The 121,896-nt window shown below is 42.4% G+C and overlaps 3 protein-coding genes and 1 long non-coding RNA gene across 5 annotated transcripts; 2 read left to right on the forward strand and 2 right to left on the reverse strand.

The window, feature by feature from the left end:
• Positions 1-27,712: 27,712 nt before the first annotated feature.
• LOC110089843 (uncharacterized) lies at positions 27,713-62,524 on the reverse strand. Its single transcript, XR_012086636.2, has 3 exons — positions 62,402-62,524; positions 29,751-29,790; positions 27,713-27,853 (listed from the first exon to the last, which is right to left on the reverse strand). It is a non-coding gene; the product is annotated as an uncharacterized LOC110089843 (long non-coding RNA).
• Positions 61,700-79,471, forward strand: LOC110089844 (mitotic-spindle organizing protein 2A). Of its 2 annotated transcripts, none has more exons than XM_072998292.2 (4): positions 61,700-61,971; positions 63,379-63,494; positions 75,326-75,514; positions 79,158-79,471. In XM_072998292.2, the coding sequence occupies exons 1-4, from the start codon at positions 61,823-61,825 to the stop codon at positions 79,289-79,291; spliced, it is 588 nt and encodes a 195-aa protein (XP_072854393.2). In that variant the 5' UTR covers positions 61,700-61,822; the 3' UTR covers positions 79,292-79,471. The 2 variants fall into 2 exon arrangements, with proteins under 2 accessions (XP_072854393.2, XP_072854394.2); XM_072998293.2 differs by having other exon boundaries at positions 61,702-61,971; positions 75,326-75,463.
• A 4,137-nt stretch (positions 79,472-83,608) lies between these two features.
• Positions 83,609-99,673, forward strand: HMGCS2 (3-hydroxy-3-methylglutaryl-CoA synthase 2). Its single transcript, XM_020813182.3, has 10 exons — positions 83,609-83,799; positions 87,024-87,472; positions 88,889-89,014; positions 92,141-92,305; positions 93,020-93,188; positions 93,754-93,924; positions 94,839-94,945; positions 97,440-97,565; positions 98,695-98,836; positions 99,086-99,673. Exons 1-9 carry the CDS (start codon positions 83,696-83,698, stop codon positions 98,799-98,801), a joined length of 1,524 nt encoding a protein of 507 aa, XP_020668841.3. The 5' UTR covers positions 83,609-83,695; the 3' UTR covers positions 98,802-98,836; positions 99,086-99,673.
• Positions 99,674-105,955: 6,282 nt separating this feature from the next.
• On the reverse strand, positions 105,956-119,942 carry PHGDH (phosphoglycerate dehydrogenase). Its single transcript, XM_020813179.3, has 12 exons — positions 119,734-119,942; positions 116,836-116,987; positions 113,910-113,975; positions 113,361-113,415; positions 113,150-113,248; positions 112,903-113,035; positions 111,959-112,107; positions 110,433-110,585; positions 109,326-109,458; positions 108,041-108,168; positions 107,455-107,677; positions 105,956-106,192 (listed from the first exon to the last, which is right to left on the reverse strand). The coding sequence occupies exons 1-12, from the start codon at positions 119,878-119,880 to the stop codon at positions 106,038-106,040; spliced, it is 1,593 nt and encodes a 530-aa protein (XP_020668838.3). The 5' UTR covers positions 119,881-119,942; the 3' UTR covers positions 105,956-106,037.
• Between the last annotated feature and the right edge of the window lie 1,954 nt (positions 119,943-121,896).

The raw sequence follows: 121,896 nt of genomic DNA on the forward strand, positions 1-121,896 counted from the left end.
GGACTCCTCAATCAAGTATTATTCAATAAATCAATGTTTATTTAAGTGTTCATAAGTAAATCATATAAAGTAAATGATGGATGGTCTTATTTTATTCATCTAATCACTTGTACTTTTATAACATTTATATTTGCTTAGATAGAATCATGTTAATCCACGTATTTATTCATTTCATATCTTATTCTCTATCTCTCTATTCTTCTCTAACACAAGACTGGTCCTAACTGCTTAAACTGCTTTTCTCCAACTCATATCCCTAAATCCTCTCTAACTGAAACCCTAACACAAACCCTAACTGAAATCCTCTCTAACTCAGACTCTAACTGCTCTTTAACTGTCATCCATTCTCTTATATATCCTTAGTCCCGCCTTTTCTGTACAGCCATTGGCTCCTGAATCAGGGTTCCATTGTGATGGACAGGAGTGGTTATTGACCTGTCCGTCACATACCTCCCCCCTTGGAAAAGTTTGTATCATGGGCGTAAACTCTACAGTGATTTACCCTCATGTACACCGTATGAAAGAATTAAAATTTTTCAATATACTGTACAAACCTTCTTTAAACATAGAACAGTTATACCTTTTATACTTTTACATTTTCTCTATTACCTCTTTTAAACTTATTAATATTTTTTATTTTACTTTTCATTACATATACATTATCACCATTGTTATTACTTATATCATTACACATTTAACATTTCTTATATTATATAACTTACTTTTTAAAATATTTTTTCGATTTCTTTTACACTTTTTCCATGCAATTATAACATTTTAATTTTGACCAGTTTGCATTCTATTACCTTTACATTTTCATTTATTTATTACTTGTCATCAATTTTAACACTACATTGCATGTTACATTACTACATTCCAAAACATAACCAGAACCTTTGATTACAGTTTCACTTCTAATATTTGTTATTATAAGTTTTTTTTCTTCAGTCTTCTTGTGCAGCTTCTCATTGCTTTCTGTTATTCGTTGGGTCTTCGAGACCATGCATTTGCAATCTTATTTTGAGTTTCTCTTTTGCTTTGGGTCTCACCATCAAAGTCTTTCAGATTTAGTGTCCCTCTTGCTATTTTGTTGGTTTTATGTTTCCCAGTTTGCAAAGTCTCATAAAATTTCTTTCTTTGCAATGTCCAGTCAATCAACAATCTTTCCTTCCAGTTGCCAATTAAATGTCTCTCATTTGCTTGGTCTTTCTTATTGTCCGCCTTGCTCCGCACGGCTCCTGTTTCGAATCCTTTCAGAGCAATGATGTTGAAAACACTCTGGAACTCTGGACCTCTCACGACATGAAGATGTCTCTTGACACGACCTCTCTGGATACGATGACATCTCTGGACATGACTTCTCTGGATACAATGATGTCTCTGGACACGACTTCTCTGGATACAATGACATCTCTGGACACAAGCTCTCTGGTTACGATGACCTCTCTGGATACTACACTGATTTTTCTTTAATGTAGTCTGCAACTTTTCCAGGGTCTCTTTACATCTACTCAACCACTGGATCTTCTTGTCTTTTCTTATAACTTTTATAATCTTTAAAGGAGAGGCTATATATCTGGCCTTTGTTTCCCACCGCCTGGTATAACCTGCTATCCTTATCATAGCTTTGACTCTATTCTCTTTTTTCTATGACTAGAGTAAATTTATTTAATACTCCTTGCATGTTCATTTTGTCTACTTGATTAATTTTAGATGCACCTTTAACTTTCTCTAGTGCTATTTCTTTATTCTTAAATTTCTTAGATAGGGTTTCTTGTTGCTTGGTTTTAGCTATGGGTGCAGACACAGAATGATGATCTTTTTCAGTTAGCTGTATCTTTTCCTTAGATACTACTTCTGCTGATTCCAATTCAGTTCCCTCTAAAGTTTTCAGTTTCATCATCTTAGGGTAGCATGATGTTTCCTGATCCTCATGTAAGTTTTCCTCTTTTTCAGGAATCATCACTAAGCAATTGTCCAGACAGATTTTCTCAGGATTTTCAGAGTATAATAGAGTGATATCTTGAAACTCTTTTAACCAACCCTCTAAGTTATTATTCTCCTTTATCTCCTGGTTAAAACTCCTTTCATTGGGCTCTCTCATACCCTTGCAGCTTTCTTCTACCCATTTATTTCTCTGATTTTCTTGCAATTCTTTTTCTCCCCCATGTTCTCTAGTTACTGTAGTGGGTGTGTTCTGACTATCTTATGAGCTTATATATATGAAACCCCCTTTAACGTGTCTCATCTTATTCCAAACCTCTTTTCCAACTCCAGACATCTCTCTACACTTAAAAGGGATATCTATTTGTTTGTGGAAATTTCTATCTATAAAGAATCTTTTAGGGTATTCTGAAATTACTGGTTCTTTTTTAACTGCATTACAAGATTGTAACAAAGTAAAAACATTTTCTTATTCTGGTTTAAAAATCCTTTTCTGAGACTTTATTATATCTATGCCTCCTACTAGTTCAGGTGATTGGCTGACACTTATAACTTCCTTAGGAACCTCACTATTACTGGTAGCTTAATCACTTCTGTCCCAATTCCTTTAACTGTAATTTTCTCATTTGGAACAATATCTTCCTTTGGAATAATATCTGCATGGCATATAGTTATCTGAGAACAAGTGTCTCTCAAAGCTAGATACTTGATGTTGTTAATATAAATATTTTCTTCAGCTGACTTCAGCAATTCTCTGTTGGTTTTAATGTAATAGCAGTGAACATTATCTGCTAGAGGAGGCAGTTGTTCCTGCGTCACTGTTCTGTCAGTTAAACTGTCACTCTGCTGTTTTACCTCAGATCTTTCATCCTGCTTTTGTATACAGTATACCTTTTTAGGTACAACTCCCCCTGTTTTCTGTTGTCCCCTTTGTTTTTAATAATTTCACAATTCGAAATATAATGATCCGCTTTCCCAACACCAAAGTAAGTGTTTAGATTTCTTTGTTCATTATATAGGGTTCTGTCTCCCTTTTCTTCAAAGCTTTTACCCTTCTGTTGGTACTGCTCTGAGGGTCTCTCTCTAAAATGGCTTCCAACTGTCAGTTGATCTTTGAGGTACTCTCTGGATTCTGTCTTTCTCTCATCCCAAGCCTTTCCTCCAATTTTTTTCTCAGAATAATTTGAGTTTCTTACTTCTTTTACATTTTCAGCTGGTTTTGATCTATTTCCCTCAGGATTGGATTTATTATTATTATTATTATTATTATTATTATTATTATTATTATTATTATTATTATTATTATTATTATTATTATTATTATTATTATTATTATTATTATTATTATTATTATTATTATTATTATTATTATTATTATTATTATTATTATTATTATTATTATTATTATTATTATTATAGTTTTGGATTTGTAGTTCTAATTGTTTCATTTTTAATCGATGTTGCCTCTCTATTTCCCTCATTTCCAGTTCTAGCTGTCTTTTTTGAGCCTCAGCCTCTAGCTGTCTCTTTTCTGCTTCAGTCTTTAGCTGTCGCTTTTGAGCCTCAGCCCTTTCTCTCATTTTCCTTTCTAAGTGTTTTAACTGGAATTCATATTCTTTCTCTATTTTTCTTTTTAGAAACTCTAGGGCGTTTTCTCTCCCTGAGGCATCCTCTTGTTCCCTTGGGCTCACATATTCCTGGCCCTCTTGGTCTGAAATTTCCCCTTCCTGAGGTAAAGTCTGATTTTCAGCAAGTTCCATAACTGCCTTCTTCCCTCTCCTGGAAGTCATACTTAACAGTTTATATTTATTATTAAATTGGTAGGCTGCTTTCTCACCAATTCCAATATACAAACCCCAGTTTAAAAGACCTCTTTTTTCTGTGTTAGAGATTTAAACTATGTAACTTTCTTTTGGCAGCTTAAGATCGCTACATTGTATCTTTGGACTTGAGCCTTGCTGTTCCTTGTGTCTGTTACTTTGTATCTCTTGATCTACAGACACCCAGATTTTCCAAGCAATATTTTTCTTTTCCAATAAGCCTTTCCAAATCCACCTCAGCTATTTATCTGGACTTACGCATCCACTTTATTTCCCTTTATGCTCCCTCTCCTCAGAGCTTTGGAATCTAAAGCTAGCCCTCTTGGTCCTTACACTCTCAGCTTGAGGTAAACTTTTAACGACAGAAATCTTGTCAGAGTCCTTTTCCTGCCTTTGTCTTTCCACACTTTCAGGAGTCCTTATCAAGCTATTCACCTTAAACTTTAGGGTTTCCTACTCCTTCACTTGGACTATTGACAACCAGGTCTCTTAGACTCAAAGGCTTTCTTTTTATTCGTGGCCAGCCTAATAAATTTCACTTTATTATGGCTCACTGGATTTCATTCGAATCCCAACCTAATAAATCTCTCTCTTTTTTTGGCTCACTGGATTTCCTTCGAATCCCACCGCTGCCACCACTTTATGTCACAAACCCGTTCCTCTGTTTGTTTCTCCACACAACCCAGGTTCACTTTTGGGTGTGACGTTTATTTTTTTTTCCTTTTCCGCTGCCACCAGAGGAGATATTCCTCACTATATCAAATAGGACTCTTCAATCAAGTATTATTCAATAAATCAATGTTTATTTAAGTGTTCATAAGTAAATCATATAAAGTAAATCATGGATGGTTTTATTTTATTCATCTAATCACTTGTACTTTTATAACATTTATATTTGCTTAGATAGAATCATGTTAATCCACATATTTATTCATTTCATATCTTATTCTCTATCTCTCTATTCTTCTCTAACACAAGACTGGTCCTAACTGCTTAAACTGCTTTTCTCCAACTCATATCCCTAAATCCTCTCTAACTGAAACTGTAACACAGACCCTAACTGAAATCCTCTCTAACTCAGACTCTAACTGCTCTTTAACTGTCATCCATTCTCTTATATATCCCTAGTCCCGCCTTTTCTGTACAGCCATTGGCTCCTGAATCAGGGTTCCATTGTGATGGACAGGAGTGGTTACTGACCTGTCCGTCACAGTTACATTATCAGGTATGATGACATAAGTAACTGGCTTGATGCTCACATACAGAGGGCCACCTTGTTATGCTATTCAAAAGTCTAACATCATTAGTACTAGTCCTGTGGTAGGAACTGAATTTATTTTCCTCCCAAACCAGTGACACATCTACAAATAAAGAAAAGGAAGAGTAGCAATGTAGTAAGGAAGCAGTGCAGCAGGTAAGCATCAGTATGTTGGCAAAATCAAAAGGGAGGGGAGGGCAAACCATTGTCTGCCACAGTTGATTCCAATTTAAGCCTCATCAGAATGCTACTGGTAATGTAAATGGGCAAATTTATATCTCTTTTTTAAAATAACTCTATTCAGGATTAAACAGGACAAAACCTAGATTCAGTACCAAAGCTGCTAGAGATGGCTTCTTTGTGTTCCAGCATGCTGAAGACCTTCATGGTTGACCTTCTGTTGCAGACAAAGGAGATCCTGGGGAGGAAGTGAGCACTGGGCAGGAGACCCTGATATTGTCACTACTCAAATCAACTCCAAAATTACCACAGCTTCCTGTAAAAATGTGTCACCTAAGCAAGATGGATGACTTTGAGCGTGGCCCTGAGTCCTTACCAGCTGTAAGGAAAAGTCTGCCAACTTGGGAGAGGTGACTGAGGACAAAGGAACTCCCAAAGAAGAACTGGAAATTAGGGCTGCATGCCTATGCAGCCATATATTATGCTCTGAAGAGCAGAAAACATTCTGCAAGTCAAATCAAAAATAGGGATGTCCCAAACAATAAATTCTAACTAAGAAACTAGACCTCGGATCAGTACCAAATTTGGCACGGATGTAGAAGAACATCTGCTCTTGCTCTGTGCAGAATATGGGGGTGTTTGGGTAAAGGGTTTTGTGATTTTTTTTAAAAAAAATAACAGTTTTACCACCATAAAGACACAAGCGACCATAAATCTGCAACCCTTTTATAAAGATGAAAAACGTTAATACCTGAAAAAGAACATCTCGCTTTACCAGCTTCTCCCCCACCCTTCAGAATGATTGAGCCATTCATGGCTCTAAATGAAGCTGTTTAAATAGTGCTTTTGAAAGCTTGAAATGCTTTGAAATTTGCTCTCTTCCTTATTACTTTGAACATTATAAACTGAGCTATTCGCATCACATGGCATTCTGCTCAATCAGAATGTGACTGCAGTCAGCAAGACAACTATATAAGGCAAGGGTCAAAAGTCTGTCACTTTTAACCCTGCCACAATATTCGATATGAAAGAAAGCCTTTAACTCAGGCCACACATCTTGAGCTCCTGCCTGTGAAAGTATTTAAAAAGAGATTTTGAAAAATAGATAATAATATTCAGCAGCTTCGTCATTGAAGCTGTGAAATTACTGTTTTGTTTTGTTTTTACTTTTCTGGCTGGGAATTGCTTCAAACCATGTTTACCTGGTTTACTCATAAGTTTACCTTGTTTATTCATGAGCAAGTTTACCTGGCTTATTCATGAATATTGTAAAAGAAAATTTTAAAAAAATTAATAACATTCAGAAACTCGCTCATTTAAGCTGTGAAAATACTGTTGGGGGGGCTGGGTAAAAGACGGCTCCATGAAATCAAGATCAAATCCTGATGATTAGATATGATTTTTTTGGTGTATGTGTTATCCTGGTCAAATCACCATCTAATCATAGATCCCACAATGGTGGAGGGCGGGGTTTCACTTAACTGGGGCTTATTTTTGGAGTAGGGCTTATATTATGAGCATCCTGAAAAATCATACTAGGTGTTATTTTCAAGTTAGGTCGTATTTTGGGGAAAACAGGGTAGTATGCATGATTTTGACCTTGGTTTTCAGGGGCATTCTTTGCTAACTCCAATCTCTCCCTTTTTTTTCTCTCCAGAATCCAAAGGGACATATTTTGGAAACCATGTACACAATGGTTCTGTAGAGGTTTTGGTCCAATACAGCTTTTTTTCCTCAGCTTGCCTAACTCAAAGAAAGGGACTGGAAATGGAAACATAGCTTTTCAGTTTGCATTTGGCAGAGCAGGCATGGCAACATTAGTTTAACAAAGAGACTAAAAAGTGTATTTGTTTCTCCATTGTATGTGTTGTACGTAATCACATCTTTGCTCCACCATTTCATTAAGTCCAAAAAAGCCCTTCAAAATATTTTGGCACAGAGAGACCAGGGCCACGTCCAAGCAGTTCCCACTTCTGTTTTCTCCCAGTAGTCATAATACACACCATATGCTGATCTTCTGGAACCCTCTACCACTGGGTAATTCTATATGAGGGAAATTTCTAATTGAATTTGTGGGTAGCATACGTATATTTAAACTCCTGTTTTAAAAAGCCAGGGAACTCAATTCTTAAACAAAATTTCAGTTTATGAATGTGGCCTCTGTACATGGATACCAATCTTTACAGGTTTTTCATGTATATGTGAAAAAGTACAGGGAATCATGGAAAAATATGGTATATTGCTTAAAAGCCTAGGCTTGAGCTCTTCTTCTTGACATGTCAGTTTATGGGCAAGAAATTATTAACAGTAGCAGCACAGAGGAAAATTGGAGGAGGGCTCTGAGTAAGGGCCCATTCTTGGATGCTGACCCTAATATGGTGAAGGGTTTTTTTATATCAGTGAAGCTGAGTGCAATGCTGTCAGGAGGCCAGACTCCATTACAACTGGACTCCTAGCAGGGTGACCCAAGGCAGCATAGTCACAGCTGAGGCACTAGATTAAGATGCATCTACCCTCTTCAAGTTCCAATAGTGATGGGTCAGCAGTTACCGGGCAGCAGAAGTAGCTGAAGGTGACACGGGAATAGGAGACAATGGCAGTGATACTCAAGCTAACTTTTGTTAGTACTGTGCAGAAGGTGGCAATGGTAAATCACGACTGAACTTTCCTTATCATGAAAACTTTGTGATGAGACCATCCAAAATAAAATAGGAGATCGTGTTAGATTAGATTCCCAGGTCAGAAAACACTCAATCAGCTACTTGGGAAGAGGAAAGGACAAGTATGAATAGCTCTATTGCTAATAATACTAGATTAAAGCCAAATGGATGTCTAGTAATTCACATGCACAGAAGAATACAGACCATGATATCTGTGAATCAAGGTAGATCAGAAACCGTAAGGCAAATAAATGGAATGTAAAAATATTGTAATGTTTGGTGTCAGTAAAATAAGTGGGTTGGTACAGGAAGCAGGAGATAAAGAAGTTGTATTCTTTCTGCCAAAACAAGACCATGAGCAGATTGTGATACTGATAATGAAATGTTAAATTTCAAACATTACTGTAAAGCTGAAGAGTGCTAAAAGAAATTTAGCGCCAAATATAATCCGCCGGGACATCTCTCCTTTTTTGAACACAGTGAGTCGAGCAGAGATGTCCAGCGCTCCGTCTTGCCCAGTAACCTTTGACTCCTTTCAGCCTGTCATGCCTGATTCTGTGGCCAAGGTGCTTGACTGCTGTCAAGCCACTACCTCCTCCTTGGACCCTTGCCCGGCCTGGCTAATCAAAGCAGCCAGACTGATAACAACAGAATGGGCCACTGCAATAATAAATGGGTCTTTCCTTGAGGGCAGGTTTCCCTCTGCCCTCAAGGAGACACCCATTAGGCCCATAAGAAAGAAACCTAGTTTGGCGGCGGACAAAATTGGCAACTATAGGCCCGTCACCAATGTTTCTTTCATGAGCAAAGTGGTGGAGAGGGTGCTGGCCGACCAGCTTCAGGCTCTCTTGGAGGAAACAGACGCCCTGGATCCATTTCAGTCAGGCTTCAGGCCACGCCACGGTACAGAGACGGCATTGGTCGCCCTGCACGATGACCTGTTGAGGGAGGGGAAAAACATCTCTGTTAGTCCTCCTCGACATCTTGGCGGCCTTTGATACCGTTGACCATGGTATCCTCCTGGAGAGGCTCTCCGAGCTGGGAATTGGTGGCCTGGTGCTTGCCCGGCTCCGTTCCTTCTTGGAGGACTGACCCCAGAGAGTTCAGCTTGGGGAGAGTGTCTTGGTCCGGTGGAGTCTCAACTGTGGGGTCCCACAGGGGTCGATTATCTCCCCATTGCTGTTTAACATCTATATGAGGCCGCTGGGTGGGGTCATCAGGAGGTGTAGGGCATCGTGTCATCAGTATGCTGATGACACCCAGCTCTACATCTCTTTTCCTCCAATTGCAGGTGATGCTGTCCTGTCCCTCCAGCGCTGCCTGGGGACTGTACTGGAATGGATGCAGGAGAATGGGCTGAGGCTGAACCCGGACAAGACAGAGGTTCTGAGGGTGGGTGCCCCCACTATTGGAGGCGTGGGTGACTCTCTCTCATTTGGGGGGGTGACCCTCACCGCCAAGAGTGGGGTCCGCAGCCTGGGGGTACATCTGGACCCGACGCTCACCATGGAAACACAGGTGGTGTCGGTGGTCCATACTGCCTTTTTCCACCTCTGGCTGATAGCCTGGCTGTGGCCCTATCTCGACGTGGGGGCGCTCACTATCTTGGTGCTTGCGCTTGTAATCTCGAGATTAGACCACTGTAATGCACTCTATGTGGGGCTACCTTTGAAGTTGATGCGGAAACTCCAAGTGGTGCAGAATGCGGTGGCCAGACTCCTTAGTGAAGCGAGAAAATACCATCACATTTCTCCTATTCTGGCCGCGCTGCATTGGCTGCCCATTCGGTTCCACGTCGACTTCAAAGTTCTGATGCTTACGTATAAAGCCCTAAACGGTTTAGGGCCTCGATACCTGGCAGAATGCTTACTCCCACCCAGTTCTACCCGTATCCCCAGCACAAGTCAGGAGGTGAGGCTGAGGAACCTGATGCCGAGGGAGGCCCAGAAGGAAAAAACAAGAAACCGGGCCTTCTTGGCGGTGGCTCCTCGCCTCTGGAACAATCTACCTCCGAAGATTTGCGCGGCTCCCTCGCTGGGTACTTTTAAGAAACAACTGAAAACATGGATGTTCAGGCAGGCCTTCCCTCCTTAGTTAATCCCTGACCTTTTCCCTTTCCTTTATTATTATGTTTTTCTATCTCCATCTTATTGAATTTTTTAATTATGTACAAATTCCTTTTTATTTATATATTCTTCTTGTATATTTTTTCCTTTTTTGTGTTGTAAGCCGCCTAGAGTGGTCAATATGACCAGATAGGTAGGCTATAAATGGAATGAATGAATGAATGAATGAATGAATGAATGAATGAATGAATGAATAAATAAATAAATAAATAAATAAATAAATAAATAAATAAATAAATAAATAAATAAAAACATTCCTGACCACATAAAGAAAAGATTTACATTACTAAACTCAATTGACCATGTACCAGAAGAACTGTGGATTGAAATCAGAGATATTAGTAGTGAAAAATGCAGTTCCTGTAGTGAAAAGAAAAGAAAAACCTAGATGGATGACAGAAAAAGCACTTAAAATTGTCAAGGGCAGGCAAAAAGCAAAAGAAAAAAGTGACAGAAATAGAGTTAGAACCCTGAGTGAAGTTCTTTGTTGTTTTTGTTTAGTTGTTGTGTCCGACTCTTTGTGACCCCATGGACCAGAGCACGCCAGGCCCTCCTGTCTTCTACTCCCTCCCGAAGTTGGGTCAAATTCATGTTTCAATGGATGACACTATCCATCCATCTCATCCTCTGTCGTCCCCTTCTCCTCTTGCCTTCACACTTTCCCAACATCAGGGTCTTTTCCAGGGAGTCTTCTCTTCTCACGAGAAGTATTGGAGCCTCAGCTTCAGGATCTGTCCTTCCAATGAGCACTCATGGCTAGTTTCATTCAGAATGGATAGTCCAGGGGAGGAATTCAAGGACTTTTCTTTCTCTTCTCTTCTCTGAGATACCCGGATAGGATATGGGTAGTACCACTGATGAAGAAATTAACTACTTGCTGAGGCATGGTTACACATACATTTATCCTTGTATTTGTGTTGGTTTTAACTCACTTAAAATCATTTTACATTAATCAGAGTGTTGTCCAGGTTTTTTTAGTCAGAAAGCATGTTATTTTAAATGGACAAGAGGGCTCTTTATTTTGCATCGATACTTATCTCGCCTTAAGAAAATCATTTTGACATTTGCGAATGCTTATGTCATTGTAAATTGTGAATCTGAGAGTTTTCTCGTGTTGGCTGCCAGGATGAAAAGTTTCTTGATGAATTAGAAAAGAACTCTCTTTTTAAAAATATTATTATTATTATTATAGAACTGCATCGATATACCACTTCAAAACTGCAATCAATCAATCAATCAATCAATCAATCAATCAATCAATCAATCAATCAATCAATCAATCAATCAATCCAGCTCGAAGCTCCTCCATGCTTGGAACAGTGATTGTCTCTCTGGAGCCAAAAGGCTGGCTCAACGTTGCTACTGCTGCACCCTCCCCGACTCCCTGCCAGGATTTTAAATCTGTTTGTGTAACCCCTTTTGCAGAGTCACTGTCTCTGAGCTGAGAAGCCCACACTGTGTGTGTATGTCTGTGTGTGCACGCGCGCATGCATGTACATACCCATTCACATAAGGAAAGAAGAAGAAGGGGGAAAGAGGTGGGACTAGAGGAATTTGTCAATTTTCTGGCTGACTCAGTGAACTAGTTTGTTTCGGGAGTGGTGGGGAAGAAAAGGGAAAGAAGCAGGAAAGCAAGCTAAGCAAAAACACCCCGACTGGAGATTGAAATAGTAAGTCAAAAACAAAGCAAAACAAAAAATGGATTATAAGTTTAACCCAAATATTACATGACTACCACATTACTTTAAATTGATTTAGAATACAGTGGAGCTGACATCAATACAAATCAGCAATGTAGGTGCAGTCTGAGACTGCTTAAAGGATTAATAAAAGAAAATTTCTTTAAAATTTGGTACTTTTTGTCAGTTTCTGGTCTGGATTTAAACAGGGAGCCTGACATTTTGAGAAGTGTGCTAGAATATAGGTGTGCTATTTTTTAACCTCAATAGAATGCATGTATTAATGGACTATAGGAATGGATTGTATTATTCATCAATATGAGTTTATTGATGTGTATGTGATTGTATAGGTTATAAGTCTTGCATGATAATATTTGTTATGGTTATTGTTTTTTCCAATAAAAACTAAAAGATGAGGCAGGGAGAAACTCTAGGGTGCATAATAGTGAAAGTTTGCTAAGTGTTATCCAGCTATCATGATGTGATACTGCCTATCCATAAAGTGTATAATTTAAACAATACAGATAAAGATGGAGGAAACAGGGTGGAGAATCACATGTGAGTATACACCAGCGAGTCCATAGTCCACTTTACAGTCTCTCCATAAAATAATCACTGTTCTGGGAGCCCCTCTGCACGAATTCAGCCCACGGGTAAATTATTGTACAAACTTTTGCTTTTTATAATTTTGAATTCTTATATCCTGTTCTCGGCTGAATTATCCTCAGACTCATTCGACACACATTGAACCTCTACCGTAATTGCATGAATGAAATTTTCAATTATGCTAAATTTCAAACTGATTGAGAAAAAATTACTATAGGAAAATCAGATTTTAAAAAAATGATAAAAAATTACTGAAGTGCTGTTATAGATTTCATTCCAATTTTGGTTAAAATAGCTGATATTTTTTAAGGAAGGCTGTCCATTGTTGGCATGGTGATATTCAGGTGACATTCAAGCACTATTACAATTTGTGGCAAGCAGATGACTCCATATGCCTCCCAGCCCAGGATTATGTACCAACAGACAGAAACTTAACAAAGCACTAGTCCACACCGAGCATTTGTTCAACCTTCCTTGCACCCATGATACCAGTACTTTTCCCACTGTCTACATGACGAAGGACTAAAACTGAAGTCAACAGAGTTAAAGTCGGACCAAAAAAAAAAGTTTCAGGAAGAGGGTCTGCTGTGTTCCAGTTTGCTGTAGTGTAGACTCTAGTAGTGGTTTCTTCTGTTCTGATCAGTGTACACTGTGGTTTGTGTCTTTAAATAACATTGCCGCAGGAACATGTTTCTGCTAGTCAGTCTCCACCTATCCACACTTGTGTCATTTCCAGTTGTTTTTTTTGTTTTGTTTTGTTTAGTTTAGTTAGAATATCAGCTGATCCTGCTTTCAGTTTCCTTTCCTTTCCTTTCCATTCCTTTCTTCTTCTTCTTCTTCTTCTTCTTCTTCTTCTTCTTCTTCTTCTTCTTCTTCTTCTTCTTCTATTGAGAATACTTTTCTGGGAACAACATCACTTTATTGCAGCCTTTGTTGACTTCAGATCAGAATTTGGTTCTATATCTAAAACATGACTCTGGAACAAATTAACAAATTTTCTTTTGAATATTGATAGAAGACTGAGATATCTCCTATGGGCATTTCACATGAACAAAATTATCTGAGAATCAGACGCAAGAGATAAGGACAAGATTGAACCCCTTCAAATGTTTCAAGGCATTAGGCAAGGTTGCCTACTTAGCACTGGCACCATTCACTTTTTATATAAATAACCTATCTAGCTGGCTGATCTCCATTCTCCCAGAATTGATAACAGGATGGTACCAGTATTACTATGCACTGATTATACAGTGATACACTCTGGAACCCCTGTTGAGTTGAGGAGGGCCCTTGGGAAGTTGTCCTCATACTGTGAAGATGAGTCCTTAGCAATCAACTATTAGAAAACCAAGATAGTCACTTTTGGGCTCCAACCAAAGACTTGGTCTTGGTCAATTAAGGACTATCTATCTATCTATCTATCTATCTATCTATCTATCTATCTATCTATCTATCTATCTATCTATCTATCTATCTATCTATCTATCTATCTATCTATCTATCTATCTATCTATCTATCTATCTATCTATCTATCTATCTATCTATCTATCTATCTATTATTTATTTAATTTATATCCCACCCATCTGGTAAGTTGGTACCACTCTGAGCGGCTAACACAGAAGAGTATACAATTATAATAACATAAATCCAAAATATCGATTAACAGAACATAATAAATCATAAATAATAAATAGAAAAGAAAGAGAGAAATAATTTAAATTAGATTAGATGCTGGCAGGAGGGAAGGCCTTGACATAAAACCATGTTTTTAATTGAGTTTTGAATGTACCCAGCGAAGGGGCCGCGCGAATCTCAGGAGGGAGATTGTTCCAAAGGCGAGGAGCCACCGCCGAGAAGGCCCGGTTTCTTGTCTTCTCCCTCCGGGCCTCCCTCGGCGTCAGGCTCCTCAGCCTCACCTCCTGGCTCGCGCGGGTGGTTCGGGTAGAACTTGGTGGGTGAAGGCGTTTCCCCAAGTATCGAGGTCCCAAACCGTTTAGGGCCTTATAAGTGAGCATTAAAACTTTGAAGTCTAGCCAGAATGGAAGAGATATGATGATATTTTCTCCCTCCGGTGAGGAGTCTGGCTGCTGCATTCTGCACCATCTGAAGTTTCCGTATCAGCCTCAAAGGTAGCCCCACGTAGAGCGCGTTGCAGTGATCTAATCTTGAAATTACGAGTGCGTGTACTAAGGTAGTGAGGGCCCCCGTGTCGAGATAGGGCTGCAGCCGGGCAATCCACCAAAGGTGGAAATAGGCGGACCGGACGACCAACGTCACCTGTGTTTCCATGGTGAGCGTCGGGTCCAAGTGTATGCCCAAGCTGCGGACCCCGCTCGCCGGGGCTATCACATCAACCAACTTAAACTACCTTGGAATAGTCCTCCAGGCCTCAGGCTTCAACATAGTAGATATGCGGCAGATCAAGAAGAAAGATCTGCAAATTGCATGGCTAAATTCCATCAAGGATGGCTTTTCTTCCAGCAGCTCTCAAGCTTTATAAGGCCAAGATGTTAGCCCAACTATTATATGGTTCATACCTGGGGCCACCTAGCTCCCATATTGCACCACATGAAAGAGTCCAATCCAAATTTTTAAGAGCTAACTTACAGGTCCTAGATGTGTGTCAAATGCCAGGGTAAGATTGGAGGTAGGTTGCCTAAAAGTTGAAACCTGGTTGAAATATATATCCTATTTGTATATGTGTGTGGCTAAAGGGATATCTAAATCCCCAAGGTATATTTCCTTTGATACTCTATGATAATTTTCAACCCAACTGGATCAAGTCTGTCCAGAACCATTTGCCGAAAATTTGCCTTTCCCCTGAGGTGCTCTCATCTTATGGACTAGATTAGGCCAAAACATTAGTTAAGCAGAGAAATGAGGATATAGAATGTCAAACTGGCCGTTCCAGCATACAAAATATGAGCACCTACATAAAAAAAACCCTGTGGAATCAGCAAATTATATAACATCTCTGAAGTAAAAGGTTTGAGAAAAGCCTTCACCTTGGCAAGGTGCTCAGCCCTCCTTTTAATATAATTGAAAGGAAGTACTAGAATATTCCTCTCACTGAAAGGCTTTTGTGTTGTTGTTTAGTCATTAAGTCGAGTCCGACTCTTCATGACCTCATGGACCAGAGCATTCCAGGCCCTCCTGTCTTCCAATCCCTCCCGGAGTTGGGTCAAATTCATGTCGGTAGCTTCAATGACACTGTCCATCCATCTCATCCTTCTCCTCTTCACACTTCACAGCCTTGACACTTTCCCAACATCAAGGTCTTTTCCAGGGAGTCTTCTCTTCTCATGAGATAGCCAAAGTATTGGAGCCTCAGCTTCAGGATCTGTCCTTCCAGTGAGCACTAATGATTGAGTTCCTTCAAAATGGATAGGTTTGTTCTCTTTGCAGTCCAGGGACTCTCAAGAGTCTCCTCCAGCACCACAATTCAAAGGCATCAATTCTTCGGTGGTCAGCCTTCTTTATAGTCCAGCTCTCACTTCCATACATCGCTACTGGAAAAAACCATAGCTTTGACTATGCGGACCTTTGTTGGCAAGGTGATGTCTCTGCTTTTTAAAATGCTGTCTAGGTTTCTCATTGCTTTCCTCCCAAGAAGCACGTGTCTTTTAATTTTGTGGCTGCTGTCTCCATCTGCAGTGATCATGGAGCCCAAGAAAGTAAAATCTGTCACTGCCTCCATATCTTCCCCTTCTATTTGCCAGGAGGTGATGTAACCAGTGGCCATGATCTTAGTTTTTTTGATGTTGAGCTTCAGACCATTTTTGTGCACTCCTCTTTCACCCTCATGAAGAGGTTCTTTAATTCCTCCTCACTTTCTGCTATCAGAGTGGTATCATCTGCATATCGGAGGTTGTTGATATTTCTTCCGGCAATCTTAATTCCGGCTTGAGATTCTTCTAGTCTGGCCTTTTGCATGATGTATTCTGCATATAAGTTAAATAAGCAGGGAGACAATATACAGCCTTCTCCTATTCCTTTCCCAATTCTGAACAAATCAGTTGTTCCATATCCAGTTCTAACTGTTGCTTCCTGTCCCACATATAGATTTCTCAGGAGACAGATTGTCAAAAGGTTCGCCTTTCCCTTCAGGCGGCCCCTCCATATCAGCAGGAAATAATAAAGGTTGAGTCTTTATAACTTTAACAACAGAACTTTTATTGCTTCTTTCACCCTCCAGCACGTTTCTTAACGGTTCCAACGGTTTACAACTTGGCAACAAAGCCTCATCAACCTGTTCCAAACATTGAACATAGTCCCAAGGGGTTAACGGCGATGGGCCCCATAGGGTTTCTTGTAGCCCCAGTGAGGGGGTGGGGGACTCCTCTTGGCACAGATTGTCCCACAGCATTTGTGCCTGATCAACCCCCTCTCATCCGGACCTTCTTCAAACTCTTCCCTCCTCCCACCTTGTTCTTGCCGCTCTTCTCCTTTCCACGGGGCTACGGTCACTTTCCATTCATGGGTTGGTATAGGCGCAGGTGAGTACTGGTGAGGTGCGGGATCAGGCAAAAGTCCGCCCACGCGTAGGTTTGGGAAGTCTCTCAATAAACCCTGGGTACGAACTTTCTCAAATGCCTGTCTTTTCTCATCTTTCTTTTTCCTCTCATATTCCTCTACCACTGCACTAAACCACACAACACCCTCTCTCTCCTTCTCCTTGCCTCCAACTGTCACTTCTGGCTCCTCCCACTCCCCTTCAGCCAAGCACACTTCCACCTTTACCTCCCCCTCTCTCTCTGTTAACCCTTTCCTCTCTTCTTTATTACTTTCACTGCTATCCAGCTGTTCTTTCTTTCCATCCTCTTTTTCCTCTGTCTTCTCTGCGGACGGCACACTCTCTCTCTCTACACCTTCACACGCCCCCCCGGAGGAGTGGGCCGTCCGCTCTTCATCACCGCGCATACTTCCTTCTCCCTGTCGCGAAAAATAATCAGCGTTAGCATGGTTGACCCCTTTTTTATATTTCACCTGAAATGCATATGGTTGTAAACTCAAGTACCATCGTGTCAAGCGTGGGTTGGCATCTTTCATTCTATTTAACCATTGAAGGGGTGCATGATCAGTTACTAATGTAAAAGGCGCTCCCAACAAATAATATTTCAACGTCAAAATAGCCCATTTCACTGCTAAAGCTTCCTTTTCAATAGTTGCATATTTTTGTTCCCGAGGGCTCAACTTTTTGCTGAGATACATAATTGGGTACTCTATTCCAGATTTTTCTTGAGCCAACACCGCCCCGATACCTCTGTCTGACGCATCTGTCTGTACTATGAAAGGGAGAGAAAAATCAGGGGCATATCTCTTAGGTAACTCATTCAAAATAAATTTTAACCTATCGAAAGCCTCTTGCTCTAACTTACCCCATTTAATATACCTGTTCACTTTCTTTTTGGTGAGGTCAGTTAGTGGGGCCGCAATACCAGAAAAGTTAGGTACGAATTGGCGGTAATACCCAGCCAATCCCAAAAATTGTTGTACTTCTTTCTTTGTTCTGGGAACATGCCAATCAGATAGCTTGTCAATTTTTTCTTCTGAGGGGCATATCTCCCCTTTACTTACAACATGACCTAGGAATTTCACCTTCTCTTGGGCAACCTTACACTTGGAGGGATTCACCGTTAATCCTGCCTTTTTGAGTTCTTCTAATACTCGTCTAATGTGCAGTATATGTTCTTCCCAGCTCTTACTAAAAATAAGTATATCATCAATATAGGCTCCCGCAAACGTGCTAACCGGTTCCAGAACTCTATCCATTAAGCGTTGGAATGTGGCCCCTGCTCCATGTAACCCAAATGGCATTTTTATAAATTGGTACAACCCCTTTGGGGTGACAAATGCTGTTTTTTCTTTATCTTCAGCCCTCACAGGAATTTGCCAATAACCCTTCGTAAGATCTAGCGAACTGAGGTATCTAGCGCCCCCTAGCTTTTCTAATAAGTCTTCAATGCGTGGCATTGGATATGCATCAAATTTTGATACCTCATTGAGTTTTCTAAAGTCAATACATAATCTTATTTTCCCATCGGGTTTTGGGACTACTACTGGATAACTTCTCCATGGACTATTCGAGGGTTCAATTATTCCTAATTTTAACATTTCATCCACTTCTTTGTTGATAACATCTTTTAGGTGGAAGGGCCAATTTCGACTTCCGCTACGGGCCACCATTCCTTCTCTGGTATTAATACGATGTTCTGCCATCCGGGTATGTCCCGGTTTGGTGGAAAAGACATCTTGGAACTCTTTCTCTATCTCTTTTATTTGTGCTTTCTGTACTTCATCTAAACTTTCCCCCAAAGGAATCTCCATTCGTTCCTCTTGATACAGGGATGATTCTGGCCCTAAGTCCTCTTCCATACTTTCACCCCACAAAGCTTCTCTCTCATGCCATTCTTTCAATAGATTGACATGGTAAATACCTGTCTTCTTCTTCTTATCAGGTGTTTTTATCTCATAATCTACCTTACCTACTTGCCTGATGACTTCATAAGGTCCTTGCCACCGTGCAAACAATTTAGCATTGTCAGCAGGTAATAATAGTAAGACCTTCTGACCTGCTACAAACGACCTTGGAGACAATTTTGTATCATATCTTTTCTTTTGCCCGGCTTGAGCTTGTTCTAAATTACCTTTAGCCATTTCTGCTACTTTCTTTAAGTGATCCCTCATTTCTAAAACATGCTGTACCGTCATCTGGGAATTATCTGTTCCGCTTTCCCATTTTTCCTTTATTAGATCTAAAATCCCTCGAGGGTTCCAACCATACATCATTTCGAATGGTGAGAATCCCGTGGAAGCTTGTGGCACTTCTCTGATTGCGAACATGAGTGGTGCCACCAGTAGGTGCCACTTTCGGGGTTTGTCTATCACTAATTTACGTAACATGCCTTTCAACGTTTTGTTAAATCGTTCCACTAATCCATTTGTTTGAGGATGATAGACTGAAGCATGAATTGGTTCTACATCTAAAAGCTTCCACATTTCTTTCAACGTCAAACTCATAAAATTGCTCCCCTGATCTGTTAATATTTCTTTGGGAAACCCTAACCTAGTGAAAACCTGCATTAATTCTCTTGCTATTATTTTAGCACTCGTGGATCTCAATGGTATTGCCTCTGGATATCTTGTTGCATAATCAATTAATACCAAGATATGGGTGTGTCCGCCCGCTGATTTCGTTAGGGGTCCTACAATGTCAACTCCTATTCTGTCGAATGGGTGGTCTATCAGAGGCATTGGCATTAACGGCGCACCTGGTCTGGGTTTAGTTTGAGTCATTTGACATTCCTTACACGTTTTACAAAATTGTTGTATATCACTATTGCACGCTGGCCACCAGAATCTTTGAGTTATGCGAGCACTCATTTTATCGACAGCTAAATGGCCAGCAGTGGGTATATCATGAGCAATTCTTAATATATCTTTTCTCCATTTCATGGGCACCACTAACTGTTTTTCCCCTTCTTGGTTTACTCGATATAATAAGCCTTCCTCTATCTCAAATCCTGTATTCCCAGGCATGACGGATCCTGTAGGTTGGGCTTCATCTAATATTTTTTGCAAGGTCGGGTCGTCTTGTTGCCATAGTCTCATTTGATCCCGTGAGGCCCCTTTTAAAAAGTCAGTTTCAATTTCATTAATGTCACAATCTCCGGCTAGCCCTTCTTTACTCTTAAGCAATTCACTCGCCCCCTCCCAATCGCGTCCCAACAGCATCTCTCTCGAAAGCCCCGGCACAATTCCCACTTTCATTCTTCTACACTCTTTACCGATTTGCACGTCTACCCAAGTAGTCGCGTATTTTTTTGAATCTCCATGTATACACCTTACAGTTAAATCATCTGGTATAACCACTCCCTCCAGTTGCCGAACCAATGTCTTGCTACACCCCGTATCAATCAATGCCCTCTTTTCGTGTCCGTTTACAGTAGCCATCACTTCCCAACCCTCTTGTTCTGATCCCCATATCTTAATTCGTTCGTCGTTCTGTCCTACCCAAGAACAGTCCAGTCCGGGGCATTGCCTCTTCACGTGGCCGACGCGGCCGCAATCGAAACACACGGGTTTACCGTCCTTCCCTTCTTTCAGCCCGGTGCCCGGTTCGAACAGCCTTTGGTCGTATGTGATAGGGCGCGTTGGTTTAGGGCGCATCGGTTCGAAATGCTGAGGTCTTCCCCTGCCGATAACCGAAAATGAGGACGGACCGCGTGGCGCGTGGCTGCTCCCGGTCGCCATCTTGTCTTGCGGGCGTGTCTTCTCAAAAGTAGTTCCGGCGTATTCTTTCGCTCCTTCCTCGGCCGCGCAATAATTCTCAATCAGGCAAACTGCTTCCTCTAACCGCTTTGGTCTGTTTCTTTGCACCCAACTGCGCATGTTCACCGATAGCGTAGATATTAAATGTTCCATAACAAACATTTCTATTATTTCGTCTTTCGTTTTTTCTTCTGGTTTTAGCCATCTAATAACATTAGCTTTCATACGCTGGCTTACAGGGCGCGGATGCATCCCCGTTTTGAACTTGAGCTCTCGGAACTTTTTGCGATATGCTTCCTCTGTCAAATTTAAAGTTTGTAAAATGGCGCCTTTGACTATTTCATACTGAGTTGCTTCTTGTGTAGATAACGTATCTACTACTTCTTGTAATACTCCGGTTAAGCAGGGTATTAAAATTAATGTCCATTGCTCTTTTGGCCACCCAGCTGCGGTGGCTACTCTTTCAAAGGTATGCAGATAAGCTTCTGGGTCATCTGAGGCACTCATCTTCTGCATCCGTATTGGTGTGGGACTGGCTACCCATGGGTTTTTCACCTCTTTCTGTTCGCTTTTGGCTTTATCTTCTCCTACATTTAATTGTACCAACTGCCGTGTTAATAACGTTTGCTGCTCTGCTAAATTTTCGATCAATTTCGCTTGGCGTTGAACGGTTTGCCTCAACTCTTTTATCTCTTCGTTTCCTGCCATAGGGGCCGCCCCACGTTGGGCGCCACTGTCAAAAGGTTCGCCTTTCCCTTCAGGCGGCCCCTCCATATCAGCAGGAAATAATAAAGGTTGAGTCTTTATAACTTTAACAACAGAACTTTTATTGCTTCTTTCACCCTCCAGCACGTTTCTTAACGGTTCCAACGGTTTACAACTTGGCAACAAAGCCTCATCAACCTGTTCCAAACATTGAACATAGTCCCAAGGGGTTAACGGCGATGGGCCCCATAGGGTTTCTTGTAGCCCCAGTGAGGGGGTGGGGGACTCCTCTTGGCACAGATTGTCCCACAGCATTTGTGCCTGATCAACCCCCTCTCATCCGGACCTTCTTCAAACTCTTCCCTCCTCCCACCTTGTTCTTGCCGCTCTTCTCCTTTCCACGGGGCTACGGTCACTTTCCATTCATGGGTTGGTATAGGCGCAGGTGAGTACTGGTGAGGTGCGGGATCAGGCAAAAGTCCGCCCACGCGTAGGTTTGGGAAGTCTCTCAATAAACCCTGGGTACGAACTTTCTCAAATGCCTGTCTTTTCTCATCTTTCTTTTTCCTCTCATATTCCTCTACCACTGCACTAAACCACACAACACCCTCTCTCTCCTTCTCCTTGCCTCCAACTGTCACTTCTGGCTCCTCCCACTCCCCTTCAGCCAAGCACACTTCCACCTTTACCTCCCCCTCTCTCTCTGTTAACCCTTTCCTCTCTTCTTTATTACTTTCACTGCTATCCAGCTGTTCTTTCTTTCCATCCTCTTTTTCCTCTGTCTTCTCTGCGGACGGCACACTCTCTCTCTCTACACCTTCACACAGATAAGGTGGTCAAGCACTCCCATTTCTTTAAGAACTTGCCATAGTTTGTTCTGGTTGACTCAGTCAAAGGCTTTTGCGTAGTCAATGAGCAGAAGTAGATTTTTTCTGGAACTCTCTGGCTTTCTCCATAACCCAGCGCATGTCAGCAATTTGGCCCCTAGTTCCTCTGCCCCTTCAAAATCCACCTTGTACTTCTGGGAATTCTCGGTCCACATACTGCTGAAGCCTGCCTTGGAGGATTTTGAGCATAACCTTGTTAATGTGTGATATGAGTGCAATTGTACGGTAGTTGGAGCATTCTTTAGCACTGCCCCTCTTTGGGACTGGGATGTAGACTGATCTTTTCCAATCCTCTGGCCACTGCTGAGTTTTCCAAACTTGCTGGCATATTGAGTGTAGCACCTTAACAGCCTCATCTTTTAAGATTTTAAATAGTTCAACTGGAACGCCATCGCCTCCACTGGCCTTGTTGTTAGCCATGCTTTCTAAAGCCCACTTGACTTCACTCTCCAGGATGTCTGGCTCAAGGTCAGCAGCTACACTATCTGGGTTGTCCAGGACATCCAGATCTTTCTGGTATAATTCCTCTGTGTCTATTGCCACTTCTTCTTGATGTCTTCTGCTTCTGTTAGGTCCCTCCCATTTTTGTCCTTTATCATGTCCATCTTTGCACAAAATGTTCCTTTAATAGCTTCAGTTATCTTGAACAGATCTCTAGTTTTTGGCTTTCAATTCTTTTCTTTTTTTCCTATTTCTTTGCACTGTTCATTTAAGAAGGCCCTCTTGTCTCTTCTTACTATTCTTTGGAAGTCTGCATTCAGTTTTTTGTAACTTTCCCTGTCTTACTTGAATTTTGTTTCCTTTATCTTCTCTGCTAATTCTAAGGCCTCATTGGACAGCTATTTTGCTTTCTTGCATTTCCTTTTCTTTGGGATGGTTTTTTGTTGCTGCCTCCTGTACAATGTTACGAGCCTCCATCCATAGTTCTTCAGGCACTCTGTCCACCAAATCTAGTTCCTTAAATCTTTTCTTCACGTCCACTGGTTTAGGGATTTGGTTTAGAGTATACCTGACTAGCCCAGTGATTTTTCCTCCTTTCTCCAGTTTAAGCTTCAATTTTGCTATAAGAAGCTGATGATGGGAGCCACAATCAGCTCCAGCTCTTGTTTTTGCTGACTGTATATAGCTTCTCCATCTTTGACTGCAGAGAACATAATCAATCTGATTTTGGTACTGCCCATCTGGTGATGTCCATGTGTAGAGTCATCCCTTGTGTTGTTGAAACAGAGTGTTTGTGATGACCAGCCTTTTCTCTTGACAAAACTCTATTAGCCTTTGCCCTGCTTCATTTTGAACTCCAAGGCCAAACTTACCTGTTGTTCCTTTTACCTCTTGACTTCCTACTTTAGCATTCCAATCCCCTATAATGTGAAGAATATCTTTCTTTGGTGTCAGTTCTAAAAGGTGTTGTAAGCCTATTCCCACCAAGATCTACCCGTGTCACTCGTGCGAGCCAGGAGGTGAGGCTGAGGTGCCTAACGCCGAGGGAGGTCCGGAAGGAAAAGACAAGAAATCGGGCCTTCTCGGCGGTGGGTCCTCACCTCTGGAACAACCTACCTCCGGAGATTCGTGTGGCTCCCTCACTGGGTATCTTTAAAAATCAATTAAAAACATGGATGTTTCGGCAGGCTTTCCCTCCAGTCAATTCCTGATGCTTTCCTTTCTTCCTTTCCCCATTGTTTGCTGAACATGTTTTCTAGTATGTAAAAACGCTTTTATATATATACTTTTATGTATTTTTATGCTGTAAGCTGCCTAGAATGGTCTTAACCAACCAGATAGGCAGGATATTAAATAAATAAATAAATAAATAAATAAATAAATAAATAAATAAATAAATAAATAAATAAATAAATAAATAAATAAATAAATAAATAAATAAATAAATAAATAAATAAATAAATAAAATTAATAGAATTGGTCAGTTTCAGCCCCTTCAGCATCAGTGGTTGGTGGATACACTTGGATTATTGTGATGTTGAAAGGTCTGCCTTGGATTCATATTGAAATCATTCTGCAGTGGACCCTTGACTTACAGACAACTCCACTTACAGATTAATTTAGGGTTGACTTGCAGCCAGAGAATCGACCTACAGACCGGAAAAAAAACACCCCAAAATGGAACAAAAATGGCTGGTTACGAATTACCGTATTTTTCGCTCCATAAGACGCACCTTTCCATAAGACGCACCAATTTTTTAGGAGAAGAAAACAGGAAAATATAATCTGTTTTCTTCGCTCCATAAGACGCACAGACTTTCCACCCCCCCTGTTTTGTGGGGGGAAAGTGCGTCTTATGGTGCGAAAAATATGGTAATAGGTTTTCAATGCATTGTAGGTCAATGGAGCCTCGACCTACAGACTTTTCGACCTGCAGCCACCGTTCCAATATGAATTAATTCCGTAAGTCGAGGGTCCACTGTATCATTTTTGAGATTGTATCCCAGTACAGCTTTCCCCACTCTTTTGTTGACTATGAGGGCTACTCCATTTCTTCTATGGGATGCTTGCCCACAATAGGCTTTGTACCTGTCCCTTAATGGAGGTTGAGACTATAGAACACGTGTTCTCCACTTCCCAGCATTACGAGGTGGCATGTAAGAAGATCATCACCCCAGTAATATATATACTATTTTTCCTGGCCATTCAGAAAAATGTAGACTTGAGTTTCTTCTTTCTGACATAAACCCCAAAATCACTTACCAAATAGCCAGTTTTTGTATGGCAGAAATTCTCTGCCTCGGAAATTCATGGAAACTAAATGCCAGATTTTAAAAGGTCTTTTAATGCCAATTTTTATGAAGTTCAGTATCTGAATTTTGTAAATCTGTAAAGGTTCTTTGTTTGTTTGTTTGTTTTTTGTATGATTGGTCTAATCACTGTGAGAATAAACTGACTGACTGAATGACTGATGAGGATGTTTATTCAGTGGTTCCGACCTGACTTGTGACTTGGACCCATTTTTCCAAGTTGCATTTTCAAGTCCTTCATTCTTTTAATGAAGGACACCATAAACCCAGAAGATGCCTTATGATGCTCACAGAAGATGCAGGAGAGGCAGGCAAAGGGTGGCAAGCGACAAAGGAGGAGAGAGTGGGTTTTTGAGAAGGTGGGGTGGAGAGGAGAAGGACGACAAGGCAGGCTCAGTGTTGTTGCTGCTGCTGCTGTTGTTGTTTTGTATTGGCTACAACTCAGAGCATGAGGGTGAGATGTTTCACAAGCCTTAGACCTCCCCACACAGAACCCACCCATCCTTCCCTTGTTTTTCTGGGGGGAAAGCTTGTTTTTAATAGGGACTTGGGCTTTGGGCTTGATATCAAAGACTTGGACTTAGGTCTCAGATCCGATGATTTACCAACATCCCTGCTGCCTTCAGTTTCTCTCTCCCTCCAACCTCCTATTTTCTATCTCCCTTTCTTTTATTTTTGCATAGCATAAATTTAAGTACTTATATAAGAGTAAAAGGCACATCACAGTACCACAATATGCTACAGAAGGTCAGCATGACTCCACTCTATTTGTTCTGAGGATCTTTTGTTCCCTTTTCTTAATATGCAACAATACTTCTCCTTTTTTTTCTATCTACTTCTAATACACATTTCATCACCCAGGGGTGTTGTTTCATTCCAAAAGCAAGCACTGATTAAACAATATAGCACAAAGGCTCAGATCTTAAAAAGGAAAAGGAAAACATTAATGAACTCACACAGTGAAATAAGTGAATAAGTAAAAATGTGAAGGTTTGAAAAGAGTGGACAGGTAGAGAATTGAGTAGGTAGGATGAGGCTAAAGAGACAGGCAAACAGAGCAGGGTGATCCAGATGTTGGGAGTAAGATTTCAGGGAGCAATTCCAGATGTATGTAGACAGGCAGTACTGGAACAACTCAGTGCATCCATCAACCAACCATGTATGGACACAAATGCCAGGATGACCTATTTAGATCTGTTGCAAAAAACAGCAGAATGACCCAAAACAGCCTCAGAAGAGACAACATTCTATATTCCTGAATAGTTATTAGAGCCACTCAACTCCAGCTTCTGTTTGGGGTAGGTGGGGTGTTGGGGTGTGCAGGGAATGTTCAAACTCTTACCTTAAGCTGTATCATTATGAGGATTGTCCTTGCTTTCTCTTCTCTTTTTCAATTCTTATTAAAATCATTCCAGACAGCAAAAAAAGTTTGATTTTCATTAGTGACTTTATTCAATTTTCAAAGAGTTGTTATAGGTTTGGGCTGGTAAATACTACAAAAACAGAGTAGGTTACTAACATTTCAAATATAAGTAGAAACAATACCTTTTCCAGACAGCACAATCCTATGCTAGACTCACAAAACACAATAGGGCATATTTCTGTGGGTTTTTAAAATCAGCAATTGCTTGAATTTTTTTAAAGAGCATTTACTCAAAATCCAAACATTGCTTATTTCTGTTTCTTCTTAACCAAGAAGATTGTTAATCAATCTTCAGCAGCAATGCAATGGTTGCACTATTCTGTCTCATCAGTTTCCACTGACAGCATGCTGTTCAGTGGGCAAAATCAGGTCTACCTATCCTGCAGAGACCTCTCCTTATATATAGATTTGCCATCCCTACATACAGATTTGCCATCTATGTACAGTGTACATAGGCCATGTACATGCTGAATGTTACGGGTGAATAGCTTTTCAGAGAAGTAGTCATGGTCATCTGTTTCAACAAAAGCAAAAAACAAAATATGATGACACCTTTAAGACTAACATTTATTTCATTAGGAGTTTTCATGGATCTACTTTTTCAGATGCATGAAATGCAATATCTAGGCTACGGATATTGTACATAGTGTAGGCATGGAGGCTGGACCAGTCTAGACCAGAGTTTAGTCTATTTCATGTTATCTACAAAACCAGATTCTGTAACTGTATTTTTAAAAAAACAAGGCATCATCTGAAGAAGGATACCATAGCTGGTGATATCAAATACCACTGAAAGGTCCAGAAAAATCCAAGAGACACCCAAACCATCTGTCCATTTCGCAGCATAATTTGTCAGTCATAGAGTCTAAAACTGGATCTGAAACTAGACTGTTAAAAAAATCCCGAGACTAGCAAACAAGATAGTAGCCCCACACCAATGGTATGCCATATAATAGAATACAAGCAGAAACACAGAGAGAAACAAACAAACTGCAGGCATTTTGTCCAATTCTCTGTTAACTGGCTGGTTTATTTTTCTTCTCAAATACATCAAGTGAGAGCCAAAGTTGGACAAGAATAATTCAGAATCAGTTTTGACATTGTACTCAACTGCTTGGGCTCCTAGTGTGTAGCGAGATTACGAGACACTCCGTGACTTCTACTTTTCAGGATAACAATATGTACGAGGTGTTAACATGAAGAGGCTCAATGTCAGGTCTTGTCTGGAGGTTTCATTCTTTGGGTTTTCATTTCCATCGTATTGCAAATAGACTTCATCACTGGAACGAAACTCATGCACAATTGTTTCTTGCACCTCTGTTTTCTGGTCACTGCAATTTATACTCAGGAAAGAATCTTGAGGGTCACGATAAACCCTGAGTATCAGTGGGGCCTTTGCTCCCTGCAGGGAGATGGTCCCCTCCAGGAAGAACAAGTAGAAACCGTCACAGCGGATTGGAATGGAGTCTTTCAAAACGTTGATTTCCATCGTGCCAGCTTTCCTTCTAATGCCAATGGGTTTCTTGTAGACAATGGAATGATCTGGAGTGCAAGAAATTCACCGCACCCCAAAAAAAGAAAGAAAGCATCAATATGTCAGTGCCCAAATGGGAATGCTCTTTCAACAACATCAGTGGCTATTCAGGTCATATTTGAAGGGCAAAGGGTTAAATTTGTAAAGGAAGTAGAAAGTGGAAAGGTCTATAAAAGAAGAAAACAAAGGACCCAAGCGGGAGCTTGTGCAGAATGCTAAATTTGTCACTCAGTGTTTGTTGATGGTGCAAATAACTGCAGCTGGCAACTTGGGCAGAGCTGTGATTCAGATGCATCACCCTGGTGAATGTATTCTTCCCCTCACCAACCATCTCCCCTACTGCCTGCATTTTCAGCGATCATATGAAATATCCAAAGCTTGGGTGCTTAATGGCATTCTTTTTGTATTTTGTAAGAGTACTTTTTAAAAAGTTTTCTGGTTTCTTTAAGAGTTGAAATCATAGTAACAAAATATCTACTTACAGTCATTGCAAACTTAGTTCTGTACTAAGGCCAGAAACAGACATTAGAAATAATCTAGAACAGGAAAATCCTTAAATAATGAAAAACATCTGCCATTAAGCTTGGTTTAGCTTGGACTTTTGAATTCTAAATTCATGAACTGGAAAAGACTGCCTTAACCAATATCAGCACCATCAATTTTGCACCGTATTACTGAGCTTTCAGGTTTAATTGCAGGCTATCTCTAACCTCTGTTACCTCAGACCAGATAATACTCATTCAGCTAGAGAAAAATCCCACAGACATTAACATTCATACAAGTATCTACCCCAACTGCTGACAAAGATGAAGAAAGCAATAAAAACAGATATGTAAAACTTAACACGCTAAAAAGATCATACATACAAAGAAGCAACAACTAAATTCCATAAACAGGATTTTTAATCCTAAAGCGGGCAAAGGAATTTCCAGAGATTTTATTGGTCAGTTCAGGTTTGGAGGTGTTTAGATCCTGAAGCCTCGGCAGGTCTGCAGACCAAGCACCTCCATCTGAAGCAGCTGGCTTTTTTTAGAGGTCAGGTTAATTAATTGTTGCTCAAGACTGTCCAGGGTTAAGTGGTGGCACTGCTCACCAGCTTTGATCCCTCTATGCATAAATACTGTATGTCTGTTTATCTGTGTGTAAAATAGGGACCTGATAAATGAATTAATCAGTTACTCCACAGAAGAACAACCTATTATAAATGACTGACACTGATATGATAGTAAAGTTGATACCAGCTATGGTTGATACCACCTAATGCTCTCTCTCTCTCTCTCTCTCTCTCTTAAAGAGAGAGCATTCCCTATCTGGGATGACACCATGGAGAAGATCAAACCAAGAAGGCAGTGGGACAATGAAAGAGAGCAGAAGTGTCTTAGCAAGAGAGGGACCATTTTAAACTAAATGCCACCCACTTTTGGAATAGGATAGGACATGCAGTGGTGCCTCGCTTTACGATTGCACTGCATTATGAAGAAACCGCATTACGGCGATCTTTTTGTGATCGCAAAACAATGGTCTAAATAGGGGTTTTTCGCTTTGCAATGATCGGTTCCCTGCTTCGGGAACCGATTCTTCGCAAAACGATGATTTTCGGACAGCTGATTGGCGGTTTCAAAATGGCTGCCGGGTGAATAAAATGGCTCCCTGCTGTTTTCTGGGACAGATTCCTTGCAAGATGGCCACCGAAAGTGGCGCCCTATGGAGGATCTTCGCTGGACGGTGAGTTTCCAGCCCATTGGAATGCATTGAAGGGGCTTCAATGTATTTCAATGGGCTTTTTATTTTCGCATTATGACGTTTTCGTTCTACAGCGATTTCGCTGGAACGAATTAACGTCGTAATGCAAGGCACCACTGTACATGGAAAATGTAAAACAAGAAATAAACACGGATAACTCACTGGGCTTGATGAAGATCCACTGTGTCTCTGGACCTGGACCCTGAAATAAAATGAAACAAAATAATATATTATGGAAAGTATCTACATGGTCAGGAGGTAAGTGTCAAGCTCAAACAGGAAAGACAAAATGGAACAATGGCAGCCCACATAATATGGATCCTGTTGCATGGAAAGTTTTAACAGATAGGTCTCAGTTGCAGTAATTTAATGCAAGTGAATGGCTCCCTTGCCTGAACACACCATAGTTGCCAGGACCAAAGACCTATTTAGAGAAGATACAGTGCATAATGAGACCATAACACTAATGATAAGCCTCACAGTAGTTTAAAATGACGGGCGTTGTTCACTCAGAATATATAGTGGTCTACAGGCTTGGGGTCTAGAACAGAAACCAGCTCTTCTCACACAATAAAGAATTTCGTAGAACAGATCTGTAACTTCAGTGCTATCACATATAGCTCTATAATAACTCTTCTGCTGATGTATGTGGACTGTATGGTACAATGTCAAGCCTTTGTCTTGAAACTTGACAGTCATTTATGTTTTACCCTGCAAGACTGTTTTCTTGGACTGACGAGATAGCTCAGTGAATTAAGCATCTGGCTGGGGAGTCAAAGCTTGGGGGTTCAATTCCCCACCGTGCGTTCCAGAAGAGCCAGGCTGTGTGGCCTTGAGCAAGCTGTACAGGCCAACAGAAGGGACTGGTAAGCCACTTCTCAGAACTTTTTAACCTAGAAAACTCTGAAAATGGTTGCCATAAGTCAGAATTGACTTGATGGCACAATATTATATAGTTAATATTGCAATAAAGAACTGAAGACCCTTTTCCAATACAAATTCTCAGATGTTGGCTATTTGATGCCAAGGCCTTCCTGGACTTCCTGGACTAACCTTCCTGGAATTCAGAAAGGCCTCTCTTGGTCAGTCACCTTTAGTACCTTTAGTGGCCCTTGCAGAAAGTCTACGGACAAACGATCACCAACTACTTATAACATCGCTATGTTTTTTTTAAAACATCAAAATAATTGGAACACTTCTTTATTTGGGAACTCTTTCCCATGGAACACCCACCACCAAAATGTCACCATCCTGGTGAATTTGGGCCAGGCCTTGCACTAGACAAAGTAAGATAGCAACCTCAGGCAGCAGATTTTGAAGAGACATCCTATTCTTAATTATCAGTTTCTTTTTATGGTAGGTATTGGATGTGGCATTGCCATCCTCCCACATTCCATTCAGCCTGAAATTGCTACCTTTCTTTTATGAATTAATTGCCAGTGAATATGATAGGAATGAGACAAAACCTTTTTCATATTGCATAGTTAAAGCAGAAGGTTGCCTAATACAGTGGTGCCTTGCTTCACAACGATAATCCGTTCCAGCAAAATTGCTGTAGAGCGAAATCGTTGTGAAGCAAAAAAACAAACAAACATTGGAATGCATTGAAAACTGGTCAGTGCGTTCCAGTGGGGGAAATACCTGCACGAAATGCGAAGATCCTCCATAGGGCGGCCATTTTCCAGTACCTGTCTTGCGAAATGAGGTCTAGGAAACAGCGGGTGGCCATTTTGAGAGCTGCCAACCAGCTGTTTCTAAATCATCGTGTAGCAAAAAATCGGTTCCCGAAGCGGGGAACCGATCATCTAAACATAATTTTGTGATTGCGAAAAACTCATCGTCAAGTGAAAAAACATCATGCGGAGTAAGCGTATAGCGAGGCACCACTGTATAAGAGAGTTACAAGTTAGAAACTCTTTCTAACACTGGCATTCTTTGAATCTTTTAGCCTTCTCATCAGTATGTTCAGGAAATGCATGGAAACTCAAAAAGATTCCTGTTGTGTGAGATCATGAGCTGGATTGTGCTATCTGACTGCACAACTGGCATATTATCATACCACTGTGGAAACTTCACATACTGAACAGGATATTGCCCTAAAGAGGCAAAGAGTTAGAGATACTGCAACTCACAGAAACAATTCAGCTATTAAAAGGAGACTGTGATAATTGAGAATAAATAAGTAACTTACTCAAATAAGAGGAACATGTAAGATTACCAGACAAAAATACACCAATTAGTAGATCAACATTTTAAAAAACTACATGCCTGCTTTCAAACATAACTGCTTGCGTTCTTAATTTCAAAGCAAACAAGGCGAGTGAAGCCACACATGCACGCTGGATTTTAGGAATGTCAGTTTTAATAAACTCAGAACAACAAGGCACCATGGCAGAAGACAAGAAAAGGCATCCAAGATGGGTGGGAGTTTCTAAAAAGAATAATTCTAAAGGAAACGCTGTAAACAATTCCAACAAGAAAAAAAGGTGGAAGACAGTAAAAAAAGACCGATGTGGCTTCACAAAAATAAAAAGGACACATACAGGAAGTGGAGGGCTGCAAAGGAATAGTGCAGACAGGTAGCAAAGAATTAAAGGTAAAGGTAAAGGTTCCCCTTGACAATTTTTGTCCAGTCATGTTCAACTCTAGGGGGCGGTGCTCGTCCCCGTTTCCAAGCCATAGAGCCAGTGTTTTGTCAGAAGACAATCTTCCGTGGTCACATGGCCAGTGCGACTTAGACACGGAACGCTGTTACCTTCCCACCGAGGTGGTCCCTATTGATCTACTTGCATTTGCATGCTTTCGAACCGCTAGGTTGGCGGGAGCTGGGACAAGCGACGGGAGCTCACTCCATCACGTGGATTCGATCTTATGACTGCTGGTCTTCTGACCCTGCAGCACAGGCTTCTGCGGTTTAGCCCGCAGCGCCATCACGTCCCTAGCAAAGAATTGCAGGGATGCAAAAGCTGTGAATGAGCTGAGGTTACAAGAGATGCTAAAAACAGCAAAAAAAAGAGAGCCATGTTTCAGCTGAATATCAGGAAAACCTTCCTGCTAAAGCAGTACAACAATGGAATCCATTACCTCAGATGATGATCAGCACTCTAGTGCTGGAAGCATTCAAGGAGAAATTAGGCAACCATCTGTTTATATATATTGATTTGGATTCCTGCATTGATGAGTAGGATGGACTTATATCCCCTTCATTAGTCTATAATTCTATGATAATAGCCAAAATCCTGTTGTTTAGCATAGTAAATTGCACTAGAGTAGGTTCACTGAATCAATGACACTTTAGTGGGTCAACTCCTCCATAGGTTCCATTGATTCAATGATTTCAATTCCTATGGCCAGATCTCTCCCTTAATGTTGAAGATTTTGAATGTGCTCACTGAGCCATTGGCCCAAGACTTCAAGATACAAAAAAACGCCAGAGATGTCATGATCTGCTTCATGCAATTTACAAAGAAAGAAATCCTTAGATTGGTCAGAGTTACTAAAGATCTTTATTAGAATGATTGCAAAATACTGTACCAATATTACAATATCTGGCCACAGAAACACTCCAAAGTCAGAGGGCAGTTTGCCTGTTCACCATACATCTTCAGGAAGAATGCATACACATGGGGCTTTTCTTTCCATTTATATATACAGTAATAGAAAACGGAGGGCTGTTATCATCTATTAAGCTGGAAATGATGGTCCTATTTCAAGAGTTTAAGAAAGACTTACCAGAAGGGATAAAAGATGGCTCCACTGTATCAGCAGAAGAAGGGGAGCTAATAAATGCGAGCAACAACCAGAATCAGGTTTGCCTCTAAGAAGGCATCATTTGTACAATGTGCTTTGTGAACATGCCCAGGCAAGAAAATATGAGTCATAACTGACATGTTTAAGTTCTGATTTTCTTTAATTGTTTTGTAAAGGCATATATGGCATTTATGGAATATGCTTAATGTCCGAAGTTTGACATCTTGACTTACAAAAAATATTTAACACTAAACGTTTCCTCCAGGACAAGGAAAGTAAAAAAGTAATCGACCATGGAAGTACAGATCCACCAATATCTATAAGCCTGGGGGCGGCAGTCTTATTTACACAATACTAAACACATGTAATTGATAATAACCCTGCCTCCGGGCTATACAATGGTTGTGAAATAGGGTTAGAACTTAACTGATACTTTGTTTTAAACAGTTAGACGCAGCTTGGAAGTTTGCAAAATGGAAGTATTGTAATAGAGGATGTTTTAATATAGATTAAAAATATTGTGTGAATTAGCGAATGGTCTGAGTTGGGAAACATGGGGAGGGTTAGGGGATTTCATGTGACAATTTAAAAACTGTACAACTGAAAGGGGGAGGCAGGATACCTAAGTTCTTATATGCCGTTCTTACATTAACCCTCAATGTGAAAAAAATGGGAAATCCAATATAAAAGGTGCCTCTCTTTTGGGCCATTAAGAAATCTAATCCATCAGTACTATTTTTAAAAGAAACACACAAGGTGACCCAAAAGGACATCATCATAATCCCGGATAACATCTGGCAAAGGGATCAACAAAAGGGAGATGGGTGGCTATCCCATCACACTCCAATTTCGAATTAAAATTGCTTAAAATTCACAAGATCCTAAAGTGAAGGCGCCTATAATGGAACTATTCCACTTTGGTAGCCCAAATTTATAATCCTAATAAAGGCCAGTTATTATTCCTTCATAAGACATTTAGGACTTCCAGTTTGATGTTGTGACAATACCTGCTTGCTTGTGGCTTGTCCAAGTCATCAGCTGCTGGACAAGTAACCACTAAGTTCTGGATGTTTTATATCGCATTATCAACTTGTGTGAGAATATTTTTCTTCTTGTTTTAATAATTCTATCAACACTCCCAGCCAAAATAACCCCTTAAAAGAAAAGAAGAACTCTAAGCCGTCCCCTAGCTGGAGAAAGGAAAGCGACAGCAAAATAAAACAAAGGAGCATCTTGCTGCTCCCAAGGGCTCACCACCTAAGGAGACAACAGCAATAATCTATCCCACAAGATATTAATTTGCATTTGTTGGAATTTTGGGAAGGCAAAAGGGGAAACTACAGTGGTGACTCGCTTAATGAGCGCACCGCAGAATGATGAAATTGCATAGCGATGAGGTATTTGCGATCGCAAATGCGATCGCATACCGATGGCCCCTATGGGCAAAACTCACATTGCGAAGATCGGTAAGCATTTCGCTTACTGATCTTCGCATTGCGATGTCGGGGAAACAGCTGATCGGCGGTTCCAAAATGGCCACCAAAAGCCCCAAAATGGCCGCACGCAGCGTTTTCGCGCCCTGCCCTCGCTTACTGAGGGTGCGAAAATGGCTGCCGGACCCTGGAAACATCGCTGAACGGTGAGTTTTTTGCCCATTTGGAACGCATTAAACGATGTTTAATGCGTTCCAATGGGCTTCCCCGTTCCGTACAGCAATGTTTTCGCATAGCGAGGGTTAATCCGGAACGGATTAACCCTCGCTATGCGAGGCACCACTGTAATTGGTGTTTTATGAACTCAATAAATGTAGATCAGGAACTAAGGAAACCATCACTCTGGGCATTAAAGAGTGGAGGCAAACTCTGAAATTTTGTTGTGTCTAAACTGTGGAATTGGTGGTGAGCCCAGACAAAGAACAGCGGATATCTCTGGTAGTGACCTTGGATCAGCTAAAACTTTAAAAGCCTGTTTTTCCCCTTTGGGAGCTGCGGTTTGAATTAATTACAGACAATTAACTCTTGGATTGTAAATAAGAAATTTGATGGTACTTGATTGAGCTGGATTTACAATTAAAGACCCTAGACCAGAGGTCTCCAACCCCCAGTCCATGGCCCAGTGCCAATCCATGGCTTTAGCTGGACTGGGCTGCAGAAACAGACCTCCCCACCCGCACCCTCACACGCACTCCCCCTGCACAGTCCCTTTGCGCACACACCCCTGCACCTGTGTGAACACTCCCCAACCCCTTCGTGCATCTGCACGAGTGCCCTCAAGTGCTGCACCACTCTTTGCATATGCTCAGGAGCATGTGCGCGGCTGCATGAGCACCCTCCCGCTCCTTTGAGCATGCACACGAGTGCAAGCGTGCCCCTTGCGAGTGAGCGTCCACTCCTTTGCACATGCACATAAGTGAGACAGAGCACCTGCTCCTTCATATATGCACAAAAGCGCAGGGGGTGCCCCATCTTCCCCAACCGGTCCGTGGGGTTTAAAAAGTTGGGGACCGCTGCCCTAGACCATCCAGTCAAATTTGGATACATACACCATGTGAATTTAGACTCTGAACTGAACTGGAAAAACCTCAAGAACTGAACCCTGGAACAGCAAAACCTTTAAATATTGATCCTTTTCTTTCGGGGGGAGTTGTATTTTGGAATAATTACAGAATTATATAACAGCAGATATTCCTAGCAGTAACCTTACAATATCCAAAACTTTCAAACACTGATTTTATTTATTTATTTGTTTGTTTGTTTGTTTGTTCGTTCGTTCGTTCATTCCCTTTCTCTCTCTTTTTCTTCTTCTTTTTGGGGAGCTGCCTCTTAGACTAGTTACATATAATTAATTGTGGAATTGACCTTAATCCTGTGTTGTGAATTGAATAGATTGAATGCCACCCCAGCTAGCAAAGAGTGGAAATAACCTTTGAAGCTCTGTTATATCAAATAGTAAAAGTGGCCCCCTGTTTTGTATTAGTGACCTTATGAACTGAATATAGAGCTGTGATGATAAGGTACTATTGATGAGTATTGATGATGAGATATTATTGATATACTGACTATAATTGAATAACTAAAAGGTGGGAAAGATAGTGTAGCAGGCCATTTGGGGGAAACTACAGTACTCATGATGAGACTACCAAATCTTTCTAAAACTGGCAGGTGGAGTCTCCGAAGGGTCTGAGAGTGCCTTCCAGGACCTTTTGGAGGCTCCACCCACCCACCCCCTGCGGGGCAGCAAGCCTCAGAAGGGTCCTGAAAGCTGGCAATTTCACCCCTGCTGGCCCTGCGGGGGCAGAGGGAGCCTCCAAAGGGTCCGAAAGTGCCTTCCAGGAGGCTCCCCCCACTCCCACCCCCCGCGGGGCCAGTGGAGGCAAAATTCCCAGCTTCCAGGACCCTTCTGAAGCTTTTCAGAAGGGTCCTGAGAAAGCCTCAGAAAGATCCTCAGAAGGGTCCTGAGAAAGCGCCAGAAGGGTCCTGGAAGCTGGCAATTTTGCCTCCACTGGCCCCTTGGGGGTGGGGGAGCCTCCGAAGGGTCCTGGAAGGCACTCTCGGACCCTTTGGAGGGTCCCCCACCCCCACCCCTGTGGGCCCAGTGGGATGAAATTGCCAGAATATTTTTTCCTGTTTTGTTCCCCTAAAAATGAAGTGTGTCTTATGGAGAGGTACGTCTTACGGTATTTCAGAGGAGTAGCCATGCCATATATAGCCAAAAGGAATAAAGAAAAAAAACTTACAAAACTGAAGGAAGAATTTAAGAAACTGGAGCTAGAACTACAAAATGAACCACAGAAGAAAATTCTTAATGGACATGATAAAACATAAGTTAAACTTAATAGAATCAGAAGAACTAGCTCAACAAGTTAAAAGGGCTAAACAAAACTTCTTTGAGAATGCCTGGAAGATGGCTATCTGATGGACTGAAAAAAGAAAAAAAGATTAATAAAGAAGCTACAAGATGAAAAGAGAGACTTAACAATATCAAAAATAGAAAATAAAAAAACTAAACAATACTATGCTAATCTGTATGATAACCAAGAATTTTCCCTTGAAAAAACAATACAATATATCAAAAAAGCAAACCTCCCTTAAGTACCAAAAAGCATTAAATGTCTCCTAAATGAGAAAATAACAATGATGAAGTGATAGAAGCCATTAAAAAACAAAAAAATGATAAGACCTTAGGACCAGACGGATTACCAGTGGAATTTTATAAATCCTTCCAAGATATATTAAGCCTACCAATGAAAGAGGTTTGCAACTAAGTTCTATTAGAAGCTAAAATACGCAAGATATGGGTAGAGGCATATATTACCTTAATACGAAAAGAAGACATGGACTCAATGCATACAAACATTTTTAGACCAATATCATTATTGAATGTGGACTATACAATCTTTGCAGTAATGATAATCCCTGACACTCCTGACACCCTTTCCCTCTCTTATCGTTCCTTTCACTTTGTGTAATGTTTTATTATTAATAATTGTTTATATATTAATTTTATTGTAGTAGTATTTTTGTTGTTAGCTACCTAGAGTGGTCCTGACCCGACCAGATAGGCGGGATAATAATAATAATAATAATAATAATAATAATAATAATAATAATAATAATAATAATAATAATAATAATAATAATAATAATAATAATAATAATAATAATAATAATAATAATAATAATAATAGGGGAAAGACTGGAAAAAAATTAATGGAGTCATACATTCAGACCAAAATAGATTTTAGCCAAAAGTACAGCTAAGATACAACCTAAGGATAATCTTAGACATATTAGAATATTATGAGGTGCATACAGAGAAACAAATGGAGTTAATCTTTCTGAATGCCCAAAAAGCATTTGATAATATGAATTGTGAATTTATGATACAGAAAATAAAAGCTATGAATTTTGAAAAAAAAAATTCATAAATGTAATTGAAACAATCTATAATGAACAAATAGCTAAAGTAATTCTAAATGGTGAATTGATGGATAATACTAATATTTTAAAAGGCACTAGACAGAGATGTCCGCACTCGCCATTGTTATTCATATTAACTTTGGAAGTATTAAATAGGAATGTGAGGAATGATCCAGAAATCAAAGGCATTAAAATAAAGGATGGGAATTATAAATTACAAGCATTCGCAGACAATTTGGTGTCCATTTTGGAAGATCTGTTGGAAAGAACATTGAGACTACTAGAGAAAACTGATGAATTCAGGGAAGTAGCAGAATTGAAGATAAACAAAGTAAAAACTAAAGGTATAGTGAAAAATTTAACAGCAAACAAAAAAAAAAAGCTTTCAGAGAGGTCAGACCTACAAATAGTTAAAAAAGTTAAATACCTCATGTAGCGGACACCCTGCCTTCCCATATATGTAATGGCATTAGCCTGCACCAATGGGAGTTGTTGGGAAGTGGAGCCAGCTTTATAGAAGGGGGCTGTAGCAGAGTGTAAGAGATAAGGAAGAGAGAGAGAAGAGAGAAGTTGGAAGAGAAGGTTTGGGACAGAGAGAAAATTTAAAGAGTGAATAGTGAGAGGGTTATTGGTATTAGTTAAGATAGAAATTAAAAAAAAATACTGAACACTTTATGTAACTTGATAATATGAATTGTGAATTTATGATACAGAAAATAAAAGCTATGAATTTTGGAAAAAAATATCCTAATGTGGCTGAAAGAATGGATTAGTCTGAAAAACAAAAAACTTGTATTTAGAGGGGCGTGATTGATAGTTGGGCTGGCATGCCTTTTTATGGTATCAGAAAGCTAAAATCCACATGTATTTCCAAAACCACTATATTAGAAACTCATTGTATTTAATATGGGGAAAAATAAAAAATGTAAATGTACACAAAAAAACCAGCCTGGGTTTCACCTATAGAAGAATTTGTTCATCCAAATCTTCTGAATTTTGAAAATATTTATTTATTTATTTATTTATTTATTTATTTATTTATTTATTTATTTATTTATTGGAATTTTTTTACCCCGCCCCTCTAGACAGTGTCTACTCGGGGCGGCTTACATAGATAAAAACACATCAATATAACATATATAAAATCATAAAGAATACAATTATAGTGAGTAATTCCAAAATTATACCTATACAGATATGTTAGATATAGATAGGAGATTAAAACTGAAAGAAGACCTTATAGACCAGGGATTAGACGCATTGTGGTGGCCGATAATGCAAATACAATCTAAGTATGAAAGGGATTCAAAAATGTATGATTTTTATAAAGAACAGACATTGCTTGACCAAATAATGTAAACATCAGATTAATTAGGAAAATATATACATTTCTTTTAAATTGGAAAATGGAGGACAAACAAGTGAAAGAAATGATGGTTCAATGGGAAACATTTTTGGATATAATATTGACTTTGAAAAATGGCAAAAATTGTGGTCTAGAAACTATAAAATGACAATGGTAACATCTTATAAAGAGAATTTATACATTTACTACCCAATAGGTTAGCTAAAATGTACTCTAACCAGTCAAGTAAATGCTAGAAATGTCATAAAAAACTGGAACTTATTATCACCTTTGGTGGACCTGTGATAAAGCAAAAAAACTTGGACAAAAATACATATATGGCTTGTTAAAATAGCAAAAAAAATGTTGATTTTAAGCCAGAACTCTTTTTATTAAGCATAATAACAGAGCACTTTGATAAACAAAATGTATATTTAACACTGCATATTTTAAGAGCTGCAAGGATTATATTTGCATAATATTGGAAGAATGAAGAAACACCTACAGATCAAAAATAATTAAAAAGATATTGGACTGTGCAGAAATGGAGAGACTGACACTGAAAATCAAAGGAAAGGAAGATGCAGGATATTATAAAACATGGAACCTGTTTTATCAATGGTTAGAAGCATGTTGTATAGATTAAAAGCTTAATATGTATTGTAGTTGTGTTAACAAATGATTATAAGCTGAACCCAGGTGACACGATGTTAAATAAGCATGGATGGACTTTATAAATAATTATAATAATAATAATAATAATAATAATAATAAGAAGAAGAAGAAGAAGAAGAAGAAGAAGAAGAAGAAGAAGAAGAAGAAGAAGAAGAAGAAGAAGAAGAAGAAGAAGAAGAAGAAGAAGAAGAAGAAGAAGAAGAAGAAGAAGAAGAAGAAGAAAAATTTTTAAAAAGACATTTAGGAGATGGAGGAAAAATATCACTGATAAGAAAATAATGGGAGGATACTAAATAGAACATGCAAGATTTTAACTCAAGAAAGTCTTAATATTAAACCTTTGAACTGATCTGAGATGAAAAGGAGGAGAGAATAATACAAGACACAAATCTCATTTTAAAATTTGTTTGGTTGTTGAGGTCATGTAATTTATACGAAGCCGGGGCTGAATTCATTTCTAGGGAATACAGCCACTCCTATTATTCAGCAGCACATGGAGTGTTTTCCTGATTAGACTCTATTTTGGTTACAAAAGGTGCAATACATAAAACCACAGGTACCAAACTGGGATTAATTAAAGTAACAGATTGTGCTTCTCTAATTGTATCTTTCAATTTAAATATATTAGCTAGAATGGACTTTTGACTTCCATACTGAATCAACCAAATCTCTGGAAAAGTTAAGAATTTTATTTGAAAGAGAGATTCCTCTGTTTCAGAAATCACGAGATGGAAAATGGCAAAAGCACTTCTTTGATTCTTCTCTATAAAATAACTCAAACAAATATTAGATAGGAAAGGGAAGGAAGCATTAGATGTTAATAGAACTATGATGGGGATGCTGCACTTGCAACAAAATAATTATGAATTTGATGAAAAGGGTTCCAAGTTGTTAGGTAACAGGTTAAAACCAAGGAGGGGAAAATGACACACTGTAATAAACAGAAAGTGTGAGAAATCCTTGGACCCACAAAAGATTTTGAAGGCTTTTACAGAACTCCATGAAGATATTTATTGCAATGCCTCTTTTCACTAAGAAAGTATTAGATGGTATCAGACATAAAAGGAGGTGAAACAATTGAGTAAAGAAGTAGAAAGGATTTAGCGTGCTTTAACATTAGGTGAAGTGATGGAAAATATTAAACAACTTAAGCCAAATAAGGCTCCAGAGCCAGATGGGTTTATTGGGGCATCTTATAATTGCTCTATTAATTTAAAAGATTCTTCAACACTATTCTTGTGGGAGTCCAGAAACCAGAAACCTCAATGCCCATAAGAGCGGCAGTAATCCTAAAACCACAGAGGGAACTAGGGAAAAAATAATGCACAGTTACAAGATGGGGAATACTTGGCTCAGTGATACTATGAATGAGAAAGATCTTAGACTTGTTATAGATCACAAGCTGAATATGAGCCAACAGTGCAATGCAGCTGTAAAAAAGGCAATTGTTATTTTAGGATGCATTAGTAGAAGTATAGTCTTCAAATCTGTGAGGTACTGTCTGGCATTGGTTAGGCCTCATTTTGAGAAGGAGGCTAACAAACTAGAGCAAATTCAGAGGAGGACAACAAGGGTGATTGAGCCTAGAAACCAAGCCCTATGAGGAAAGCCTGAAAAAACTAGTATGTTTAGCCTTGAGAAAAGAAGACTGAGGGGAGATACAATAGCACTTTTCAAATATCTTCGTAAGTGCCTCGACTTACAGACATCTTGACTTGTGAGCAATTTGAGTTATGACCAGCTCCGGTCGCAAAATTTTGCTTTGACTTGCGACCAGCGCTTTGAGATACAACTGGAAAAAGGCAGGGAATTTGAACTGCTTTCCCTCCTTTTGTCCTTCAGTCAACTGTTGGTCAACAAAGAGGCCTCTTTTCCCCATTGTTCCCTCCCTCCCTACTTTTCTGCCTTTTTTTTTATCCTTAGAGGTCATTTTAGTTAAAAAAGTCTCCCCCTAGTGGATGGATTAACCACTTTTGCATTCGTTCCTATGGGAACTAATGCTTTGAGATACAACCAGTGCCTTGAGACACGACCAAAAAATGGCCAGAATGGATTAATCGCATTTCAATGTATTCCTGTGGGAAATGGTGCTTTGAATTACAACCAACTTGAATTATGACCATCACCCGGAATGAATTAAGTTTGCAACTCAAGGCACCATTGTATTTTAAAGGTAGTAATACCTAGAAGTGGCAGGAGCTGTTCTCAATCATCTCAGAGCATAGGACAGGTAATAATGGGCTCAAGATTCAGTAAGCCATATTTCAGTTGAATAGCAGGAAAAGCTTCTTAACTGTTAGAGCAGTATGACGATGGAACCAATTACCTTGGGAGGTGGCTGGTACTCCAATGATGGAGGCATTCAACAGAAAATTGGACAGTCATCTGTCAGATCTACTTTGATTTGGGTTCTTGCACTGAGCAGGGAGTTGGACATGATGGCTTTATTGGCCCCCTCCAACTCATTTATTCTATGATTCTGTGTTGTTGGAATCCTATAGGCCTATTTTGCTTTTAGATATGGAAAATTGATTATTTATATTGGTTTAGGATTCTCATCTTAAAAGCCAGTTACAACATATAATACATTCAGATCAGTTTGGTTTCCTTCCACAAAGATCTATTGCGGACCCAATCAGAAGTTTATTCTGAATAATAAATTATAATAGAAAGAGTAATTTCTTCTTAGCAGTAATGGTCCTTAGACTTCCATAAGACCTTCAACTGCATTAATGGGCAAATCTTCATCAAATCTTTGGAATGTTATAATTTTCAACCTAAAGTTATATCTGTTTTATACTCAATATACTGTTCAATGCAATCAAGACTTTGAAGAGTTAGACTTTTCAACCCACAGACCAGGATGCCCACTCTTACCGCTGTTACTCAGCTTGGTAATAGTTTCTGGCCTCATGCATAAGAGCAAGTGTGGGCATGCAGGGGTTGAAAATAAGAGGATTGACTCATGTCATTAGCCTGTATAAGGATGACATGATTTTGATGTTGAGTAATACAGTAGGAATGTTCCCAAGGGCTCAAGGTAAACTTCAAAAATGAGAGACGGTATGCTTTAATACTACCTCCAACACACATCCTAATTTCCTAAACACTGCAACTCCCTCTTATTAATAAAGGCTTCAAATATTTCAGCAGAACTATAACCAAGAACCCAAACAATTTGTTTAAATTTAACCTCAAAGGAATTGGAGAAGATCCAGCCCAGAAAAGAAAGAATGGAGCAAACATATACTTTAAATTTTGAGCGGAATTGCAGTGGCAAAAGTGATGATCTTACCCTGATTTGCTTACTCTGAGAATTCTGGGTCTTCATCATAGGCATCCTTCAGTCTCGAGAGACTATGGTAACGTGCTCTGTATGGAGGACTTGGAACAGTGTCTAGTGTTTTGACGCTGTACACAAAGCTGGAGTGTCCTCTCCAGGGCACAAAGCCTGAGTAAAATAATATGGAGGATGTTACCCAAGCAGCAAATCCCCCCTCTCCATGTTGCTGAAATACTCCAATGGAAAGGCAAGAGCCAATACAACTGGTTTCAGCGACGTCGCAGGAGTTGACAGAATGACACGAACTGCCTCCGGAGCTCCGGATTTTGCCTTGAAGTTAACTCCTGAAGTCTTTTTCATCGGTGGATATAGCCACAAGGCAGTGGAGGTTTGAAATTGGAGTTTTCCTTCCCCTAGATGGGCTGCCTTCCAAGCTTTGGACCCAACAGTCCAAAGAATTTTAAAAACGATGGTTCCAAAGCAAAGACAAGTGCTTTCTGTATATTTATGTCCTTATTTCCAATTTGCTACCAGTAAGGAAAACAAGGCAGGCCTGCCATGTTTGGCCTGTCGGGTAACAATACCTTGACCAAACTTTGTCATCCCACTTTGTGATGCAATTCATCACCTTTATAAATATCTGGTCCAGCAGAGGCTTTTTGCCCCTCTCTGAGGTACAGTCATGTTGTCTTCAAGAGACAAGAATCTGGAAAGCAGCAGAGGCCCGCTGTCAGCATAACCAATAGAGAGGAAAAGACCCCAGAAGATGTTTCCTCGAGCAAGAGATCCAGGGCAGGGAAGTTCATTCTAACTTGCTGCTTATGTTGCATTTGTGTCTCTCCACTGAAATCACCAGCAGGGCTGGCAATTGATGACAACTCCAAACAGGGAAAAGAGTCAGAGGCATAACATCATTACCAGGTAAAGTATACTAACAGTTTGAGGACTGAAATAGGTGGCAGGGAAGTCCAGGGAGTCCTCTGGAGGCAGACACTGCTTTCCCGGGGGGGGGGGGGTTAGACCGGCCCTACCAGAGAAGACCCAAGACCTTTCGTTGGATAAAACAACTGGGGTCAGGAAACCAAGGGTTTTATACTTTGTTGCAGCTGCATTTATACCCCACCAAGGGAATCACCAGGAAACAAGAACAACGGTGAATGATCCGGAGCCGCTCCGCCTCTCCTTCCTCCTCCTGCACCGCACGAGTAAAGAAGTTCCCTGACTGCCTGCAATATTTTTCTCTAGGCTTGAGGTGGGGCTGTGATTCCCAGAGTCCTTTGAGGCAGCTCAAATGATACCAACATCAGGTAAAGTATCCTAACAGTTTGGGGACTGAGATAGGTGACAGGGAAGGCCAGGGAGTCCTCTGGAGGCGGAGGTGGCTTTCCCAGGGGGTTAGACAGGGCCTATCAGGAGCTCCATTGGCAAGTAGATTCAAAATTTTGCGGCTGGAGCTGTTCGTTTCTTGGATTGAGTCATCATGGAAAACAGCTTGGCAACAACTTCTAAAAAGAGGAAAAGACCCAAGACCTTTCCTCCCACAAAACAAGTGGGGTGAGGAAGACAAATCTATTTTACTGCCTTTGTTGCAGTTGCCTTTATACTCTCCCCACCAAGGAAATCACCCGTTGCCAGAAGTCACAGCTCCTGTGAACAAGATATGGAGGCATGATACCAACATCGGGTGAAGTGTTTTAATCCTGGCAGGGTGGGGTTTAGACCGGGCCTACCAGAGAAGACCCAAGACCATTCGCTGGATAAAACAACTGGGGTCAGGAAACCAAGGGTTTTATACTTCATCTGTTGCAGCTGCATTTATACCCCGCCAAGAGAACCACCACCAGACAAAAACAACAGTGCATTGGTGCAAAAACCATTGAACTGATTCATATATGATTTCTTCGGGATGTGTCTTATCCATATGTTCAATAGCAATCTTTCTTTTTCTTCTGCCCTAGAATGAACGTGAGCAGATCATGACCACCAACGTATGGCTCAATCAGGTAACCATCCCATTGAGGTAGGAAGGTAGGTAGGTAGGTAGATTGATTGACTGATTGACTGATTGACTGACTGACTGATTGATAGTACAACTTTCAGAAAATGGCAGATGGAATTGGATGGAACTGATGCATTTATTTTTAAAAAGAAATACCCGAGAACAGCAACATCACTGTTACTGCAAGGTCAGAGAAGGCAGCTGGGGAATCCAGCTACTTTGGACATACTGTGAGGTATACCAAATTTAGCATATTGCAGAATTAGGTATTAGACAGGGTCAGACTTCATGGAGTTAGACTGAGGAAGAGTTATTTTGTACCTCTGCAGTGAAAAAAAATGTTTTACAAAGATAGGCCTTCACAGATTAAGAGGCTATTGCAACAATCAAGTACCTCTTCTCATATGATCAAATGGTCAATTTGAAGATCTCCTCATTCACTTGGCATCAGGTAAGCTCAGTTATTAGACAACCTAAGATTAGAGAACAAGCCACCGGACGCCTCAACAGATCTGAGGATTTCCTCTGCTCTTTAGATGAGGCTAACAACAGGATGGATACTTATAGTGAGCAGAGTAATGGACTAGAACTCGGGAGACCTGAGTTTGAATCCCTTTTGGTCATGGAAATGTAGTGGGCGTAGAAATTAACTAATGGGTAAATGATTTGTGTGGGACACTGCCAGTGTGCCAGTATAAGGCATTATTATAAATATAATAGGATCATGTATGCTATTATATAGCGTGGAAGCAGGCAGCACGGGAGGTGAAAATGAGGGAAATTATCTAGACAGACACCAAAGTATATTACCACTGGGTTCTCTTCATTATTATAAAATACTGTAGAATATGCATGTAACATTGAATGAGATTATATCTGAATATCAACACAGGAGGCAGGCAGGTAGGCAGGTGGGCAGGCAGGCAGGAAGGAAGGCAGGCAGGTACTTTATTGAAGAACTCTTCAGACATTTCAAATTCAGGTACAATAAACACAAACTAATAATAAGAACAGCAACAAACATTCAACTTGCAAAGGGTTCTAATTATAAAATACTATAATTATATATGCAATTTAATTAGTCTATTAATCCTAATAAAATAAATTTCTGTCATTCCAGTAAAACCCCACTAGAGAGAATAACATTACATGACCTACGACTTATCTAAACAGACACTTTTTCTTCTTGAGAGTGGTTGCTTTATTAGCAAAGACAGCAATCTTCTCTGTCACAAATTGATTAAACTGATCTCTAACAGGATTTTTGTGTATATCTAGGTGACTTGTCACCAACTTCTGCCATTTGATTATAGCTTCCTTGGTTTTACTTTTACAGTGTTGTGAATCAATCCTGTGACCCTAACTAACCAACTTCTGCATTTGGAACTAAAAACAGATTATCCCTCTAAAATGCTTTACAATCACCGCATGTCAAGACATTCACCCCTTAGTGAGATCTGAGAGCCTGAATGCCCTCCACCCACACTCCCCTGAGGATTGCCAGTTAGAGAACCTTTGAGTTCCTCACTCTGCAGCACATATGGATTCCACGCTACCTTGGTGTATCTCCCTGTTTGGTCCTGCTACAGTAAAAAAAAACAAACAACATAGGACTGAGGGGGTGACTATGGTGTCTGCAGTACATATATGGTGTACAGATAAAAGGGGTAATTTCTGGTCAATTGGTAGTAGACTTAGTAGTCTCATGATACTGAACCTGTGTTTCTTCATTAAAAGAGCACCAAGAAGATAAAACGTCCATGAACTGCAGGATAGAAAAGCCTACAGTTTATGTGAATAAATCATGAGACATGACTCTGTGAGGTTCTTGTGCAAACTTACCCTAAGGTAGAACAAGCCAAGAAGGATCAAGCAGAGAATCAACACTATCCACTGCACAACCATGGACCCCAGCTGCAGTGAGAGTGATCTGTTTTGCTTCTTTTTCTCACCCTGTGCAGCTGCTTCTTCCAGCCTTCCAGCCTCCATCTCCAGTTGCTCCTCCATGCAACCGCTTTCCAATTGAAATAGATGCAAGGAAAAGGAAGCTACCTTCCAGTCAAGGCAGAAAATCACCACTGCAACCAAAGAACTGTGAAGTCCCAGGCACAGCTATTAAGTACCATTAGGAGGACATAAACAATGTATGCAGAGAGAGGTGGGGGACTTCTTTGTGACTAATCTGAAATTTCCCTTTATTCTCTCTGTGCCTCTATGAGTGACTCTTAACTACTGATATTTAAGATACTTAGGTTAATTTTTGAATAAAGACATGTATACTGACCCCAAATATATTTGTTGCCAACAACAAAGGTATTGTAGTACACGTGAGTTTTCTCTGCTCAAAACTCTCTAACAAAATTCCTCGGCAAATAAAGGCAGGTTTCAGAAATTTGACTTCCAGACAAAGAATCTTTAGATAACACAATCTCCCAGCAAGAAAAAAAGTTACCAATTACAAAGATTAGATGCCAGAAAGAAAGAAAGAGAGAGAGAGAGAGAGAGAGAGAGAGAGAGAAAGAAAGAAAGAAAGAAAGAAAGAAAGAAAGAAAGAAAGAAAGAAAGAAAGAAAGAAAGAAAGAAAGAAAGAAAGAAAGAAAGAAAGAAAGAAAGAAAGAAAGAAAGAAAGAAAGAAAGAAAGAAAGACCCTTGCAGTTTATGCAAAGATTCCAAAACCAGCATAAATCCCCAGCAGGATTCTTAATATTAGATTACATGGAGAGGTGTAGTGGTAACTGTTCAATCCTAATCCCATTTTCTAGAATATGAGTCACCTTGAATTTAGCGGGACTCAGTTCTGAGTAATCATCCAAGAAATTCCACTAAATTCCACATATGACACATAAAGGAATTTGTCTACTTTTCTACAACCCCAGATGACAGATGCACATAGCCACAAACACTTACACTTATTTATTTTTACAAGGAAGTAGAAGTGCAAGAGAGGCATGGACACTAATCTTCCACTTTTGGCCAAACACACATACTCTAAAGTGCAAACACACAGAACATGAGAAAGAGCAGGCTCTCATACACATTCCAATGTGACACTGGATTAGCAGCTGAGAGGTTTTGGAACTGTCTGATTGAGTCAGTTGGATGGTGACATTAAGAACTGTATTTAAAATCTGTGAAGTATACGTAATTCCAAATCAACTAGAGCAGTGCTTCCCAAACTGGGGATTGTGGTTCGCCTTGTACGTGCTGTTGTCGTTTAGTCGTGTCCGACTCTTTGTGACCCCATGGACCAGAGCACGCCAGGCCCTCCTGTCTTCCACTGCCTCCCGAAGTTGGGTCAAATTCATGTTGGTAGCTTCGATGGCACTGTACGTGTTGTAGCCCTTGTTAAACAATTTCTTCCTTGACCTTTCAGAGAGGGATATTAATGTTAGTGCAGAAAAAAATCTGAGAAAGAAAATGTCAGTGTATATGTGTATCAATGAGAAACAAGTGGTGGGGAGAAAGAAGCCTGTTCTCTGAGAAGTGATGACTTTACCCCAATAAAAATGCTTTTTTATGCAAACACGGCGGAAGTGTCACAGGTTACTTGGCTATTATAAAAGTGGGTCGCAATCTGAAAAAGGTTGGGAAACACTGAACTAGCGAGATAGGACAAGCTAGATTCCTTACCTGAGGATTTCCATTCATTTATTTGGAAGCATCAAAATTCCTGCTGGACGTGGCATGGCTACACCTGCTCCCTCCCCCCTCATATTTTTCTTTTGAAACTGTTACAGAAAAAGGTCCTTTGCACCCTCTAGTGTCAAGATTTTTTTAAAGGGAGGGCTAAATATTGTTGCAAGGTGTGGGGGAGCAAGATGTTGTGTGGAACAACATAGTACAAGAGACTTTTTCCTTTAAAAAAAAAACACCCTGCATGGTAGCATTTGGGCCACCCAAGGAGCCACATGTGGTCAATCATGCACACTTGGCCCACTCCCATTCCAAATTATAATGTATTCTAATATCTGTACAATTAGAAATAAATATATTTATATCTGCCAAATGGCACATAATTATTACTATCTCTCATTGATGGCCCAAAATGCAAAGTTCTTCCCTTCTCAGAAGAAGGTAAGAACTCAAAAGCCACTGGCCCCCTCTTGTGGCTTTCTCCAACCATCTATGGCTGCAATCCTCACATACCTATATTCAATTCTTGTCAAAAAAAAAAAAAAAAACCCTCTGGGTTATGAATGTGAGATAGTATGCTTCTGCACCCGTGATTCAAAAAGCTAGGAAATGGTCCAATATTGCTGCAGCAGTCAAGATGGTCCACAGGATACTCTGTTCTGCTCACTACTATTCACAAAGTGATACCATGCAACAGAAAATCCCAGAAGCTGATTTACTTTTTCATTGGTGAACCGCTTCTCACCTAAACACAAAGCAATTGTCAGGGCTGGTTTTCAACAAGTGTGATTTTTTTTTCTTGCTGGCAACAGCAGACACACAAAAGGCTAGTGAGAACAACAGAGCTGGGTGGACACTGATATTATTCATTCATTCATTCAATTGGTTAGTTTTGCTGTTCTCTTACATTTCTCTTGTGCTGCAGGAGTTTGATTTTGCATTTTTATGCTCTTCTAATTATAAAAGGGGATTTCTTAATTTCCACAACACTTGCCAGGTTCTTCCCTTACAAAGAGCTTAAATTCACTAGAGGGATGGGTCAAACAAACAAAATCCCTCAATTCTTAAAATCTGTAAATATTTGATCTGTGTTTTCTCAGAGGATATCCTTTTTTTAAAAAAATTATTATTTTCTTCTTTACAAGTGTAGGGCAGGGTAGGGGGTAACTGGGACAAGGATACATTTAGAGGGGGTGGATTTGAACAAACACAATACAAATAATTATTTTCATAGTAATTCTGAATAATCCCTTCTAAGAGTAGTTCCACATAACATATAAGAACATATACAATATATAAGGAAAATCCAAATTCAGATCTATATTCTGTAATTCTAATTATTAATTATGTAGCTGTTAATATTTATCTAGTATTTAAAAGTAACTCTTCCTATACTATGATTGTATATCAGTCTAGCATTCTATCGATTTTGTGGTCATATATGTAGTGACCACCAAATTTCCCAGTGCTCCGTTTTTTGGATTCAGCTAGTCTGTTAACATATTGATTTCTTCAGTTCCCAGTGTTCTTACTATCAGTTTCTCTATTTGTGGTATTCCAGACTCCTTCCAGTGTTTCACGGATACTATTCTTGCCACTGTTATTCCTTCCATCTTTTTATATATTGCTTATCTTGCATTATTTTTAATATTTTATTCCTATATGGATCTTCATTCTGGATTTCTGGTACCTTCCAAATTCTTGAGATGTGTGGAACATTCTCCATCTGAATTTGGATCATTGATATCTCGTATTGGTTTTGTCAAATTTCCATCTTTCTTAAATCTTCCTGAAATTCTGTCACTTTCTTCTCCATTTTCTTTGCTGTTTTTGCTGTCCTCTGTAGTTCTTGATTTTGTTGTGTTTCCTCCTCTTTCACTTGGCTAAATTGTGGATTTATTATTATTATTATTTATTGGACTTATATACCGCCCCATAGCGCTACAAGCACTCTCCAGGCGGTTTACAATTTTTAATTATACAGGCTACACATTGCCCCCCCCAGCAAACTGGGTACTCATTTTACCGACCTCGGAAGGATGGAAGGCTGAGTCAACCTTGAGCCGGCTACCTGGGATTTGAACCCCAGGTCGTGAGCACAGTTTTAGCTTGCAGTACAGCGTTTTAACCACTGCGCCACGAGGTGGTGTCCTCCTGTTTCTTAGTAAAGTCTAATACAGTGGTGCCTCGCTTAACGAGCGCACCGCATAACGACGAAATCGCATAGCGATCCGTTTTTTCGGATCGCTAATGCGATCGCTTAACGTCTTTTGAATAGGGCTCAATTCGCTTTGCGAAGACCGGTAAGCGTTTCGCTTACCGATCTTCGCAAAACGAAGCCCGACAATCAGCTGTTCGGCGGCCAAAATGGCCGCCGGAAGCCGGGAAATGGCCTAAAATGGCCTAAAATGGCCGCGCGCAGCGTTTTCGCGCCCTCGTTAAGCGAGGCGAGGGCGCGAAAATGGCTGCCGGCCATCCTGAAGCTTCGCTGAACGGTGAGTATTTGGCCTATTTGGAACGCATTAAACGATGTTTAATGCATTCCAATGGAAATCGCTGCCCCGTTCAGCGATGCTTCAGCATAGCGAAGGTTAATCCGGAACGGATTAACCTCGCTATGCGAGGCACCACTGTACTTTAATTTCCAAGGTTGAGATGCCAGAATTAATCTCATAAAACTTCTTGTCTAGATGTTATTGTGTTACCTCCTCTTTTATTTAGCTCAATTGTGGGTTTATGTCCTCCTGTTTCTTAATAAAGTCTGATACTTTAATTTCCAAAGTTGAGATATCAGACTTGATCTCATCATGAAAAGATATAAGGGCAGCCAACAAACCCAGTCACAAATCAGTCGACCAGCAGATAACGTTGTCCCAATATATTTTAAGTCGGACAAAAAGTCAGTGTTATTAATAAAGAGGAAAAAAATTCAAAGAGAACACAACCTAGATGTAATAAATATAGTATATATAGCTTCACTTCAGATATCTATTTATGTCTAAGTTTGGAGGGGGGAAAATAGAGAAAGAAAGAGGCAAAACTGGCTGGTTCAACTTTCTGGGCAACTTTCCAGACTTTGAGCAGAGGGAGATAAGATAAGGTTTGTGGAATATAAGCTCCTGGAAAAGAAGAAGAAGAAGAAAGGTCTCTTCCAGCATTGTCCCAGATTTTCATAAACGACAGAAGTTAAAATAATAAAAATAGTAAAAATAATAAACCCCAGAATAAAATTATTCTTTCACCTCCACCCCCATCCACTCTCAACAAAAGAAATGAAATCAAGAAGAAAGGAAATCAAACCCCAGTCTATTCCTTTTTATAATCCAAGGTGTCACTCTGAGCCTGAATAATCTTCTTTAAGTAAACTTCCAGTGGGTGTAGGCAACTTCTGAATTATCAGGATTGTTCAATAATATTCACTAGTACCGGACAAGATTATAAGGGGAGCTTTACAGAGAGATAATTTAGCCACTCGTTAAAGATCTCTTTTTAACAAGCTTCCATGTTCTCTGTTTCTCTCGTCCTCTTCCACAGTGTGCTTCTTCACTGTTCGATGTTCAGTCTTCCAGATTACTCCGACCTATCTTCATATATCACAGTAACTTTATAAATGTTCAGCCCAAATATAATAATACAGTAGATTTGCTTACACTAGTGTCTGTAGATCTTGAATATAATTGGGTGTCCATCCTCCTCCAGACTTCTGGACTGAGTCAATTTCTCAGACCTGCATGGAGTCCTGCCGAAGAGAATGCCGTTCCTCTGGGATATGGAGGTAACAACCGGCTCCCCCAACCTTCTCAGACAGCTCTTCTCTTCTTTTGGAATATATTTTCCTCTCCTGAAAGATTATTTAGGCTATCTCAAGCCTACAGAATCTCCATCAGTGGTTACAAATGAGAGAGAACTTTGCAACCTCTGTCCATCTTGACTCCACCTCCTTCATGATCTGAGTATATCCTGATCATCTCCTTCCCTTCTCTGTTCATGAACAAGTTCTCTTAATTTTAGAATAGGGACCTACAAAAAACACCTTCCTGAGCACCAACCAATGGCAAATTCTGTGGCGTTCCTATACATACACCCACAGACAGAGTCTAGTTATGGAAAATCATAAAATTCAGTTTGGTCTTTATAGACCACCGTTAATTATATGACTCCGGAACTTAGGAGGAAGAAATGGCTTGGTGAGGAAATGTGTTCTCAACCAGCCTTCGGATATATTTCTGTTTTCTACCACTTTAGAAACATTTTATTACATACACACTTGGACTGGAGGGACCTAATTGGTCTAAATTATTTTATTTGGAATTACATGCAATGAGCTTTCTGTCCTGCAATCCACAGCATTATGCTACATTTATTTCACACATGGCAAGCATACGGATTCTATTTTAATGTGGCAGAGACAGAATGTCATGGGGAAAGTTTTCAGCCAGCATAATCATGACCAGGGGATGGGTGCGAGAAGTGAAGCAGTTGAGAATTATTTTACCCATCCCTATTAAGCAGTAGACTTCTCCCTTGAATTGCATGGGCCTGAGCAGCATGGTTATGGTTATACACAGATGTCTTTTCAATAAATAAATAAATAAATATTCCAATACATAAATATTCAATAAATACTGTGTCCCTGACCACCCAGAACCCCATGGGTTCAACACTGAAGGCATCAAAGTGGTCTATTTGCCACTAAACATGTCATCTCTGATTCAGCTTCTAGATCAGGGGGTCATAAGGGCCTTAAAGGCTCACATACAATAGTGTATGGAAAGGATTGTGGGCACCATGAAAGAGAACTTTGACGGAGAACTGACTTCTCTCTCACTCTGACTCTCACCCATCCTCTTGCTCTGTGTGTATGTATAAGAATCAACTGTTTATGCTTTGTAGTTAGGTTTTGGGAGGCATGAGAATTATACATGGATTTGGAACTACATGGGGGTCCAGTAACCTAACTCCAGTGTTGTTGTAGGGAGACGTGTACATTATAACAATCTAAAGTGAAGAAAGATGCTGTGCTCTAGTTTAGAATCAAGTGCCAGGAAGAAAGGTGAGTGGCTTCCACTGCCCTTTACAGTTTCCCAGTTCCTGCAGTTAGGTACTCCACTTATGTTGGCTTTTCAAAGTTACAAGCTTGGTAGTGTGAGATGGGAGGCAAGGCCAAGCCACTTTTTGCTCCACCGTTCTGACAGAGAAGGGAGAAAGGAGTAAAGGAGCAGAGGCAGAGGAAAGCAAAGAGCAGAGAAGGGAGGAGCCCCCTAGAGGAAATACCAGCAAAGAATCAGAGAATGGATGGGATGGGATAAGGGAGTTGGGGAAACAGTTAAATAAGGCAGGAAAAGAGACAACAAGAAGAGAACCACCAAAAAAGAGAGGGGAGGAGAAAGAAGTTGGCAGGAAAGAGCCTATAAAAGAGAGAGAAACCTCAAAAGGGGAAATAGTGGGAGCGGGAGAAGCAGAGAGCCAGAGCCGTCCAAAGGTCCTTCCTCCATGGTGGGAATGGATTTGGCTAGAAAATTCTTGGACCCAAAAATGGAAAAGGCTGATGATTCCTAGAGAGGATTCTGAAATGAAACAAAAATGGAATTTGGAGAATCAGTTGGATACCACAACCCCAGGCTATAAGCTCTCTGGGAAGGACAGGGAGGGGTGTGTTGGAGGTGGGGTGGCCATCTATGTCAAAGAAGGGGTAGAATTCTGCAGAATGGAGATGGATGGCAGGTCTGCCTCTATCACAGAATCACTGTGGGTTAAACTACCAGGCTGAGGAGCCATGTGATTGTGTGTGTGTGTGTGTGTGTGTGTGTGTGTGTGTGTGTGTGTGTGTATGCGTGCGTGCGTGCGTGCGTGCGTGCGTGCGTGCGTGCGTGCGTGCTAGTGTGCTATCGTCCTTGAGATCAAAAACTTGAGGGGGAACTTAAAATGAGGAGAAAAATCAGGGAAGTGTTCAAGAGGGACAGAATTGTAATCATGGGGGACTTCAATTATCCTCACATCGAATAGGTCAATGCGTGATTGGGTCAAGAAAGAGAATTCGGGTTTCGTGACATGCTAAAATGACTGTGCCTTGGGGCAACTTGTCACGGAGCCCACCAGAGGACAGGTGACTCTGGATTTAATATTGTGTGGTACTCAAGAACTGGTTAGGGACGTGAATGTCACATCATGAGCTGCTAGGGAATAGTGACCATGCTTCAGTCTCTTGCATGTTGGGGGCAGAGTGTCAAGCAAATCTGACAGAAAAAAACTTGATTTCCGAAGGGCAGACTTCCCTCAGATGAAGAAACTAGCTGCTTATAAAGGGTTGGGGACTTGGTATAAGATTTATTGGGGTTATAGATCAATTATATTCAGATAATATTTCAGAAGTAATAGTTAATGATGGTTTAACAGAGTGGATTTTTCTAGGCCAAGGTACAAGACAAGGTTGTCTACTTTCACCAATATTGTTTTGTATGATTATAGAACTGTTAGTTAATGCCATAAGAAATGAATTAATTAAAGGATTAGGTAAAAATGATACAAGTAAGATTAATTTATTTGCTGATTGTAGCGAACCACCCTGCCCTCACCTGCCCATCACCGCAGAACATTTACACAGCAGCCATAGAGTGAACGGGAGGCAGAGCCAGGGGGGAGGGAGGAGGATAAAAAGACTAGTGGATGAAGTCTGAGAGAGGAGAGACTGTGTGTAGCTTAAAAGTGGATGAAAAGTGAGTTAGACTAGAGAACTGTAAGAGGGTAGATTGAAGCAGAGGGTTAAAAGAGCTTTGAAGCAATACCCTGATTCAAATATGAGTGATTTGTAAACTGTAATTTACCCCAGGAGTATTTATTAATTATTAACTTCCCTGGTTAAATAAAAGACTTATGTTTTGATAGTACACGTGTCTCAATATTTAATTTATATTAAAGCAGTAATATCTGGTGGCAGTGAAGAAGAAAGAATAGCGAGAACCTAATGAAGGCCTGGGGGGAAAGGGACTTCAGAGGAGATTGCAACACTGATGATTCTTCATTATTAATTATTATTTATTGTTGTTGTTGTTGTTGTTGTTGTTGTTGTTGTTGCTGCTGCTGTTGCTGTTGCTGTTATTGTTATTGTTATTGTTATTGTTGTTATTAATTGTATTTATACCCTGCCTATCTAGTCATTTCGACCAGTCTAGGCGGCTTATATAACAAGTTCAAGAAAAATTTATAACAATTAATTAATTAAATGATTCTGCAATGGGAAAAATACAAAATTAAATCAAATAAAGAGGGGGGGGAAGGAAAGAGGACAGGTATTAACTGGAAGGGAAGGCCTGCCTATACATCCACATTTTTAGTTGGTTCTTAAAAGTACCCAGCGAGGGTGCAGCGCAAATCTCCGGAGGTAGGATATTCCAGAGGCGAGTTCTTTCCTTCCAGGCCTCCCTCGGCGTCAGGTTCCTCCGCCTCACCTCCTGGCTCACGCGGGTGACATGGGTATAGCTAGTTGGGAGTAAGCGTTCCGCCAAGTATTGAGATCCTAAACCATTTAGGCCTTTATATGTAAGCATTAACACTTTGAAGTCAATGCGGAAACGGATGGGCAGCCAGTGCAGCATGGCCAGAGTAGGAGAGATATGTTGGTATTTTCTCATTCCAGTAAGGAGTCTGGCTGCTGCATTCTGCACCACTTGAAGTTTCGGCATCAGCTTCAAAGGAAGCCCCACGTAGAGCGTGTTACAGTAGTCTAATCTAGAAATTACGAGCGCATGTACTAAGGTAGTGAGCGCCCCCGTGTCTAGGTAAGGTCGCAACCGGGCAATCCGCCAAAGATGGAAAAAGGCGGTGCGGACTACTGACGCCACTTGCATTTCCATGATAAGCATCGGGTCCAGGTGTACCCCCAAGCTGTGGACCCCACTCTTCGCAGCCAGGGCCACCCCCCCAAACATGAGGGAGTTTCCCAAGCCACCATCCACAGGGTCACCCACCCTCAGAACTTCCGTCTTGTCCGGGTTCAGCTTCAGCCCGTTCTCCTGCATCCATTTCTGTACGGCCCCCAGGCAGCGCTGGAGGGACAGGACGGCATCACCTGCAGTTGGTGAAAAGGAAGTGTAGAGCTGGGTGTCAGCATATTGATGACACGATGCTCCACACCCCCTGATGACCCCACCCAGCGGCCTCATATAGATGTTAAACAACATTGGGGAAATGATCGACCCCTGTGGAACCCCATAATTGAGACTCCACAGGGCCTAAATACTCTCCCCAAGCTGAACTCTCTGGGGGTGGTTTTCCAAGAAGGAACGGAACCAGGCCAGAGCCAAGCCACCGATGCCCAACTCAGAGAGCCTCCCCAGGAGGATACCATGGTCGACGGTATCGAAGGCTGCCAAGATGTTGAGGAGGACCAACAAAGATATGTTACCGCTGTCGGCCTCCCTCAACAAGTCATAGTACAGGGCGACCAATACCGTCTCTGTACCATGGCATGGACTGAAGCCCGACTGAAAAGGATCCAGGACATCTGTTTCATCCAGATGTGCCTGAAGCTGGTCAGCCACCACCCTCTCAACCACTTTGCTCATGAAAGAAATATTGGCGACGGACCTATAATTGCCAATTTCGTCCGCCACCAAATTAGGTTTCTTTCTTATAGGCCTAATGAGTGTCTCCTTGAGGGCAGAGGGAAACCTGCCCTCAAGGAAAGACCCATTTATTATTGCAGTGGCCCATTCTGTTGTTATCGGCCTGGCTGCTTTGATTAGCCAGGCCGGGCAATGGTCCAAGGAGGAGGTGGTGGCTTGACAGCGGTCAAGCACTCTGGCCACAGAATCAGGCGTGACAGGCTGAACGGAGTCAAGGGTTACCGGGCAAGACAGAGTGCTGGACATATCTGATCGACTCACTGTGTTCAAAAAAGGAGAGAGGTCCCGTCGAATTGCCTCCACTTTAGATTTTTAAAAGGCTGCAAACTGGTCAGGTGAAAAACTAGGGGGAGGCCTATCATCCAGACCAGTTCCGGATAGGTCGCGCACTATACGGAATAACTCCGCCTGCTGGTTGGACGCTTCACTTATCCGGTTAGCGAAGTAAGACAAGCAGCCTTTACCTTAGACAGGTAAAGGTTAGTTGCGACCCTGACAGCTATCCTATTATAATACGTCAGGTTCTTCCTCCATCTACGCTCTAGCCTTCTCCTATGTCGCTTCAGTGCTCGAAGCTCCTGGTTAAACCAGGGTGCTGGACGAGCTCTACGACAGAGAGGGCGTTTAGGCACGATCGTGTCTATAGCCCTGGTTGTGAAGGTGGACCAGCTATCAACCAGAGCGTTGACAGGAGCGCTAGCCAGGTCCGCCGTGACCCCTCTCATGATGTCCTGGAATCCAGCCAGATCCAGTAGCCTTCGAGGGCGGACCATAGAAATAGGTCCCTGCTCCCTGCGAGGGGGGAGAGCCACTGTGAGGTTACATTTTATTAGGTGGTGATCTGACCATGACAAGGGGACTGACATGAGTTCCGTCACCACCAGATCACACTCGCTCCAATTGGAGGGAAAGACCAGGTCCAGTGTGTGACCACCCACGTGGGTGGGGCCGTTGACATGTTGGGACATGTTCAAGGAAGCCATGGTCTCCAAGAACTCAAGAGCTGACCCAGATGGCTCTGCCCCCGCATGCACGTTGAAATCACCCAAGACCAAAAGCCTCGGGGATCCCAATAGTGCCGCGGAGACAAAGTCAGTCAACTCCAGAAGGGAAGTGGCTGGATCACGGGAAGCGTGGTAACCCAGCAAAATCCCAATACCATCCCTGGCCCCAATTGACACGTGGAGTGCCTCTAGACCCGGCTTTACCACCGAGGAGCCCCTAGTAACCTCCAAGCTGGATTTATAAACAATGGCTACTCCTCCCCCCCGCCCCTCCAGTCTATCCTGGTGCTGGACAGCATAACCGGGCAGACAGACAAGAGCCAGGGGAGAACCCCCCCTCCCCGCTGATCCACATCTCGGTTATTAACAATTAAAAACCCATTAGAAAATATGGATAAAATTAAAACTCACTTTTCCCAGCAATACTGTTATAAGCCAGGAGGTGAGAGTAAGGTCATTCTCACCGGAGTGCCGCTTTCCTGCCCAGGGCAGAGAAAGAAGTTCAAACCATGCCTATTTCCCCTCCCAGAAAGACAGGACCGCCAGAATAAGACCCTGGGAAGGTACAATAGAAGAGGATTTTCAAAGACTAACGGTCAGAGAGACCAGGAAGATTGGGCGGGAAAGGAACGGAAGCCGAGGGTGGAAGTGTAGGCAGGACTAGTGGATATAAAATGGGAGGAGGGGGAATTACCATCAGATTGGGAATGGATCCGGATGCAAGATCCATGGACTGGAAAGTGAAAGAAACTCTGGACCCTGAAAGAAGAGGCTGACTATCAGAGGAGGGAGATAACCCCCAAACCATATTGGGTTGAGAAGGAGACAAGGGAGTGGAGAAGGAAATTAAGGAAAGAGAGTTGAGAGGCAAAGAAGGGAAACAACAGAATGGAGAGTGAGGGAATTCCAGATGAGGGGATACCCGGAGGACCCTGGCAGACGTATGACACTACCCGGAACCCCACCTGGTTGGACAACCAGGATGAGGACACCGCCCCCTTATTGGAAGGGGAGACTGGACAGGTATTGTGATGTAGCAGGCCACTCTGATGTCACCCCCAACTCAGGCCTCTCAGAATGCCCACCACATCACTTCACACTCGCTGCCACCAATTGTAATGACTATTTAAGAAGGACAAAGGTTTCCTTCAAAACAAAACAGGTTTATTGAAATAACAAAATAAAATATGAAAATCACAAGTAGCTAATCACAATGTCAATCACTGTTTCCTATTTAATCAATCACAGACTTCCCTCACTGACCACTTAGGCACACAGGCCTCTAAACAAGCTCTTTCTCTCTCACACACTCCTGATCTCAACTCCCACACACCCTTCACACCCCTTTTTCTTCCAGCTCCTCCCTCTTCAGCCCCACCCTCCATCACCCCATTGGCTGATGATTCACTCCCCAGCTGTGACGGACAGGTGAGGACAGGGCTGCCTGTTACAGTATTAAGCCATAACCTGTCTTTGGACTGGCCTGGACCGTGGAACACCGGAGGGGGAAATCCCTTCAAGGATGATGAGTGGAAGCCTCTTTCTGACCAGTTGTTGGTAGGAGAGAAATGTTGGAATACTGTTGGTGACACCGTTTTTCTGTTAAATACTGCAATAAACATTACCCCTGTTTCGAAACCCCACAAGTCTGGTGATTTATTTGGAGAAAAACAGGAGCCTGGACCTGAACCCTCACAACTGTATTTTCTCCTCAGTTCTGTATTCTCATTTTATGTGCAAGGCAGGATAGCTTCAATTGACTCATTTTTGTTCTAATGGGAGTTCAGACTTGAGTTGATTGAGCACCCACTTATTCGCCTTTCTGGTGGTCTGTGGTATCTGTAAAACCTACTTCCAACAACACATTTCAAATGAGTTGATTCCCCACTCCACCCAGTCTTTCTTCACTGTCCATCTTTTACATAGTGTGGATGATTTGAACCTTGGTTTCAAGAGACAATTTTTGCTAACTCCCAGCCTCCTTCCCTTTTTTAATTTCAAAAGATGAGGGGACATATTTTGGAAAATTGCAGGCAACATGTTAGTAGAGCAAGAGTTTGGAAATTTACAGATAGTTTTTTAGTCTGCATTCTGCACAGTAGAGTGGGCAAGCACGGCAACATTAGTTTGCCCCAGAGCTTAGAGCGTGTGTATGTTTCTCTGTTGTATATGTTGCACTCGTGCATTTTGAATACAGAAGCACAATATCCCACATTCATAAACTGGGTGATGTTTGGGAGGGTTGACTGGCCACCCTTTTGGGAACTCTGGCTTTTCCTTGATTGTTTGATATAACACAGTCCCTCTGAACTCACTGGACCTTCACATTTCCTTTGCCAGAGAACATATTCGAGTTTTCTTCCTGTTTTTGTCTGCTTATCAGATCTCACCTACACAGGTACACTTGTCTCAAATGTTGCTGCCGCATGCCAGATACAAACTAAACAATGGTCGTTTTGAATCCCTGACACAAGAAGACATCAACTGGGTCGGAAAATAAGGTTTTCATTGCCCATGTATGAATACACAGCAGTACACGCAAAAAACACCACTTTGAATAATGCAGGCAGCCCTAAAACAGCCCCAGCGGCGGCTGTGGCATTTTATAATCCGGGCTGGCAAGGGACCGGCGGAGGCAGACAGAAGGGGGCGCTCGGGCAGACAGCCTAAACCCGCTGCTTCCTTCTCCTCCTCGCGCGTAAACTTGCTTTTTTCCATGTACTGTACAGTGGATCCCATTCACTCGTTCCCAGTTGATACTTTAAAAATGGCGGCAAGAGAGAGAGGCGGGGCCAACCAGGGAATCTGCCCGCTAGCGGTCTCTGCCGGTCAGTTAAAAATAAAAAGGAAAAAAAAAAACTACAATTCCCAAAACTGGAAAGGGCCGTTCCTAAGGCGAAGCGTCCCGAGGTGCCCAGACGTGGAAGGCAGGCGCCCGGCCTCGCTTCCCCCCCCCCCCCCCCGCGCGGCTCATGGACTACTAGGCGCCCCCGGGAGAGAAGATGTCGGGCCCGGCGCTGGAGGCAGGGCTCGGGAAGGGGAACCCGGCCGGGGGGCCGCGCGCCCGGAGGAAGTTCCTCACCGCCGAGGAGGCGGAATTGTTTGAACTGGCGCAGGCGGCGGGCACCGGCCTCGATCCCGAAGTGTTCAAGTGAGTGAGCGAAGGAGGGGAGGGGAGGGGGGTTGCGGGCGGGGCCTTCGGCAGCCCGCCGCCGCCGCCGCCGCCGCCGCTCGGGGTTAGGGGAGAAGGGCGGCCTTCAGTGGAGGGCAAGGCGGGCGTTGCCCCCTTTCTTTTCCCTTCCTTCCTGACCCCGCGCGAGTCTCCGGCTTGCACCGAGGGTAGCGCGCGAGGCCCAAAGCACCGACTCACCCCGTTGAGTCCTCCTGGGACACAGCCTGGACCTGCTGAGGGCTCCGAATTCACATTTTCATCCTATGACTCAGTTGAGCCAGAATTACTCTCGTTACACCCCGGCACTTTTATTGTTTGGCGTATTGATTTTTTTTTTTAAAGCAAAAACTGATAGAAAACAGCGTGAATGGCTTCTGTTCTGTTCCAGTTCAAACCATTAACTCAGTACCTTAACTGCTGCATCCTTGTTAGCTGTGATGTAGTCGATCTTCCTGAGCATGGTCGTCTCATATATTTAGATCTTTGGCCTGCGTCTTGCCTACAGCCCTTGAATCTGGGTCACAGAAGTCTGCGGTGGATATATTAAAAGAACTTTACAGTTATAACTAAAGCAAAACAGAAACAACTGGATCTGTGCAGGAGTTAGCAGCTGATGTCCCCCCCCCCCATGGGACAATTTGTGAAATGCTGGGGTAGGTGTCAGTTTAGTTGAAGTGGGAACCTGGTGTTAACTTCACCTGCTTCTCATGAGTAGAAAATAAACTGGACTGCATTGGAAAATTGTGTAAACCTCTCTGTCAACATTAGCCCCTCCGCCTAACTTGTATTATGGCCAGAATTACTTTGTAGGGTAATGCTAAATCACTGTTAAGCTACAGACACATGCATACAAACTGGAGTTAATAAATGGCTGATGTATTGTAAGCCATTCTTAGCCCCAGTTTGCAATATGGAGATAGTAAAGAAAGGATGAAGATGTATTTTATAAATAAGTTTTTAAAAATAAATAAAATCACATTCTTACATCAATCAAAGAGTGAATGTAAAGAATAATGATTTTTGTTTTTTCTCTTTTTTGACTGGGAGACTTTGCTTCTCAGTTAAATCTACAATAAAGGCTCAGATTTCTTTATTGTTTCGTATAGATAGCTGTCATTTTTCAACTGATAGCAAGAAACTGTGCCTAAGGTTCTTGTCCAATGTTTCTGCATGGACAGATATGTAATCATATGCTAATCACACGTGATCAGGCTTATAGCTAACGCACCTTGTCAGTTCAATGCAGCAACTTCAACAGTTAGAACTTTGTGTGTGTAATACTCAACAGGGGCCTAAACAATACATTAAAAATAACAAAATAATAATAATCTACTTCCAGGCAGTGGGTATTGGAATTGGATTCTTAACAAATATGTGCTCTTCTAGGATCCTGCTGGATCTTCTCCGCATGAATGTGGCACCTTTAGCCATCTTTCAGATGCTCCGCTCCATGTGTGCTGGACAGAGACTCAGTTCTGAAGCCACTTCTGAATCAGCACGAGGTCAGTGGTACCCCATGTGTCAAAAAAGAATGTATCAAATCCTGCTATTATTCAGGGAGTAATTGGAGCCAGGGGAACTAAAGTACCTCTGAGCATCTAGTGTGTTCTAATGTTTCTGCTGACAATTTCCGTATCTGCAGGGAAGGGGATGTTTAGTAGCAAAGTGTAGTTGGATCATCACTGTTTCAGATGTTAAAATCAGACTTCCAATTCTGGGATTGAAAAGTGAATCTATGTAAATCTGGGCATTGTGTTTGGATTTTTTTAAAAAAAATGTTTATTTAAACTGGTGTTAGAATTTATAAAATATTTATTCTGATTTATTCTTTAATTTCAGATTATATTTGGAGTAGAGCATAATCTATATTCTCTTCATGCAGATAACCCATCAGAAAATTATCTTTCTGAATATGCCTCATTATATGTGTCTATTTACTTCATTTTAGTTGGCAATTCCTAGGCTGCGCATAATACCTTATTGTGACAGACACCACCAATGTTTGCCCTCTGTGAGCCTCAGCCTATCACAGCCCTTGGAATACTGTGGGAGGAGGTTAAAGAATGTGAAGTGTATAGAGAAAAATGAATTGTTTAGAGTTCGGGGGAGTGAGATAAAGGAGTAGTGTGAGGCAAAGGAAAAGGGAACCGTTGGGAGACTTCAGGTAGAGGTTAAAAGAGACATAATTGTAACATAAACTGAATGTCTGTCAGACAACCAATTTAGCATTGTTTAGTTTTGGTCGAGCCTAGAAGATCAAGTTTGACTATTTCTGTATTTTAATCACTACTTGAGTCTGATCACGTTAACTATTGGATTCCATCCATGTGCTGAGTGAGCATAGAAGACACATAACCTCCTTCTTTGCTGGCATTCTCTTATTTAATTTAGCAGCCCCTGAGTATGATCTGGAGAAGAGAGCTTCACGCAAACAAAAAGTAGATCCAAAGGGATGTGTGGTCATAGATTTTTGTATTAGTAACAACATGCAAAGCTGTCTTTTACTAAATTAGATCACTGGCCAATCTAGTTCTGAGCCATCTAGGCTGTTGGCAGTGGTTTACTATGGTTTCAAAAGGGACCTCTCTCAGCCCTACCTGGTGACACTAGGAGTTGAGTCTTGGACCTTCAGTATTTTTCATTCTTAGAAACCTTTATTGGCATTATATGGTACAAGGGAGCACATAGCACAGTTACATTCCAGTTCCAGGTAAAGGGAGGGGCAGGCAAGGGGTTGTAGTAGGTTAGGTTCAGGAAATGAATGAATGAATGAATGACCTTCAGTATGAACAGCAGGAGTGCTGCCATGGAACTATTACAGGGATAATGCAATTGTAGGGATAATACAGTTGAACAATTTTGTCTTATTTTCAGGCTAACCCAAACCAATCTGTCTGCAAAGTAAGCTTGTCAGATTTTAGTCAGATTTGCTTCTATACATAATGTTTAATGTTGTAATTGTAGTCTAAAAATGCCTGCCAGATCATCCATATGTGTCTGTTTTGAGACAGCATTTGGAAAAACAAGGGATTATTTGTATGAAGGAAAAAGACCAAAAATTACTCTCCATGTGTACTGTTGTTCTGGAACCTATTGTCCTGTTACAGAAGAAACATGTCTTGTGCCACATCTGCAGGTAGAAAAGAGCACATTTGGTAGGCAGCTTTTGTCACAGCATCATATACCCTTAGCTAAGACCCTTCAGAGCAATTATGTCAATGCTCATGTTTGGCACTGCATGTAATCTGATCAAAACACAGTTTCTGGTTTATAGTCTCATTGAATAGAAGCATAGGAAGAAGAAAGGTTGATAAAATGGGGTGTGGATCGCTACATAGATGAGAATCAAGTAACAGAAGACCAGACTGCCGTTTGTCATAGAAATTCTGGACTCTAGGAGGGGCTAATCTGCCATTAGGAATACAAGGCTGGAGATAAGAATTCAGGAACAACAAGAAGAAAGCAGAGAGATCCAACAGGAGACAAGCTTTTAAGAACAGACAAATCTGTAGTACAACAGGCCATGCGCTCTTTCTTTTCAGTTGCTCTCTTCAGCTGTAAACATTCATGGCTTGACTCTGTTGTATGCTAATTCTTTTGGCATTCACTGGCATCAGCGGAACCATGCAGTCATTTGCCTGTACTGGATTTATCCTTCATTTGGACTTGCTTTCTTTCCCCTTTAATCTATTATAATGAATGCACTAAACTGGGTGTGCAGAAAGTTGTCTGTCATTCTTCTAATCCCACTGCTATAGCCTCTACCTCCATTTTTTTAAGCGGAAAAAACCATAATGGAGATCAATCTCTTTTTTGATGTCTTTTTCTCATTTTCTCTTTCTGATATAGGTACATAGCAAAAATTAAAATCATTTGAATAGTTTGCTAAGAAAATAATAAATTGGTACTGTAGTATTCTTCTATATTCATATGTATTTATATCATTTTGATTTATGGCTGGAATATTTACAGTTGCTAACGTCTTGAGGATGTTTAACAGTATTAAATAAATATTGATAAGGTTCTCTGAAAGATCACTTCTTGAAAAACGACACCCTAAAATTTTATAATTAGCAAGCCAGTTTATAATTAGTAAATCAGTTGTATAATTAGCAAATCAGCATTTTTCATCCTTCCTCCAGATTCCAACAATAGGCATAGTATCGGTTCATTTATCAATAACTGGCATTCTCTGTACTAGAGATGGGCACAAACTATGAATTCAGCTAGGGGTGGTTTCTTGAAGGGTCCTTTAAGATAAGGTAAAGAAATTTTTTAAATTTTTTTAAGTGATACAATGCTCCAGCAATAGTCTATATAGAGGGTTTTTTTTATAAAACACTTCCCTTTCCCTGTGCCAAGCAAGGGAAGTGATTAATTTGTCAATATCCTGAAGTCAGTAGTTTATTAAGCAACTGCAAAATATTTGCAAATTCAAACTGGAGGGCTTGCTTTCAATCAGTTCCAGCAATGATATGTGCTGCAACTGAGCCAAACCAAAGTGATCCTACCCACATCAAAAAGTAGAAGCCCCTTGACAGGGACCAGAAAAGTGTGGGCAAGAACACAGAATAGCTGGCCCTCAAGAAGGAGATGTTAACAGCTTGAATGTAAGAAAAGTCTTGTGAATAAGGAGATAGGAAATAGTGAAACTTTATTTCTTTAGGTGAGGACAGTGTGTGATAGCCAGTGATAAAGACAGATACTGCCTACCCTTACATCAAGACTGCCCCCACTGGGCATCCATGGAGAAGAGGCACAAGACAGGTGATCCTCCAGAAGATTCTTCTAACACAATCCATGAATCAGTCACAACATGAGTAGACCAGAACTTTCCAGGCCTCTGACAAAGAGATGGGTTCTCACAGAAAAGCAGTTGTAACCGCTCTCATAATTAGGAGACTGGTCAACGTGACCTTGGCTAATCAAAGATAAACAGATGCACTTCTCATTAGTATGCTTCTGCCAGGCTGTCAGATGCTGGTTAGTTGAATACTGTATTCAGAGCTAGGCCTCAGAATCAAGTTGGTTTTGAATTTCCCCACAGCAACAATGTTGTCATTCAGTATCAGAAATGTTAGTGTTGTGTTCTGCCTGCCACAACTCTTCTGTGGAATTATTTCCATCGCATGTTATTTGCAAAACACTTGCTAACTGGAATGTAAATTCTTTTTAATTTATTCCAAGAAAGCAATCTTCTATAAAGGTGGAAAAGCTGTTCATATTTCTCTTTCTTATGATAGTTTGATTGTAGCTCCTAATCTGTAAGTATTCATAACATGGTTAATGTATACTGAGGTGTATCTGTATTAACTGGGCGCAGAATGTTATGAAAGGGCCAGGATGCAATTGTAGTGGGAGACATAAGTGGAAATTCAGGAGTAAGTCATGACCTGAGTATGCCCTCAGTAGAGATTTTCAGTCCTGAGATGGTCTTTGATTATGCAGAAAAGTGCTCCTGCAGTTCAGAGTTGATTCCATTTTCATTTAGAAAATTTCTGACTGACCATCTTTATAAGGAAAAAACTTAGAGGGAAGTTTGGAATAAAGAACTATGAGAGATGTACTTAACCTTTTCTCTCCACCAATCTTTTCTCTAATGAGCAGTGTTGTCATGAATTTATTCTTTCTTCACAACTGCTAACATGCTTGATTAACATCTTCACTGAGCTAAAAAAATTCAAGAGCTTTTTTTTTGTTATTGATTTCCAATAGAGACCCATTGATGTAACTTTACATGTGCACTGATGGGATCTGAACTGCATTTGACATTTCACTGCCTCTTAATTCAGCTTGGAGAGTTCCTTTCTTGGAGCTTTTTGCAATCCACTTGCGTTTTCATTATGCGTAATTGTTTTATGTCCTCTACAAACTTGGCTGTTTTTCAGCTCATTCTGACACCAAATAATTCACAGTGTGCAGTAACTATATCTACTCCATGCCCTTCAAATACAGGCTCATAATGTAGACATTTGTAGACTATAGTGTACACTCATTGCAGTGGAAAAACAACAAAAATCGAGGAATAAGGTGAGATGATTAACCAGGAAGAGTCTATTAATCTCATATAGGACAAGGCTAGAAGAGGGAATGACAGAACACCACTTGTTGTCTCCTATAGTTTCCAACTAAAACCATTCCAGAATAACTTCTAACTTTATTGTTATTACAACTATAGGTCAGCCGTATCAGGTATAGAAAACTAAAACACAATGACAGGTCTTACATTATATACAAGCTATATGAAACAGACTAAAATTCCATTTATTTCAGAATATAATTCATGATCTACAGCTGTCCTGCATAGTGTAATTTCCTTCTCACAAGCCTTCAGTGGCAGTCCATACTCATATGCAGTCCATACTCACATTCCAGAAAATCATCTACATCTGCTTCATTAACTACGCAAAAGTTAAGTCATGTCCAATTCTTCGTGACCCCATGGACCAGAGCACACCAAGCCCTCCTGTCTTCCACTGCCTACCGGAATTGGGTCAAATTCATATTCGTAGCTTCAATGACACTGTCCAACCATCTTGTCCTCTGTCGCCTCCTTCTCCTCTTCCCTTCACGCTTTCTCAACATCAGGGTCTTTTCGAGGGAGTCTTCTCTTCTCATGAATTACATTACTCATTAGCTAAAAAGTTTTCCAGAGCAGCTTACAAATATCAGCAGGAAGATAGTCCTTTTAGGTTACAATTTAAAAATGCATGGCACACAAGAAAATAGGATGGGGAGGAGATGGAAATATTAGAATATTGATAGATTAGATACTTTCTAGTCCTCTAGTAAGGAGGACAGTTATATTCACAAGTATTTTGCCATGATGTCAACTAGTTTTACACTTGAATTTTTGGTTTCACACTATCCAGGCCCACGTGAGTCCATACTTTGGCACTGGCATTAAATAGGAATATCTGTTCTTTTATTTAACCATTTAAAACTTCTCATTGGTCAGGAGTAATGGTGTGACAGTATGTGTTGCTGAATTCTTAGCAGTGGTATGAATAGGCTCATTAGATGGACAAAGGATGGGAGCAAGTGAAAATCCCACTTCTGTGGTCATTGTCCACCAGAAAGGCCACTGTTAACAGCTGTTAATGACCCATGACAATGGGTGAAGAAGGACTACAGAAGTGGGATTTTCACTCCCACCCACCCCCGTCCTTTGTCCATCTAAGGAGCCTATTCAGACCAGGGGAAGTGAAACCAAAGTGGAGGGTCTCCTACCAACTCTCCTCAGACTGAAGAAGCTACTTGGATGAGTAGTGAAACATTACAATTTAATAAGAAAGAAGTCCAGTTTTCATGACTCATTTTTCAGATAACCTCACGTGGATGACTGAGAATCTTCACAGATATATTACCCTAGTCTACGGTTTTTGCATTATGAAGAAGCAGTTCTTGATCAGCGCTGACAGACACTGAAACTGAATAACCCTGTAAACTGTTCTTGGTTACAGCACAAAACAGTGATTCTTTGCAGAGATGGAACAATGTGGTGCAGCAGACTTCCAATTGATCTTGATGGCATAGGGAGTTGTGTACAGAGTTAATCAAGTCCATATTCTACAGGATAAGGCTAAGAATTTTCATATGAATTTTTTGTGAAATTCTTTTATGTGAAACACAAGGCAGTAAGTTCACTTTTTCGTAGGACATGAAGAATATTACAATTGTCCTGAACAATGGTTGAAATAAATGCTTGGCTGTGTTGTATATTGAGCTATCATGAGTGAGAACTTATAAAACAGGAGAGAGCTAACAAAACGTTGTCCAGTGAGATGGCTATGGTTGTATTATCCATGGCACAAAGAAGTTTACCTTTGGGCTATGCCTAGTTTAGGCATGGGGCTACAGCAAAGATTACCATAAAAGTGCCAGATCTTTCTTTGGCCTTATTCTGTGGAATGTGTTCTATCTTTTCTCTCACCTGTTTAACCCTTTGCAAGTAGGATTAGACTGGAGTTGCCAGGTCATCAGCTTCTAATTCCTTGAGATTCCAGGGCCAAAACCTGAAACCAGGGAAAGATTCTTGTGTACATGTCTGTGTGAGAGTGAAACAGTGTGAATTTTCTGCCATACATTTTAAATCCAATGGACACAACATGCATAAAAATACATTTATGCTGAGCTGGTGCACTCACTCCATTTGGCAATGGGGAGGGGATGGGTTTCCTGTTATTAAAGCAGCGTGGATTTGATTTCAATCAAGTTTATTTAAATCGTAGTTTAAATAAAATAAATTGGATTTTTAGACAATTTAAATCAATTTGATTTTTAAAAATAATTGATTTTTATCCGCCCAGTATTAAAGTCACCACACATAATAAAATCAAATGTTCTCCTCTTCCAGAATTACTTATCCTGAATCTTTTCATTTTGGTGGGAGACCTAATTAAGCACAGCAATTACAGATTTCAGCCCCAGGGTCTGACAATCCTAGATCACACTGATTTAAGTTATTGAGTATGACACTATTGTTTAATAACTTAAGGGCTTTTCATACAAAATCCATATATAGTGTTATACATTTACAAAAATCAAGCAGCATTATAAAAGTTATTGAAGAAAGAAAGAGATCAAAATAGACTTGTTAAGTAGCCCTTCTTTATGGTCTCCGTGAATCACACATGTGGCTTATTTCAGACATGCACAAAACTCCTCAGAATGTTCTAGAGCTTAAAAAGTCAGGTATTTGATCAGCCTCTCCCACTGCACATGTCCATGTGCCCAATGACCATCCCTCTGTTCCCTTTTTGCTGCTGCTGAGGAAGTTTCTGGGAACGTTACCAAAGCCTCATGTTCAAAAAAAGAGAGAGACCTCTCTTTTTCATAATTTCGTTGTATTCTTATCATACATTGTTCATTTCCCTTCATGATTCTTCCTTAAAACAACAGAATTAGTTTTTTTGTTTCTCTTCAGATTTCTTCTGGCTGGAGGTTCTCTCTCTTTCCTTGTTGACACTTTTCCTTCCAGGCCCTATTTGTCAAACTTTTCAACTTGTTAATTTTCTGTTGTAAAACTTTCTCTTCTTTGTCTGTGAAGATTTCCTGCCTTTTATGGCCCCACAGACTCCTTCAAGAAGTGTGTTTCATCTAGAAGTAAAATGCCCCTCACCTATGGACACTCAAACTACTTGTTAAGTGAGGAACATCAGATGCAATCTTGCCAGCCTTGTCAAAAATTCACCAAGGTTGCACTTAAAGATCACCAGTCTCACTTAAAGATATCTCTTCAGTAACTTGGCTCATTCTCCCAAGGCTCTTTTGGGCCCCATATATGGAACCTGCACACATCGAGCCTGCCGTTACATCCTCTCAAAGAGCAAGAAGCACCACAATAATCCCCGTTCATTAATATACTGTCAGTTTTGACAGAGTCCTTTGCTCCAAGGTCCATGACTTCGACATTAAAAAGATCATCCCCTGCTGTTTTGAGAAAGAGGACTAAGCCTAAGCTTATTTATTGAGATTCTGCTCCCACTAAGAAAACCAAACAAGGTTAAAGATTCCGACAAGCAATCCAAAGATCCCTAAAGACTATTGTGAAGAGCCTCAGGCTTTCCAAGACACCCATGCCATTCATACTGAGACCGACCTTGTCTGTCTTGGTTCAGCCTCAGAGGAGGAGACAGGACAACCTCAAACCAATTACTGTATCTAGCTTTTAGCCAGTCTCCAGAATGGAGCTAATCACTCCAGCACTCACTACAGGAACTATCTGCCTTACAAGACTGTTCTCACCAGGATCAGCCTTGTCTTTAGAAACACTCATGTTCGCATGACTCCTCTTCCCGTTCAGTTTCTGCAGTCTGGAAAAGGTGCCCTGGTAAGAGTTCATGTAAAACTCAACATAGGAATATGTAGGAATATCCTTTGGAATCTTTGAGGCTTTCCATACTCTGGAACTGATTGTTACTTTCCGCCATCATTCATCATTATCCTGCGTTGTACAAAAGAAAGCAGATTGGCTCATTTGTGGGGACACCTTAGTTCTCTTTCATGCCTTACTGGTTTGGAGGCCCCACTTCAAAATCACCTATGGCCAGGAACAAGTGTCTAGATCTCCAAGATATGGAACTGGAGATTCCTTCCCATCTATTACAGAGGGAGAACAGCTGGAATCAAGACATCCTACTCTGAGCCATAGAACGTGGAATCTAGGAAGCACTCTTCCTGACACTGTGGTGTTCAACACCTCCAACTCATTCTCCTTGTTAAAACTGACAAGGATACCAGTTATAGACAGTCACCTGTTGTAACACATGAAGCAGTATTGACAGTATTCATAAAAAATACTGGTGAGGATTGTTGAATTGATTAGTTCAATTTTGGATACTAGCTGAAAGCTATGTGTTGCAACACATAAAACAGTATTGATGGTATTCATAAAAAGAGCTGTGACTTACTTAAGAAATGTCTTTTGTCTGATGAAGTGGACTTGTCCATAAAAGCTCACATTAAAAAATATAAAAGTTATTCAAAGTGCCACCACTTTTTATAATCTTTATTTGTATTTTGTTTTCATCTATAATGCTTGCCTAGGAGGCAGCCTTCCATTCTGAAGGTTTCTCCACCTCCAAGCCCTCAGTTAGAAATGACGGCTCAACAACAGCAACATCATCATTCTGAAATTCTGAGTCCATCACCAAAGTGTGTCACACATAACTGTTTGACACCGACGCCGTTTCAATATCAATCTGTGCTGTTGGTGTGAAAGTCAAAGAGCAGAAGTACAAGGAAGATGCTTAGCACTTCACCTTCCTCTTCTTCTGAGTTGGACCAATACAATGAGTCAGTAGTGCAGTAGACCACACAAGTCTACCAGAACTTTTCCTCATGCTGAGACATACGGTCCTTCTAAAATGACTCAAATGAAAAAAATTCTGGGAAAGATTGTCTTACTGCCCTTTCTTCAGAATACCAAAAACATTCAGCCTCATTTAGATGTTCTGTGGAAAAACATCACTGAAGATTCTCAACCTCTGGTTCTGGCACTGAATCATCCCTGTGTGAACTAGTTACTATACCAGAGTCTGACATGGCAGCAACAGCACCATCACCTTCTGATGACTTTCATCTCTATTCTGAGGATGAATAAGGATGCCCCCACTCCAGTTTTCATCAACATGCTGCCATTTCTCCTAGATCTTACTAAGAAAGTGTGGAACAAGTTGTCCAGTTCACAACCCACTTCTAGATGCATCAAAAATCTATAGAATTTATTATATGTATGATTCCTATCTCCTCAAACATCCACAGCCAAATTCTATTATAGTTCAAGCTGCACAAACTAGAACAAGGGGACATCAAAGCACTACACTCCAAAACAGAGAGGGACATAAAATGATCCATTGGGCAGAAGAATTTATTCTGCCATATACCAAGTCATCCAGATTGCTAACTATCATGGGAGCTTACCAGATTCAGTCTTTTCTACATAGCCTGCCTGATGAGGAGAAAACACTAGCTTATAAATGTCATCAGAAGATCATATTTCTTGCAGCCCAATAGATGAGATCGGTATGCTATGCCACCAGTTGTGCCACTAAAAACTTACCTGCTGTAGTTATGCTAAGGAGATACACCTGGCTCCGTTCTGCAGGCCTTTCTAATAAACACAAGAACAAGGATTTAAGACCTCCCTTTTGGTGGGGAAGGTCTTTTAAATTAGAACATGGATGATACTATTGACAGTATTCATAAAAAGAGGGCTAATGCCAAGAGAATGGGATTTTATCCTCAGTACCAGCATCAACGGTACCCATCTGGAGAAGACCTGTTTACTTACTCCACATCTAGAACACTTTCGGACTGGCAGAAATCTTTGTTCCTCTTCAACTCACTACTGTTCTCAGTATAAGTATAAACAACCTAATGTGGCTAAATGGCAGGACAAGAAGTCCAAGCAGTATTTTATGGTCCTGGAAAAGAATGGTGGCCTGAAACCTGTCCTCAATTTGCAAGATGTAGAGATGTCTCAGAAACTACTAGGGTTGATGGCCTCAACAATGTTGGTCATTCCTCGTGCACAATTATAGAGGCAATCCCTGCAAGCTGGGTTTTTGCATCCTTTGATGTTCTAATGGAGAGCATTTCCTGATATCTCCTTACCTAAAATAGTTTGTGTTCCATCTCAATCAGTCCATTGTGCTCCCTACCTTTTTCCTATCACCCTCCTCAGAGAGAGAACTTTAAACCCTTTGGATGTTCACTGAGACTTGGCTTTCTATACTTAAAGGACTTTGCACATACGGAAAACCAACAAACTATTTGTGAGTTACCAAATGTCACATATGGGAATTCAAATAGCCAGTTATCCAAGTGGCTTATCAGTACAATCAAACTCTGTTAGCAGCTTGTAAAGAAAACAGTCCCTGTGTTCCTGAAAGATAATTTGACTAGCGCTGTTGTTTCTCCTTTCTTAAAGGAGTCCAGATCACAGATACCTGTGGGGCTGCAACCTAGTCTACATTTTCTACATTCATTAAACATTACATATTGGCTAAGATGGAGGCTTTGTTGGGTAGTGGTGTAACATCCCACCAGCTGGTAAGCAAGCCTGTTAGTTGCCTTGTGTGTCATTCACAAGGACCACAAAGGAGGAAGACTGGTCACTTACTGTAACTGTAGTTCTTTGAGTGCTCATCTGTGAATTCACACATGCCACATCCGTCTTCCCCTCAGTTTGCCATGCCACTAATCTGCCTTACATGCAGCGGCAGGCTGGGGTAACAGGGATGGCTGTTGGCCGCCTGGACACGGGCACTGGGAGGGGCTGATCGACCGTCTGACTGTTTAAGCTCTGGAGCATTCTGAGGAGTTTTGCACGGGCATGGAAACAACCCATATGTGTGAATTCATGAATGACCACTCCAAGAACTATAGTTACAGGTAAGTAACTTGCAGAAGAGGTAGCCATGTTAGTCTGTTCAGGCATTATAGGTAAAAACAAAATACTGTAAAAATAAAAATGAACAAATAAAAAAGACCAAAATAGTGGCACTTTTTAATTTGTTTTTATTTTTATTTTGTTTTCACCTATAAGGTAAGTAAGCTGCCCTTCTAATACAACCCTTGTTTTCTCCAAAATTCTTCACACCGATTAAAACGCAGTTTTGTACTACAGATACAAATATTTGAGTTTAGAATTTCCCCAGCAAGTATGGGTAGTCTAAAAGGATAGAAGGTAACTATAATGGCAACTTACAGAGAAACATTCAATTTATGTAACTGTAACCATTTGTTGAGATACTTGATCATTCACAAATCTGTTTCTGTGTCTATTTGTTGTTTTTCTAATTTCTTTCTGTGTCTCTCTTTGAATTAGAGCCCCCAATTGTCTCTGCCAAGACCAGTAAAATCCCTGCACCACTTTCACTTTCCTCTGTCCTTCGAGCTCCACGAATAAGAGTCACTAAGGCTGTGGTCTACAGTCCTGCTGCAGCTTGCGCGCCTCTCTCTCAAGGTCCCCCTGGCTCTTTCCAGTTTTCTTGCTGCCTGTTCTCTCCTTTTGCAGGTTGTGTGTGTTAGTAATCTACTGGGTTTTAGCAAAGTCATCTGTGATAATAAAGAGTCTCCTTTTAAAAAGTGGTTTGTGTGCTTCCAAATCTAAATACGTTCATTTGGAAAGAAGTACTATTGATTTCAAAAGAACTTGTTTCCAATTAAACGTCCTTGGTGCTTTAACTTTGAATTCTTACAATTTGAAAACTGTGAAAAGGGTGCTCTTATTATAATAACTTGACATGGGTTTTAACAATAAATAAATCAGGGAATATTCAGGACTACTGATGCACAGTAAGGATGGCCCATGTTCTGAGCAGTGGGAAGACCACACCTTGAAATGGTGGGATGAAGCACCACCTCCCGACATGGCTCATGAGCTGCCAGTGGTACCACAGCTGAATTAAGAGGCTGATGAAACCTATATATTTTCTTTAACACAAATCTTTTCCAGCAAAAGTGATTATTACAGATTTCTCTGTGGCTTCTGAAAAGTTGCCTGATCAAAATTTAGCAGTAAAATTGCACATTGCTCTTGCCATCTTAGGCACTACAGTTGCATCCATGCAGCAGTGTGTCCCCATGAGGAAATGGCATGCATTGCTCATTTGGACTATGCTGCTCATACCAGTGCTTCCAATGTAATAAAGGACAGTGTTACTCTATCTGGAAGTCTCCTGTTGCATTTTAAGGCTCCTGTTAAAGAGTCCACTTCACCCAGTATATTAGTTTGCGACTTGCTATACTACATATTGTATTTTTGGGAAACTTCAGGCTGATTTTTTTGGTTGAAATGTTGGTGTGGAGTTTCTTTTCTGTCATTAAAATGCTGAGGCTGCATAACCTGTTTGATTCAAAATACAGTGCTTTCCTTCAGAATTCTAGTTTTTGGGCTAAAACATTCTGTCTGTTCTTTTTGATATGTTAATTCAATGTTTGGACAGAGCCTACATGAAAACCTTTGTATAAATACTCCAGTTTAAACTTGACTGTGAAGTTGTTTGCCTTTTTTTAAACCCTCAAGGATTAGTTTGGTCTGTTCAAATGTCACAAGAAAAAGAGATTTCTTTTGTCAACCCAATGTTTTCCTAGTCTTTCACTGTTTCTCTGGTGATTTAAATATACAGTGGACCCTCTACTTAAGGAATTAATCCATATTGGAATGGTGGGTGCAAGTCTAAAAGTCTGTAAGTCGAATCTCCATTGACCTACAATGCACTGAAAACCGATTAATCCCATAACCAGTGGTTTTTATTCTATTTTTATTCCATTTTGGTTTTTTTCTGGTCTGTAAGTCGATTCTCTGGCTGCAAGTCGAATCTAAATTTTGCAGCCAGAGAAGTCTGTAACTCGAGCCGTCTGTAAGTCGAGCCGTCTGTAAGTCGAGGGTCCACTGTAGCTCAAAGGAGTTTGCTATGCAGAAAGTAACAGAGCAGCTGGGAGTTGGATAGCAGAAACCCAGCAGCATCTCCTAGCATAAGAGGATGCATCCTTTGGAGTGGCAGGTCATGTCTAGGCTAGTCTAGACTATCATCTGACATGAAAGAAGACTGATGGAAGTGGTCTACCCCATAATGATTGTGCATGGAGAAAATTCTGTGTTTGCCTTTGAATATAAAGTAAAAGCTTCTTGCAGTTCCCACTGCACTCACATGAAAAATGTATCCAAAAGGTATCATATGCATTTACAGAAGAGAATAGTGATGAAATACTTGGGATTCTGTCTGTGAATGACCAGCTTCTTTCTTGGTGGGTCATGAAGAGAATGAGGAATAAAGAAGCTTGGAGAACCAAAGATGACAATTTTTTTCCAGTCTGTTACACATAATAGTCGGAATGGTTTTAAACAAATTTACCAAATAGCATAATAGAATAAAAATTCCAAGCCCATGTTAACATACATTGCAGAGTAGATGAACTGCTTTCATCTTGCAGAGTAAATAAAGTGCTTTCATATCAAGTGTGTGACAGCAGAAATGCCTAAAAAACTGGACTTGTGGGTGAGGGGGGCAGGGGTAGAGATGTGTGCTTAATAAGGAAAAAAAATCATTTGCTCTTGTTTTCTCCACTTACTGGTGGTAGTGGCCCCACTATAGCCAGCAGCAACAGGAGAGGATCTTTTGTTAACATTAAGATATAAATGTCTACAGCAAGGGGGGGGGGGGGAGAGAGAGCAGGGTACAGCCTTCTGGATGTTGTTAGACTGCAACTCCCAGCAGCTCTAGCCAGTGGTGAGGAATGCTTGGAGTTGCAGTCAGGAACATTTGGAAGGTTGCACTTTGACTACAAGTGGCCTTTCATAGTTGCACTCATCAGTGGCAGCCTCATTTTAAACCAGATAATTGGAAAATATCAGACATGTATTTTGCATATTATCAATTTCTGTGAGTGCCATTTTGGAATATTAGGTTGGTACATTACTTTAAATGCCCAATAAGGTCCCTGTAAGTCAGTTCCAACTGAAACCACATAATAACATTACCTTAAGCACATAGTTTGCATAAAATTTAGTACTGATGCCTTAAATTTTCAGAGTTGTTTCTAGAAGGGAAGAACAGAGAGCTACATATTTTCATCCTGAAGCAAAATATTTTATTACTGTACTTTGATGCTAATTGCATAGTGGGAGAGACTCTTTCCTAAAATTGGCACAAATGGAAAGGAACTTGCACATGACACAATGGTTTATAGTCCCACTTAACTGATTGGAAAGCACATTTAAGTCTATGAATCAAGCTTTAGTTAGTTAATTATTGGCTGAAATGAATTAAATCCTTAATTGCTTTAGATAGTTTATTCTGAGTGAGAGCAACAGAGGAAAGTGCAGCTGTGTCTGCTTCAAAGAGAAATACAGGTACAGCCCCTGTTGTGTGATATGCATTGTATGTTGCTATCAATGGCAGTACAATTATTGCACCTTTCAATTCTTGCATCTATACAGAGAAGCAAAATGACAAAATGCAAAGTGGTTTGTCCGTTATCTCAGAAATGCAAGACATGTGTTGTATAGGTACAATATTTATGTATTCCTCCTATATTTAGGAGGAAAGAGTAAAGGGAAAAAAGATAAAAGAAGCTATGCTGGGTTTGTGCATCCTGTCAATTGCAAGGAATATTTAAGAGATGATGTTCAGGGAGGAAGATTGGTTAGTTATGCTTTCAAAGTATTTACTGTGTATGCTAAGGGGGCAGAGGAAAACATTCTTGTGTTAGTGACTAAAATCCTGTTAGCAATCACTGTGTGTAACTGCTCCATTGGCAGAGTGCCCCATAATTGCTCCAGCAATCTCCTACTTGCAGTTACACAAGCCAGGGATCACCCAGTTAAAAATAGCAGGTTGTACATATGCATGAGGGGGTGATGACACTGTTTCTGCAATTCACATAAAAAGACAATTGCATACATGGAAAAAGCAAACAGGATTTTAGCCAACATTGATTAATTAAGAAACTGCTTTTATTTATGTTAAATTAAGCTATTACAGTATTTGAGCCTGGCTTAATAGGTTGTTCTGAATATTGATTAAACGGCTGCACCTAATCATGCCTGAAGCTTGCTGCTTTGCATTCCCTAGATAAGTCTATTTGACAGCAACTCTAGCAGTTGGTGTCTTGGTCTTAATAAAGCTCTGAACTTAGTATCTGTTTTTCTCCAGGGAGAACCAAAACCATTGCTGCGACGACTGGAACCCAGCCTGTATCAGATCATAGTAACCGGGAAGGATCTATTCAACGAGTACCTCGGCAACCAAGTGCCAGCAGGCTGCAGAAAACTGGGAAGAGTGCATAGCTGTGTTTGAAGGGATGTGTGGTTCCAGGTTTGCTGTGAAATTGTACAGTGGCAAATATAACTAGTCAAGAATAGTAATATTGCAAAATGTCATATACAGCTTATTTCAGAAAACCATTTTACGTAAATGAAGTGGAAGTTGCTTGCTATGTAATACTAATAAAAATCCAAGTGAACCTATCCTGGTTATTTTGATTCCTTAATTTAAGATATCTGGTTATAATCCTAGGATATATTTTGCCACTGCGATTCAATTGATCAAGTTCAGCATTTAAACTGAAAACATAGCATTTTATATTGAGCTGCCACGTCCACCACGTGGCTGGAGTCTCTTGTGTATGACACCTGTTGTGAACAAACAAACCAGGCAAGAGGAGGCAGCTTCGCACATTCTCTTCCCTGCCCTCTGTAGCAAATGGCTATCTTACAAAAAATGGAACAAAAAAAGATGCATAAACATTGGCAAAAGAAATATCAACAGAAAACAAGAAGTGAAAAAAGGATCTAATGTGCTGTTATTAAGATCAAGAACATATTGAAACCACTGTTTTTTTTAACTTGGATGGCAGTAATGTGCAGTTAGGTAGTAGGTGGTGTAGTTTCCCAGTTGCACCAGTATATTCACAGTGGCAAAATCAAAGAGCAATTCTGAAAGATATCTCAGAATGCTACATTAAAGTGGCAAGTGTGACTCAGTATGTGAAGTTATGCACAGTGGGGCAAAAAAAAATCCCATTCCATGCCGGTGTGCCTAAACTGTCAGGAAGGTGGCGTGGGAGAGCTCCATGAAAAAGTTGTCCCAATGTGTAGTAGCTGTGAGAAAGGCAAATTTGACATTAGGGACTGTTAAGAAAGCAACTGAGAATAAAGGTTGCCGATATTCCATCTATAATCTGCACGCGCATGGTTGCTATATTTTGTTGAGCTGAAGTGGTTTAGTAAAGGAGAATTAGAATGATCAGACAGCAGCAGCAACTTTCTTATGAGGAATAGGTTTAGCAGATTTTTAGTTTACAAAAAAAATGTGGGATCTAGGATACGAATATAATCGCAGTTTAGAAAATTAGACGTGGTGGGGAGGTAGCAGGTAGTTTTCTATTTCAAAATGCCAGAGTTCAGTCAAAGATGCCAAGTGATAGGTGACTAAAACAGGACATGCCTCCTGTAGCTCACACTTGAAACTGTGGAATCTGTTGCCACCGGATTTGATGGTTGAAATAATGGAGGATAAGATAATCAGTTGCTACTAGTCAGTGATGGGTATATACTGCCCTCGGTGTCCGCATGCCTCTGAACACTAGTTTCAAAGAGCTGTTGCCCCTGTGTGAGCATTTGGTTGGCCAGTAGAGGAAACAAGATGCTGCTTTGGTCACAAAATCCCACCACATAGAGTGCTCTCTGGTTTAAGATGTCGGCCATTGCCTTCCTCTGGTCTCCTGTTCTCCCCTTCTCACAGTCCTTCCATACCAACTGAATATGCTTAGCTCTTACCTACACCAGATACCAGTGCTTATCCTCACCAATCTGTTCCCCACCAATCCTTTTGGGTCTCTCAAAGCTACATGTGCTGCTTCTTTCTGTGTCAGCAATGCTGGTTTGACTCCATAACGCCTGGTATCAGAAAGTGAGATTGCTGCCAGTATATCTAGAATAGAACAAAGGAGCAAGAAGTTCAGTGCAGACAGCTGACAAATAACCTGACTTCTTGAGCAAGATCCAGCTACAGAGCTGTGCCCTGAGCAGGTAACTAACTATTCCAGTTGGGGTGTCATGTGGCTGCTTGAACTATGGCCTGCAGTATTTCCTCACCATTCCTAGTTTATTTGTAGCCTGCGGGCAGCAGCTCCCTTCTGTATTCTTGTCTAACTCCCAGTTGCATTTCTGATCCCTTGAGCAGTCCTGTTACCTCAGCAGTTTGGATAGCACTTATCTGCTACCTTGACCTCTCCCCTGCATCTCTTCTGTGGCCTTTCACCTGAATTGAAGTACACCTCCACCAAGGCATTAAAGGCCGAGAGGCACGTCAGTTGTCTTGTGTTGTAGCTTCTCTCTGCCCCTCTGCCTTGTGAGAGTTGTATTCATGCAGGCCGATTCCTCACATGTATGTTTAAAGTACGACAAGAAAGGGCTAATTAGTCCCAAATAGCTTCCATGCAAAATACATTCCAAGCTTTGTGCCAACTAAGAATTTAAACAGGAATATTATTACGCCTTGACATTTCTGATTCTTTGGCCCAAGCCTCATGATATTAGTAGTTCACAATTAATGTCTGTAGTACAGTTCACTATTGGTCTTGTTTTTGGAGAAAATAATAGAGTTTTTCTGTCTTCTGTTTCCAATTACAGTACAGAGTCTTTTAGATTTCTGCCATCCAGTGACACAGATGTGTACAATTGTCTAAGTTACTTGAAGCATTAATTTTTTTTAATAAACCAAGAGCAGCTTAACCAAGTTCTAAAAGTTGCTCTCCTGCTTTATTTCCTGACTCTTAGGCCACATTCTTAAATGATGTTTGGTTCTGATTTATTTTGTATTTTTGTAGCGCAGTTTGCCATAATCCATTCGTGGTGCGTGATCAATTTCTTCCTGGCTGCATGTAGAAAAGCTTTCCATTTTTTCTTTTTCATTGTTTGTAGTCAGAGCATAGACTTGAATGATGGTTGCGTTAATAGGCTTTCTATGACGTCTGCTTCATATTATTCAGTCAGAATGGCTGCTAGGTGCTCGTTAAGTATGTCATTATTAATGCCACCTAATTTCTTCATTTCCGTTTTCAGAGCAAAACACTTTGTAATTATCTGACTTATAATGTCCTATTCTACTCCACCGTAGTTCACTCACCTCAAGTATTGCTGTGTTTAAACATTACACTTCTTGCTTTTTGATTCTGAGTTTACCTTTATTCACACTTCTCATATTTAATGTTCTGATGATATATGTAGTACACTATTGGACTTTCTTTTGCCTCTGTGTGCATCAGCAACTATACACTTTTTCATTTTTAATCTATTTCATTTGCAGTAACACTGTAAAAATTTATCCTTTGCTCCTTCCCCAATAGCTGATCGAGTGCCTTGTGATCTGCTTGTCTCATTTGCCAGCACTCTCTTGTTTTCTTTTGATCTATCTCATCATAGGATTTTCAAGGTATAAAATAGTCAGAAATGGTCTACCATTGCCATTTTCTGCAGAATACTAACAAGAGTGAGCTTCAGTGTGTATAAAAAAATCCTCTGCTAGTGTCATCTTCCACTACTGCTGTGTCTCAATACCTTCCCTTTATGAGTTTCTCCACCACTGGTACTTCTACTGATATGACCAACAACTGATGAAAGGGACAAGATGCACCTTAATCTGATATTTTAGCACTGACCATTCCACCTTTGGTGACTTACTTTATAATGGAATCTAGTATCTTGATGGTATTACTTGGAGCATCCTTGGCACACACCAACCTCTTCACGTTAAGACATACATCTAAGAAGGAAATGGAAACCAAATTGCATCCTTTAAGGGTCCTTCAGTGGGACCAAGACAGACTGTTAACATCATCAATATTCAACAGGAAGAACAGTCATTGGCGGATGAAGTAATAGATCTGAGACTCAAGAGATCAGGATCAGGCAGAACTGCCTGTCTCAGAATATCATGTGTATGTAGATGTACCATTCTAGTCGGGCTCAATTATAGGGTTTAAGGTGACTGGAGCATATTTCCTGTTCTGAAGGCTTGCATGAGAAAATGCAACATCCTACTGCCGTGGTGTACGTCATGTGTTATTCCAACAGGCAGTCTTCAGAAGGGGGTCTCTGCTGCATTTTCTTTCCTACAGTAGTAGCTTTGCAACATGGTGTTCTGAGCACTGTACTGGCAGGTGTTTTGTTTTTTTGTTTTTACTCACTCTCTAGTAATTCTGAAGACAAACTGGATTCAGTTTTGCCATCTATTGTACTACTATTTCTTGTTGTCTCAGAGATCAGCTGGGGCTGAGTGGGGAGATACGAGCATTTTGCCTCTTCCAGCAGGTTGTGGTGATGGATATCAGGATGGAGAAGACAGAACACCCTTTCATAGGGAAGGGGAAACTTCACAAAAGGGGTAAAGTGAGCAGTCTCAGTATTTGGGAGCGAACAGGTTATTTAAAGTAAGGGAACCCCAGGAATAAAGGGCAGTGCTGAAGTAAATAAATAAATATTTTTTAAAAGGTGCTGAAGCCTCGGTGGAGCATTTGTGACCTTTGCTTGGCCACAGCAGAATACACATTACTGGCTCTCTTGATAAGGGCTGGGAGGGGCTTAGCCGGGCTCTGGAGCCAGGACTTGGGGAATCTCTTCAAAAGCCAGTGGGCTAGGGAGGCAGTGGATCCCAAGTTCAGACCAGTTTAACCCAACCAGCCTGAGAAAATGTTCCGACTTTTCAGCCACACAAAGCATTGCTTTCAGGTGAAACAGGTGTTGCAGAGACCCCTTCGGCCCGTCCGTTTCCCAGCAGTTGTACAGCAAAACAGGTAAGTGGGGGTCGGGAGGATGAAGCAACACTGAGCAATCTTGACTTCTGTCTCTCATAGTAGGACTTGTTTTTTACACAAGCTTTTATATATGACTGCCTACTCGACAAGACAAGTACCCTTTAAGTATGATGAATACTGAAGTCAGATCAACAGAAAGTAGCATATTTCATTTTCTCTAGACTGACAAGCTTGAAAACAAAATATATCTTCTTAAAAAACTGTTTTGACAGCCACATCTGTTTCTTTCTGAAAACATCCCACCTTCCAACTTTGTTACACTGTATTCTTCATTCAGTTCTTCCACATCCTGTCTCCAGTGTGTGGAGTTTCATAGCTAGGGCCAGGTCAGTGCAAATGTGGGGCAAGGTTGATAATCTCAACTACATATTTCAGATGCTGTACACAGTATGAGTACTGATCCACATGTCAGTTTAATCAACAGCAAGGAACAATGTCTTTCAAGTCTAGGCAGAGGCATGCAGACCATGGCACTTAGTTCTAGTGTCTTGGGATGCATGAAACCCTCACATGGCATGGATCTCACATTCTTCTGCTTTCCATAATATAATCCCACATAAGAAGAACCTTTAACCTACTTTTGGTCTTTTGCATCAAAAAAGATTAAGGAGTCCTATGGATTTAAAGACTAACAAATTTATTGTAGCATGAACCTTCAAGAACTATCTCTTGCTTTATCAGACTGCTGTCAGTTGTAAACATACCTGGAGGTGAGATTGTAGACAGTGAGTTTGGGGCAAATACATGCAGAAAGTATTGCCAGGGACAATTACATTAACAACACTGTCTGTTTGCAAATCTGTTATTGATAAAACAAATATTCTGGCAGCAGGACAGCAATTAACATGTATCAGATAAGAAACTGACACTGTCCCATTTTGAGCACATCATGAGATGTCTGGAAAAGACAATAATCCTGGGGAAGATTGAAGGCAGCAGGAAAAGAGGAAGTCCAAATATGAGATAAATTGACTCCATCAGGGAACCCACAGCTTAAAGTTTCCAGAAGCAGAGCAGAGCTGTTGAGGACAGGACATTTTGGAGATCACTCATTCATAAGTTTGCGATAAAGTCACAGGTAAATTGATGGCACATAACAACATTTTTTTTAAAAAAACTCATTTTGATTCAAATACTGTATCTGAAACCAAACAAGAGGTTCCAAATGAATTGTAACTCCTCTCCTCTGCCCTTTATCTCCATCTGAATTTTCTTTGTTTCACAATGGTTTTTACATGTAGTACTCTTTCTGCCTCACCAAAGCAGCATTAAGGAATCAAATCTAAAATGATGCTTTCCTTCTCAGAGGTTTACATATCGAAATATTGTTGAAATACCACCTACAAGTTCATTTTGTAGGCAAGACCCAGAAGTAAGAGAAAAACAACTTGCTATTTCTGCTCATCTTTGGCAACGTATAAGAAAAAATATATATTTCAGGGCAGTTTTTTCTATATGCATCAAAAATACAATATCCAAGTTGGTTTTAGAAGAGGCTCTGGTGGATGTGGAAACTATTGAGCAAATAGAATCATAATCCCAAGTGGAGATAGTACAGTCAGAACTCAAAAAGATATTTCATTCACAAATTCTACGGAAAACAGTCATGCCAGTCCAAATTACCAAAAATCGGTTTCAGGTAATAAAAACAATTTCCTATGAAAACAGACAGAGAGGATCCAGAGGAGGGACTTTGTAAACAGCAACAATATAAATCGACTTGGGGAGAATTGCCCTTTGACCCCGATACCTTGTCCTGTCTAAGCAAACTTGATTTTACATTAAACGTAATTAAATACCTTTGTATTAAACATTAACCTCTTGTTAACAATCTGTGAACCAATGTGGAATTTATATATGGGAAGACCTTCATTTTAGGATTGGATGTACAACAGAAGGCAGTCCAATAAGGAGCCGGGCCAGCCGGATTTTTTATCAAGGCACCTAATTTTAAGACATTGATATTTCACATCTGTGTTCTCTCTTGTTTGTGCTAAGCCAATATATCAGTGTTGGGATAAGGTGAACTCTGATGCTTTATTAAAAAAAACACACACACACACACAAAACTGGGTCAGCTAGGGAGAAAGATCACAGGGGTGGATGTTCCTGCTGTCAAAAACATCACTCTCAGCTTAGTACATCAACAGAATACTATCCACATTCATGCCCCTCCCCCATCCTTTTGGAGAATGAAGCAATTCATCACATGGAGAGAAAAAAAAATCAGCTTGAAAAAAGTAGACACTGCCAGTGGCAGGGGGACCCAGTTCAGAAGCAAAAATGGCCATGCTAACTCACATTGGCTTTTGTGTCATGTCATAAGCAAAATAAAGCTGAATGAATCCATTTTACTTCTGCAACGAATCTTGTACTATTTATTCATGTAGTCACAACTTCAGTTTTACTTCTCCATCTCTAAAATGGAAATATCCTTCATGAGGCAATTGATGGGGGGGAATACTTGGTATCGTAAATCATTGTATAAAGACAAATAAGAAGTAGAGTAGAACTAGTTCTTAATCAGTCATACTCTATTTTAAGTCAAAATGGAGTGATACTCTTCCACTACGATAGAGCAGGCCGGACAAATGGTCCTACTGAGCACCTTATTTCTAATACCTGAAGGAAGAAAAATGCCCTGTACTTACTAAAGGCACATTTCTGAGACAAGTGAGATCCTTTGCCAGAGCCTCAACTTAGTCTATTTTGCAAGAACAACTCAAAGGTTAAGAAATATTTGCATTCCTTCATTTCAGAGGATACAAAATATATGGGCAATACTGCTCTTGTTTGTTTGTTTCTTCTGTCCAGAACCCCCTGTGAAGATCCCAGGTATAAATGGAAACTATTACAATACCCAGTAGAGCCTGATTCGAATGTTTGTGGCCCCTTCCCACTTCATGTTACAGTATATTGAAATACCACAACTTGAATAACCAGCCATTTTTCTCTCCCTTTTGCTTTATTTACTATCTTGCCCAATGAGGATTTTTGAAGAACTTGAAAACTTGCCGCCACCCCTTTTTGTTTTTAGTTGAGTTAGCCTCAAAAGCTCTTGAGATGGATTTTAGCATTTTTCTTTAGGACGACATGACTCTGTATATATGCTTTGAAAAGCTCTGTATCCAGTCACTCTTATACCCAAGATTCTCTTCTTGTGTGAACTGTGAGGAAGCTTATTCTCCCTCCTTGTTTTGCAGTTTCTCCACAGATTCAGTGCATCACCAGACCCAGACATGGCCCAAGGATGTGGGTATACTTGCTCTTGAGGTATATTTCCCTTTCCAGTATGTAGACCAAGTTGAGCTGGAGAAATATGATGGTGTAGAGGCAGGGAAATACACGCTGGGACTAGGCCAGAAGCAGATGGGCTTTTGTGCTGCCCATGAAGACATCAATTCCTTGTGCCTGACGGTGGTACAAAGGCTGGTAGAGAGAAGCCAACTGTCTTGGGACTCTATTGGCCGTCTGGAGGTTGGCACAGAGACCATAATTGACAAATCCAAAGCTGTCAAGACCGTTTTGATGCAGCTCTTTGAGGAGTCGGGGAATACAGATGTTGAGGGCATTGATACAACCAACGCTTGCTATGGAGGCACAGCCTCCCTCTTCAATGCCGCTGACTGGGTGGAGTCCAGCTCCTGGGACGGTAAGTGAGACCAGACTCAGCCTGGCCAGGGTGTTTCCATAGCACAATCCCTGTGTTTTAGACATGTCATGATTCCCTGCACTCCGCATAGCAAGCCAGAATCCAAAATAATACCAGTAGAAATAAAAAACTACAAAGGGGGACTGCTCAGCAGCCCAAATGTCCAAACAATAACATTGGCTTCTCTTTCCAGAAAAGAGGTGGCCTTGGCCATTGATCTCACAAAATCCCCAGCTTCTGGGTAAAGAGGGAGGGAATTGTTCCTCTCATAGCAATCAGTCATGGAATGGCAGCCTTCAATTTGTGTGTGTGTGTGTGTGTGTGTGTGTGTGTGTGTGTGTGTGTGCGCGTGTGCTATCCCATCTGAACGGCTTTGTGTACACTAGTGAGATAAGTTTCACATTGGAATGATAGCGGCAACATGTTTATACCAAGTGGCAAAGCTGAGTGATCGAATTGTCCATCTGAGACATACTCCAGAGTTACTTCCTTTGGGATTTTCAGACATCAGTGATATGAGGGGAAGGTTTTGCTATAGTGTCCAGGCCTGCTCAATATACTATTATCCCTTCTGCTAGGGATTCCTTGTAAAGAAGCCATGCTGCCTAAAGGGCGTATTTCCTTGAAGATTTAGTCCCCAATCAATGCTGAATATATATATGTTAAAGGGTTTGCCCTTCCAGGTCTTAAAAGTCTAGCCACCACCTTTGACATAGTTTAGGAGCTCTACCACCAGGTAGAGTGCCAGAAGCTGTCTGCCTCTCGCACATCATGTACAAGCAATGGGAGGGAAATGAGGAAGATATAGTGTAATTGGCTCCGGCAGAACAAAATGTTCCAGCAGCCTAAGTAGCTTTCATAGGCATGCACAAAAGAGACAAAATTACTGTCATCTCCTGAAATGCTTGAAGTTCTATGGGTTGTACTCTGGCTAGCAACCATAATTTGTTGCTATACCATTCACCATATAGGCTCTTGTTTTAAAAAGAAGGACGTAAAGCTCCACATGACACTGACTCATATGACTCACTGAGTTCTTTTATTTGCACCCCTGGGTTTCTTTCCCCCATCCCACACTCTGATTTTTAAATGGGAAGGGAGACATCAGTTTGCTTTGAAATATTGGCATGTTTGCAGTGCTCACTCTGAACAGAGGCTGAGCACATCCAAACGGCACTCTGCCTAGCCATCATGTTATCCTTGCCTCTCCCTTTTCCTTGGGAGAAGGATCCACCTTTATTGTCTATGTTTGCATAGCTTTGTAAATTGCAGTTTAGACAGACAGTTAAATAGTACTGCTAATTAACTGTTGCTGAGCTGCAATTTATATCTACAACTGAACTTCAATATATTTTAATCATGAAAATCAGTAAGGGTTTGTCTGTTTTTCCAGTGATAATGTTCTTCCCATGCTAGGACGCTATGCCTTGGTGGTTTGTGGTGACATTGCGGTCTATGCCACTGGGAATGCACGGCCAACAGGAGGAGCAGGTGCTGTCGCTATGCTGGTTGGACCAGATGCTCCTCTGGCTTTAGAGCGAGGTCAGTATCATAATTTTGCCTTGTCTGGAGACAAACACTGTATATGAGGCTAGGGGTTTCAGCTATGAAACAATCATTGGACATTACACACTTTATCACCAGCTGAAGCAGGTGGAATAGCAGCACGGGGAGGCTTTCCTGAAAGTAATTTTCTAAAATGGAATGCAGGGAATTAGTAGTACTACTGCTGCAGCCATGTAAATACTGGAAATTAAAATGTATTTTATCTCTTAAATTGATTCTGTTCATATCCCATATTTTCCCCAAGTATGCAACTCACTATTCAAAAGTCCACTGTTGTCACAGGTCAACTACAGATCATTATGAAACAAACCCGTGGGTATACTCTGCAGCAAATGTAAACACAGTCGGCAGACAAAGAAGAATATTGGGCTTCTACAGCATTCACATTAGATGTGCATGAATTAGTACATTGAGCTTTGCTGGATTGGAGATTCATAGAAGTCTTGCTGGTGAGAAAACAGATCTGTGTTGGTAAAACATACCAATTTCTCTCACACAGATTTCAGGGATGTGGAAGTCTTAAAGTACAGGAGAGCTGCTTTTCCATTTTAGGCAGAGAGTGGCAATCTAGTCATTAGAAAGAATTAGTCCCTTATTTCTGAGATATTAGCATGCTCAGGATGTTCTCAGGGTAACTGCTTTTCTTTTACAACCAGCCCTACCCTGCCTTAATTAATCTTCCAAATGAGTGTAGAAAGAGCTGTGTTTGGGTGTAACTACATTAGAGAGCTGAATCAGAATAATTTGCTCTGATTTGGCTTGGGTTCCATTTGATTTGAAGCCTGTGTTACGTTTCCTATTGTGGTCAGTGTTTGCACAGGGGCTGGAGAATGTTTCAGGTTCACTGTTTGCACTGGATGCAATGCTTGAAGAGAGAGAGCTTCGGGGCAGGAGAACCTGGGCAACAGGAAATGTTGATCCAGGTCTGTGTTTTCAGGGGAAAGGCACAGTTAGCCCCATTTAGAATTATGGTGAAGGCTTGGTTTCCTACCAGAAAATGTGCACTAAAATTTGTAACTAATGGGGAAAGTGGCAAAAAAAAAAAAAAAAACACCTTGCACGAAGGAGGAGGGATGTACAAGGCAGAGAATCTGTGCAAAAGCCCCATTGAGCAAACCAGGAAAAGGTCCAGCTTCGTGGAGAGAGGGAGCAGTGGGCAGAGCAAGGCAGAACGAGCAGATTACAGGGAAGGAGGTCCTGGCACTGGGCACAGACAGGACAAGGTTGGCAACATGCATTGGCACTACAGATGTACGGCAGCAGGAGGAAGAGGAGGAGGAAATACAGCTGCTTGATTTCCTTTTGGTATGGGACGATTGATACTTTCCATCTTCCATTTAGGATAATCACCGGCTGGGCAGTGGTGGCAGTAGGACGACAAAGCTTAGCAAAGTGCCAAGAGTCAGGCTCTGTAGTAACTGGGCAATTGTTCACCATCACCAGGCACAAGGTGGTTAAAGCTAAAAGGCTGCCCGCCCACCTGGGAGAATAGATCTACAGGGCTCGCTCTCCTGGTCACTGCCTGTTCCTGGCACATGGGCCTCTCTCTGGGGACGGAGAAAGGCAGGCACTGTTAGGCCGAAGAACAAAGGGCCCCCTTGTGCAAGTCCCAGGAAGGATGAGGAGAAGGGGGAGGGTGAAGGGAGGGAAAGAAGCAGGCAAGCAGAAATGTGAAGCTTCAGTTCCCACATCAGTAAAAAGAGAGAGACAGACAGACAGACAGACAGACAGAGAGAGGTCCCTGGGGAAATTCAGGCAGTCTAGAGGAAGGTCTACTGAGTTGGGTCAGTGTAAGCAGAAAAAGGATGAAGAGCAGCAGTTCTTTGGCGTACTCTCCTTCCTGGTCAGGTCCAGAACTACGCCTTGAATGGTCGCAATGACCAGATAGGCGGGATATAAATAAATAAATAAATAAATAAATAAATAAATAAATAAATAAATAAATAAATAAATAAATAAATAAATGTTACAATGACATACTTTTTTCCTTTCCCTCCTCCTTGAGGCCTATTTACGTTAAAGCAATCCTTTGGAAAACGTGTCTCTGTAAATTGAAATTGACTGCGAGTCACGGGATGCCACGTGGTGCTTCGATCGCAGACAAAAAAACGGGAGGCAGGGGCTGACCAGAGAGGCTGCTTGCCGGGAAGGGAAACAGAAATGCACGCACCGCCTGGTGAATGAGGAGGCGGGGGCTGGAAGGGACCCAAGGAGAGGTGCTTGCCCAGGAGGGAAATAACCCTGCAGCAGGAGGGAAGGAAGGCCTGGCGGCATCCTCCGCTCCCGGCGCTCCTCCCGCCCTCCTTACTTCTCGCAGCGGTGGCTCTGGCTCTTTTTGCTGCTGCCGCCGCCTCTCCCACCGTCTCCGCTTGTTACCTAAAGGCGCAATTTGCAGCGATAGAGGGGTTTACATATGCGGAAATAGTTGAAATAAACCAGGGTTTCATATGGCTGCTAAAATAAACGACCCTCTGGTGGAAGAGTATTTTACGCCACTTGCCAGCCAGAATACCATGCTTCCTTTAACATCGTAGAGATGCCTTATTTTAAAACATTTTTATAAAAAACAGAGCCCTATTTAATAGCGCTTCTTATTGTCTGTGAGACCAGGCCCAATTTAACGCTCACCTTATTCCACTTATTTCACACTGAAACAGGTCCCCTCTCCCTCTGCCTGCCCTAGAATCTTGCCACCTGGATTGATCCATTCCTTACCATTCGATGGCTCTCACTGAAGCCCCTGGTGGGCATCAGAATGTCAGAAATCAAGATATTTGCACCTAAAGAAAGAGTCTCTCTCTCTCTCTCTCTCTCTCTCTCTCTCTCTCTCTCTCTCTCTCTCTCTCTCTCTCTCTCTCTCTCTCTGAGGAAACAGTGGTGGTTTTTTTTACTATAGTTTGGGAGATTCATCAGCCTCAGAACCTAAAGATAACGTCAGCCAGTATTTTACTGATAACATTTTCTCTGATTATCTCTGGGTATGATACGTTTCTACTGGACCACAGATAGTAAAATGATGACTAGGTTTACTGAATGGTGAATTCCCTTTTCCACTGTTGTTAGTACTTACTGGAACATCCATGGCTCATTTTCCCTCCCAAGGTGTCCGTGGGACTCATATGGAACATGTCTATGACTTCTACAAACCAGACTTGGCTTCAGAGTATCCTGTGGTAGATGGACAGCTCTCCATTCAGTGCTATTTCCGTGCTCTGGATCGCTGCTATGCCACGTACCGCAAGAAGATTGAAAGCCAGTGGCAGAAAGGTCTGTGCTGCTAGAAGAAGTGGCGACTTTTTGCTTTTGGTCTTTTCACTACCTGGCCTCTCTCTCTCCACTTCTATGAAGATGTCAGAAGGTCTATCGCTGTCCAGCTGTGTAAGACTCTGTTGAGGATTAAGTAGGATGAGAGGAAGAGTCACTAAAAAGAAAAAAAACAATGTAAAAATCAGAAGGAGTGTCCTTTATAACCCACATTCATACTGAAGGGAATGATCACATTAGTGAAACTAGCTTGTGTGCTATCTGGCAGCAAAACAAACAAACAAAAACACCGCTGGATTTGCACCTCAGCTCTGCAGTGGATTCCTGGAATGCAAATATCACATAATTAGGATGAATTATGATTCCTCAATTCCTCCCAAGCCTCAAAAACTGTGGCTTACTCCCAGCTGCTTGGGGAAGGTCTTGTCCTCAGAAGAAGAGAGGGGTTATGTTGGTGGTGATTTGTAGTTATGCTGTAGCCCTCCATTTTGCCCACAGCCATGTCCATGTTCATTGTACTGCAAGGGTAGATGTGAGCTATACCATCACCACTATTCTTTCATGTCATTATCCCAGTCTAACTTTATAAGAAATATTGTACACCAAAGCAATGAGGATAGAGAAAACAGACACCAAGTGTGTGTCTCTCCACTTACACTGTAATTGCTGGTGATTTCTATTTCCCTTAACTTTTCAAATCTTTTTCCTTGGAGACAGCTGGGATAAACAAGCATTGCACTCTTGAAGACTTCCAGTTCATGATCTTCCACACACCATTTTGTAAACTGGTGCAGAAGTCCGTGGCACGGTTGCTGCTGAATGATTTCCTTGCATCTTCCAGTGCCAACACGGAAAGTGGAATCTACAAGGGACTGAAGGAATTCAGGTTAGTGGATCCCTCCTCTAGGAACACCTGCAGGGGCAATGGGGAATGATGAGTGATGTTCACAGCTTTTAGCAGGAAGTCCATTCTCCTTCTACCTGGCTAGAGCTAGAGATAGTGCAGCATTGGGACTTGGGCTGGATCCCTACCGCTAGTTGAATGTTCCTTCATAATAAAATTGGAGGAATTGCCAGAACTTTCCAAAGAACCCAATCACAAAGGCATTCAAAAGAAAATCAGACAACCATCAGTCAGATATAGTTTGATTTGGATTCCTGTATTAAACAGCAAATTTTTATTGCCTTAGAGGCCCCTTCCAGTACTGTATCATTATACTATGAGTCCATGAACTTAGTTGAACATGTCACCTTTATGAAGAAAAATAGCACTTTAGGCATTTTAATTGATTTAGATAACTATATGCAACTGTGTGCACAAAGACAAACACTCATGTCCAAATACCCAGGTACACACACACACACACATATACATACAGTATATACATACATATATATATGCCAGCCCACCTCATGTTTGGACTAGAACTAAATGTTCTTTTTCCCTCTAGCAATGTGAAGCTGGAAGAGACCTACTCCAACAAAGAGGTGGATAAAGCTTTTCAGAAGGCAAGCCAGGAGCTGTTCAAACAGAAAACCCAGCCGTCCTTATTCCTCTCTGCACGCAATGGAAACATGTACACACCATCAGTATATGGTTGCCTTGCATCTCTCCTGGGACAGTAAGTTGCACATGTTCTCTCCTTCAGTGATGTTGGTTTGCATCCTTTGCATCTGCCACCTTTTGGACAGTCCTTGCTATCTCTAGAGCTCTCCTCTAACACCATGTTTTGACTGAACCTTTCTTTTCCTTGTCAGTCTTCTTCATTGCCCAGTTTTCACAACTAGACATACTAACTGGGAATACCCAAAGTATGGATGACATCAGCCTTTGTTCCCAGTGACACGTCCTTCTACTTAAGGATCTTTTCTAGTCATTTCACAGCTGTTCTTACATGTCTTTGTTTTTTTTCCTGATTTCTTGGCTGCACCTGCCATTGTGACTGAAGACTGAACCAAGGCATAGAAAATCCTTAACAATTTCTTCATTGTTATCATTAATGTTACCTGATTCTTTTGAAGTCATGATTTTTATCTTTTTCAGATGTAATCTGCTTTATTTCTTATTTATTACTTCTTCCACCATAATAGTAATTTAAAGCCATTTCTATTTTGTGCCAGTATTCTGATTTTTATTTTTATTTTTTGGGGTGCATTCTTCATTTATCTACAATATGATCTCTCATACTCCTTCCCTTCTGAATCTAGCTTGAACATCTAGCGTTTCATGCTCCATATGTAGTAAAAAAAAGTCTTTGCTTTAAAGTCTGGTCATCACTTTGCTTGCATGGGAAAGGCACTCTTTGGCATCCCCTTTACTTGGAATCGGAATGTATATTGAATGATTCCAGACTGTGAGCCATTAGGGTTCCCTCCCCTTCTTTGCTGACATATTCTCATTAGGATATAGTTAGATTCAGCCTGGATTAATTCTTTTCATATTCCATCTAGGAAAATTGGGGGCTCGGGGGGGGGAAATATGGCTTTTTTTTCCCTTTCAGAAAAGACTTGCAATGGGTTTTCTGATATCTTACAGGTACTCTGCCCAACAGCTGGCCGGCAGTAGAATCGGAGTTTTCTCTTATGGCTCAGGACTAGCAGCCAGCATGTTTTCCCTGAAAGCATCCCAGAATTGTGCTCCAGGTGTGTTCCATGTTTATGCGAAACTCCCCTTTCTTCTCTTTCCAAATATTTTGCCCTGTGGGAATGTCCTGAAATATTTGAGCTTTGTTTTGTTTGCCACACTGCTTGTACATCTAGGGGGACGTGGTGGCGCTGTGGGCTAAACCGCAGAAGCCTGTGCTGCAGGGTCAGAAGACCAGCAGTCGTAAGATCGAATCCACGCGACGGAGTGAGCACCCGTCGCTTGTCCCATCTCCCGCCAACCTAGCGGTTCGAAAGCATGCAAATGCAAGTAGATAAATAGGGACCACCTCGGTGGGAAGGTAACAGCGTTCCGTGTCTAAGTTGCACTGGCCATGTGACCACGGAAGATTGTCTTCGGACAAAATGCTGGCTCTATGGCTTGGAAACGGGGATGAGCACCGCCCCCTAGAGTCGAACACGACTGGACAAAAATTGTCAAGGGGAACCTTTACCTTTACCTTGTACATCCATTAAATTTTAGAACTGATAAGGCAATGGCTTGAAAAGTTCTGCTCAAGATGCTTCTAAAGATGTCACACACACTTTTAAAAGTAAGACAGAACACCCCAAAAGTAAGATCAACCCACATACTGCATTACTTTTCATTGTGCTCTCATCACCCCTCAAATAATGAGTTACAGTTAAGGATGTTATATGTGACACATTGCTTTGAGAACATAAGATAAAAACATAAGAAAAGCCCCGCTGAATCAGGCCAAGGGCCCCATCTAGTCCAGCTTCCTGTATCTCACAGTGGCCCCACCAGGTGCCTCTGGGAGCCCAAGAGACCACTAGAGGCCTACTTGTCTCGTGGCAACTCTGGGAAGAGGATCAATGCCATGTATCAATGTTCTCGTCTGCTTCTCCCGATGGAACAAGGACTCTGACCAGCTTAGATCCCTCAGTTCCCTCTGCTGAGCAGGATTGTCTTTAGATGCTTTAGGCTGATGTCCTTTACAGCAGTGACCCCCAACCGTGGGCCTCCAGATGTTCTTGGACTACAGCTCCCAGAACCCTTCACCACCACCTCTGCTGACCAGGATTTCTGGGAGTTGAAGTCTAAGAACATCTGGAGGCCCAAGGTTGGGGACCACTGCTTTACAGGGTTGTTGTCAGGCTCGAGTGGGACATGCCCAAATGTGCCCCTCAGCCCTATTTTTGTGGCAGTTGGATTCTCCGGGATCACTACTACCCCCCACCCCCCATGGAAAAAGAAGAATTCTACAAATGAAAGGAGAATTGCAACTCCTGAAAATCTCCAGATATGACAGTTTATTTTAAATATAAACTTTTAAAAGTAACATAGAACACCCCAAAAGTAAGATCAACCCACATACTGCATTGCTTTTCAAATGTAACGTCATTGTGCTCTCATCACCCCTCAAATAACGAGTTACAGGGTTTTTTGCCCCAAAAGGTATTTTTAATGTGATTTGGGGAACGTACTTCTGTTAATGTAGCCTAAAACAGCACTCACCTTTTTTGCAGCTGCCTCATACTGTTGGCTCATATTCAGCTTGTGATCGACAACAATTCCAAGATCCTTCTCACATGTAGTGTTGCTGAGTCACATACCCCCATCTTGTAACTCTGTGTTTGATTTCTTTTTCCTAGGTGTAGAACTTTGTACATATCCCTGTAAAATTTCATTCCGTTGTTTTCAAAGACTGTTAGGATGCACTACATTGGCACAGTCCAAGACTGGCTGCTGGTCTCCCCCATGGAATATCTGGTTGGTGGGAACCAACCAGGACAAAGTTTGGGGAACCAGAACAAACAGTTTCCAAGCCTAGACCATCTGGTCTCATTGCAATATGGAGAAAAATCTGTTTGCAACCCCTCTGAATGGGGAATTGAGAGGGTGTTATCAAGTACAGTCGTGCCCCGCTTAATGATTACCCCGTATAACAACGAATCCTCTTCACGACAATGTTTTTGGGATCGCAAAACAATGTTTTAATGGGTTTTTTTTTCGCTTTGCGATGATCGGTTCCCTGCTTCGGGAAGCGATTCTTCGCATTGCCGACGATCAAAACAGCTGATCATTGGGTTTTCAAAATGGCCGCCGGCTGCTCAAAATGGCTCCCCACTGTTTTTAGGAGGCGTTTTTCGCAAGACAGACACCCTCAAAGGGCTGCTGTATGGAGGATCTTCACTGGACGATTAGGTATTTCGCCCATTGGAACGCATTAACCGGTTTTTAATGTGTTTCAATGGGTTTTTTATTTCGTTTGACAACGTTTCCACTCTACAGCGATCTCTTAATGTCATCAAGCGAGGCACCACTGTATATTTCATAGTCTGAGGTTTCACTTTTGTTTGAGCATCTGAGTAGAAAGGGAGATAAAGGTAGGCATCTGAAGGGCCCAGGCCTAAGCTCACTGGCCAAATGGTTTGAGGAATGTTTTCCTTGCTCCAGTGAAGACCAGAGTTGCTGTGACCTCTGGGAAGAGTTCTCACTCCAAGGTATGGTATCTTCTCTCTCTTCCAGGTTCCCCTCTGGAAAAATTGGTATCTAGTCTTTCAGACTTGCAGGCCCGCTTGGAGTCTCGGAAATGCGTTGCTCCAGAGAAGTTTGCTGAGATCATGAAAATCAGAGAGGACACTCATCATTTGGGTGAGAGCAAGAGCAAATATGGAGTAGCCACAACTTTGTCTTGGGAATACGGCAGTGCTGCCCAGTCTCCCAAGTGGTCCAAAGAATGCCCACGAGGAAAGGAACACCACAGGCAGCAAAAATATGCAGCTTTCCTAGGAAAGTTCTCCAAGCATGAACATGCAGGAATGTGGTTTCTAGCTTATGGATGTCACCTGTGAATGCTGATACAATCTGCATTTCTAATGTGAACAGTTTAAAAGTGTGTTGACTGGTGTGTGTTTCCCTGTAGCAGAAACACATTAAATCAGATTCTACTTCTGGGCTGGATAACACAATTCTAAAGCAAAGGGAAAAACAGGTACTGCTTATATAGCACCCCATTCTCTGGGCAGTTTGCAATTCAATTATGCAGGCTACATGTTGTCCCTCTAGTGAGCTGGGTACTTAATTTACTCATCTCAGAAGGATGTAAGTCTGAGTCTACCTTGAGCTGGCTACCTGAGCCCATCATGAACAAACTCATGTCATGAGCAGAGTTTTGACTGCAGGACTGCAATTTTACCACTGCTCCACAAGGCTCTTTCCTCCCTGTAGGGCCTTCACTTGAGCTGAAGGGCTTTCCTGTATCTACAAAGTATGTAAATACCTCTTTTGTATGACTTTTTGCAGTTGCCCAAAGAGTCCACCCTGATTGGCAAATTGGAGGCAGTGCCCATCAAGGGAGATAACAATGCTGGCACAAAGTGCTCTTTTTCCATGCCATTGGTTTTGTTGTGAGTTGCAGAAATAGAAAGGGCCATAATCTACGATGAACTTTGCCCTGGCTTAGCCATTTGGTCCTACTATTGCTAAACTTTGTGAAAAGACACATTTCATTCAGCAGCTTTACAAAGTAAAGAGATGACATTTGGCTCCTTTTCCTGAGACATCATGGCGTTCTTTCGTGTTGAAGGTTGTCTTTGTTTTTTAAGTGCCTGCGACAAAGTTCTGTGTTCTTGCTCTTGAAATCCTAAACTATATCCCATCAGCAAATGCACACACCGAAAGGAAGAGTGAGTGGCCATTGCTTTTGAGCGTTATTGTGGCTGATGACCCTCTCAACATAATCTCACCTCATTTTTACAACCTTCGACCTTTCTTTCTGCAGTGGATCATACTCCCCATGGCTCCAAGGATGACCTCTTCCCAGGAACTTGGTACTTGGAGCGAGTGGATGACAAGAACCGCCGGAAGTATGCAAGGAAACCCATCTAGGAGAGGAAAAAAAAAACATTATCAGGGCTTTCCTGGTAAGTCAAAATCCCAGTTCTGAGAAGCAGACACTTAAGAGAAGGGTGCACGGGGTGCTTCCATGGCCACATGGGGAAGAAAGGGAAGAGGGGAGGGCTTTTGCAAAGTGAAGTGAAGGACCTCCTGGATGACGTGTCTTTGTCTTGAGATAAGCTTCTCCAGTATGCCTCAGAAGCAGGCCCCATCTAGCTCTTCCTTCACTATGGAGAACCATTCAGTAAATCAGACTCATTTCTATTCCCCCTTAGAGTCCTGCCGATATATGGAGAGAGCCTGAGGTGACAACTAACATAACACAGCAAAGCAGCACTTGGGTCCTGCACTTCTGAAGATGCCTACCGGGTTCCCAACATTCAGCACCATTTTGTATCTGCATTTTCTAACATGAAGCTGTTTTATGTCTAGCTTTCCATCTTTGGGCTTATGTGACGAATGGATTTGCATCTTCTGCCTGCTGTGACTGCTGGGTGTCCACAGTTTGCTTTACTGGTGGCACCTGCTTCTTCCCTTAGCATCTTTTCACATTGTACTCTTCGCTGGTTTACTTGAGTGTAACAGTATTTTTGTTTGGCTGGCAACAAGATGTAACCTGAAGAGTTGACAGCTCCTGGCAAGGGAGAACCTGCAGCTGCAGAACCCTTGAAAATGCCCTACAGCTCGCCGTTCCTTGTTCAGCTAAATTCTCAAAATATTGTTCCCCGACCTAGTTCTAAACAACATTTGATTTTTGTACAGTTTGGATGTTTGTTGCAACTAATGAATAATTCCCAACTAGGCTAGAAATAACTGAAGGGCTGTATAAAAATAAGTATAACAAATAAAGGAATAAAATGAAACTCTCCCTCATAGAGCCATAGTGCTCAGTGATACCTTAACATGTTTGATAAATAAAAAAAGAGAGCAGGACAAGAGACAAAGAGTGATATGAGAAGGAAACACTTCAAGGTCAGGAGGAGTGAATCTGCCTATAGCTTAAACATTTCATGAGATATTCTAGTGCTGAGGTTCTGCCAATTGAAGCTAAAACTGCAGACTGGCTGAGCATATTGGTCAAGGTCAACAGCTACAGAACAGTTTCCCAGGGAGGAAGAAGCTTCTCATCTGACAGTGCAGAGTCCCACATGGCTAGCTTTGGGTGGGAAATATCACTTTTCCCAGAGGAATGTTTTATTTCAGGGAAAGTGTGGATGCTCAAAATCTTTTTAATGAGGAGAATCCAGAGACTTGGGTAAGTTAGGGAGGCAGCTCCCCAGACATTTTCATCCTACCTCACTCTTTGGAACTCATACTGAATGCCACAGAAGATCCAAAATAGCTGGAAATGGAAGCTTCAGCCTCTCAGAAATGTTATTTTTGCTAGTCATTAAGTATGGTGGTAACAGCTTTGCTACAGTATTTCACAGCAAGTGAGTACACCCCCTCACAGTTCATAAATATTTTAGTATATCTTTTCATGTGACAACACTGAGGAAATGACACTTGGCTACAATGTAAAGCAGTGAGTAGACAGCTTGTAACAGTAAATGCGCTGTACCTCAAAATAATGCAACACACAGCCATTAATGTCTAAACCGCTGGCAACAAAAGTGAGTACACTCCTAAGTGACAATGTCCAAATTGGGCACAAAGTGTCGATATTTTGTGTGGGCACCATTATTTTCCAGCACTGCCTTAACCCTCTTGGGCATAGAGTTCACCAGAGCTTCACAGGTTGCCACTGGAGTCCTCTTCCACTCCTCCATGATGACATCAGAGAGCTGGTGGATGTTAGAGACCTTGCGCACCTCCACCTTACATTTCAGGATGCCCCACAGATGCTCAATAGGGTTTAGGTGTGGAGACATGCTTGGCCAGTCCATCACCTTTACTCTCAGCTTCTTTAGCAAGGTAGTGGTTGTTTTGGAGGTGTGTTTGAGGTTGTTATCATGTTGGAATATTGCCCTGTGACCCAGTCTCCAAAGGGGAGATCATGCTCTGCTTCAGTATGTCACAGTACATGTTGGTGTTCATGGTTCCCTCAATGAACTGTAGCTCCCCAGTGCCGGCAGCACTCATGCAGCCCCAGACCATGACACTCCCGCCACCATGCTTGACTGTAGGCACGACACACTTGTCTTTGTACTCCTCACCTTGTTGCCGCCACACACACTTGACACCATCTGGACCAAATAAGTTGATCTTGGTCTCACCAGACCACAGGATATGGTTCCAAAGATGTACGTCCTTAGTCTGCTTGTTTGCAACAAACTGTATGTCTGCTTGTCCGCAACAAATTCCTCCATGCCTGGGATTCCCCCTTCCACCACCACTTCTGGTTCCGCACTGGGGTGTTTTTTTTTCCTTTCAGTTTGGGCACGCAGGCCCAAAAAGGTTTGCCGCCACTGGCCTAGACCATCTTTATGTAGAGCAACAATTCATTTTTTCAGATCCTCAGATAGTTCATTACCATGAGGCGCCATGTGGAACTTGCAGTGACCAGTCAGAGAGTGAGTGTGATAACACCTGCTCCCCCTTCATACCTGAGACTTGTGACACTAACGGGTCTCAGGACACCAGGGAGGGAATACGGCTACTTATACAAGCTGTCTACTCACTGCTTTACATTGTAGTCAAGTATCATTTCTTCAGTGTTGTTGCATGAAAAGATATACAGTGGCGCCCCACATAGTGACGATAATCCGTGCAGCAAAAATCGCTGCAAAGCTATTTCGTCACTATGTGAAAATAAAAAGCCCATAGGAACGCATTAAAACCTGTTTAATGCGTTCCTATGGGCAAAAAACTCACCTTTAAGCGAAAATCCTCCATACGGCCGCCATTTTTGCAGCCCGGTAAGCGAGGAATCTGCGCGAAAACACAGCGGGCGGCCATTTTTTTACCCGGCGGCCATTTTGGAACCGCCGATCAGCTGTTGGATAATCATCGCTATGTGAAAATCGGTAAGCAAAACATTTACCATTTAAAACATCGCAATGCGATCGCTTTTGCGATTGCAAAATCTTCATCGCTATGTGGATTCGTTGTTAAACGGGGAGCCCATTAAGCGAGGCACCACTGTACTAAAATATGTATGAAATGTGAGGGGGTGTATTCACTGTTGTCATATACTGTATATCTATGTCTCTGTAAGGAGCCCCACAAATCCACGGCACAGCTACACCATTGTTCAAGCATTCTCTAAAAATAGGCTAGATGTGTGTCTCACAAATGAGAAAGCAGACAAGAGAACCAGGCAGAGGGCTCCACCTCTTCACCACCTACCCTTGCTTAATACTGATTGGGTACAGATGAAGGGACAGACCTTCTCCAAAAACTGAAAAATAAAGAATCCAGGTAGGAGTTCAGGGAGAGGGCACACAAGTGGCAAATGAAGAGGCTGGAGAACAAGTGAGAAAACATGGCAAGTTTAGCAAACTGAGAGAAATGGTATCTGCCAGCACCATTCTGTAACATTCCATTGCCTATATCTGGAATAACTTTTAGTTTTAGGTAAGCAGCTCTAGCTTGGCATACAACATTACAGTGGTGCCTCGCTTAACAAGGATAATCTGTACCAGCGAAATCGCTGTAGAGCAAAATCCTCGTTAAGGGAAATAAAAAATCCCATTGAAACGCATTGAAAACCCATTCAGTGTGTTCCAATGGGCTGAATAACTCACCGTCCAGTGAAGATCCTCCATGGGGTGGCCATTTTTGGTGTCTGTAAAGCAAGGAATCTGTCCATTTTACACAGTGGGCGGCCATTCTGAAGTTGCCAATCAGCTGTTTTAAAAATGTTGTCTAGCGAAGAATCGGTTCCCGAAGCAGGGAACCGATAGTCGGGAAGTAAATTTTGCCTATTAAAACATCATTTTGCGATCGCAAAAGCGTTTGCAAAACAGTCATCATATAGCGGTTTCGTCATTTAATGAGGTAATCGTTAAGCAAGGCACCACTGTACTTCAGAGATGGTCCTGAGGCCTGACACAAAGCATGGATTCCAGCATTCTGTCCTGAAGAAGGATGGCTGAGTAATAGGCCCTCTCTTCTTCCCTCAAGGGTCTTGAATAACTCTAGTCCCATAAATAGCAGAACTAGCCTAAACAGGAAGACTGACCATTTGACCTGTAAGTTGCCTTCTATTGCACAGTTATCAACTCTACCTCTAGAGAAACAGCCATCACAGCTTCCTGCCAATCCTGTTAAGGCAGGGACAGATTGCTGGATTTGCTCTGTCTTGCAGCATCCAACTAGGGAAAGACCCAACACATATGCAAAACAGCAACACAACTATAGCACACCTGGATGGAGGAAACAGAGTTGTGTGTGTGGCAAGATAAAGGAAAACTTGTCTCCACTGCAGCTGCAGAGAAATTGGACTCCTGCATACTCACAAAAGGGAGAAGATGGGCCTATCAAGAAGGACCAACACATCCATAAATTGAGTGTTCCTGGCAGGTACCTGTCAGTGTCTGCATCACAGTCCTTGCAGGCAGTCATCTCCCAATGCCTTTGGAAAATCGCTACATCTCCTGTGCTCTTACGTGTGGAAGATGGGATAGAACCTTTCTTGATAGTGAACATTAATATGAGCTCATCATGAACCAAGGAAGTAATGAGAGAGAGAGAGAGAGAGAGAGAGAGAGAGCACATTCTGAGAGGGACACAGATCTCCTTTCAAGCAACAATGCTGGCTTATTCAAACCTCATGTGCTTTTCAGGAGTTAGCAGTTTTAATAACTTCGTTTCCTAAAACTGTTATCACATGTTCTTAGTTAGCAATCATTTCCCCATGAAACTGTCCTCCCTTTTTGGAGGGGGACAGATATATAATCTTTGCCATGGATCAGAAAAAGAAAACAAACACCAGGGTGGATCATAGGCAGCAGTTCCTGCAGACCTTCACTTGGGAGTTGTGACCCCTCTTCTTCTCCTTGAAGAGACTCTGACTGCAATCATATGCAGTTTTCCTAATTTATTTTATCGTAATGGGGCTTGCCACTGAGTATGTATGCATAGACATTCTTGGACTTTAAAAAAACAGTAACAAAAGATAGCATGTGAAAGTTTAAGTTTAAGGGGGAAAACACAATACTAGTGTTTGGTGGGGAAAAGCACTCAATGTGGAAATAAGTGAAATATGGACAGAACTCATGCCAGGGTCGGAGACCTCACTCTCATCGCTTCTCTTTTCACGTTTGGGTTTTACAACAGTGGCCAACCAAGTGCCATCTACAGGCTATAGGCAGCTCCCCAAAGTCATGGTTTCTTTTGGGTTGTTTATTTCTGACATTATACACCACCAGCAGCACCACCACCCCTTAGTAGAAATCATTATTCTGGGGGGGGGGGTGTCTCAGAGCAGGACACCCTGGGATTTCCAACAGGCCCTCCCAAACACAGTCTTTCTTTTTTTCCATTAAAAGAACTCTCCACCCAGGTATGTTCTGCTCCTGAGGGCAGTTAGGACACTTTTTCAGGGTGGTCACAGGGCCCCACAAGGCCCAAACACAGAAACAGACAGCCAGGCTTTTTTTAAAACCTTTTTTGTTTTCTTGGCTTGGTGTGTGTAATGTTTATCACGCTTATTTTCCCCAAACCAAGGGCTCACACTATGTCTTCTTAGCAGCAGATCACAATTGGGGCGTTCCCCCCCCTTTTTTTCTCACTGCCACCACTGGATTTCCTTTATCCACAACATATAAAGAACTTTCTTCAGACACTTGTCAGATGGCTGCCAACAGAACTGATTTATTGGAAGGTGTTAACTTTAATCAGAATCACCGGTGTTATTTATTCAATGCATATAATCAAATCATTTAAAGATCATATATCTTGCCACCTTCACCACCTGCTCTATTTATCTTGACCAGCTTATCTCTATTATTTCTCACTATCTCCTTGACTATCTATCTCTACTTCTTTCTCTGCTTCCCTCTTCCTCTTCTATTTCTCCCTGTCACCTTCCTATATTCTGCTGACTCCAGCCCTCCACTCATCTCATAGGCTCATGCAAATGAGGACCAGACTGTGAGTGACAGGAGTGATGTGGGACAACAGTGTGGTTTTTGGGGAGTGCTAGGGTGAAACTTTGGCCCTCCAGTCCTATCAGAATTTCCTATCCCTGGTGTCTACAATTCAGTTGATTCATCCAATGCCTGGGGGGGGGGGTATGTTAATACTCTCTTTAACAAGAGAAACATTCCTAGGGGTTCAGACAGGGACCTGGGTGAGAAATCCTGCTGGAAAGGCCTATCCAGTCCAGCATTTAGCAAAATGTTATTGGATGTCCATTTAAGCAGTCAGAGTTTGGTTTAGCCATTGTGGTAACAACTGAGTTTGAGGAACAAAGGGTCATTTTGCAAATGGGTTAAGCTAATGACATCTAAATGCCAGACTGACCTTGGAGGACTAGGCCCCTGACCCAGAAGACCGTATTCACTATGAAACCAGGGTGAGACACAAATTGTGATGGGGAGAGCATATGCCTGTGCACCCATTATGAACCTCTCTCAATGCACAAGGATCAAGCCCTCCCCCCCTCTGCCTGCTAGAGATTGCTGGGGTGCATGTTACAGCAAAAACCTTTCCCACCACCTCTCCCCCCCCCCCCGTTCTTAGGTGTCTGGTAACAGTCCTGTTGCTTCTACATTTCAACAGAGCAGCTGTGGGGAAACTGGGGGACCTCCAGAATGGCCAAAGACCACCATCTGTGCATCCCCTGTGGTGAAGAGACACAGGTGACTGGATTTCAGTTCACCATTGCATGTGTGGTGCTCAGGGCATGCTGCCATTTTAGCTTCTTAAAGAAGACAATGCCTTCTGCATCTTGCATGGTGGAGAACAACGAGTGAAACATGGATGATAAAGGTGGCTGTTTATATGTGGGAACTTGACATTGCTTTATATTCTACCTTCTACTGTGTGAACTAGGTTTGACAAACTCATTCAATAAAATGACAATAATATATCAGCTGCTAACAACAAATCAGAGCTGAGATATCACGAAGTCTAATAAGTCCTTTGGGTAGTGATGCAAAAAATAATAATCCACATTTCACCTCCCACACTTAATAAATTATTTCCATTGTTTCCTCCAAGGAATACAATAATCTCTTAAGACACAAGGACACACCAGATCATTTCTGCAAACTGTTTTTATTGGAATGTGTAAATTGGAATGGGCCAATGACAGAAATTTGCAGGTCCTCCATCCACTTCTTAAAATGTAGCCTGAACAGCCTCGGTCACATGCTGCTTCAGTTCCTGAAGGCTTTGTAGAGCAGAAGAGATATTCAGGACACTCCATTCTTGCCCACTCACTGTGCTAGAATGGTGGTAGGACAACAGCTCTATTTTGGCCTTTCCCAACAACCCTGCGAAGAGATGAACACTCAGTTCACATACCTTGGGAGGCAGACAGGAGAAATATGGCGCTCCAGCCCTCACAATGCTCCTAGACCCGCCAAGCTCCCTCTAGCCAAAACTGCTTCAATAATAGCAAGTAAGATGGAGCTGCCCCCTCTTGAATGGATACAGTAGAGAGGGGCTGGGGGGGGGCAAATTTCAGCTCTCCGCAGGCTGCTGGGCTGCAGTTCCCATCATCCCTCACTGCTGGCTAACGCTGGTGGGAGTTGCAGTCCAACGTATAGAGCCACCTGTTCTCTATTCCTGTAGCGATATACCTTATAAGAAGAGTTTGTACAAATGGCCATCTTCTCGAGGGTCTACTTTACATTAAATAAGCAGCCCAGAAGTCTCGCCCCAATTTCTTCACTTGCTTGGCACAGATCTCAGCACATCCCTCCCCAGAAGCTGACCCCTGAATCTCTTCAGATCATATGGTTATTTGGTTCCTGGTCTAAGATCACATCCTTCACATGAATATCCTTGGGGGATTTCCACTTTTTGTCTACCCAGCCTTGTAACATTCCCCTCCGATTGTAATCCAAGCCCTTTCTCATCTATTTCCCACACCCATCCCAGGCAACTAAGGGATGTCATAACCACAAACCCTTCCCACATATCTTTTCAGTTCCCCCAACACAGGCTAGGAGCAGTGGTCCCCAACCACGGACCAGTTTAACATGCGGGGGGGGGGGGAATCCGTGCATGCCAAGGATGGGCCGTGGGAGGGGCCATGCATCTGTGGGAGGAGCTTTGCATGTGCAGGAAGGGCCGTGCATGTGTGGGCAGGGCCGTGTGGGAGGAAGGGGCCATGGGAGGGGCCGTGAGTACATGGGAGGTGCATGCATGCATCTGCACATGCAGAAGGGCAGGAGATTTATCTCCGCAGCCTGGTCCTGGCAAGGCCATGGACTGGGACCGGTCTGTGGACGGGGGGTTTGGGACCCATGGGCTAGGGGAATGAGGCTCCAGGTAAGATGGCATTGGTACCAACAGTGCTGAGGCACCAGTCCCGGAAAGAGTCAGTAGCCAGGCAGAGCTGCTGCTAGTGGCATACAATCCAGGGCAGCTGGAACTCTGTCCCTCAGAAAACACACTTCTGGCACAGGCAGTGATCAGAAAAGCACCGCCCCTCTTTGCATTAGTTCACAGACAAGAGCTTATCTGTTGCCAGCTCCACAGCACTGAGAAGGCTGGATGGGCTGCCAGGGAGAGAAGTCCTTCTGCTCACCAATGACGGTTGGTAACAGGCTGGCACTGGAGACTTTGGCTCTGTAGAACAGCATCGTTCCAGTGAGGGGAACAGACGGTTTGAAGACTGCTCCGCTGAGGTGACACAGGACAGGAGTGCTCCCTTGCACTGAGCCAACCAGCACATAGGGGGCATCCTGGACAGCAAGTTCCAGCAGCCCCTCTTCACTACCTTCTGTCTTGTCACGGTGAGTGGCGGTGATCTGTGCAGAAAACAAGTGAAAAGTGCATGATGCCTCGCGCTACAGAGGACAGCTGTTTCCCTTCCAGAGACCAGTTGCTGAGCTCTCATTTACCATTGAGAGGAGAGCCAGAGAGGCACCAAGAACATGCATGATCACAGGTCTTTATGAAGGTAAAGGTAGCTAGAATATTTCTAGAAACACAGTTATGTGCAGTATGGAGAACCTGTACAATCAAATGGATGTCAGGAAAACCTTGCAGCTTCTTTTAAGCAGTCCACAGAAAACAGCCCCCCAAATACACCACACTGGCTGATCTTCACGCTCCCAATGGGATAGCGTTTGAATGAAGGTGGGGCGGGTGGGGTGGGGGGATCCATGTACCTTAAGCCCAGCTTCCTGTGCCAAAAGCGGCCCATTCACCAGGTTGACATTCTTCTGTGCTGTTTCTTTAAGGAGTCCCACAGCCACTGCAGGAATCAGGTAACCGCCAGCCTTTTGCAAAGTTGAACCTGGTAAGCAGGACAGATATGGTCAAATCACCCAAATGCCCCCCCTCACAAAGTGTTCTTCCCTCCCCCCTCTGTAACCAGAAGACTGGAATGATACCCATCAGCAAAGCAGAGACTCTTATCTCTAGAGCCATGCCAGGAGCATTCCCTCCCCATCCCAAACAGAACTTTGGCCCCCCAATTGCCTCTTGACAAGGAACGGACAGCTGGGTGGGCCCAGACTATCTCCTCACATCTGTCCCTTTCGCCATCTGCACTCCTTTAAGCAAGCATGGGACACTAACAAGCTCCTAGACCAGGAGTGGACAGCTATTACTGGACTGCTATTGCCAGCGTTCCTTACCACAGGCTGCATGTGGCAATAAATTACGCAGAAGTCTTCCTTTGGTTCACTGTCGTGATAATGTCAAAAGGACACAAGGAGAGGGGTTAAAAAGCTCTTAACAACCCTTAACAGAAGCAGGAAATGACACACATATAGCTCTAGAATGCCCTCGACTCGTGAAGCCTCCCTGAGCCAAAAACAGAGTTTCTTTCCTCTTCTGTGCTACCTGCTTCCCACAAGGATTAACTGCTCTTAAAAATTAACATTTATTAGGTACCAAGATGAGAGGAGGCCTTTTGTAAAACCTCAGAGCATCAGTCACAGGCCTCCTGCACAAAAGCCTTGCAATCTTGCCAGAAAGCTCTGCTCTCTGCTCTCCAAACAGGTCAATTGCAGGGAAAGATGCTTCTCCAATTGCAGGAAGACAGTTCAGACAGAAGGTTAAATGCTGAGTGGAGAAAGAAACACAAGGCAGGTAGGAAAGAGCGCCTCTGTTAGATCAGAAAGATGAATAAGCAGATGTCTATGAGTTCCGTGAATCTGGTCACACTGGAGGCAGAATTCAGCTCCCAAGAATCTAGGATTTCAGACATACAACATGGCTGCAGCAATAGTATTGAAAGCAGACAGTTAATGAATAGCAAGCTCTCAGTAAAAATATATATAGGCTGCAAAACCCAGCTTTTCTTCACACAGATTTTTTTCCCCTGTATTAAAGCACTGGTGCCTATGGGGAGGCGAGAGAATTGAGACAGAAGGGTAGACAGACTCAGAAGTGAAAAGGCTGGAGGCTAGGTCCTCCTGGTGCGAGGTCCTGGATTTCTCGTCTCACCGTGGGTGACAACTTGCACGCCTCTATTGGCAGGGTGAGTCAGGGCACACAACACAGTCCCCAGAGCTCCTGCCAGTGCGATCCATGGCTTGGTCTGGGATGCATAGGCACTGCTGAGAGCTTGCCCATTTACCTAAGGGAAGGAAGAACAAAAGCATAAGAGTGCTGCCAGGAAAGTGGGGTCCATAACCAACAGAAATCCTTTGCTCCCATTACTCATTTTACAAGGATACTCATTGCCGTCCCTCTCAAATACTTTGTGAAGGACAGGATTCTTTCCATGCCAAGCGCCTTCTACCTATGCCTTCTTCTAAATCCACCCACAAGCCCACCCTAAGGACTGCCTTAGAGCAGAGGTGTCAGTTTTAGAGCTGATCATCCCTCCTCCTTTGATAGCGGTTTTGGCCAGTTTGCCTTGGGTCAGTTCCATGGCTACAGTAACTGGCTAAACAACAGTGCTGGGAGTTAAGCCATACACAAAGTCGGGTTTGCTGAGTAAAGTATTTTTTCAGTCTGGCTCACCTTCTCTGGAAGCACAGTTAGCATCTTTTAATTTGGCCATGTTTTTACTGCAAACCACCTCAGCTCTACTGCACAGTGTACCTTGTAAAGTACTTAAAAACATAGCAAAAGCAAGTATACTGGAGTTCTGCTAGACCCCAGCTATTTCACAAATCTGTCAAGGATTAATTTCCACACTGAGGCAGAGCAAGGCCCATGATAATAAGCAGCCATATTTGACAGGTGTGGAAAATGCTGAGTCACGCAGTATGTGTATTAAATGAAGTAGTGTCTGGGGTAATGTGTATAACTGTGTGGACATGTGGAGAAGATGCAGGATCTCTTCTGATGAATGTTATGCTGCTGGTTTGTACTGCTAAAACTTCTGTATATACCGTAAATATACTTGGTGTCGGAAGAAGCTGTCTTTGTCTGTGTGATTCAGCTGGACTGCCTGGACTGGGACAAAAACTCTGCTAATTTACACCAACAAAATCAAGATCAAATTTTAGAGAAAGAATAAAATACAGACACTAAGCTTACTTTTTCCATCAAACATACTTTGTTAAAGCATCACCCAAGGAGCAGCTTGAAAGGAGGACTCACCGCCCCGACCAGTGGCTTGCCCTGGGTTAAGTCCACCAGTTGTACGGCAATCTCCTTTCCACAGCGGCTCTGGGCTTCTCTGGTGCTGGCCCCTAGGTGGGGGCAGCTGATCACATTGGGGTGGTTTATTAGTGCCTTGTCCTTGGGTGGCTCCTAGAGAGGGCAGAAAAGTTTGATTAGTTGCCTAACCCTAACCCTCACCTCCACAAGACTATTACCGACAGCACTGCACTCTCCAGTCTGTCACTGCCAACGGACCAAGGCTGAACCTTGAAAATACAGAAACTCTGAAGGCAAGTAATTCACAGGTTCCAAATTTGGGAAGTTCACCAGTCCTGGATGGGACTTCAGATCCCCTGAAAGAATAGATAGTAGCTTGGGAGCACTCCTAGATCCAAGAACATCCATGAAGGATCAAGAATCCTGTTTCTGTCATTAGCTTGGCTTGGAATGTCAGCAGTGCCCCTTCCCAATGAGGAAACTTGGCCATTGTAACACATACACTAGTAGCCTCACAAGTGGATTACTGCAATGCACTCTATGTGGGGCTCTCTGGAGGTGCTGATATCATGAGCAGAAGCAGGTTGTGTGCACAAAATATGATGCTTTTGCTGAAGAAATTCCACTGGTTGCCTTTTTGCAACCAGACCATCTTTAAGGTCTTGTTGCTAACTTGTAAAACCTTGAACACGTTGGGGCCAGATTGCCTGAATGATGCTCTTCCCCATTTAGAAGACTACTGGAAAATGCTGCGCTCTGATCGCTTGGGGCAGATGCTGGTAGTGCACCACATTCACCAGATCACCCTAAGGCAGTGACCCAGAAACAAAGGTTTTCTGTGATGGCTCCTTGTCTTTTGGAATGGCTGCCCCCCTGGTGTGTTTTCAAGGTCTTCTGAAGACAGCTTTTGCAAGGTTCGATGTGGGATCTTACAGCTGATGCTTGCTTGTTGTTTTATATTTTTGAAACAAGATTACAAAGCGATTAGTCTTAATAAGAAACATTAGAATTTTTTAAAGGTACATACATAAATGAAAGAGCCTCCTTGCCAAATGTAGCAAAAACTAGAAGACACTTTGCCCAGCCTTGACTGCACTCTCCTGGGAAATCCATGGAGAAAGTATGGATGTGGGAGTCTTAAAGCATGGCATGGCCTCTGCTCCCTCCCTCTGTCCAGCAGAACCCTATGCCTGGAAGCATTCACAACCTGAGAGTCCCCTTCCTCAAATGTTTCCATCCATGCGAGTCATTCCTTCACAAGGCTAATGTTCCCCTGTTTAAGGCAGACAGACATCACCCCGCCCAAAGTCATTAACGTGTAATTGGAGATAGGGAGGGGGCTGGCAGTCTTGGCCTAGAGACCAAATGGTTCTTCCCCGTGTTAGAAAGAATCTTCACCCACTCAGCCAGGCAAGGATAAGCAAGGCTCACTTGAGGTCTCAGATAACAGAAACATGTCCCATCTCGCTCCCACCTCTCGCCCTGAGGAAGAATAGGAAGGAAAACTAAGTGTCCCAAAGCCTCACCTCTGTGAAAACATCAAGGGCTGCTCCCCCGCACTGGCCAGACTGAAGGGCCCTCAGAAGGGCCCCCTCATCCACAATGCCACCTCGAGCGCAGTTGATCACCTGGACCCCAGGCCGGCATTGGGCAAAAGTGGCATCATTCAGGAGTCCTGGAAAGGAAACAACAGTGAAATGAGAGGATTCCTACACACCCTCCAGGTCCACGCCGGCCACAAGCACATACCAGGTGCTTCAACCATCAGCGTTACCAGTCATCATGGAGAGGGGGGTGAGATTCCATTTCCACAATTACACCAGCCCAGACAGCAGACTTAAATGCCATCCTGAGAATCCATGATTCCTGGTTTGTTAGTTTAAAAAAAACATATTTCTAACCATTAACACTAGAGCTGACAATGTACAGGCAGCACCTGGTGAAGTCTCTGAAGAAACAGTGGAGACAAAAAAAGCCAACTCTTCCCCTGACCTTCACAAGTAGCAAAGAAGGAAGTATGTTCTATAAGTTATGCTTATTTTTCATTATTTCTCTGGCCACAGAATTCAAGTGTTCTTGATACAGAATTTAACCTCTAGCCCAGAATCTAGCTTCCCCATTCAATGTCACTAGCTGACCCTTTCACTTTCATAACTCAACCTCCCTTGTGGTTTTGGGTCTTCCTCGTGTCTGTCCGCTGCTTTCTACACACCAACCCATGCAAGATGTCTTATTTTTATTGAATCCCACCATCTGCAAGCAAGTTGTCAAGGCCCATCTCCCAAAAGATGAAGTTTTGCTGCCCTTACTGTCCACTCACACAATTCTCCCCGACACAAAAAAATGAGGTGTGCATGTCTGCACAAGTAGATGTGCATATGCACGTACACAAAGAGTCCAAAACCCTGCAAAGGTCCCTCTGTGATGGCTAGTGTCCTCTTTTTTTTAAATCCCAGGCAGCATCTCTTACCTGTGGTGGAAGGCAGGAGTGGGGTGTGAACTGTGATGAAATCACACAGTGGCCAGATCTGTTCCAGAGACAGCTGTTCTACACCAAAGCTAGCAGACTCCTCAGGAGTGATGATGGGGTCGTAGCCTATGGTCTAAAGACACAGCAGTGGGGCAGGTGGGTGGAAGAAGGGAGTCCATTCTTTAAAATGCCAAGGTGACTTCTGCCTGCCAGTAACCACCCGTGGTCGCTTTAAAGGTTTGCTTACCTTCATGCCAAAGGACTGCATCCGGATGGCCACTTCTCGCCCAATCCTGCCGAGGCCTAGAATGCCCAGCGTCTTCCCCTGAAGCTCCATCCCCATGAACTAGGGTGGAAAGGACACACTGGTGGGAAATTGCTCCACGCTGTGCGGCATGCCTCCCTGCCCCAGCATCATCACAAGGAAGCAAGTAATGGTGAAAGCGCCAGCCCCTTACCTTCTTGCGGTCCCATTTCCCTTCCTTCATTGAAGATGCAGCCTGGGGGATTTGCCTAAAACAAGAGTCTCTATTTTAGCAAGACCCAACAAGTGCCCCAGACTGTAGCAGAGGAACTAACTGCATGACTAGAATGAAAAATCCTAATTTTAAGAATGAAAACGGAGCAGTTTCATCTGCCCCACCTGCTTTTTTCCCTTGCACCCCACACCTCCTAGCAATTCCAGAGACGTTTGCAGGAGCATATATTCTGCAAGAGGAGAGTGTTGCTCAAAGAGCTGATCCTCGGTATGATGGTAACAGGAGAAAGGGCTAAGTGTCCTTTCCTCATCGGTGCTCTGCTCCACATCATCTCCTCTCAATGCCACTCTTCCGCAAGAAGAAATGTAGCTGCCCTGACTTGTCTGCACATACTTGCATGTAACGAGGAGCGGTCAACCTTTCCCAGGCTCTTTGACCCACAAGCAAAACATGGTTTCAGATCAGGACAATGGCAGCCCAAGGTGCTGCTGGGGTGCCACTTTCTCGGGCAGAAGCCAGGACACTTACCGGGCCAGACTCATGATCATGCCACATGTCAGCTCCGCTGCACTGAGGCTGTTGCCAGTGGGTGTGCTGAGGACCAAAGCAGAGAGAGGGGAACGTTGGACTTGGTAGGAAGGGCAAAGACAGCGTCCAGCGCTTGTGGGGTCCAAGGTTTCCTTGCCAAAAGTCATGCTTTCCACCCTGACAGAAGCTGAATAATTGCAATTAGAGGAAAAAGCTCGCTCCAGGCTGCAAGACGTTAAGTACTCCAGGGTCAAACCTTCATCACAGCCCCTGGCACTGAAACTCTGGGATGCAGTGCTCCGAATATATTCTTGGAGGAGAGCCCTCTCTTGAGATTCGACCGAAACGAGGGGCTCAACCATATAACGAGGAGTCTGCTTAAGGGGGCCTCTCTCAGGGAACCTTCTTGACCCACCACTCTTTTGCTTTCATGCCTAATTGGCAGTATGGAAAACCTCTCATGTAAAAGAGCCGGCACCTTTCTGCTCTGATCCCCACAATGTGTCCATAAATACCTGCACAGGCAAAATGACATGGCCTGCCATTTTAAAGCTAAGGGGAATCCCTTCCTCTCCCCTTTCCTCCCCAGCCCCCATTTCCTTCTGAGGTGTAACAAACCTTTCCCATCCAGGGCAGATGAACTGTGCTGCCGAGCTCACCAAGATGGTGAGCCATAATTTAGCACTAGAGGTGTGAGCCTAGGAGAGCTGTAGGCTTGCACCCACCCAACCTCTCCATTGCATTTGTGAGGAGGACACTGGAAATTCCCCTTCTGTTTTTAGTTAAGTGCCATCACGAAAAGACAGAAAGCATAAAAATCATTGTTTGAATTACAAACCAACATTAAAGCACAGTTTACTATCACAAGCCAACCAGAGTGGCATCAAGGCAAGAGTAAGACTTACATCCCCTCCAGCCACAACTCCATATATAATGCTCTGACGCTGTATTTGCTTTGTCTGGCAAAAGTTCTTCCTCAACCCTAACAGACCACATAATATATCACTCAGGTAGCTTATATGGTTCAAAAACCTCTTGATAAGCTAAAAGCATTCCCTAGTAGCCAGGCAGTGTTTTCTTAAGCTCAAGCTGTTAATTATTTTTCCTTCAGATTTTTCCAGATCTTGCTCCCATCTGAGATATCATGACTGAGATATTGCTTTTTGCCAAACAAGGGGAAAAGGGAATTTCAGCTGTAGTTCTAGTGCTGCCCTTAGCCCAGCCCCTTTATTGCCATTAAAATCTCATGACAAGAGGAAACGATAATGCCTGATGTTCAAGGAAGGAAGGGACCCCTTGTTGAGCAAACAAATGAAAGAAAATATCAGACAGATATGGCACAGTTGTATTCCTGCACAGCAACAACATTTTCAAAATGCTAATTAAACATCTGAAAATAGTTAATGCATTAAAAATATTGTGGGGGTGTTTCCCCCCCCAAGAGAAAGAGTGGGTGACCTGGTGAAGAGTGGAGCAGGTCCCTGCCGACAGAGGCAGCTGTACAACAACTGATCCCAAAAGCAACCTTTCTCCAAATCTCCAAGACCAGGATCAGGGAGCACCTCCCTTTGGGGCACTTCCCTCAATCCAGCAGAGACCCACCTTTTGCTCCAGCTGTGGGGAAGGGAGAATTTCTATCCCTTCTCCCCCTACAGACCTTGGCGGGAGTTGAGAACTGGTTTAGTATTTGTTCCTGAAATCTCAGTGGGGCTGGGTGTTCATAGTCCCAGATGTTGTGCTTTTTGAGTCATTGCAAAAGGCAGTGAGGAAGGGGGGCTGTTAAGAACAGAGACAGACATACTAAATAATCCCCCATCCTGTAAAGCAATATGGACAGCAGGAAGGAAAAGCTGAACATTTGTAGAAACAAGCATGTGCACTACAGCTCGGCAGTAGCATGCTGAATGTCTCCCATTCAGTCTCTGGCATCTCCAGTTAAACAGAAGCAATCAGCTGGTGATGGACGTACCTTCTGCCAGTCTGCCCCACTGCCAGCACCGTTGTGACAAAAACTGGGCTAGGTACAAAAACAGCTGAACCTGGAAAAAATCAGGTTCTTTCACTTACAGTCGTAATAACGTACCATATTTTCACTGAACAATGAAAGAAATTTGTAGCCCAGAAGACAGAGGGGTCATTCAATCATTCCATGGGGAGGAGGGGATCATTCTCCTAGTGGGGAAGAATGAAGGATTCCAGCCCTGAGAGAATATGGACACAACTTGGCTGTGGAGGAGTACATCAAAAGAAGCCCTATCTTTCTCTCGAGAGACAAAGACCAGGGTTTTTCTCCTTTAGGTGCTCAGAATGCTTCACTGCCAAGACTTCCCTTTTGGCTAAAGTGATCTTTTGGACCACCAAAGTGCTCCAAGGCCACACCCCCTCCTCATGTGCCTCTCTAGGAAACATGGTGAAATATCGATGCCAAATGTGGGATTTCACAACTGCAGGCTTTGAGCTGGAGAAGGAAAGAGAGGGAGTGCCCCTGCCGAGGCACCACACAAGATGCGGAAGGAGAGGCAGGGTCAGGCTCCTAGAGTTTGCAAGCTTTGACCTGGGGACCAAGACCGGGTAAAAATGTGTGGAACTGGGTAGGGGAGAAGAGAACGACATGTAAAATACTGGAACACAACAGGCTGACAATGATGTTGTCAAGATCCTCTATCGTAACTGAGTGAAAAAAGGAGGCAATACTATTGAAAAGAGGAAGGGGAGAAGCAGACAAAAAGTCCAGAAAGGTGTAAATGGTGTGTTATCAGAACCATCCATCTTCTCACCCTTGGGACCATGAAGCTGTCAGTCCTCTGTTTTTCCACTGCACTGCCTGGCATGGGCAAGAGCCAACGTGTGGCTCCATCCCACCTACAGCCTTCCTCTGGTCTCTTATAACCCTCTCTCCCACTTGAGAAATGGCCTGGCAGCTTACTTCATGACCAGGATGCCTTTCCTTGTAGCAGCTTCAACATCGACATTGTCCACACCAGTGCCAGCTCTCCCAATGACCTGCAGCTTCTCAGCGGCATTTATGATGTCTGCAGTGACTTTGGTTGCGGATCGTACAATGAGGCCGTCACAATCCTAAAAAGAGAGTAAATGGGCTGAGCAATCAGACCAGAGGTGAGCAAAGTGCCGCCCAGAGACCTAGAAGCTTAGGCTGAGCCTATAGCACGACCCTTTGCATAGCTCACTGTCCCTCCCAGTCCTATCTCCAAGCCTTTGGCGGCCGCAGTCTTCAAGAATGGGAAGTCTTCCCCAAGGTAATCTAAGACAACCATCAGTGAAAGCCGAGTTTTGCAATCTAAATATAAATCATGCACATCCAGAAGCTATAATGTAACATTGCTCCTGTGACATAATCCTAAAAATGTTGCTGTTTTGTCCTCTTTTTTTGTACATGATGATGAGCAAGAAACTAGAGAGGCTACCAAAGCACCATTCTTCCCAGCCACTGGAAATCGTATCCAGCCAAGCACAAGGGAAGTTAGCAGGTTTCCCCCTTACACTCTCATGAAAGATTTAGAGGCAGCCCTACTGGTTCATTGGTTGAAGGCGGGGTGGGGCAAGAGCCATATGTAGTTTGGGCAATGTAATCATTCACTCAGGATGAGGAAGATGTCACAAATAGCCTGGCAGCTCTTCACATTCTCCAGAATTTCAGGCTCAACCTCAGGGACAGGCAAAATGGGGTGCAGGGGAAAGCGAAAGGGGAAAAAGAAGAAACAGTTGAGCGTGACAGAAAACCCACAACGTCTGTACATTTGAGTCAAAACCAGATGCACCAACAGTTCTTTTCCACATTTTAAGACTATTTATAAGTACCTTCTGTTGCTTGTACCTGTCTCCAGTTCTGTGCAAGTGTCCCTTGCAAGAAAGAATGACAAATTGGCAGCCCTTACAAAGTGTGATGACAGTTTCCAGTCTTGCACCTAGATAATGAGTCAAATCAAACTGTGCACTACGGTCTATAGTGGATAGAGGAATTAATCCCCAGTGCTAAGTCCCATCTTCAGGTGAGAGTGAGACATTTCTCACTAACTTGAGAATCCTTCCTCCCCGGAAGCTACATTTAAGACTTAGTCTGGATCCAATGTTGACAAACTGCAGTACGTGTATAATGGTATGCAGTACAAACACTTAATGTTATTGGCACTCATGCCACGAGGCACCCAAGTCTTCATTGCACGTGCAGAAATTTTGCAGAAACTCCAAGATGGAGTTCCTGCGGTTAGCACCTGAGAATGGGATTTAGCGGGGGCAGGGGGGGTGGTTGCCCAGCTGATGATTCCAGCATCCAACCTCAAATTCAGTCAAGCTAAGTGCTGGCTGGACAGCTCTGTGGTTTAGGTCTCTGGCTGCAGAGCCAGACACTGGAAGTCTTCGTAATCAAATTGCCTTGAATGATGTGTTCTACTTTACATTTCTTAGCAACTATGGGGCAAAGTGCAGTAACCATTTAGCATTAGAGTAGGCATTTCTCGCTTTAAACTGTTTTTTCTTTTAACAAATCTAGTTTGCCTGTGGACAATGTGTCTCAATATCTGTAAGTCATTGAAAACCTTATTTTCTATGTCACCACATGTCAAAAGAGAGACCCAGTCACCTTCACATACATGTAACTTGTAAATTCACCAACGATTCTAAGGGCACAGGCTTATGTTCCAGGAGAAAACGTGCAAAATACTGACCTCTTGTGAGGAGCTAAACTTCATGTCCTACATTTTCAGGGTTTGTTATAGAAATCCCACCCCTTTAAGGCTTCCCTAGTCACCCCAGCCTTGGCTAACACTAACCAACTATTTCCACCATTTCGCATTCCCTGTTTCCTACTTCCAGCACACCCAGTCTGCTGGAGGGCAGGAAAGGGAGTTGGCCTACAAGTTGCAACAGCTGTCGGGGCCAAGCATTTCTGCTGCCTGAGACAGAAAATGCAGCCACTTCCCAAACATGCTCCCCTTGTGCTACACTCCAGCATGCCTACACTCAGGTACAAACCGTCCATGACCTTATTCAGGTATGGGCAGAAAGAAAAGAAAAGGGCCACAGGCTCCCACTGAATTTCAACAGAAACACAGCACAGTGTCAGGTGAGGGGCAAACGTCTCCTGAAAGGAACTGGGACCGATCATTCAGATTCAACTCACCACCGGCTCCAGACTCCAATCTCACTTTTACTGCGGGGCGGGGAGGCGGGGCGGGAGTAAAAGGCTGCACTTGGGCCTCCACCGCAACCATTTCCCGAACACAGCAACCTCTACTACGTGTGCATGTAGGATTTAACATTCTCCCCTATCTCAGCCCCACGATCTTTGCAGTTTGGGTGCTCCTACGCCACTCCGCCAAGGGAATGGCATGTTACTAAACGACAATAGATCGGTAAGTTTTAAAGGGGTCGTTCAGGCACTTAGTTATGCTATGAACGGCGTGTCTCCGATCATGTGCAAAGTGTCCTCTCTTCACTATGACGCCGAATAGTTCAGGACGCACCCCAAACTTCATGGCTCTGCGTCTGAGCTCCATAAAGGGCGGGAGGAGGGGGGAGCCGCGGGAGAGAGAGAGCAAAGAAACACACGCCTTGCAGTGTCCAGAGTGGGACTCCACACTCTTTCCAGCCAGGGGGTCACGACGATCGGCGAAGTAGGGAGGCAGGTAGCGGAGCTCGTCTGCCCGCGAAAGTGACGGCTGGCTGCCGATCCTTCCTTTCCGCCTCCCACCCCCACCCCCACCCCGTCATCTTCTGGAGGCTGGGGAGAGGGAAGGGGCGCTACTTTTCGAGCTCCCACCCCACACACACACGCGGGCGGGCGCGCTTTTCTGTGCGGTCTTACTTTGATCTCGGCCAGCAGCTGCTCCTTGCTGAGGTTGGCCTTCTCTAGGACGCGGATGCCGGCCGCCTGCAGGATCTGCTTGCAGCAGGGGTCCAGGCTGTCGCTGATCAGCACCTTCGTCAGAGTCGTCGCCGCGCTCGGCGCCATCCTCGCCTCTCGCTTCGTTCGCGCCGGGGAAAGGGAGCCAGCTCGCCTCCTCGGGGCGCGATAAAGGCAAGGCTTCTCGCTCCGTCCTATTGGAGCAGAGCGCCCTGGTCCCACCTCCGCCCCCTTTTCCCACCGCCGCCCGCACCCCCCCCCCACCGGGAACTTTCCCCGCGCCAGCGTCGGAGTCTAGGCTCGGCCCCTCCGCGAGCGGCGCGGCTTTGTCGCCCCGGGCCAGGCGGGGGCCTCGACGCCGCGCACGCCTCCGTTCTCACGAACAAGAGGCGGCGCGGTTCCGCCGGCCCTGCGCCGCCGCGAGCCATCGCGCCCAGCCGCCCTCGAGGGCGAAAGGGCTTGACGGAGGAGCCGAGCGACGCGGCCACGGAGCCTGGGGGGGCCCCTCCGGGGACCTGTCGCGGGGCGTCGACACGTGGCGGTGCTTCTCCGCCTGCCGGGCACCGTCCGCCACACACATATAGCTGAGCTTTGGCGCCCATCCCCGTGGGATCAGAGCGCGTCTCTCCGCGGACGGGGCCTCCGGCGGCCACCACGTCAGCAAACGGAGCGGCTCTTTCTGGCCGAAAGCTTGTTACCGAACGGGGTGCGTGTTTCGTTTAACCCATTCAAACGTGTGCCTGACAGATCAAATCAGGGCCCTATATGGCTAAGCGCCATCCGCCCTGTGCCTGAATGCCTTGCTGACCCCGAGATGTATTTTGTTGCTGTCTCGTAAGAATTGAGAGTTAACTTTCGGACTCCTTGGCCCAACATCAGTTGCTCTTTGAAGAGCTTGGTGGACGAAGGAGGCGGTGCTTCCTCCCTTTGCAGCTCAGCGGCAAAGCTAGGAAGCAGACCTACAAACCATAGGCAAATACTGCGGGAATACACCATGTGGCAAGATCTCCTTTGGACGGTACAAATCTGACCTTGTGGTAAATGAGAGTGGCCAGGGTATGGACTGAACTAAAATATTGTGCAACACAGAGAGAGAGAGAGAGAGAGAGAGAGAACATTTGAGCACATCCTTGCAAAATGCTGAGTTAGGTGTGAACCTTGATCCCACTGGCAGCCAGCAAGCCCTTCACAAGCTAACAGGAGCTGAGTCTGCAGAAGTAGGATAAGTTTTAGGTAGGTGCATGGGATTTTTTTAAAAAAATTAGGTTGGAAACCAGTTTGGCATAGAATTGAAATCTTGTTATGCTGTGTTCCCAATAACATTTAGGGCATAAAGATTCTCTTATACTGGTGCTATATTCCATTCAAATCAAGTGTGCAATGTGTCTCTGCATGCAGTGCTAGAAAAAGACACACATTGCTTTGAAAAAAGGTGCTGCTCAAAAGACCTATTCTCTGATGGGTCTGAATGCAACAGGTTCCTTCCTTGCTACCAAATCAAAATCACTTTTACTTTAATTTGTGATACAGAAAAGGCTTCACACATTACAACAGATGATAGTACTTAAGCCTCTCATGCATCTTTGCAATGTTTGAGAATCACGTGTGTGAGTTTTTTTCCCCCCAAGTACACCAGAGCCAGTGCCCTGGAAGTTGTGGGTGGGCAGATACATTCCTTCCAGTTCCCAGCAGAAGAGTGCATGACTGCCTGTACGGAACGTTTTCTCGCCGCTTGTAACTACAATGGTCACTTCACTGTGTATGCACATTTCTATGGTGCTGTCACTGCTGTGCATTATAGAAATGCTCCAGCAAGGCATGGTAATGCTTAGCTTCTTAGTGTGTGCTTCCATAGTGAAAAGTTCAAAGTTTCTTTTTGTTTTGGCACCTTAAGACAAACGGAGAGTGGCAGGATTCTCATGAGAGTTAAAAAGTAGACATGTCTTGCAGTTTTTAGATTGTACTTTCTGCGAAGGAGATCATGGTAGAAACCTTCAGAAAACTCAGATTTGCTTGTTCTTCCCAGCCAGGCCTGTAAGGTGCTCCAACTCACTGAGCTGGCTGGCTGGCTGGCTCTGTTAGCTGGGTAGAGGGTTTGCGAGTTCAGTTATCGGCTGTGCTTCT

The sequence above is a fragment of the Pogona vitticeps genome, chromosome 4, assembly GCF_051106095.1.
Source record: "Pogona vitticeps strain Pit_001003342236 chromosome 4, PviZW2.1, whole genome shotgun sequence".
Lineage (NCBI taxonomy): Eukaryota > Metazoa > Chordata > Lepidosauria > Squamata > Agamidae > Pogona > Pogona vitticeps.

Coding starts and splice junctions, on each gene's coding strand:
- LOC110089844 (XM_072998292.2), top strand. CDS start 61,823: ATGTCGGGCCCGGCGCTGGAGGCAGGGCTCGGGAAGGGGAACCCGGCC. Junction 63,495..75,325: donor CACTTCTGAATCAGCACGAG/GTCAGTGGTACC, acceptor TCTTTGAATTAG/AGCCCCCAATTGTCTCTGCC. Junction 75,515..79,157: donor CCTGTTCTCTCCTTTTGCAG/GTTGTGTGTGTT, acceptor GTTTTTCTCCAG/GGAGAACCAAAACCATTGCT.
- HMGCS2 (XM_020813182.3), top strand. CDS start 83,696: ATGTTCCGACTTTTCAGCCACACAAAGCATTGCTTTCAGGTGAAACAG. Junction 83,800..87,023: donor GCAGTTGTACAGCAAAACAG/GTAAGTGGGGGT, acceptor CTTGTTTTGCAG/TTTCTCCACAGATTCAGTGC. Junction 93,189..93,753: donor AAGGGACTGAAGGAATTCAG/GTTAGTGGATCC, acceptor TTTTCCCTCTAG/CAATGTGAAGCTGGAAGAGA.
- PHGDH (XM_020813179.3), bottom strand. CDS start 119,880: ATGGCGCCGAGCGCGGCGACGACTCTGACGAAGGTGCTGATCAGCGAC. Junction 109,459..110,432: donor GCAAGCCACTGGTCGGGGCG/GTGAGTCCTCCT, acceptor TCCTTCCCTTAG/GTAAATGGGCAAGCTCTCAG. Junction 108,169..109,325: donor CGTGCAAGTTGTCACCCACG/GTGAGACGAGAA, acceptor CCTGCTTACCAG/GTTCAACTTTGCAAAAGGCT.